This window comes from Lepidochelys olivacea (assembly GCF_965140295.1).
Source record: "Lepidochelys olivacea isolate rLepOli2 genome assembly, chromosome: 3".
NCBI classification, from domain to species: domain Eukaryota; kingdom Metazoa; phylum Chordata; order Testudines; family Cheloniidae; genus Lepidochelys; species Lepidochelys olivacea.
This window is the reverse complement of record NC_140413.1, coordinates 187,458,577-187,602,755: the sequence shown is the minus strand read 5'-3', so window position 1 is coordinate 187,602,755 and position 144,179 is coordinate 187,458,577. Positions and strand designations below refer to the sequence as shown.

At 42.5% G+C, this 144,179-nt stretch overlaps 1 protein-coding gene across 3 annotated transcripts; it reads left to right on the top strand.

Annotated features, from left to right (window-relative positions):
• Positions 1–48,911: 48,911 nt before the first annotated feature.
• On the top strand, positions 48,912–140,293 carry EFEMP1 (EGF containing fibulin extracellular matrix protein 1). 3 transcript variants are annotated; one of them, XM_084622717.1, is made up of 11 exons: positions 48,925–49,317; positions 51,024–51,111; positions 54,418–54,466; positions 54,657–54,920; positions 115,686–115,808; positions 119,977–120,096; positions 124,790–124,909; positions 128,028–128,147; positions 137,559–137,682; positions 137,808–138,003; positions 139,708–140,287. In XM_084622717.1, the coding sequence occupies exons 1-11, from the start codon at positions 49,046–49,048 to the stop codon at positions 139,864–139,866; spliced, it is 1,635 nt and encodes a 544-aa protein (XP_084478843.1). In that variant the 5' UTR covers positions 48,925–49,045; the 3' UTR covers positions 139,867–140,287. The 3 variants fall into 3 exon arrangements, with proteins under 3 accessions (XP_084478844.1, XP_084478843.1, XP_084478845.1); XM_084622719.1 differs by having other exon boundaries at positions 49,099–49,237; positions 139,708–140,021; XM_084622718.1 differs by lacking the exon at positions 124,790–124,909 and having other exon boundaries at positions 48,912–49,317; positions 139,708–140,293.
• Positions 140,294–144,179: the final 3,886 nt, after the last annotated feature.

The window sequence follows — 144,179 nt, the reverse complement described above, 5'->3', positions numbered from 1 at the left end:
CTGGTGGCTTTGGGTGGCTGTAAATCTGGGCCTTCCTTTGAATCAAAGCAGAACAGTATTTAAAGTGAAAGAACCAGTCTTTGAACATGGAGCTTCCCTGAAAATGCAGGGCAGAAAGGGCACGAAGCTCTTGCCTCTGGTTTCTGCCCCCCTTAGGCAGCTAAGGGTTTGCTTGGCTTTAACATCTCCTGTGCCTCCTCCCTGCTGAAAGCTTAGGCCAAATCCAGAGGTCCCCATTGAAGTCAATGGGGACTGTACTCTGCTAAGTGTGGAATGAGGTCCTTTATTTTTCCACTTCTTTTTTTTTTCCTCTTTTGGTTTTCACTCTCTTGAGTCCACACCACAAAATTGACCAGGACAAGTTCTGGTCCATAGTGATCATTTATTTTTTGTAAGTGCCAACAGGAAGCCCTACACTATGCAAGACAATGAAGACTGCCCTTACAGCGGGGCTCAACGTGAGCAAGGAATCAACCCATCCCTTCCCCTGCACTCTCTGGGCCAACCCCCACACCCAACATTTGCCTGAGAAGACACAAATACAGAAGACATCCTGCACAAATACAGGATGTAGATCTGTTTGCCAGTAAGGAAGCCCTAGGTCATTTTATAGCAAAGGGTTTGAGCTGAGAAGGAAAAATTACTGATTCATCCCTGATTAAATATCAGGGACTTAAATCCCCTACTTTGCTCCTACAGTCCTAGGTAGGCAAGAAACTGCAGTCTGTAATTTCCCAGGGCTTTACACACACACACAAAATATTTACTAACAAGGCATGTACTCCTGTATCAAAAGTTAGTGAAGTATCCTTTGTAGCCCAGATCCACTGGGTGTGAAAGAGTCCTTAAGAGGAAGGCTGTTGACATCACTGTGCATGGTCATACATAGTAAGTAAAAACATCAGATGTGGCCCCTTAAGGTCCCCTCTGGACAGTTGTGGCTGGGAAGAACAATTAACTCATCCATAGAGTTTTTTTTCTTGCAATGACCCTTATTTTGACTCCCAAATACACTGCCAGGCCACCCACTCACCTTGTGTAGATCTATGTGAGAAAAGACCCCCTACAGATAGGTCTCTTCTCTGTGCCAAAATGGGGCTCACAACTCTAGGGCACTGTTCTGTACGTCACCTTTTCCTGGATCCTGTGTGAGGGAGGAAGGGAGACAGTCAGGGCAGCCAGGGGTTGAGAAGGAGAAGATGTGTATTGTCTCCCCTTCAGCCCCCTGGAAGTGACACAAAAAGGCTAGTTCACATCCAGGTTGTAATAACTTTTCTGCCAAGCCCCCCACCCCCTCCAGGAGTGCTCAGAGTCACTGTAGTGTCACATAAACCTGCTCCCAGCAGAGTTAGATAACATGGTGCTTATAACCGTGGCTAGCTTCAGGACCCTGTCCATACTAGCTTTCCCACCACTGCTGCTACCAATGAAGGTGAACCAGTGGTGGTGTTGTGTAGGATATTTTGATGCATTGTTGACACCTCCATAGAGCAGGCAAGAATGGATTCCCAGCCACACATCTCAAGCGGCATGTCATTTTCTGAGAGCAGGGAACAGCGAGTAGAAGCTCCAAAGCAAGAATAAAGAGTAAATATTTTAAAGCAAGTGACAGCAAAACATACATACACACAAGAAAAGAAACAGTAGTAGGGAAAGAGTCAGAAAAGAAGAAAATGGGACTGAATGAACAGAACAGGAGCAGGAAAATGAGACTGTCAGAGATGGTGCCAGGGACCAGTAGGGAAACAGACTATTCCAAAAGGGGATCCACCGAGCAAAGATGGCAATCCCTCATTTATTAACCCAAAGATGTCCCCTAGAGAATGTCACAAATCTGCTTTATTTCTGCCTCTGAGTATCTTAGCTAGTTGAAAGATATATTAAATCACAGGCAGCCTCCCCACTGACTGCATATCTGAGAATGTTTGCATGCAATGTTTATTCCATAGAGTGTATGAAATAAGTTACACCCAAGAAATTTGCTCCTGAGATGCCCATTTCAGACAGTTGGATATGAGTAACTAGCACGTAGGTCTACGACCTCCCCAGTTTTAGTCAATCCACCACCCACTTGGGCCATCTCCAAGCCCACAGACAGAGATGACCCACATAGCTGTCCTAACACCCTTTTGGATGACAGTACAATCCTGAGGGAGCAACAATTTGCTACATAGCCACAGTTAACCCCCACACAGGAAGATTAATGCACTTTTTGATGATTCACATGCACAGATCTAAAAGCAGACTCAAGCCCTTTGTTCATTATTTTGAAATGAAACATCAGCTAGGATTTTTATGTATGCCTGTCAAGGCAAAATCCTGGATGGAATTCTCGTGCTTATCTACAATTAATTTTAGCTATACCCTTTAAAGAGAATCAATTTATATTAAAAGAAATAAACAGAATACTATAATCCCAAACCTAGAACTTTCAGTCAGATTCCATGTCCTGAGCCCTCTGTTACATCTAGGTATTGTAGAAGTGGGGGTCTTCTAAATGACAAATGGTTTTAATGCATAATCGCCAGTCACTCTAGCCAATTAAGGATGGATTTTTATAGCCTTAACTGCAGATCTGTTTGCTTTTGTGTGTTCTAGTTGAACCTTCAAGAACACATAGCTTGGAAGTTTAATTATCCCCCTAATCATTGCAACCATTATAGCTGAGAAATATACAAGATTCCTAATAAGCTTGTAAAGTAGGAGTTAACTTTAATCAAAAAAGTGAAAACATGGGGAAAGTTTTATTCATCAATAGCTTTGACAATATTAACTTAAGCGTCAAGCACATCAAGTCCAATTTTCAATACACAAGAGATCAGCCCTCTCACTGCTTCCAGCAAATTCCATGCAATCTCTAATTGTGAAAGAGAGAGAGAAAGTTGCCAACCAGAAAAGAAGATTCACAACTGCCAACTGACTTTACTATTAATTTAATGGGAAAAACATGTGCAAAGTAGCCACCCAGGAGAAGACTGCCCACAGCATTTGGAGGAAAGAGTTACCTCAGAAAAGACAGCCACAGAAGACATAATTGGCACACAACTGAACTAATCTAATGGACACAGAAAGAGAGAGACTATTGACACAAAAAATGCTCTGACAAAAAAGATATATTACAACATTCTCTGTACCAGAGAAAGATTAACACCCCATGTTAATTAACACCCTATATCAGCCAACAGAGGACAGATCTTTTGTTGGAAAGCATTGCCAGGATTTTTCATATCCCTGATCATTTTCTTTGCCCTTCCCCGCAATCCTCCTTACCCCCACAGCAACACTATTGTTTGAAAAAGAACCCAGGGAATGAGAATGAACATACAGAACCAGCTGCTTAGCAGACAGTGACTAAGACCTTGTCTACACTACAAACTTTGATCAATGCAAGTTGTGTTGGCAGAAAGCCATCACAGTTAGTATGTCCCTGGTGCATACTTTCCTCCTTGCATCAGTGCTGCATGTACTCACATGCAGTGCTTATATCAAGGCACGGTGCGGTGCATCATGGATAGGTACCCCAATGTGCAACCTGCCTCCATACAGCACATTGTCTTTTGGGAAGTTTTGGCAATGCATGGTGGGGTGGAAATGAATCATGAGGAGAGGAGTGGGAGCAAGAGGTCAACTTCTCAGTGTGCAACTGTCTCTATCCCATAATGTCATCTATATCCCATAATTTTCACATCTTCTTTTAAAAAATCCCACAAACTTGTGTATCCCTTCTCCCTGTCCACCATCTCTGACAGAAGCATAGAACCTGCACAGCTCTGAACTATTGTCATGAGCATTGCAAACTCAGGATGCACAATCCTCTGGTATTTGCAGAGCCACAAGAAGAACCAAATCAGAGGGGAACATGATGATTTTTTGAAGGACAGATTGCTGCAGGTCATAGCGAGAACCAATTCAAGGTTGTTGTTGGCGTTCATGGAGCAGCTGCAGATGGTGAAGTGCCACTTGTGGGCCCAAGAAAAGAACACTGATTGGTGGAATCACATCATAATGCAGGCTTGGGATGATAAGCAGCAGCTACAGAACTTCCAGATATGCAAGGCCACATTCCTGAATCTATGTGCTGAGTTTGCTCCAGCCCTCCAGCACAGGAACACCAATGTGAGAGCTTCCCCTACAGTGGAGAAGTGAGCAGTGATCACACTGTGGAAACTTGCAATGCCAGATAGCTACTGGCCAGTGGGAAATCATTTTGGAGTTGGAAAAGTCACAGTGGAGGCCACTGCCTTGTAAGTATGCAGGGCCATTAATTGTTTCCTGCTACACAGGACTGTGACTCTCTCTATTTGTGCTGGACATAGTGGATAGGTTTGCAGCAATGGGGTTCCTGCACCGTGGTGGAGCAATAGACAGCATGCATGTCTCTAATTTTGCACCAGACCACCTTGTCACAGAGTACATCAACAAGAAGAGCTACTTTTCTGTAGTTATGCAAACCTTGGTGGATCACCAGGACACTTCACCAACATCAGCATCAACTGGTCAGGGAAGGTGAATGTCTCTCATATCTTTAAGAAAACAGGACTGTTCAGAAATTTACAAGCAGGGACTTTCTTTCCCAACCAGCAAATTGAAATGCCAGTAGTGATCCTGGGGGACCCAGCCCACCCCTTGCTCCCCGGCTCATGAAGCCGTGTACCTCAACAGTACCAAGGAAAGATTCAACTACCAGGTCAGCAGGTGCAGAATGACAGTTGAATGTGCTTTTGGTAGGTTGAGGGGTACTGGCATTGTTTACTCACAAGATTGGACCTCAGTGAGAAAAATATCCCATTGGTTATAGCTGCCTGCTGTGTCCTGTGTAATATCTGTGAAGCAAATGGGGGAAAAGTTGCCACTAGGGTGGAGGTGGAGTGTCTGTCTGCTGAGTTTCAATAGACTGACACAAGCGCTACTAGAAGAGCTCAATGTGAAGATATACAGCTCAGGGAAGCTTTGAAAGAGCACTTTAACAGTGAGCCACAGTAATGCATTATGGTGTACTGAGGTCTACCTGGCCCTGGTGTTTTGAGGCCTGTTTAGAATTGTGTAGTGCTTGGTGTACATCTATGAATATAACATGGTCAATTCACCTATTAATTTTGCAGTGCATGCTGCTCATTTATGATTACGCTGTGTTTGTTGCTGATCCTATGAGCTGTGTCACAGTGTAGAGTAACAAGTAAATAGGTGTTTTCAGAACTGCTAGGCACTCTGCAGCATATGTGGTAAACCAATAAAGAGGAATTATTTTCCAAATAGAATTTTATTCAGTAACAAAGCAAGTGCAAGAAAAATCTGTTCTCTTTATAAGCAAATCCATTAAAAACTTGGTAAGTTCTGTTCCATTAATGTATTAAGTGGAAAGAACATTCATTCCCTTTTACCTACAGGTGGCTTTCACAGGTCAGTGTATATGAAGCGGTGGTTGCCCTTAATGTCCACTGTGGACTGGTAGGGGTAGGCATGCAGCCCCTGATACCATGTGGAATGTTGGGGGTGGAATGTAGGGAGGTGCTGTAATGGAGTTCTCCATGGACTGCAAAAGGAGGTGAGCCCAGGATTGTTGAACCTGTAGGTCCACAAGAGTCTACAGCATCTGTGTTTGCTGCCAGAGAAGACCCATTATGTCCTGGTACATCCCCTCTCCTTTTTCTGCTGGGATTTTCTTGTGCCCACTATTTTCTTCGCTAGCCTGTCTGCAATGTTCACCCTCCAGGGCTTTTGCTCACAGCCTGATGCAGCACTGGCTTGCAGGATCTTATGGAGCATGTCATTCTGAGTCCTCTTATTTCTCCTCCTTATTTGGCTCAGACATTTCACAGGTGTGGAGGTGAACTACTTAAGGCCACAAGAGCAGCAGCTGCAGATAAAACATACAGAGGCATTATTGTCAATATAGTCACAATGGAAAGCAAAAGTCAAGATGCTGAACTCCCTTCCCTGGTGCCCATAAAGTTTTCAACAAGACAGGATTATTGACACTTCTGCTTCAGAGTGCTTGAGCACAGTGCCATGAATAGGAGCAACCATGCAGAGCTGGCCCACCAGGGGTGAGGGAAATAATGAGGGAATTGCTCAATTGCATGAAACTATGATCATATGGAAATGGCAATGAATACTGGCTCAATTTTCCACAGGCAGTGGTGATTTTAGCTGATCTCTCACTGCTGAGGGTAACAGAGACACAGCAGCTGCTGGCATCTTGAAGCTGCCTGGCCCATGTGCTACTAGCCCAGTGGTTCTCAAACTTTTGTATTGGTAACCCTTTTGACACACGAAGTGTGTCACCCCTTACAAATGAAAAAAAAAATTTATATTTAACACTATATTATAAATGCTGGAGGCAAAGCGGGGCTTAGGGGAGGAGGCTTACAGCTCACGACCACCCATGTAATAACCTCACAACCCCCAGTTTGAGAACCTAGACTGTGTACTGCAATGGTGCCTGCCTACGTTATCGCTAACTGGCATGGGAAAGTGTCCTACCACTGAGGAAGAACTAAGGCTGCTATGCCTAGAAACCTTCTCAAGAGTCATAGAATCAATCATAGAATATCAGGGTTGGAAGGGACCTCAGGAGGTCACCTAGTCCATCCCCCTGTTCAAAGCAGGACCAATCCCCAACTAAATCATCCCGGACAGGGCTTTGTCAAGCCTGTCCTTAAAAACTTCTAAGGAAGGAGAGACCACCTCCTCCCTAGGTAACACATTCCAGTGAAATTTCACCCTCCTAGTGAAAAAGTTTTTTCTAATATCCAACCTAAACCTCCCTCACTGCAACTTGAGACCATTACTCCTTGTTCTGTCATCAGCTACCACTGAGAACAGTCTAGATCCATCCTGTTTGGAACCCCCTTTCAGGTAGTTGAAAGCAGCTATCAAATCCCCCCTCATTCTTCTCTTCTGCAGACTAAACAATCCCAGTTCCCTCAGCCTCTCCTCATAAGTCATGAGTTCCAGTCCCCTAATCATTTTTGTTGCCCTTCGCTGGACTCTCTCCAATTTTTCCACATCCTTCTTGTAGTGTGGGGCCCAAAACTGGACACAGTACGCCAGAAGAGGCCTCACCAATGTCGAATAGAGGGGAACGATCACATCCCTCCATCTGCTGGCAATGCCCCCACATATACATCCCAAAATGCCATTGGCTTTCTTGGCAACAAGGGCACACTGTTGACTCATATCCAGCTTCTCGTCCACTGTAACCCCTACGTCCTTTTCTGCAGAACTGCTGCCGAGGCATTTGGTCCCTAATCTGTAGGGGTGCATGGGATTCTCCTGTCCTAAGTGCAGGACTCTGTACTTGTCCTTGTTGAACCTCATCAGATTTCTTTTGGCCCAATCCTCTAATTGGTCTAGTGTATCCTATCCCTAACCTCCAGCGTATCTACCTCTCCTCCCAGTTTAGTGTCATCTGAAAACTTGCTGAGGGTGCAATCTACACCATCCTCCAGATCATTTATGAAGACATTGAACAAAACCGGCCCCAGGACCGACCCTTGGGGCACTCCACTTGATACCGCCTGCCAACTAGACATGGAGCCATTGATCACTAGGGACCTCAAGGGACATCACTGTATACATAAACAAACTATTCCACATGGCCCCCCTTGCCAAACTCTAAAAGGGAATGAAAAGCAGGTGAGAATGCTACCTCGTTGTTGTAACACTATTTCTTTTAATACGAGTTTTCATTAACTTGCTCAATCACTGTATTCTGTTAAATTAGAACACTATCAGTACATCATTGTTATGGGAAATACAATTTACACTTACCTGAGGTTCCTTCCCCTGCCTCGAGCTCGCCCATGCTTGACTGCTGGGATTGACTGGACTGCAGTGGAGTCTCAAACAGGTGCTGGCTCATGGCATAGGTGGACCCTCCCAGTCACATGTCCCCCATCCACATCCTCTCTCTCCTGCACCTCCTCATTATTCATGTGAGGTGGCTTGGGCTGGGGCTTCTTGGAGGTATCCACGGTGGTTGTTGAGGTGGCCATGGGTCTCCATCAAGCATGGCATGCAGCTCTTTGTAAAAGCAGTATGCCTGCGGCTCAGCGCCAGATTGACGATTGGCCTTTTTGGCCTTCTGATATGCCTGACTCAGTTCCTTCACTTTTACATGGCACTGCTGCTAGTCCCTGTAATATCCCTCCTCCTGCATTCCACGTGCAATCTGCTCGGAGATGTCCATGTTTCTACAGCTGGCCCATAGCTGTGCTTGCACAGCCTCTTCTCCCCAGAGGCCCAGGAGATCCAATACCTCCTGTCGACTCCAACCCAGAGTACAGCTAGAGGAGAGTACAGCACACAACAATGGAGAGCTGCTAGATGTACTTGCCAAGCTGGACAATCAGGAATAGTCATTTCAAAAATTCTCAGGGCTTTGAAGAGAAGAGCTGCCCTTTGGTTTCTGTGATCTCTGGGCAGTGGAGTTCACAATTGTGACCAGAGGGGTCAGTGTCAGACATTGTGGGAGAGCTGCTGGAGGACTGTTAGGGTCAGCATAAGCAACACAATGGGTACACTTGCACTGCGTTGACCACAGTATATCAACCATGGCTCTCTGCAAGTGGGGAGGTAGTGTTACTGCATCTGCGTAATGGGGCACTTACATCAGCGGGAGACAAATTTACGTATAGACAAATACACAGCTAGGTCAATGGTAAGTGGTTTATGTTGACCTAACTTGGTAGTGTAGGCCAGACCTAAGTCAGAAGCTGAAGAAACAACATCTTTCTTCTCCTTGTGCTTCTAAGCAAGGGTGACAACATCATTCCCAACCTCTCTTTTTTAACCTCTGCTTTTTATCAGAGATAGACACAATTTTATGTAATATTGTATTTGTATGTGTATACACCCATGAGTATATGTAACACAAACATGCACACACACAAGTACATAAATGTGTTACTGCAACATTTTCTAAAACAAAAAATACACTTTGTAGTGTAACACAAAGCAACATATTTAGGCTCTAGTCCTGCAACTAGATTTCCACAAGTTGCCTCTTTTACCCCCGCAGATTCAGATGCAAGATCAGAGCTTTAAGAAGCAAACAGGAGGAAAAAGTTTATATATAGATATATATATGTATATATTATACATACATGCAGACACATAATGCAACTTAGTTACTGTTAGTTAAAGCTGCTGCTAAAAACAAATCTTTTGCATTTCCTGACTTTTTTTATTCTAATCGTGCAAGTCTTGTCAACTTCAGTGGGGCTGTGCAAGGGGTGTAGTAATCTATCCACACACTATGGGTTGGAGGCTGGAGCCTTGATCTTCATACCAACACAAGGGAGCAATGGGGAAATAATACCCCCCCTCACACCTCAGTGTGAGCTAATCCCCTCAAACCCAGAGCTAGGGAGATGCAAAGAGTGAATTTTATCTCTGAAGGGCATCTCATAGTCACAATACTTTGCAGGGATACTTCTGAGTCATGCAGCTTACGCGCCACCCCTTGCTCAAGGCTCTATCTGGTGGCAACAGGCTAGTCCACTGGTATTACCTATACACCATTCTGTACAGTATCTATACAGCTAGACCACTGTTTCCTGAACTGTGAAGCTAGCCTAAGTTAGTACATGATTACTGACACACACACGCAGAGCTCTCCAAGCTTTTGCTGATTTCTAAGTAGAAATGAGTTCACAAGAAGGGAAGATTTGTTTATTGAAAGCTTTATGTAAGTGGCCTGTAGCTACCTTTTTATTATTATTCTCCTTACAACCCTCAGTAATAAATGGTGCACTTACAAATAAATATAGCTAAAATGGGACATAAAGTTTCTTCAGGGAATAGCGGGGGAGAATAACTCATCCCCAGCATTTTAAAAGGTATATGCATCAGAGGAGGTCCTGAATGATTTTTGGAACTTCAGAAGACTGATGGCAAAAGGTTTGAGAAACCATGGCTGAGGCAAGTCTTTATCAGATATAAAACAGGATCCCTTTTTTAATTAATTCCCTTATTCTTCTTAGAACTATCTCCTACTCCTGAGTGCCTGTTCTTTTCATTCCTGTCATTTTCTGTGCTATTTTGGTAGATATACTGTAGTTATACCTTCTATATATGCTCATTTTGTATTATGTATATTATATATGAACAGGTATACAAAGCTATATTAAAAGAATGCTAAGATTGAGAAGTCAAGCTTTCAAAAGTCAGGAAATGTGTGAATTGAACTTGTATGCACTTCTGATAAAGAATTTTTTTGTGTTTTGTTTCTTCTCTATTGTGCCCTCATGGGACATGGAGGGAAAAGAAGGCAGGGATGGGATTTCAGGAGCAGTTTCTGATCTCAGACCCCACTGTAACATTTAAACTAGGCTGCTCATGGGAGAGCACTTTGCCACTCGGTTGCGTGGGATTCTTCAGTGTCAGGTGTGATAGTGAAACTAAGATTTATGTTCTTTTTTTTAAAATACCGCAAGTTATATGAGGGTGTTTCCTGAATTTCTAAGATCTGTAAGACCAAACACTAGGGTAAGACAGAGAGAAAGTTTCACTATATGTCCAATTTTTACCCACTTCTAACTTTCTAAAACTAAAATAAAATCTTTCCATCTGAAATCTGGCATCTATGTGGTCTCATGGCAGAGGAGAGTTTAGTGGGGAAACTTGACAAGGCTTTTTGACATATATGAGTTTGCGGGGGAGGAGAAGTTTAAGAACAGTTTTTCAGCATTCTTTGGAACATTGTCTCTCAAACTTGTTCTAGAAACCCCAGTGACAGATAGGTCTTAGGATTTTATTTTATTGAAGGATGGGTGGGTAATTTTGGAGTTATTCACTGTGAACATTCAAATCTTCGAGAACTTCATGAGATCCCTGTGGAGTTTATAAACTTTTTAACTGAACTTGTTGTTTATAAACTCTAGAAACTCCACTATGCGTGTAAACTCCATTACCTAGAGATGTCCCCAAACTACAAAATTTGGATCCAGACCCCCAAAATTCAAGGGTGTTGGGATTCAAACCTTAATTCCACCTGTCAGAGGGGGTGGGACAGTAATGAAATTTAAACATAGATCCATTTTTGGATTTTGCACCTTAACCCCTACAAAGCTTCTGTGTGTTTGAAATTGGGGTATTGGTTTAAGCCCATTGCTACACAAATAGATTGGTTCAAAACCTGTAGAAGGTTTGCAGATACAACTAGCCAAGGTATGGGAGCCAAATAGCTTGGATTGAAATACTGTAGTAATTTACTGCAACAAAATATTCAAAATCCACATTCATTCCAGAGTTGATAAAGCATGTAAAATTAATCTGCCCTTTATGTAGTCTGCAAGATTACTACTACAGAGTTTACAAGGTCTATAGGTACAGCCTGTCCTAGAGAAACTTTGCAGGACCAGCCTGTGGGCTTTCTGAATTCTCTGCCTACTGACACAGAGTTTACGAAGTTTAGTCACATAATCCAGAAGCATTCCCTACAGAGTTTAACAAACTGAATGCTGTAATCCTTTCTGACCATGACAGATTTCTCTTGACAGGGCTAAGACCTCAGGCCTTGCAATGCCCTGTCTGTGCCTAAAAGCCTTGAAAGAACCAGAAGGCAACACCTCTAATGTAAGTTATAATACTACATTAGTCTTTTGTTTCACTACTCAGGTTTAGACATTCTTCAGGAAAATAGAGGGAAATAATGATATTTGTGAGCAACTCCATTTAGGGCTCATGGAACTTCTTAGAATCACAGGCCAGCTGATGGATTTGTCATCTAAATCCTTCTGTTCAGGACTCAGAGTTCACAATCCCCTCCAGTGGAGAGTTGGACTTCATAATTTCCAGTTTTCCTTCATTTCAGAATTTAGAGGGTTTTCCAACTCTGCCAACAAATGGGTTGAATTTATAATCTTCATTTATGATTAATTTCCATGAAATATACAAGAACTTTTAACAATGTAGCTGAATGCACATTATTCCTCAGTGTCAGGGCTCATAGAGTGTAGTATCTTCTCCAGTAAACCAACAAACTTTGCATTTGCTGAAAATATTTAATCTCAAGGCTCACACAGGTTACAAGCTCTGCTGGAAAACCAGGACCATTTGTAATTCATGAGTCCTTGTGCTAGAAGATCTTGTAATTGTCACAGACCATAGCTGTTTGTCTCAAAGTCTTTTATCAGCTTCACAGTTGGAGCTTGTAAATTCCATGAAGAAACAGCATGGGCTCATAGAACTCACAAACATCACTAGTTCAACTAGTGTAGCTGGGAGAGCTTTTAATTTTTGTGAATCCAATGTCTAGCATTCTTGGAACTTCCACTCTGCTGATAGAACAGTCACTTCTCATGACTTCCATGAAGCTAGGATCAAGGAACTTAGAAGCTCCCCAGGCAGGAACTTGTAAATTCAGTTAGACAAATACCTAGTGTTCATGGAAATTTGCCAAGTCCTTTGAAAAACTAATCACAGTTCATGACATTTAAAGCTTTTAACTGCTGGAACTATAGTGAGGTCCACTGCATAGGTTACAGTGCTGGGAATTTCATGCAAGTTATATTCTTGGCTGGGTTTGTGAAGGAGAATATAAATTTCCCTAGAGATTTCAAACATTGCAATTTCTACCAGGTGTCTAAAGCATACTATAAACCCTGCTGGTGGATCTCATCCAAGTTAATCTCCACAAGTAGCCTGAAAATTATTGTAACCTACCCCAGGTATCTCACACAAGGTACAAAGGCACCAAAGCAGCCAGAACCTGATTAGGGTAGGGAATGGTTCCAGCCTCAGAGCAGCTCCCAAAGCTTTGATAAAAGGTAAACCTGATCCTTAGTTCAAGACCTTATTGCCCACAACAGACTGATTTGACCCTTCTCCCTGATTACCTCAATGAGAGATGCAGAATCCATCCTCTCCACCATTAACAGTGAAAGGGGCTGATGCCTCGGAGACTCTGGAACAAAGGGGAAAGAGCAAACCAAAAGATATCCCCCTCCCAGAAGATATCTCAAGTCAAAGTGGGAGCTTGGCATCCAACATGGAGGGATAGGTTGGGGCCAGTTTTGGACAGAAGGTCCTGTCTGTTTGCCAGATCATAAAGAAGGCCCTGTATTAGTTCAAGCTCATCCCTTTCTTTGTCTATTGGTCTCTGGAAAACCCAACTTGAACCAGTATAGGAAAAACACTCCTGGGGTGATACCTCTCTAGATTTGCTTAGGCTCATTGTTTCCCCTTAATTACCTCCCACTGTTTTTAATTTTTGTGGGAGCTGTGGTAACCTCCCCCTTGGAACAGAACACAGTCATCCCTAAACCATTTAATACACAGCATGGCCCCAAAGATTTTGCATGAGATTGCAATACCTGTCACAGTTACCATCTGATGGCTGTTCAGTGGCATTTGTGAAATAATCTAGCGATCTCATTCCAGTTGTGCATCCACATAAAAAAAAAAATACACCATTCACTATTAACTGACACCTGGTTAGCAGTTTCAGGATTAGCCATGGATCACACAGCCATAGAAACTGAACACATAATATTGGGCCAGATTGTACACTCCTGCATTAAAAGTCATGGGACAGGGATTTTGGGAAGGAAATCTCCATGAGAAAAGGTTTGCCCTTCTTGAGGAGAAGAGTGTGGAGATCCTTCGGAGGCCAGGGGCATTTGGGCAGAGGCCCATGACTCCACACAGGCCATGTCCCCCAGTGGTCTACCGCTGGCTCCCTGGCAGGGCAGCTCCACTACAGGCATGTTTCCCTTAGTCCTGGGAGTCCCTAAGACAGCCTTGAGCTGTATTGCCATTACTGTCTGGGTATGTATGGTTCACAAGGCATGGACACACACACACACACACACACACACTCACACACACACACACCTTGTCATAGTGCTGGAACTAGGGATTCTGGGGGTGTTGTCACACCCCCTGGCTTGAAGTGGTTTACATCATATACAGGGTTCACAGTTTGTTTCAATGGCCCTACTATACACATTGTTCCAGCACCCCTGCACCTTGTCATCTCAAAAATACACTGAACAATTCAGCCACTCCCAAATTCCCTCCTGTGGTACCCTTAGTGATCCTGAAATATTTTTTTATTCCCAGAACCTGAACCTTAAGACAAATCTTTGGACTCAAGGCTCCTGGCACTGCCAAGTTGGGAAGGATTCAGATTTTTTTTCAGAATCATTCATCCTACCCAGTCTTCTGTTTAATCAAACTCTGCAACAAATATCACATTTAGCACAAGACATGCATGTAATGTAGCAGCTTCAGAAAATATCAAGCCAACCCAGGAAAACTCCAACTTTACCAAGTAGCCTCACCAGAGCTTTCCCTAACACTGTATGAAATGATAGTTTTCATTAAGATCATAGAAACTGAACACACATAAGTGAGCTGTAGCTCACAAAAGCTTATATTTGTTACTCTAAGGTGCCACAAGTACTCCTTTTCTGTTTGCGGATACAGACTAACAAGGCTGCTACTCTGAAACCTGTAACATTATAGTGTTACCCTTTTTGATCTGACTAGTTAGTCAAAGTTCAGAGCCTGAGGGATGTCCCAGTTGCAAGTAGAAATTGACAATGGAGTCTGTTTTTTCTTTGATGCAGTTTTGTTTATTTATGAGGTGTCATAAATATAAAGGGAAGGGTAAACACTTTTATAATCCCTCCTGGCCAGAGGATAAACCCTTTCACTTGTAAAGGGTTAAGAAGCTAGGATAACCTCACTGGCATCTGACCAAAATGACCAATGAGGAGACAAGATACTTTCAAAGCTGGAGGGGGGGGAGAAACAAAGGTTCTCTCTGTCTGTGTGATGCTTTTGCCGGGGACAGAACAGGAATGGAGTCTAAGAACTTAGTAAGTAATTACCTTCTGTTTTGTTTAAATGGCTGAGAAAATAAACTGTGCTGGATGGAATGTATATTCCAGTTTTTGTGTCTTTTTGTAACTTAAGGTTTTGCCTAGAGGGATTCTCTATGTTTTGAATCTGATTACCCTGTAAGGTATTTACCATCCTGATTTTACAGAGGTGATTCTTTTACTTTTTCTTCAATTAAAATTCTTCTTTTAAGAACCGGATTGATTTTTCCTTGTTCTTAAGATCCAAGGGTTTGGGTCTGTGTTCAATGAGGATTTTTATCAAGCCTTCCCCAGGAAAGGGGGTGTAGGGTTTGGGGAGGATTTGAGGGGGAAAAACATTTCCAAGCGGGTTCTTTCCCTGTTATATATTTGTTAGACACTTGGTGGTGGCAGCAATAAAGTCCAAGGGCAAAAGGTAAAATAGTTTGTACCTTGGAAGTTTTAATTTAAGCTGGTAAAAATAAGCTTAGGGGGTTTTCATGCAGGTCCCCACATCTGTATCCTAGAGTTCAGAGTGGGGAAGGAACCTTGACACAAGGAATGTACAAAGTCTTGCTTTTCTGAACCTGGAGGGACCAAAACCAAAAGGAGCAGTGTCTTAGCTAACAGGCCCATGCTTTGGTCAGCTAGCACCACCAGCTCAGACCTCTCCCCAGGCTTCTCTAAGGTCACACCATCCTGACAGGCTGCTGCTTAGCTTTCTTGCTCTGGCGCTGAGTCTCTCTCTCATTCTGTGTGTCCTGCTTTCCCTCTCTCTCTGACACACATGCATGCATCCTAACCCAAACAATACTCAGTCAAACCGTCTGCCCACTCAATTCAAAACTCCTGGGTGTTTTGAAACCCCTTTTTGTCTTAGGTGTGGGATTTGTGATTAACTTTTCCTGACAATTACATTAAATGAAGGGTGTGTTTACACCCAGTCTCAGAGAGTTTGGTGATCCATGCAGAAACCAGTACCTCTCAGCATAACGGGAGGATGAGGCAATGGCTTTGAAAAAGTAATGAATGAAACCTCACAAAGCAAGTTTCCTATAATGTTTTATATAGGGTAGCTAATTTATATCTCCCCAAATCATTGAGACTGATTCTCTTCTTATTTACACCAAGATTACACTGGTAAATTGACTTAAATGGTGTCATTGTTGATTTACATGAAGTGAGAGGAAAATGAGGCCCAATGTATGCATTATGTTATTCTAGGTATCCACTACCCAGAAGATACAGTCTTCCTTTGTCCTTTCCAGTTGAACCCGTCAGTTCTGGCTCATGTCATTCATGAAGGTTTCTTTATCCATCACCTAGGGTATTTTTTAGAGAATCACAAAAATGAGAGATGAAAAGGACCTAATAGTAATCTAGACAAGGAGTGCCCAACCTACGGCCCATGGGCTATAAAGAGCCCACCAGAGCATTTCATAAGGCTCACAGCCTACTTCAACACAATATACTAATGGCTAATTCATTAGCATTTTGTTGTCACGTTTACATCATTTTAGTTTACACAAGGGTATAAATAGACACTATTGTACATAGGTTGTTTCTATCTACATATGAAACAAGCTGAACTTAAAATATAAATCAATGCAGATGACCTTAAATCTTATTAAAATATGTAGAATCTGTTTGGCCCACACAAGATTGTGTTTAGGTTTATGTGGCCCTCCTGTATAATAAGGTTGGGCACCATTGATCTAGACTATTTCTCTGTCAAGAAAGGCTTGCTCCATACAACATAGCAGAGGCCAAACTAAATAAAACAAAGCAGTTAATCTGAACATTTCCAAACTTCAAAGCTGGCCCTATGTCTAAAATGGACTGAACCAAAATCTCAGATCCAAACAGCTGCAAGTTTTGGAGAATTTTGGATCTGGATCCATAGATTCAAGCTTTGACCCAGCTTGGACAACCTTTCGCTAACAGTTCATAGTAAGGAAGGTGCCTTGGTATCCAGGTAAAACTTCGTTCCTTAATTTTATCCTTTTTTTTCATTCTGGAGAGTGACTCATAGAAAATGTTCCTGTTAACCGTGCTTTGTTTCTAGTGAGAGAATGGCTGTAGAACTCCTCTGTTTACCATGTCATGAGAATTGTGTAATAAAACATCCCCCTAGAATAATTTGCCTGTGCTCTGTGTTTAATGTGTCCACTTTTGGATTGTCAATTTGAGATTTCAACTACTATTTAAATCAGCTTAAAGTTACTATACATTTTAATTGGCTTTACAGTAAATTTGCTACTTTCCAAACAGCATTCTGGGATACAAAGGCAGACAATACCTCCTTTTTGCCACTAGGAGGCAGCGGTCACAGCTATATCCTTTTTGATAACTCAAAGCAGAATATTTGATGTAATCCCTAACTAATGGATCTGCAACGTACATTTTAAAGTCAGTATTCCAAAATGCCCTTCATTGTTTAATAGAAAACTGCAGTGGTTGCCATTAAAAGTCTATAGTTACTATGGCATGCTCTCTGGGACACTAGTAACGTCCCTATACAAAAAATTGGAAAGTAAGTATGGTGTGTTTTACTTTTTAATGGCAACCACTGAACAAGGAAAATCACCATTTTTCAAGGATTGTCTTTAGTTTTATTAATCATGTATCTTCCTGTTCTTCCTCATCCTTATGACATTTTTGCTGTTTGTTAAGGAAGATCTCTTAAATCTCTTACAACAACTTACCAAGGCTTTTAAAAATCAGCATGCCTTAAATATGCACTTACATTTAAAACCATAGATCTATTTTAGCCAGCATTCACAAGAAAGGAACTGGCTGGTTAAAACTACTGGTGTTGCTGTTTTTGCTATCAAGTCCCATGACATTTGAGTATATCTTCTCCAGCATCGGACAATGCCCTCAATCAATATTTTAATTTAGGTTTGTTTGTGTATTTTCTTCTCTAAGGCTCTACCATGCTGAGCCAACTGATGATTGCTGTCAATCAGCTTGCAAGAACTCTCCCACACGTTGAGTGCAGTCCCACTGACATCATAGTCAGCTGCATTCTTTATATAAGCATAGGGGTATGGCAGGCTCCCCAGCAGTTTAGGGTGTTACAGCAAAGTCAGAGTTCCACTGGGCTCTGAGAATAGAACTTCGAGGACATAAATCAAAAGTACATCCTTCAAGGGAGCCACTTTAAGTAATCTCTGGAGGGGTTCTGTCTTCACATCAGTAGATATTCTATTTTTTTTCCACTGACCAGATAGATAACATACTGTATTAGTGCATCTGTAGTTCCCTTTGAAAAATTCCTCCTAAGTTTGATTCTTTAGTTCTTTTTTTTTTCTTAAAGAACAGTCTTTTTGTCAGAGACCAGAGTGATCATAGCAGTGATCCAAAGCACACTAACATCATTACAACTAACTCAGTGCTGTGCTAGAGGGGCCACTTGGAACTCCCAGGAGCTAGTCATTCATGTTATGCCACCAAACTGAAGGGAAGTTTGGGATGATTTCCCTGCCTCTTACAGAGACCCCAATTCCTCACCCCTGCTCCTCCATAGTGCACCCTCTGCCCCCTGGTTTCTCAAAGAGGGAAAGGAGAAAATCTTGCAGGAGAACCTTGTTAAAATATTATCAGCACATCAATGATAATAACACTATGCTGTACAAGTTCCTTCATCTGCTAGAACCCGTTACAAGTCACACTGTTCATACTTTATCTGGATATCTTCCAGTGACTAATGGAAAAACACAATGACACAAAAGTTTATTTTAAAAGACATCAATCAGGTCACTTCCAGATTAGCCCAGATTGAATTTTCCTCATATTTTGTGAAGGTCTTCAGTGCATTCTGTGAAGCATTCCACCATTTGCTGCAAAAAAAGCAAAATCTACTGTATAGAGTTTGCATATGCAAAAGCCTGAATGCCTCATAGTAGAAAATACCAACGTACAATAACACATCTTTTTGCTATTCACAAGAGAACCACTGAGTATTGCAAAACTTGATAATTACTGATTCATGTCAGATTTAGGAAAAACATCATCTTAAGTAATCAGGTCAGGGCACTGCTGTTGACCACAGTGTTGGCAAGAGAAGCAGTTTCTTTCCTCATGTCTTTCATTAATGTTTAACATGTCATAGAATTTAGTGTTTAGCACTTTATTGGTCCAGTCCAATAAACAACTGATAGCTTGAAACTTCCAAATTACCTGTGAGTAAACATCTATATTTGGTATTAGTGATAAATTCAATCACAACATTCAAAGACTCTTGAATTAGAATGATTGCAATTATTGAGGATATCTAATAGTTCTGGGATGAGCTGCTTTTAGAAAATTACTATTGGTAAATTTATAAAATTTGTAACCCTTCAAATGCTCTGTAACACAAGATGCACTGTGTCACATATTAACTAGCGATAAATATTTCGTTCAGGTTTTTAAGATGTTCATATGGCAAATAAAACTACATTCCAGTGAAGGAAATGTGTGTTTGATCTTCATTTTTTTCTGGAAAAGTCAGCAGCTTTCTTCTAGTGAAAGTTATTCCAAATAAATCCAGTTTATACTCTTCCATGTCCTCATGATTTTCTTTGACTGCCTTACTGCCTTTGCATAACAATTTCTTAATGTCAATTAAAGAAGATTCTCCTGACTCTGAGATAAATCTTGTGGTATCTACTCAGCTAGAAGAGTCAGACGCTAAGGCCTTGTCTACCTTACACTTCTCATTCCAATAGAGTACCGGAGTTGACGGGAGAGCAATCTGCAGTCGATTTAGAGGGTGTGACCCGCTAAATCGACCCTCAGTGCATCAATTGCAGCAGCATTGATCCCCAGTAAATGTAGACATGCCCTAAGAATGATCTCCTGAAGTTCAAGTTGGGGCAGTTGTTGATTTGCCCCACATAATTAACTGTTGTTTTTACCAGGGAGGTAATAATGCACTAGTCGTAACCGTAATGTCTGCATTATTCTATTCAAATGTGTCTTATGCCACAAATAAAGTGTGTTTAATTAAATTCAACCTTAGGGATAACTTTTAAGAACCACAAAACCACTATGCACTAGAACTAGAGCTGTACAAATAACTTGGGGGGGGGAGGTGTTGGTTTGTTTTTTATTTGCTGGCCAAACCAAAAACTCGGGGGGAGGAATTAATTTTGGGTCAACCCAAGACATCAATTTTTTGAATAACCAAAAGAAGTTTAAAAAAAAAAACAGTTTTGGGACAAACAAAACCTCGTTTCATTTTCAAGGGTGGGGGAATACCTTTTAAAAAAAATAAAGCAAAATTCAAAACAAAAAGTTATGAATCAAAAATCAAAATGTTTCATTTCTAAAATGTTGAAACAAAACATTTTGATATTTTCACATTTTGTTTGTTTGTTTTGATTGGAACAAATTAACAAATGTGACATGAATTCATGAAATGCTTCAATTGACCCAAATCTGCATTTTTTGAAGAAAAAAGATTTGCCCATGGGCACTAACATTTACCCAAGCCAGGAGAAATAATATGTTCTTGTATGTCAAATGATATGATATTTACATACATAGCTTTTAACACAAATGCTATGGCACTGTGTTTATAATTTCTATCACTGTTAGCTCTATACGAATATTTTAAAATTACTCAGCCCTTGTCAGAGGGTTCACTCACCACTAACAGCGCCTCCTCCTGGCCATCCTGTGTATTAGCTCTACCAAGCATTGTGCCCTCCAGTAACTGCAGCCTCCTTTTAGTGACTCAGCCCTCCAGCTTGGTCACCATATGTGTTCCCCTCTTCTGGGGTAGGTGTAACATAGTCTTTCCAGGACTCCCAGGCAGTCTGCTATCCTCCGCCTGGACTGTGACACTTCCGCAGTGGCTGGTAGGGGAACCCGAGTCCACCCACTACTCCAGGTTCCAGCTTAAGATCCCTCTGGTCAGCAGCCAAGGCCTGATTTGGCCTACTTTCCTCTGAGCCTCCTCCTGGCTTCCTCTCCTCTCTGGGATCACCAGCCTCCTCTCAGGGACTGACTGCAGCCTACTTCCCTCCAGCTCCTTCTGTTGCCAGCTTCCTGGCTTATAAAAGCCCTGCCTCTTCCTGCCCAGCTGAGCATCCTCTAATTAAATCCTTGCTCCCTGTCTCCTTCTCCAGGTGCAGCCTGGGTAGTTAATTTGTCATTTTAACCCTTCTAGGCCTTGTGTGGGTGGACACCCCATCACAGGTCCATTTCCCTCCCCTAAACTAAGGATTGCCAGCTGTCTAATCACAGAAACCCAAACACCCTTGCCCGGCCTCTGCCCCAAGCCCGCATCCCACCCCTTCTCTGAGGCCCCTCCCCTGCTCACTCCGTCCCCCTCTCTCCGTCACTCATTCTCGCCTACTCTCACTCATTTTCACTGGTCTGGGATAGGGGATTGATGTGTGGGAGGGGTTGGGGAGTGGGGCTGAGAGGTTCGGAGTGTGGGAGGGGGCTCTGGGCCGGGGCGGGGGTTGGGGTGCAGGAGGGGTGCAGACTCTGGGAAGGAGTTTGGGTGAAGGAGGGGGCTCAGGGCTGAGGTAGGTGTTTGGGGTGCAGGAGGGGGTGAGGAGTGTGGGCGGCACTTACCTCAGGCTGCTCCCAGAATCGACCGGCATGTCCCTCAGGCTTCTAGGCTCAGGTGCAGCCAGACGGCTCTGCATGCTGTCCCTGCCTACAGGCACTGCCCCCACAGCTCCCATTGGCCATGGTTCCAGCACTCAAGGCGGAGCCAGCATACAGAGACCCCACCCCCCCGGCCACCCCTGTGCCTAGGAGCCAGAGGGACATGCCGGTTGCTTCCAGGAGCCGTGCAGAGCCAGGACAGGTAAAGAGCCTGCCTTAGCCCTGCTGTGCCATTGGACTTTTAGCTGCCTATTAAAATCTCCCAGGTTGGTTTCAATAGCCTCCGGGAGATCGAGGCCAATTCCAGGAGGGTTGGCAACCTTACCTAAACTGTAGTCTCAGAGGGATAGATTTATGTATTTTCTTGTTAAAATTTCTAATAGTTAAAGAAAAAGAAAACACGATTTGTGGCTTCAGTAGCCCAAACACAGGATGTGGTCTCACTGAGATGAGCAGGGCTGTGTTTACATGTTAACAGACATGTTCAACCACACAGACCACTTCTCTAGTCTGCCTGCTGACCCAGGTTCTAACATAGGAATCTGAGGTTCAGGAAGTGTAGTCCTTTGGTACCTGTGAGGGAATATATTGCCAGCTGAGTTGCTTTGAAGAGGAGTCCAATACCCATCAAGGTTGTGGCCATCATTCCAGGTAGAGGGATTGGATAAACCTTTGCTGTCAGGAAAACATTTCCCTTACAGGAGTGAGTGGTAAGCACATGCCAGAAGGCTGTTCCTGAGATGGAGAAATAAGACTCTGAAGTCCTGCACTCAACACCATCCCAAAGACAGCTTCTGCCAGGGGAGAGGCCTATGGAGCAACCCTGTTGAAAGGTACATGAGAAGGTTTAGAGGAGCTTATCTGGATACAGGAGGAAGAGAAACCCTGGGGAGAGAGAAAAGGAGATGAGTGGCCAAGAATGGGGAGAAACACAAGGAAAAAAGACAGAAAATAATAAACAGGTAATAGATTATAATAAAATGGAGTAAGAACTGTTTCCAGCACAAAAGAGAGATTGGAATGCCTACTATAGTAATGTGTCCCTGGGCAGTGTTTTGAAAGCTTTCTAGTGGTCTGTCTAATTACAGTACTGTTCACTGCAGGAGACACCTTCTGGATTACACTATCCAGAATCCTTCACAGGAAACTGGGCATGTCTGTGAAAAATAAAGCATATGGGATTGTTAGCAGCGAGCCTGCGTTTTTCCTTTCAATAAATACATAAAAATGGCTACACCGACAGATATTGAAAACAAAAGCAAGAGATGCAAAGAGAAAAAGCAAGAAAGAAGTGCTGGAAATAGGGAAGGGAATGGAAAAATTAAGAATCAGGCAACTCTGGGGAAATAATTGTATTTATTTTTATTTATGTGCCCAAATGTTGCTATATATGATAACAGGGCCTCATGCTGTAACACCTATGTATCCCCATTCTTGCTGAAGAATTGGTCTATGTCTGGTCTAAGGAGGGCCAGAGAGGAATGTCCATTTAGCTTTGGGCCAGCGTTAGGCTCTGAATCCATGACTATGTGGCTGCAGTAGCCCTACTGCTCTGTGCAATCGATATGAAAGGACTGCAACTTCTCTTACTCTTCTATGCCAAAAGGCTCACGTTACAGTCATTATGGGGGCTATGCAGCAGACCCATACCCTGGCCCTAGATTGGGAAGGAGGTATATTCACCTTCCCCACACAGAGTCCAGTCACTTGGGCTTTTTATGGGTGGAGCTGAATTTCACCCTGTGGGAACAAAACTGATGAGTTAAAGAACAAACTCTGTCTAAAGCAAGTGAGGATAATGCTGCATTTGGAAGGTGAATAGCAAGGCAAGATTCAAAAAAATTATTTCCACAATAGGTTGTGGAAGAACTGAGAATGGAATATTTAAATACCTTCTAAAACGTCGCATGATCACTGATACCCCTTGGAAAAACCATTCAGGTATAGTCCTGTGTAGGGTGACCAGATGTCCCGATTTTATAGGGACAGTCCCGATTTTGGGGGCTTTTTGTTACATAGGCACCTATTATCCCCCGACCCCATCCCAATTTTTTACATTTGCTATCTGGTCACCCAAGTCCTGTGATATGATCCTGTGATAGTTATACAGCTCCTTAAGGGACAAATTCTGTACTTTTGACTCATATTTAGTAGTACCTCAACTGGTGACTAGTCACATTGATTTCACTAGAACTATTTGAGGCATAAGTACTACTCAACATATGTAAGAATAGCAGAAGCTGGCTCTAGATGAGGACCCAAATTTGAACATGAGCACATTTGCCCCTAATCAGCAGTCCATCCCTATTCAGCAAAGCCCATAGGGTTTGAGCACATAGAATCATAGAATATCAGGGTTGGAAGGGACCTCAGGAGGTCATCTAGTCCAACCCCCTGCTCAAAGCAGGACCAATCTCCGGCTAAATCATCCCAGCCAGGGCTTTATCAAGCCTGACCTCAAAAACTTCTAAGGAAGGAGATTCCACCACCTCCCTAGGTAACGCATTCCAGTATTTCATCACCCTCCTAGTGAAAAAGTTTTTCTTAATATCCAACCTAAACCTCCCCCACTGCAACTTGAGACCATTACTCCTTGTTCTGTCATCTGCTACCACTGACAACGGGCTAGATCCATCCTCTTTGGAACCCCCTTTCAGGTAGTTGAAAGCAGCTATCAAATCCCCCCTCATTCTTCTCTTCCACAGACTAAATAATCCCAGTTCCCTCAGCCTCTCCTAATAAGTCATGTGCTCCAACCTCCTAATCATTTTTGTTGCCCTCCGCTGGACGTTTTCCAATTTTTCTACATCCTTCTTGTAGTGTGGGGCCCAAAACTGAACACAGTACTCCAGATGAGGCCACACCAATGTCGAATAGAGGGGAATGATCACATCCCTCAATCTGCTGGCAATGCCCCTACATATACATCCCAAAATACCATTGGCCTTCTTGGCAACAAGGGCACACTGTTGACTCATATCCAGCTTCTCATCCACTGTAACCCTTAGGTCCTTTTCTGCAGAACTGCTGCTGAGGCATTCGGTCCCTAGTCTGTAGCGGTGCATGGGATTCTTCCATCCTAAGTGCAGGACTCTGCACTTGTCCTTGTTGAACCTCATCAGATTTCTTTTGGCCCAATCCTCTAATTTGTCTAGGGCCCTCTGTATCCTATCCCTACCCTCCAGTGTATCTACCTCTCCTCCCAGTTTAGTGTCATCTGCAAACTTGCTGAGGGTGCAATTCACATCATCCTGCAGATCATTTATGAAGATATTGAACAAAACCAGCCCCAGGACCAACCCTTGGGGCACTCCACCTGATACCGGCTGCCAACTAGACATGGAGCCATCGATCACTACCCGTTGAGCCCGACAATCTAGCCAACATTCTATCCACCTTATAGTCCATTCATCCAGCCCATACTTCTTTAACTTACTGGCAAGAATACTGTAGGATTCCAAAAGCTTTGCTAAAAGACAGGAACAACACGTCCACTGCTTTCCCCTCATCTACAGAGCCAGTTATCTCGTCATGGAAGGCAATTAGATTAGTCAGGCATGACTTGCCCTTGGTGAATCCATGCTGACTGTTCCTGATCACTTTCCTCTCCTCGAAGTGCTTCAGAACTGATTCCTTGAGAACCTGCTCCATGATTTTTCCAGGTACTGAGGTGAGGCTGACTGGCCTATAGTTCCCAGGATCCTCCTTCTTCCCTTTTTTAAAGATGGGCACTACATTAGCCTTTTTCCAGTCATCCGGGACTTCCCCCAATCGCCATGAGTTTTCAAAGATAATGGCCAATGGCTCTGCAATCACATCCGCCAACTCCTTTAGCACTCTCAGATGCAGCGCATCTGGCCCCATGGACTTGTGCTCGTCCAGCTTTTCTAAATAGTCCCAAACCACTTCTTTCTCCACAGAGGGCTGATCACCTCCTCCCCATGCGGTGCTGCCCAGTGCAGTAGTATGGGAGCTGACCTTGTTTGTGAAGACAGAGGCAAAAAAAGCATTGAGTACATTAGCTTTTTCCACATCCTCTGTCACTAGGTTGCCTCCCTCATTCAGTAAGGGTCCCACACTTTCCTTGATTTTCTTCTTGTTGCTAACATACCTGAAGAAACCCTTCTTGTTACTCTTAACATCTCTTGCTAGCTGCAACTCCAAGTGTGATTTGGCCTTCCTGATTTCACTCCTCCATACTCGAGCAATATTTTTATACTCTTCCCTGGTCATTGTCCAATCTTCCACTTCTTATAAGCTTCTTTTTTGTGTTTAAGATCAGCAAGGATTTCACTGTTAAGCCAAGCTGGTCGCATGCTTAACTTTAAGCCTGTGTGTAAGTCCCATTGACTTCAGCACATGATTAAATGCTTTGCTGAATAGGGATTTAAGCTTAAATGTGCTTAAATGTTTTGATGAACTGGGGCCATAAACCTGAGCGTATGTTTCAGATATATGAATCCAGGTCCCCAGATTGTCTGGAATTAATAAAAACAAAATAATAAATTTGAGCTGACTTTTTTGAACAGCAAAAAAATAGTTTGTAATCTGTTAGGTTAGAGTCAGTGCAAAAGTTTGAGCCACTTCACACTGTAATCAAATGGGCTGTACCCCTAGCTCCACATTAGATTCAGACTCCTGTGCTTGATGACAGCTGTGGTTTTCTGGGAAAAGGAAGAATAATGGCTACATTTACTTCACAGCACCATGCTGTCACCTAAGCCATACAACTGCATTGGTGCAAGTTTCACAAACTGGTGTTTTTCATACCAACCAGCAGAAAAAAAGCTGAGACAGTGAAAGGATTGTCTGAAGCACAGCTCCATACCTTATGAGGTCACTAATCATTTTAATAACCTGAGATGAATCAGTCTCATGCTAGAAAGCTGCATACGTTTTTGTGTCTTTACAGTTTTGGCGATATCATTGTATAATGCAAGTTGGCAAAGAAGGAACTAAATGGATTTATATGCAGCAGAAGGACAAGTGGCATGATTTAAAGGTCATGCCTAGAAAACGCACATCTGGAGTGTTTTGCGTCTTTTTATAACAACTGTTTGCATGTTTTATCCCCCTTAGAAAAACGTTTATTTCAAAACTCATCATTTTATGTAGTTCTGTTTCCTAATATTAAGGTATTGCCATCTCAAAACCACTGCTACAAGTGGCACTAATTGCCATCTTTGTTGGCCGTCTCAGTAGAGAGGCCAGATTGGTCATGGAGATTAAACTATCCTTTCACCTGTAGAAGAGTTCCTGAAGACTAGGGTTTGGATCAGGTAGGGTGACCAGATAGCAAATGTGAAAAATCGGGACAGGGTGCGGGATAATAGGTGCCTATATAAGACAAAGCCCCAAATATCAGCACTATCCCTATACAATCGGGACATCTGGTCACCCTAGTATCAGGACACATTAACAGGGCAGCACTGGGTACTTACCACCAATGTAGCTGCTTGGTAAAAAAATAGAGGACTTTTGTCTTCAGATGTGGCTCTAAATTCTCTCTCTCACACACACGCATGTGCACACAAAACCTAGTATGTCTTATTTCCAGAGCTAATCAGGACAACATGAGAATAATCCTTGTCAAGGTCAGGAATCTTAGCACTTTCCTAAAAATATTATTTATAAATTATTCTACTAAATTATAGTATAACTCAACAGTCAGCTATTCACTTTGGGCAAATCCTCAGCACCAGTAATGCCACTGGGATATATGTGGGGGAAAGCAGGGGAAGAATCCTTCCCCAAAGGCAGCAGAGCTCTGACTCCAGACTAGAGAAAACTCTGGTCTCAGGACTGAAGTAACCTCTGTGGCCTTTGTGCCCTACTCTTTACTGTGCACAGGCTGGTGGATCATTCAGCAGCAGGTCCACCTGCCCTACCCTCAAAATCCACTATGTGTAAGGGGACTGTTGTCCCCTTAGTAAAACTCAGTGGGGGTGTTTTGGTTGGCTAGCTCCCAGGACCAAAAGAAAGGGGAACGATCGATGGGAAATCAGGCCCATGAGACTGACAGCCCCCGGGAACAATGGGGAGAGGCCAATGCTCCAGGTCAGCCTGAATGACAGGGCGGGCAGGCTAATCAGGGAGTCAGGAGGCCAGGGAGGTCCCGTCGTCCATGTGAGTTGGAATTGCCTGGGTCAGACAGAGTGGGGCCGAGCTAAGGAGAAAGCAGGGGCCCAAGCTGATCTGGGGAGTAGAGCCGTGCCAGCCAGAGGGGCCAGAGAAGCAGCCCAGGAAGCAGGTCAGTGCTGGGAGCAGAGTCACAGAGCAGACCTGTCCTGGGAGGAGAGCAGCAGCCACAGAGCCAGAGGGGCCAGAGAAGCAGCCGAGGGAGCTGGAGGCAGCAGAGTAGCAGCAGCCGCCATGCTGAGGCAGAGTGGTGGAGCTGGGGCTGGAGCAGTCCAGAGCGGGGTGGGGTGAGCAGCTGGGGAGAGCAAGGGGCACCCTGGGCAGCGGACCCAGCACAGGAAGATGCCCCCAGCCAAGATGCCTGGCAGGCCAGACTTGGAGGGGGATCGTAACCTCGATGGGGTGGGGGTGATGCTGGGAAGAAGGGTCCTGCCACCTAGAGCCTGAGAGTGTGTGGCCACCACCAGAGCAAGTGTCTGACCCGCAGCATCCCTGCAGCACAGAGAGGGCCTGAGAAAGAGGTCTGGGACTTGTGAGGAACAGACTGAACTCCTCTCACATTCCAGAGATGCTGGTTGTGTTGTCCCCGTGCCACAGAGCGGGGTTATGTGTTTTTCTTTAACCTTTCCTGTTTTTTCATTTTTTTTTAATTGATTGCTGTTTAATAAATTGTATTTACTTTGAACTGTATGTAATGATCAGTGGGTCAGGGATGCATCCAGTGCAGAGAGAGCACCCCGGAGTGGGGACATCCTAGCCCCTGCCCTAAGTGACCACGACAAGGTTGGGGGGTCGAGTCCCAAGGAATCCTGGGCCCAGCCTTGTTTGGGTTATGAGGACTCTGCCACACAGGAGAGTGGAAGGGGAACCCTTGAGGTCAGGCAGGCCTCTGGGTAAAGGAAGTGGGAGCGAGGGCTCAGATCCTTTCACTAGCCCACTTCACCAGGGTAGTGTATAAGCCAGGAAAGTTCCCCACAATAGCGGGACCATTCCCCCACTTACATATGTACATTCACCCAGGAAGCTCTCAGAGTCACGTAACCCATTTTACACATTAGTGCCAATGTTTATGGGATGCCCTGCACCTGGAGAGGACGCGGAGGAGAATTTGACCCTCAGCCCCATAGAAAGAAGAACCAAGGAAAACCATTATACTACCAAGCAATCTAGCAATTAACATTCTTAATTTCCAAGATGACGTTTCAAACTGAGTGCACACAGACTTCAGTCAAGAGCTCAAGTAATGAGCTCTTTCCCCCCAAAATTTCATAATTTCCTGTCAGATCATTAATAACTGAGCCACTACTTGCTGACAAAAAGTTGAGCTTTACATTTGAAGAGAGAACAGCCAATCCTAATCAGTAATGCCTCTCTGGCTCTCGTGTTCTCCTTCAGAGGTTGAATTTATATGATGAGGTGTGTTCTTTCTTACAGATATGTCTTTAAACAATGATTGATTAATGCAACCCGAGATGGCCAGGGCCTCAAAATCTGACATGTCAGATTACTCCTTCTATAAATCAAATTTCCTGCTGAATATAGTTCACAAATTTAAAATGCCATAAAATAAGATATACTTTGGGAAATGGGGGGCAAAAAGGAGTTGGAAAAATAAATATTCTTTACACAAAAAAGGTTAAAAGGGTTTCTTAAGCAATAAAAAGTTGCAGAGCCAAGCGGAACAGTTGTAAATAAAACACATTCCTCCTTTTGGACAACAACATGCAATTCTTCTGAATGCCCTTTCTGACTTTCTGTTAATTCCTTATAAATCCGGAGAAAGGGGCATAGCTTTGGGATTTGGACTGCATGGAGGATTTGATGACCCATTTATAACCTGTTCTATCCAAAAGGGTTTATATTTTCAAAGGCAAATGACTCTCCTTTATTTATATGGATTGTGTTCATGTACACCAGACAAACTGTTCTACCAGCTTTATGGTGACTTAGAGGAGAAGAAGGCACAACTCCAGCATACAAAACACTCCCTGGCTGACATAAGAAATGGTGGATTTATCAGTGAGGGAAGAGCTAACCCTCATGTTAAGTCCTCTTTGAGTATGCTCCGTATGGTCACCTGAAATCATTGGGAGTTACCAGATTGCCTTACAAGCAGGGTGGAATCCCTAATGTGCTGTTCTGCAGCCACGAAAAAGGGACATTTTAATATTTTAATCTCCTGAACTGTATTTACGATCTGCAGCTGTGGGGCCAAAGAGGCCCACAGTCCAGCACACACTGAGTCTATTATTGGCAGAGCAGAGCTCTGGGTCTTTTGGAGTGACATCAGCAATTTAACTCAAATATGCTAGGCAGCTCATGGCTGGGGGTTGTTTGTGTTTCTTTGAAGCAATCGGTTTATTCTGGGCCTTTATCTTTTTTGGTATAGCAATAATTTTTTTAAAGTTTTAATGGACCTTAACATGTGCTAACTATTTTCTGGGGTGACCGAATAAGAACTGATCTCTGTATGGCTTCAGGCTTTCATGAAAAGAGCCATTAAATGTTTAAGAAGAATGCCTACATTGAACATAATGAAAAGTTCTAATTCAGCTGTAAAAAAGGAATATATATTATACATCAAATGTTATTTACTGTTAAAGTACATAGCTTGAAGCAAAGATACTCTACAGGTTTCCTTAGAGTTAAAACTTAGCAAAACATAAAGAATTTTTTGCCTTTTTAAAATTTTGTTCTGTCTTGCACATCACAGTTCTCCAGTGTTATCGTCTACATCAATGTATTTATTAGCATCTGGTAAAACTAAGGAGTACTAGAAAAACAGAACTTTTAGGTTCCTTATGCTAGCAACAGCATCTTATTTGGCAAAGCCTGTTTCAAAAATCAAATTTTTTCAATTTCAAGTATCAATACCCTGGGTTTCTTCAATTTTATCTTCTTATAAAGGAACATCCACTTATCTGATTTTTAAAATCAACCATTGTCTGTTTTATTATTATTTAATAAGGGTGTATTCTTAAAAGCACTCAATGTTGGCCTCTCTTTGCTTACCCTTGGCAACCAGAATTAGGCTAATGCTGAGTGCTTTTGAAGAGCTCATCCTAAATGTTTTTGGAAAGTAGAAGAGCACAATATAGAACATTGCATAAAAACATTAGCAAACAATGCAATAAATAAAACCAACAGACAAATAAATTAAAAAAGAAAGTTGGTTTTAACGATCCAAGTCTGAAAATGCTCAAATGAATCGGCAGTTTAATGATAGATTTCCACCATAAGGAAACAACATAGGAAAAGGCCTGGTATTCACAACTGGGAATATGGGGAAATGAGAGACACATCAAAAAAAGGAAGGAGATTCCAAGCAAGTGTATAAACAGAAATTAAGTAATTTTAAATAAGGCAACACACCAGAATGGGCTTGATCCTGCTTTCACTGAAATCAATGGCAAAACTCCCATTGCAGTCTCTCTAGGTATTTTCATGGTTCCTATCCTCATAGACTGAGATTTTCAAATAAGCCAAACCATCCAAATTCCACTGATTTTGAATGGGACTTGGACATATATCTCTGTGAGACACCTTTGAAAATCCCAGATATCTGAGCACTCCCAAATATTTATTAATTTATTCTCACCACACCCTTATGAAGCAGGGACGTATTAGCCGCCACATTTTACACACTGAGAATGCAGGCAGAGAGAGATTAAATGACTTGCCCAAGGTCACATGGGAAGTCAGTGTTAGAGCTGGGAATTGAATCCAAATCTCCTGAGTCCTTCTGGTATTTCTATTTCCTGGAGAGAACCAGGCATTGCATAAGAACATAAGAAACATAATATTAAAACAAAACAATATAATAAATTCAAGTAGACTTTTTTCAACATCCAAAAATAGTTTGTATTCTGTTAGGTTAGAGTTGTGTGTAAAAGTTTGAGCCACTTCACACTGTAATCAAACAGGTTGTACCCTTAGCTCCGCATTAGATTCAAGTTCCTGTGCTTGCTGACACCTGTGGTTTTCTGCGGGAAAGGACAGGAAGAATAATGGCTACATTTACTTCACAGTACCTTGCTGTCACCTAAGCCATACAACTGCATTGGTGCAGTTTTCACAAACTGGTGTTTTTTTCTACCAGCTACCAAAAAGAAAGCTGAGACAGTGGAAGGAAAAAAGGAATGCAGTAGGCAGTTATAATAGAAAGACCTTCTCAGGAAAAGATAATGAATGAATGGACCAGAAATATCAATATAAATAAAAGTTTTTTAAAATACAGAAAAACTGTGAGAATTACAGAGAGACTGATTAGGGAGAAAGAAATATTAGAACAAAAGCAATTTAATTTAGGGCCTGAGAACCTGCCAGTCCTTACTCCTATGTGTAGTCCCTACTAACATGATTGCTATGTGTACTCATATGAGTTAGGATTGTTTATGTGAGTAAGGGTGTGTAAGGTCAGGTCCCAACGTTTTATCCTTTTCAAATGCTGAGAATGCATCTGTAACCCATATCCTCTCTTTCCTCAGAGGCAAAAGTAAGCCTGGAATCAGCTTCTTGATATCAATCAGGACCAAGCAACGGTATGGAAAATACAAGCTATACAAGACACAGGCATAGGTGTACTGCACTGGCAGCAGGGGACGGAGGTGAGAAAAGGGAGGAAAGGTGGATATGTCCCATCTACTACCAAACCTTCATTTTGTATGCTGTTTACGTGCCCTCCCACCAGCTTTATGACTAATTCCTGCAAGCCCTCCAACACCGTAATTCTTTATGGTCGCACAAATGGACCCAGGCAGAAAGGAAGGCTCATACAGAGGACAGCTAATTTCTGAACTCTCTCTCTCTCACACACACACACACTCCTGTTGATTGGAGGAGTTCTGCATGGGGGCCCAATCCTGCATTACCACAAGGACCATATCCTAAGTAACATTCACATAGAAGAACAAAATGCATGGCTGATGCATCACTTTTGATTTTTAAAAAAGGCCAACATCACTATACTTTATTAACTGGAAAGCATCACTAGTCTTTCACATGCTAAGGTAGCCAGAGGCAAAGCAGGTATCAGCCCAGTAAAATGGGATACCTCAACTCCCATTTAGTTCATATCTTTAGCAAACAGTTAAATTAAAAACCTGCATCTGGCCCGTGCCAGCTGACCGGGCTCACGCTAAGGGGCTGTTTAATTGTAATGTAGATGTTCAGGCTCGGACTGGAGCCCAGGCTTTAGGCCCCTGCAAGAGATGGGAGGGTCCCAGAGCCTGGGCTTCAGCCCGAGCCTGAACTTCCACACCACAGTTAAACAGCCCCTTAGCCCGAGCCCCATGATCCCAAGTCAGCTGGCACCAGCCAGCTGGCACCGGTTTTTAATTGCAGTATAGACATACCCTGTGGGTAAAATCCTGGCCCCACTGAAGTCAATGGGAATTTTCCCTTTGTCTGTTATGTCTAGTTAGATTGCAAGGTTCATGGGGCAAGGACTGTTTCTTACTGTGGGTTTGTGCAGTGCCTAGTACAGTGCCTGATTTTGACCTCTAGTAACTACTGTAACACAAATGAATAAATATCAACAACAGTAAAAATATGCAATGCATTTCAACATGAGGCCAAAAGGAGAAAGAGAGAATATCTCTATGTTCCCCACTATCAACTTCCTGATCCTCACTGACTTATTTATAATCCTGGCATCAATGATCAGAAATTTTCTAGAAAAATTCTTCCATTTTACCATTCCCTGGCTTTCTACTGAAATCAAGAGTGATTTGCCATTAAAATTCTTCTTTTTTAAATTTGATTTACAATAAAGCAAGCAATCTGTAATCCTCACATTGTATGCAATACACTCACAATACCTCTCTTCAAGATAAACTTGTAATCTTTTACCTGAAATAAAAGTTCAACATTTGTCATGTTTAATCAGCAATAAATTCAGTAATGTAATTCCTCAGAATATATCCTTCATCAACATGCTGTAAATTCCAAGTAGAAATGTGGAACATGTTTAATATTTCCATTTACTACTACAAACAAGCAGCATGCCATCTTATCAAATAATTTATGTTCTAAAATTCCTGTGAATCCAACATGAAAATAAAACCTCCATTCCAGCACTTAGTATAGACAACTCTATTGTTACATGATACATGACCAGGAAAAGAAATCCTCCTAAATGGATTGCTAAGCCAGTGTGCTCTGCAGGCATGGATTTGAATCCCATATTCTTCAAAAGCTGTTTTGCAGGGGGAGGGATAGCTCAGTGGTTTGAGCATTGGCCTGCTAAACCCAGGGCTGTGAGTTCAATCCTTAAGGGGGCCATTTAGGGATCTGGGGCAAAAATTGGGGATTGGTCCTGCTTTGAGCAGGGGGTTGGACTAGATGATCTCCTGAGGTCCCTTCCAACCCTGATATTCTATGACACTGAGAGCCCCACTGAGCTAATAGTTCCGATTACTTACATTCATTGTGTGCTTCGTTTTTTGTTCAGATGACCTACATTTGGCTCAGAAAAGGGGAACAGGGAGTGGGAGACAGAGGAGATTAAAACACTATCCTATTTTTTGTATTCTTGGACTAATCTCTCTAGGGTCAGTCTCAGGGCTACTCTACATTATGCCCGGCTGCCTGTTGCCCCAAGGGGTAATTTCAGCAGCCAGGACTAGCTGTAGTACACATTCCTTCTTCAGCCATTCCCACCTCCTACCTGCCAGGCTTGTGAGGGAGGGTGGCATAGAGCTATTAGCAACATGTACATTGAAAAAAAAATAAATTACTCCTCCCCCCTCCCAAAACAAAACAAAAAATGTATCAAAACAAAATATGCACTGCACATACCATTCTCCCCCTGGGGACAGAATAAGAGAAAGAACTAACTATACACAATAAATGTTAGTCATGTTGCTTAATGCACTACTGGAAGGCATTCAAATAGTACAGCTGTGAGGGCAGTGTAAGCACCTATAGAGAACAGAACAGAATTATGCTAGTTCTACACCACCCATGGATCGCACCATGCCAGGGGAACTCTCCAGTGGCTAGATTCGCCTTATTTAATGCCCTTCGAAGCAGGAGAGCAGCATAGAGGGGCCATAACACAATGGAGAATCAGGCTCTTTAGATCTATAAGTGACAGGCCTGAGCTGCAGAATCCAGAATTGAGCCTCAAAGTTTGAGTGTTTGTTCAGATTCATCTCTGATATAATCCAGCATGATTCTGTTAGCTGCTGTATGCCTTTCACTCCCTTTGATTTAGTTCAATCCCACATGTTGTCAGTGAGATATAATCATAGAATAGAATCATAGAATATCAGGGTTGGAAGAGACCTCAGGAGGTCATCTAGTCCAACTCCCTGCTCAAAGCAGGACCAATCCCCAACTAAATCATCCCAGCCAGGGCGTTGTCAAGCCTGATCTTAAAAATATCTAAGGAAAGAGATTCCACTACCTCCCTAGGTAACCCATTCCAGCGTTTCACCACCCTCCTAGTGAAAAAGTTTTTCCTAATAGCCAACCTAAACCTCCCCCACTGCAACTTGAGACCATTACTCCTTGTTCTGTCATCAGCTACCACTGAGAAAAGTCTAGATCCATCCTCTTTGGAACCCCCTTTCAGGTAGTTGAAAGCATCTATCAAATCTCCCCTCATTCTTCTCTTCCACAGACTAAACAATCCCAGTTCCCTCAGCCTCTCCTCATAAATCATGTGTTGCAGTCCCCTAATCATTTTTGTTACCCTCCACTGGACTCTTTCCAATCTTTCCACATCCTTCTTGTAGTGTGGGGCCCCAAACTGGACACAGTACTCCAGGTGAGGCCTCACCAATGTCAAATAGAGAGGAACGATCACGTCCCTCAATCTGCTGGCAATGCCCAACATATACATCCCAAAATGCCATTAGCCTTTCTGGCAACAAGGGCAGACTGTTGACTCATATCCAGCTTCTCGTCCACTGTAACCCCTAGGTCCTTTTCTGCAGAACTGCTGCCGAGCCATTTGGTCCCTAGTCTGTAGCGGTGCATGGGATTCTTCCGTCCTAAGTGAAGGAGTCTGCACTTGTCCTTGTTGAACCTCATCAGATTTCTTTTGGCCCAATCCTCTAATTTGTCTAGGGCCCTCTATATCCTATCCCTACCCTCCAGCATATCTACCTCTCCTCCCAGTTTAGTGTTAAAAAAAAAGATATTGAACAAAACCGGCCCGAGAACCGACCCTTGGGGCACTCCACTTGATACCGGCTGCCAACTAGACATAGAGCCATTGATCACTACCCGTTGAGCCCGACAATCTCGCCAACTTTCTATCCACCTTATAGTCCATTCATCCAGCCCATACTTCTTTAACTTGCTGGCAAGAATACTGTCGGAGACCGTGCCAAAAGCTTTGCTAAAGTCAAGGAATAACATGTCCACTGCTTTCCTCTCATCCACAGAGCCAGTTATCTTGTCATAGAAGGCAATTAGATTAGTCAGGCATGACTTGCCCTTGGTGAATCCATGCTGACTGTTCCTGATCACTTTCCTCTCCTCTAAGTGCTTCAGAATTGATTCCTTGAGGACCTGCTCCATGATTTTTCCAGGGACTGAGGTGAGGCTGACTGGCCTGTAGTTCCCAGGATCCTTCTTCTTCCCTTTTTTAAAGATGGGCACTACATTAGCCTTTTTCCAGTCATCCGGGACTTCCCCCGATCGCCATGAGTTTCAAAGATAATGGCCAATGGCTCTGCAATCACGTCCACTGCTTTGCCCTCATCCACAGAGCCAGTTATCTCATCATAGAAGGCAATTAGATTAGTCAGGCATGACTTGCCCTTGGTGAATCCATGCTGACTGTAATGCTGGTAATAGTTCACCTTACCTGATCACTCTCGTTACAGTGTGTATGGTGACACCCATTGTTTAATGTTCTCCATGTATATAAAATCTCCCCACTGTATTTTCCACTGCATGCATCCGATGAAGTGAGCTGAAGCTCACAAAAGCTTATGCTCACATAAATTTGTTAGTCTCTAAGGTGCCACAAGTACTCCTTTTCTTTTTTTAAAAAGATCTGAGTGTTCAGCATCTTGCAGGATCAAATCCTCAGATTTTAAAACATAATCTTATTAGGTGTGCTGACCATGTAGCCACCCTCATTTAAAGATGACCTAGATAGTTTTCTTAAATATATTTTAAAGGTAAACTGGAAGGCTTTGACCTACCAAGATCAATTCTCAAGGTTCTGTGCAATAGATAATGAGGTCACTGACATCTAAAGCAGGGAACTGCTCTTGATTGTTTCACGCATTAGCCAGTGGTGTAGCAAGACAAGCACAGAGTGCCACCAGTGCTTCTGATTTCACCCACACTGATGTAACAGGGGTGTCACCACTTAAGGTGACAAGTCAAGGGAGACTGAGCAATGGTGCAAGTGACCGCAGAATCAGGCCTGAGAGCTCTGAAATATAAGTGATACATAAAAAGGAGAAATATAAGTGATAATTAAATTTGCACTTTATAGCAAAATATATGAAAATCATGTTTTTAAAAAAATTGCGTTGTGGAAATCAGTTAGTTGAAGTGGAGAGCAATCAAGTACATTAATATCAGAAAAGTTAGATACAAATAAATCTGATGTGGAGTTATGAATTAGGGACCAACCTCTTGGGACTACTCATGGGTAGGAAGCATTATGCCAGTAGTGAATATTGGCAGGATCTGGCCTAAGGGATTCAAAATCATAGAGTGGGGAATAAAAGACTATAGTAAAATAAATGCTTTAACCACACTTTCCACTGACATCTTCAAATATGTAATCTAACTTTTATTCATATTTCTAAAATAACAGGTAATCCACAACTGTGACGTTCCCCTCTGGTTTTATCCAGACCGGTGATCTGCTAGGTCACTCCAATCCTTGACTCTGGAACTCAGCCTTACCCTGCTCTGCTGTGAGAACCCCCACTCATGGGCTGTTCACGCATAGCCTCTAGCATGTAAGCTGCTCCTTGGATTGTGCAACCAAATGACACTAGCCAATATCTCCAGTCCCAGATACAACCTTAGGAACCCCTGTCTTGCAGTGTCCAGTTATGCCCACTGGACGCTGCAAGCTTATACGACTTTGTCATTTTGACAAAGAAATTGATATGAACTAGGCTTGTTATCCCAAGAGGAGTCTCTGGCACACTTCAAATCAAATGCACTGCTTCAGGTAGAATAAACAAACAGATTTATTAACTACAAAGATAAATATTAAGTGATTATAAATGAAAGCATAACAAGTCAGGTTTGATCAAATGAAATAAAAGAAAAACGCATTCTAAGCTGATCTTAACACTTTCAGTGCCCTTACAAACTTAGATTCTTCTCATCACAGGCTGGCTGGTTGCTCTTCAGCCAGGTTCTCCCCTTTGATCAGCACTTCAGTCGTTTGGTGTGGTGTCTGTAGATGTAGGTGGAAGAGAGAGAGAGAGTATGGCAAATGTCTCTCCCTTTTATCGTGTTCTTTCTTCCCTCTTGGCTTTGCCCTCCCCCTTTCAGAGTCAGATGAGCATTTCCTCATCGCAGTTCCAAACTGACCAAAGGAGGGGTGTGACTCCCTCAAGAGTCCAACAGATTAGTCTGTTGCTGTCTAGGCCAGAGTCCTTTGTTCCTGTGAGGCTGGGCTTGGTTTGTCCCATAGGCTGGCCTTACCATGAGGCAAACTGAGGCGGTCGCCTCAGGTGGCAAACTGTGGGGGGGCACCACTAGGACCCAGAGTGTAGAAAATTGTGTCTGCTGCTGGTGCATATGTATTCTTTCTGCTCTAGATGCACAGAAATGGTGGAGTGCTGTGCTGGAGGAAGGAGGGCACAAGAGGTGTAACAGGCAGGCAGGAGAAAAGGTGAGGGAATAACAGAAAGCAGCAGGAGCTGCAGGGAGAGAAAGGAGGAGAAGCCTCTTATGTACCTCTCTAGCGCCCCCAGGAGCCTGGACTGATTAACACCAGCTTCTCAGGGAGCTTCCTGTTTCCTGCTGCTTCCCTGAACCCACTTGAGGAGAACAGGCAGTCAACTGAAGTAGTAGGAGCCAATTAGGCCCTTAAGACGCTGATATCTTCCCTCACGCAGGCCTTGCTACCAGCCTGCTTATTTGTCCCCTTCCACTGAGTGGTGAGAGCCACTATAGCTCGCACAGAACAGCAGTCATGAGTGAAAGAAGAAAATGCCCCTCTGGGGCAGCATTCAGAAAAAGAAAGAAATCAAAGGAAGCTTTTCTATTTAAGCAGGAAGGAGCTCTCCTGAGATACATAGACACAAATGTTCACGGTGAGCCTTCCAGCCCCAGTGAGGATGTGAGTGGTGAGGAGATGCCTGATCTTCCAGTTTTTCAGAGTGTAGGTGACCTGGCAGCTACTGCAGCATCCATATCTCCATCTCAAATGAATGTAACCATGCACATTCCTGAAGAAAAGTGTAGATCAGAGAAGAGTGTGGTGGAGGCACAAGAAACAGCTGCTGCTGAGTGTAGTTCCTTAAGTCTAGATGATCCAGGACTGTGGACCCACTTGAGCAATAGCCTGAGGGACTTCCTTGTACTGCATGGGCCACAGCAAGTGAAAAACTTCATGTTCCCCAAAGACAATGAAAATAGAAGTTTCCATCCAACACATTATTGGTGTGAAATCCCAATGGTGACAAAGTGGAGAGGCCATGGCTTATGTACTCAAAAACCCAGAATGCTGCATACTGTTTTTGTTGCAAACTCTTCCAGTCTAATGTTCCAGCCACATTGGGTTCTACAGGAACAAAGGACTGGAAAAATCTGGCTAGAAATCTGGCATGCCATGAGAAGGCAGCAAATCACCAGAGAGACCATAGGTGGAAAGAGCTTGAGATGAGACTAAGGTTAAAGGCCACCATAGATGATCAGCATCAAGAGAAAATTGCATCTGTGTCTCTTTACTGGCAAAATGTTCTGAAAAGGCTCATTACCATCGTGAGAATGCTTGCTACCCAAAACCTAGCACTGCATGACACTTCAGATCAGCTGTATGTGCCAAACAATGGAAACTTCCTTAGAATTGTGGAGCTGATGGCTGAGTTTGATATTGTACTCCAGGAGCATCTAAGAAGAGTCACCACTCAAGAAATGCACACACACCACTACCTTGAAAAAACAATTCAAAATGAGATCATACAGTTACTGGCAACAAAAGTCAAACAGAAGATTGTGGCAGTTCTGAAGTCAGCAAGATATTACTCTGTTAATCTGAACTGCACACCTTGACATCAGCCATACGGAACAAATTACTTTAATGGTGTGTTTTGTAACAACAGAACCTAACGAAAATGTCCCTGCAATGGTGACTGTCAGAGAGCATTTTCTAAAATTTATTGACATTGATGGTACTGCGGGAGCTGGTATGACAAATGTGCTTCTTAAAAAGATGGAAGATACGGGAATTGTGATAGCTGACATGAGAGGTCAGGGATACAATAATGGTGCCATCATGAGAGGAAAGAACAGAGGAGTGCAGACACGGATCCTAGAGTTAAACCCTCGAGCTTTTTTTGTCCCATGCGGTTCTCATTCATTGAACTTGGTGGTCAGTGATGCAGCATCAGCTTCTAGTGAGGCTGCTGAATTTTTTAATGTAATTCAAAGCATCTATGTATTTTTCTCTGCATCAACTCATTGATGGCAAATTTTGAAGCAACATCTAGGAACATCCTCTCTGACACAGAAACCACTGAGTGCCACACGATGGGAAAGTCGAGTGGAGGCGATAAAGCCTATCAAACACCAAATTGGGAAGACAGATGATGCCATAGTTGCCATTATGGAGGATAATGCTATGACAGGAACTGTTCGTGGGAGAACAGTGGCAGAGGGAAATGGAATCACCAGAAACATAGATTACTTCAAATTTCTGTGTGGCTTAGTGTTATGGCATGACATACTCTTTGAAATAAATGTTGTAAGCAAGAGATATATCTGGAGCAATGGAATAACTGGACAAAGCAAAGTCATACCTACAGACTTACCAGTTAGATGAGGGATTTCAAAATGTTCTGAAGAGTGCACAGAAGTTGGCAGAGAAACTACACACTGAAGCTATTTTCCCACCCATTCAAGAATACAAGAGTCACCGAAGAAGAAGACATTTTGATTACGAGGCATGGTATAATCCCATAAGAGACCCCAAACAACAATTCAAAGTTGAATTCTTTAACCAGGTGCTAGATTGTGCAATATAATCAGTTGAAGAACATTTCATGCAGCTCAAGGAACACAGCAGTATATTTGGGATGTTGTATGATATTCCAAAACTCCTCACTATACCTGAAGAAGACCTACACCAACAATGCAGGGCACTAGAGACAGTGTTGACACATGATGACATGCACAATATTGATGCGAGTGATTTAGGTGATGAGCTGAAAACCCTTTCAAGATACATTTCAGCAAGATCAACTCCAAAGGGTGTTCTGGAATACATGTGCGCAAATAAGATGACCACCCTCTTTCCAAATGCTTTTGTTGTTCTGCACATACTTCTAACACTTCCTGTAACAGTTACCAGTGGAGAACGCAGCTTCTCCAAGCTGAAGTTAATAAAAACACATCTACGCTCCACAATGACACAGGAGAAGCTGATCGGCCTTGCAACCATCTCAATAGAGCATGAGCTGGCCCAGACTGTGGAACTTCAGGAATCAGTTCAAATCTTTGCAGCCAAGAAGGCACGGAAAGCACCGCTTTGATTATTCAAACAGATAAAAATGCCAGTGTTTACTATGCAGACAAGAAAAGTTACATTTGCTGTTAAGGCATTTGAAAGTTAAGTGTTACTTAAAATTTTTGAACAGGGCATTTTAAGTTGTTTGTTCTCCTTTATTGGGGTAGGCATCAGAGCAGTACCATGAGAGAAGTAGAACAGGAAGAAGGCAGAATTGAGACATTTAAAAGTTTTGGCCCAAGCAAGAGGGTATGGGGGCATCATTTGAGCTCCCCGCCTCAGGTACCAAAATGTTGTGGGCCGGCCCTGCCCATACACGCCCTGATGAGGTGTGAACTGCCTCTCAGCTCTTGGAGAGTTTTTGCCTGAGCTTATTTTAAACCATGAGAATACATTTTCATCCTCATAACTATATACATGAAATTATAACCTATAACATTACTATAACAATTACTGTAACAATTACTATAACATCACTATAACAACAATCCTCAGTACATCATGAGCCTTCCGAAGACACCCAACATGACAAACTTTGCATTGGATACCACACAATCATTTTATAAAGATGAACATGGGGGTGTAGGGTGTTCTCCCAAGGTACAGAGCGTCACACCAACACGCTTACTCAGCCCTTTCAAATACTTCTTCAAATTGTCAAGGGTCTGGATCCTGCTGTCCTTTAAAGCCCCACTAAAGTCAGTGGAAACTTCGAGACTACAGGACTATGGTATGGACCTATTATCTCTATTTTTAAAAGATATTATTGTTATTAATATAAAAGGGGAAATAATGTTTCTTGGGATATTGTGGAGGTGTATTTCAGTGAATGTATAGCACCGTCTACAGGCTGGTACAGGGTACATACTCTGCCAGTGTTCCTCAATCCCACACTGAAATGTTTTTGTTGTTCTCTGTTTAGGCTTTTCCAGAGCAGGGACTTTCTGAGATAGTTTTGTGATACAGATAACATTTTCCTTAAGTGCTAGGTTAAGCCAAACTGTTTTTTTTTATTTTTGACTTAATCTAGGTTTGAATCCAGATCTCCTGAGATGAAAGACTTACACATTCAAAATTCATTGACCCCCCTGTTTTTATCACATCTGTATCCTATATATTATTATTTTGCATCCATCAGATTACTGGGAAGACTTTTTTTGAGGCAAGGATGAAATTGTTTTCTCCTAATGTCTATGCTGCTGGATATCAGCACTGGCTAGTACATTTCCAAAGCACTGTGTAGGGTGTTAGCCACATGAATCTAATTGACATGAGTCCAATCCAGCAGTCATGCAGTTAAAACCTATGCAACACTTTGAACTTTTGTTTCTAGGAGCTTTATATATACTTTGAGGAAAAGAAACGGCTTTTATCAAATGATAGCTTGTTAAATTGCCAGTTTCATGACGATATGTGCCAAATGCCCTTAAAAACTTGATTTGAACATACATTTCTTATACCACACTTTGTTGCTACTGCTATGCTGTAATTATCAATAAACTGTATGAACTGCAAATCCTGAATTTTTAGAGGGAGCCTCACTCACCTGTAATCACAGAAACTTGACCACTGCAACCTTGCTCCCCTCAAGTCTGTTCAAAGTGCTGCTGCTAAAATCATCTTCCGGGCTCATCACTTGGACTATACCATTCCCCTATTTGAGTCCTCCCACTGTCTCTCCCTTCAGCTCTGCATCAACCACAAGTTTTCTAGATAGGAGTTTCAAAAGCACCTCAGTGACTTTGGAGAACAAGTTCCATTGACTTTCAGTGGGACTTGTGCTCCTAAATCCTTTGGGCCCTTTTGATAATCCCCCCTTTACTTTACCTTTAAGGCCCTTTACAACTTAGCTCTGCTTTACTCATCTGATCTAGTAATGCATTGCTACATCAACCCCTGCCTTCATTCCAATGTTCCAGGCCTTTACCACCCACCAGTCAGCTTCATCCATAAACACCTCTGTGCTTTTTCCCATGTGCCTCTTATGAATGATAAAATCCATATAAACTTCTCCCTTATCCTCCTTCAAATCCCCCTGTAAGACTCACCTCTGTCGTGATGCCTTCTGATCATGGCTGGCAGGTGCTAAGCTGTGAGCATCCTTCTTCACTTTCCTTCCCTTTCTCACGTCCTAACTCTTACTGACTTCTCCATTTCTCACCCTATTAAAGTATTAAAGTACCCCAATTAAACATATTAAAACACAAAACAAAACCACCAACAAAATGTCACTCTGCCAGTTCTTCACCATATACATTGACTTTGTAACATTATATCCCCAAACCCTACGCTCTTCTGTTCTAAATATGTTCTTTATACTGAGCTCATCACCACATTATCTGAGCACCTTCCAGTTGTGCATTAAGCAATGTGATTATATATCTGTCCTATGTGTGCAGTGGAATGTTTTGTCTGGGAATTTTTATATTTATATATAAAAATACATCTACACACCTTCCTTTGGGTTTGTGTTAGAGAAAGCAAGGTCAAAGAAAGGCACCTTGCACTTAAAGCTGAGAATGGTGAGGTGTGTGATGAACCTTAGTTCCTGTGGGAGTACATTCCATGGTCTTGGACTGGCCCCCGAGAAAGCCCCCTATCCTCCATCTCTTTTATCTTTGTACAGCAAAAGCCCTCACTGCACTTATATCTTTGTACAGCACTCTTCACAACTGGACTCCAGTCACAATTAGGGCCTTTGAGTCTTTATCGTAATACAAACATTTACAACTACTACTAATAATAATCGTGCTCTTCTGGCAGGCTATCCAGCTGGAGGTCTGATATGTTGTTTCACTTTCTTCTTGTTTACTGATTCATGATTGTTTTTTACCCAATTCACCCATGCTTTTTCAAATTCAAAATGGATTGGCTGTAAGGAAAACTACTCAATACTTGAAGAGTCTTAAACTGGATTAAGTTTTCAAAAGTGAACTAATTTATTTTGTTTAAATATACTTTTGCTTGTTTCACCCAAATCATTTTCCAAAAAGAATTGCACAATGCCCTGTGAAAACAAGGGATGGACATTGTAATAATTCTTAAACACATTTTACATTAGAAAAAGTCTTATGAGAAGATTTGAATACATCTGTCTTTTTAGGATTTTTTTTTTAACACTCTAAAAGCTTGGCCCCAATCCTGCAAATACTTAAACTCGTGCTTAACTCTACACATGAGTAGTCCCAGTGGAACACCTCAGGTGCATAAAGTTAAGTATATGTACAAGCACTTATCTACAAACAAAAGTTGTACCATTTTAACTACCCCAGTATATTGAAAGCAGTACAATCCCCTAGAGTTGAAAAAATTATACCAATGTAAAGGTGCTTTAGATTGGTGCACTATTCCTGTATTGGAAGGGGAATAAGCTGTACCAGGGAGTATAAGGCACTTTTATCTCAGTTTAACTGCATCCACACTAGGGACTGTATGAATATACGTATTTGGTTTAAAAAATAATAATAATAGCCCTAAAGAAATAGTTATACCAGTATTAAACTGTGTTTGTGGGATAGAGGCCCTTGTCCCTATTTCAATTCTATAAAATATAATGTGATATAAAGCCCCATCCTGCAAGGCTCTGAACACCTCTTGTAATGTACTGAACACGCTCGAGCCCCATTAAATTCAGGCATAGTGCATATTAGTGTACATGTAGCCCCAGTGAGTTCACTGATGTAGCCCCAATGAGTTCAATGAGTTCACAGTAGTAAGCTCTATCCCTGGTATAAGAGTCTGCAAAGTCAGGCCCTAGATTTCCTAGTTATATTTCATGATATTGAATGCCTGCACTGATGAAGCTGTGAATGCAGGGAAGGGTTTATTTTTTCTTATTTCTAAATGTTCCTGTTACTTGCTTTCATCTATACCAACTCCGTCATACATAAATAGCAATGTCCACTGACACATAGAACGCTGCTTGTCACCACCCTGTGGTTTCACCTTAAGCTTGAGCATGAAACATGCAGCGTTAGGACTCAGATGTGTTGAAAGGCTACACCTTCTGTGATAGCAAAAATTATAGTAATGGTTGCAAGGCATCTCATTCTCTCTCTCTCTCATCTCATCTCTATCAAGCATTCTTACAACTACAATACCCACCTGTGGAAGTGAAGAAACAGATTGATAGAGCCAGAAGAGTTCCCAGAAGTCACCTACTACAGGACAGGCCTAACAAAGAAAATAACAGAACGCCACTAGCCGTCACCTTCAGCCCCCAACTAAAACCCCTCCAATGCATTATTAAGGATCCACAACCTATCCTGAAGGATGACCCAACACTCTCACAAATCTGGGGAAACAGGCCAGTCCTTGCCTACAGACAGCCCCCCAACCTGAAGCAAATACTCACCAGCAACCACATACCACACAACAGAACCACTAACCCAGGAACCTATCCTTGCAACAAAGCCCGTTGGCAACTGTGCCCACATATCTATTCAGGGGACACCATCACAGGGCCTAATAACATCAGCCACACTATCAGAGGCTCGTTCACCTGCACATCCACCAATGTGATATATGCCATCATGTGCCAGCAATGCCCCTCTGCCATGTGCATTGGTCAAACTGGACAGTCTCTACGTAAAAGAATAAATGGATGATTTAACTGGGAATTGGTCCTGCTTTGAGCAGGGGGTTGGACTAGATGACCTTCTGGGGTCCCTACCAACCCTGATATTCTATGATTCTATGATTCTATGACACAAATCAGATGTTAAGAATTACAACATTCATAAACCAGTCGGAGAACACTTCAATCTCTCTGGTCACACGATTACAGACATGAAAGTTGCGATATTACAACAAAAAAAACTTCAGAACCAGACTCCAGCGAGAGACTGTTGAATTGGAATTCATTTGCAAATTGGATACAATTAACTTAGGCTTGAATAGAGATTGGGAGTGGCTAAGTCATTATGCAAGGTAACCTATTTCCCCTTGTTTTTTCCTACCCTCCTCCCCCTCAGACGTTCTTGTTAAACCCTGGATTTGTGCTGGAAATGGCCCAACTTGATTATCATACATATTGTAAGGAGAGTGATCACTTTAGATAAGCTATTACCAGCAGGAGAGTGGGGTGGGGGGGAGAGAAAACCTTTTGTAGTGGTAAACACCCATTTTTTCATGCTTTGTGTGTATAAAAAGATCTTCTGTACTTTCCACAGTATGCATCCGATGAAGTGAGCTGTAGCTCACGAAAGCTGATGCTCAAATAAATTGGTTAGTCACTAAGGTGCCACAAGTACTCCTTTTCTTTTTGCAAATACAGACTAACACGGCTGTTACTCTGAAACCTCTCATTCTAATGTTGTCTCCATTCACAGCTATCCAAAAAATCTCCTTTCCATGTTTGGCCTCAACCCAATGGTGTATTTTAAAAAACAAGGCTGAGGAAAATCTCTTCATCTCTTTTTTCTTATTTGTTCAGAAATGCAAATATAATTTTTCCATTAATTTGGACCCCAATGTTGCAGTGGGTTCAGCCTGGATGGATCCTCATGGTTGGGCAGTTCCCTTGAAGTCAGTTACAAAGATCCACCCATGCTGAACTCATGGCAGGATCAGGTCCAAGCCCAGAAAACCTCACATAGTAGTCCCATTGGCCTCAGTGGGTGGTTAAGGTATTCACACAGGAAACAAAAATTGCCATGATCCATCAAGTCCAATACCATGTCTCTGACAGTGGTCAACATCAGATGCTTCAAAGGAGAGTACAAGCAACTTTAGACAAATGTAGTTTAATCTGCTCCCCACATTATGTGGGCCCGGATTATTGCGGATGATACTAAACTGGGAGAAGTGGTTGATACGCTGGAGGGCAGGGATAGGATACAGAGGGACCTAGACAAATTGGAGGATTGGGCCAAAAGAAATCTGATGAGGTTCAATAAGGATAAGTGCAGGGTCCTGCACTTAGGACGGAAGAACCAAATGCACAGCTACAGACTAGGGACCGAATGGCTAGGCAGCAGTTCTGCGGAAAAGGACCTAGGGGTGACAGTGGATGAGAAGCTGGATATGAGTCAGCAGTGTGCCCTTGTTGCCAAGAAGGCCAATGGCATTTTGGGATGTATAAGTAGGGGCATTGCCAGCAGATCGAGGGACGTGATCGTCCCCCTCTATTCGACATTGGTGAGGCCTCATCTGGAGTACTGTGTCCAGTTTTGGGCCCCACACTACAAGAAGGATATGGATAAATTGGAGAGAGTCCAGCGAAGGGCAACAAAAATTATTAGGGGTCTGGAACACATGACTTATGAGGAGAGGCTGAGGGAACTGGGATTGTTTAGCCTGCAGAAGAGAAGAATGAGGGGGGATTTGATAGCTGCTTTCAACTACCTGAGAGGTAGTTCCAGAGAGGATGGTTCTAGACTATTCTCAGTGGTGGAAGAGGACAGGACAAGGAGTAATGGTCTCAAGTTACAGTGGGGGAGGTTTAGGTTGGATATTAGGAAAAACTTTTTCACTAGGAGGGTGGTGAAACACTGGAATGCGTTGCCTAGGGAGGTGGTGGAATCTCCTTCCTTAGAAGTTTTTAAGGTCAGGCTTGACAAAGCCTTGGCTGGGATGATTTAATTGGGGATGGGTCCTGCTTTTGAGCAGGGGGTTGGACTAGATGACCTCCTGAGGTCCCTTCCAACCCTGATATTCTATGATTCTATGTCTCTTCCTAATCCCTAATAATTAGACTTTATCTTAAACCCTGAATTATAAGGTTTACTACATCTTCCAAAATGCACATTAGCATTCACTATAGCAATGCTGGTTGTTACTGTTAGCCATATCAATATCGAATCCGGTGTTAAATCTTGCTGAGTTTTTTACCTCAACAGCATCCTGCGGCAATGAGTTCCACAGTTCAATTATACATTGTGTGAAAAAAAAAGTATCTTGACTGGTTTGAATTTGCCACCTCTCAGTTCATTAAACACCCTCTTGTTCTTGTGTTCTGAGACAGAAAGAATGGAAACTCCTGATCTACCTTCTCTAGACCATTCATATTGTTATATACTTTTATCATGTTCCCTTTGATTCATCTCCTTTCTAAAGTATATAACCTTAAACTTTTCGGCCTTCATATGAGTTTTCCCAAGCCCTTCATCATTCTCATCACACTATTCTTCATTCCCTCTAATTCTGCATTTTTTTCTGTTAACTAGGATAACCAGTACAGCACACCCTATTCCAGATGAGGCTGCACCATTTATTTATATAATGGCATTATAATGTTTTCCGTATTAATCTCCATCCTAGACACAATGCACCCTGTGTCCTTTTGACCACAGCAGCTAATGCAGATGTGCCTGACTTCCAATGACAAACTCTCTGGGGCAAGGACCTGCCTTTTATAGCCCCCAATTCCGGCAAGCACTTACATTTGTGAGGAACTTTACACACAGTGGTCTGACTCCTGAAAGCACTCCGGCACATGCTCAACTTGAACAGCACGAGCAGTCCCACTGCAACCAAATTGACCCACTGAGTGCTGAAGTCTCTGGCTCTTCACATTTTGCCTGGAAGGGGACAGCCCGCCCCCCGCAGCTACCGAAATAACGACGCGTTCACATTATTCTCGCTTAGCCTCGGAACAGCCCAGTGCAGTCTGGTGCAAGGGGCGGCGGGGCAGCGGCTGGGGTTTCTTAACGAAGGTGACACGCTCCCCTGTGGGTGGCACCGCTGGGCACGGGGAGATCGCTCCCTAACCGCCTGGCTGTCTCTCCTCCCCCGCAGCGTGCGCCCTAGCCGAAGGGGTTAACTCACTGAGCACGGGGCCGGGAGGGGGCGTTCAATAGACACCACCGGAGCGGGCCCTTGTCACTGAATGCCAGGCCGGCGGGGGGAGCAGGAGCGCCAGGCAGCCTTGCGAGCGCTACCCCGGCGGCGCGCGGAGAGGACGGGCTGGGAGCCGAGCGCGGGGCCAACCTGCTGCGGGAACTCGCTCTCCTCCCCGGCGGCGCTTGCCAGGCTAGCCCAGGTACTAGGTGCCCTCAGAGGAGCCCTGCTCTGCGCTCAGGTAAGGCGCCGCCTGAGCAGCCCACGCGGGAGACGAGGAGCTGGGGGCGCACTGCGAACGGCTCGCCGGGGGCTGGTGGGGTGAGTGCGTGCGTGGGGCACAGTCCTGCGGGGGCTGCTGGTGAGTTGCTCTGTGGGCGCCAGAGGCCGGGCAGACCGGAAGAGGGGATGGGATCACTGGGCTCAGGGCAGAACACGACTCTCGCGGGTTCGGGGCGCTGGGTTTCCCCGCTCCCCCTCTTCCGTGCGCAGGGGATGGGGGACTGCTTCAGTCTACCTGCTTTGCTTGGAAGCTGTCCGACGTTGGCAACGTTAATCAGAGCATGGGGGGAAGGTTGAGCAGAGAACTTTTCTGAGTTAATTGAAATACGAAGTAACCCGAACTGAAGTTGACTAGATGGGTTTATTTTTAAAAACCTTCTGAGAATGGAATACATAGGAACTTCCCACGCTTAGTTTATAAACTGGTTCTGCCAGGGGCTTGGGGAAAAGTTGAATCCTGCCAGATTTTGGGCCCAGGCACATGGCACAACAGTGTCACCAACGCTGGATCCGGCACCTGGATCCTGCCGGATCTCCCATTTTTTGACCCAAATCTGAACACCCAGAGAACATGTTTAGTTGCTCCTAGCTACCTTAAAAACCCTGATCCTGTTGCACCCCAGTGCAGCAGCACCACAAAAGCATTTTTGTGGCCACAATATGTTGGTAAACATAAATGAATTCCTTGCAATGAAGGGTCAAATACAGTTGGATGGTAATAGTGTGACTGGGAAGTTCATGGCCAAAACTCAGCCAGATTTAGTCACTGGATACATGTTTTTGCAGCACTGTTGCACTATGGTACACTGGGATCCGGATGATCGTGGTGGACTAACAGAAACTGCATACATTTAGATGGTAAATTGGGGGGAGTAGGCAGCCAGCAGTTAGCCAGATCCAGCAGAGTACACATGCCAAATTAGAGTTGTTGGTAGCTTCCTTGTACCTGCGTGAGTGAAGGTCCAGATTGTTTTGGTGGAATAATGGAAGGTGGTACAGTTTCTGGGTTTGTGGAAAAATTGGGCAAGACCCCGCAGCATCCAGATTTCAGAGCAGAGTTTTTGTGGGATTGTTGCATTAGGATACATCAGGTCTGGATTTTTAAGTTGCAGTCAGAGCAGCTAAACCTGTTATCTGTTTAGATGATGCAGTTTGGGGGACTAGGGCCAAAAATTGTCAGGATGCAGGTTCTAGGTATGTCATTTTGCAGTGCTGTTTCATCAGGGTCTGAGATTTTTTGGTGCGGTAGATAGGGCTACACTTAGTCTCTATTTTGATAATACAATATGGGGGTTGTTTACAAAAACTGGCAGGATCCAGGTAAATCCCATTTTTATCTTTTTTCCCTGGTTCTTTTACCTGTTAGATCTCTCACACAGATATTTCTGGTGGGACATGAAGTCATTTGAAAATTAATTTTAAAACCAAATCAGATAATTGCAAGAATGTTGGTACTTGGGCTATGTTATTTTAGAGAACAGATGCTTGAGTGTGATGCAGTGTTAATTGTTACATTATTTTAATGTCTGTTACTTCAGCTGGGGAAAGATAAAACTGACTAAGACATTGCTAAATCTCAGCCACTTCCTCATAATCTAACAAGGGCTCCATCTTGCCTTCCTTATTCTTCAGTGGAAGTCTTACCCTAGTAAGGAGTGTGGGATATACCCCCATAGCTGGTTATTCTTAGCTTTTTAACAGTAAAAGGTGCTAAACATTGGGTTTCTTTATTTCTTTCTTTCAAGATTCATGATGTTGACAATTATGTTCTTGGCTGCTTTCACTCTTACTACAATAAATTCACAGGAAACTGAAGAAACTATAACATACACGGTAAGATTTAATAGACTTTGAGATATTTATTGCTTAGCAGGGATTCTTTTCTAAATAACCCTTAGAGAAACCATAGTTCTTTGCCAATATAGAATGTTCAGTTCAAAGTTCTTTGACTTTGTATTTTAATTTTAGACTAAGGTGCTTCTCGAGTGAAACCAAGTTTCAGACTTTGAACTTGTTGGTGATACCTTCTGTTTTGAAAGGTTTATTTAGGTACTGAATTAGATGAATTGAACAAAATTATAAGATGAGGCTTTTTCCCTACCTTTCAGAAAGATTTGAACCCTCCGGAAGCATTTTTGTTTTGTTTTATGGATGCAAAAAATAGACTGGAAAATCATAAATGTACAAAGTAAATGTTATCCATAACAGAAAAGGGTATGACATATTGTTATATGCAACTCCAAGTTCTGTGACATAAGATGCCCAAGCATCTTCAAAATTACAGAAATACTGTATATGACTTATTTAAAACAAATGTATTACATTAATTATAAATATATGAAACATATATGTCAGCTACTAGTCAAAATGTGTTGCTCCATTTCTTCTAGGAGATTTCAAGGTGTTTTAACAAAATATAAGTACTTTGTAACTGTAGTCTTAAAATTTAATGCTGTGTGTAAATTATGACATTTTCTAGCTGGTAAATCATCAGTGTCAAGAATAGTTTTGAACAATTATTTGTGTGGCTATGACCAGCTGCTAATAAAATATTGGAAATATGTTCTACTTACACCCTAAAATGGATGTGATAAGAATAGAGGGGCAGGGCTGTCTTCTTTATGTAAGTTACTTTTTCATCTATGTTTGCTCATTTACTTTTGTAATGAATATCACTGGCAGAGTAATGTTTACATTGGCTTGGATCATGAAAAAAAAAAAACATTTTCATATTTGACCCCTATTACAAACACAGGCCCTGATCCTGAAACTTGTTTTATGTAGGTGGACTGCTGTTCCTGCACAGAGCCCCACTGAAATCAGTGGGATTCCACACAAGCAAAGAAGGTTGTCCTTGTGGGACAAATTGTAGGATTTTGGCCAAAGAGCCTGATATCATGCAATTGTTGCTCACATAAGTAGTCTTACTGAAGTCAGGGGACTGCTCACTTGAGTAAGTGCTGCAGAATCAGTCTATATGTTATAATTACTTATGTTACAGCAAAAAGCAATTTATAAAATGTGTTAACATAGGGCCTTAAAAGTGAGATTATGCCTAGTACACAGGCTTATTTTCCATTTTTTATTGTGTATTCCCTAAAAAAAAAAATCTAGCATTCTTCCAATAAACTTGCCTAGTTTCGTTTAGACCTACCATAACATTTTCAAAAGCCTCTAAGTGATGTAGGCTGCTAAGTGCTATTTTCCAAAGTGGCTTTAGAACTTAGAAGCCCAAACCTCATAGAATATCAGTGGAACTTAGGCTTTAAGTGCCTAACTCACTTTTAAAAACAGGATTTAGTTGCTTTTGAAAATTGTACCCCTATTACACTATTATTTATGATACATGTACTATATGCATTTAGGGCCAAATCTTGGTTCCACTGAAGTCAATGGCAAAATTCCCATTGACTTTGATGGGAGCGGATTTGGCTCATTAGTATTAAGTACACATTACTTCTGTTGTGCATTAGCAGGAATTGGGTGATTCAGTAAATACATGAATTTGCTTGTTTTCCTTTGGGCTTGGGTTTTCATAGCTACAGTAACTTTTGTGGTGTCAACTCAGCATGCAGTCATTCCTTTAGAGAGCTAGAATTATATTACAATTAGCTGTCCTCTTACCCCCTCCTAACACTAGAGGCTTTTCCCTCCAGCTCACTGCTACATTTGGCAGATCATTGATGTCACCTGTGAATAAACAAAATGTTGTTGTTTCTACTGCTGATTCAATCTCTATTAGTAACAAGTTTCTCAGAACAACTTCAGCATAATACATTGAGCAATATGGATATCAACACTCTGGGTCAAATTTATCCCTGATGTAGCTCCACTAAAGCCAAGGCGATACAGCAAGAACTAATTTGGCTCACTGTGACTAGCTGATTTATTGAGTCAACTCCTTTTCTGCAACACTATGAGAAATAATATATCAAGCAGGACAGACAACACGTACTATATCTTAGTTTATCTATTGATGTTTTACGTCTGTATTCTTGTGCACTTCAACAGCACTATGGTGCTCAGTCAGTTTCCACTAATTGTCATTTGAGATGATAATTAAGCCTCTCAAAAATTAGATCTTGTGTTCTAGAAAATGAATACTTTGGGGCAGAAGGAAGGTGAAGATGCCTTCTAAAAAGTCTGGAACCTTATCCCTCAAACTCTTTCTCACATTTGTAGTCCATACTGATGTGAATAGATACATGGATTTCATGTTTTGTCTCATTTGAACCCTGCAAAGTCTTACTCACATGAGTAGTCCCAGTGTTGCAACTCACAATTTTATCATGAGTCTCACAATACCTGCTGTTTTTCCTAAAGGCCAAGCTCCTGGATTCATATGATTATGTGAGAATCTCAACTTTCTTCTTTAAAAAAAGAAAGTAAGTTTCTAGCCCTCCTGGCTGTAGAGAAAAGCTTAAGAATGTAAACCTTAATGGCTTAAAATCAAGAAGGCAAATAAAAAAGAGTCCACAATTTATTATTTTTTAAAATCTCATGATTTGGGGCATGACTCATTATTTTTAAGATGGCAATACTCTAGTGACATTGACATCCACAGGACTACTCATGTGAATAAGGCTTGGCAGCATCAAGGTCTTGAACTGGAGTGTCATCTACACCAGTGCTTTTCAAGCTATCCGATATAGGGAACCAGCAATTTTTGTTTCCAATGTGCGCACAGACTGGCAGCCGATGGCTTGCAGACCAGCACCAGTCCACGGACCACCACTTTGAGTAGCACTGATCTACACTTTATGAGTCAAAGAACTTAAGGTCTGGTCCTGTGAGATCTTGAGAGCCTTCTGCAATTATTGACTTCCCTGGGAACAGAGGATGCTCATCTCTCTGGAGGCACTGAGCACCTTAAAAGATCAGGCCCTAAATTTGTCAATTTAGAATAGACATTAGACCAACATTTAGGAAAGGATTATTCATTTCCTGTTATAAACTACTTCTTAGTTTTTTTACACAGTAGTACTGCACTGAGATCTATTTTCCTGATATTATGAAAAATATATAACCACGCTGGTTATTGTTTGTTCAGAACACAATTTTCCATAGCAACAACAAATGCATGAAGTATTTAAAAATATTAGTTCATCAGTCATTTTTCTGCATCTCTTTTCTACATAGCAATGTACAGATGGCTATGAATGGGATCCTGTCAGGCAGCGGTGCAAAGGTATAGTAAATCTTTATAAGTGAAAGACTTACTAATGGTATTTTTAGTCCTTTCTCTTGAGTTATCTTCTACATCCGTGTTTTGATGTTTTGGACAATACACGTGTACTTGCATGCCTTGTTACATTACTTGTGTTAATGTCTGTTAAGGTCCCATTTTAAAATATGACTTGTGTTGTTGCTAACCACAGATATTGATGAATGTGAAATTGTCCCAGATGCATGCAAAGGTGGGATGAAATGTGTTAACCACTATGGAGGATACCTCTGTCTACCTAGAACAGCTCAAATTATTGTAAATAATGGACGAGAAGACACAGCTGCTGAATCCACTGGTGGACGAAACAATGTCATTCGACGGACCCCTGCTGATCCTCATCGACCACCTCCAAATCCAACTCACCAAATACAGTGTGCAACTGGGTATGAGCAAAGCGAGCAAAATGTATGCCAAGGTAAGCAACTGCCTTCTGTTAAGCTTTACAATCATGTTCAAAGTGAATGACAGAAAATCATACGTATGCAGAATGACAGCAGGGGAGTTTTGTCCTTGCCAGCAATTCCATTGCTGCATCCTAGTATAGTACACATATATAAATGACAAATTTTAAAGAACATCCTAAGGAAATATATTTCACTGTCATAGCTCAAGGTAACAATATTTGTGATTTTCTGCAGCTTTACCAACTCTGGTCCTGCTTCTGCTCCCACTGATGTGAATGAGCAGAATCAGTCCTACTGTTTATACATCTTCATGTAAAACTTAGATAAGCAAATTCAGTTGTATTAAGCATTTGGGGTTACATTAAATGTGTCTGAGATACACTGCATTGAAGAAGGTAGGAAACATAGTACCTGAAAAAGTAAGGGGTATTCCAGTTTCAGAGATAACCTTAAACTATATATTTTCTCTAATTAAAATTTGAATGCATGAAAGATTAATTGCACTATGAACTTTACCTTAGACTCAAACTATAATATAGAATGTTTAGATCACATATTTAGATCACATTTGCATACAGTCTCTATCTGAAAGACTAGGAAACAAACAGCTGAACAACTTGTGCTCTTCCGATTTTAGAGGAGTAGATCAGCTGAGAGTCTGCTAGCTTACTTCCAATATGAAGGTTATCTAGCCTGTGAAACTATGGCAATGAACAAAATCCATATGAGTGCACATACACCATGCACAGTGCCACAATTCTCAGAGTATTAGCAATGTTAATGTTAATTCAAGAGTCAGACTTGCAACACTATTCTAAACTGAGATGGCTTCTCATTTGTTATTTGTTTAAATAGTTTACTTGAACATCTGTTATTTTTAGAAAGTATACGTTTATGAAAGAAAAGATGTTGGGCTAAATTCTGCCCTTGATTCATAAGCATGGTTTTCAAGCAAGTCAATAGGAAACTTGTGGAGAACTCAAATTGCCCACTGAAACTTGGCCTGTTCATTTTTTCCATCCTCTGGCTTCAAAATCAATGTAATCATATAAAATAGTAGTAAAGTGGCTATAATCAGGGCAAGCTGTGTTACACAGCTGTAGTTCCTTTCTTCTTAGTATTCATTTATACAGTACCAACATCATTTACTTACTAATAAGCAGAAGCGTAATTATTGTAATGGAAACTGTTTTTAGTTAGTACCATAAATCAGTATTTCAACAATGATGCTTCATCTGCCTGACCAGTGTATTTTATGTCTTTAATTTCAGAATTATGGTACATGGCACTGAACTTAATGTGACATTTGTTAACATTCATTTTGTTGAATTTCAATAAGTTATTTCAATTTAATGGATTATTTAATATATTTTATATATTATAGTGTTCATAAGTAACTCTAAAATGTTTTAAATAGAAGTGTGTTTCCTGCTACATTCTTTTTAGGTTTACAATTATTTAAGGTGCCAGTAGGGAAGTGCTTAATTTTATGTAGTATTAATGCCTTACTGTGTTCTGAGTATTTTGAATTTTGAACTGAATTTATAAAATTCATGGTATAATGAAGGATTAATTTCCTAGGGTTGAACAAAACATTCTAATTTCTTATACCAGCATTTTTTGAGAGGAAGGGTGCTTGTGGTATTAAAGCTTCTTTGGCTTCCAGAAAGCTTTTCAATTAAAGATAAAATCAGTTTTGTAAAGGCTTTGGTTAACTATAACAATAATTAACTAACAGTGGCTAAAATCTTAACTTTGGCTAATCATGTTGGAGAAGCAGAATGTATGAACCAAGGATGAAATCTTAGCTCCTTTAAAGTCAGTGGATGAATGAATGAATGAATGAATGAACGAATGAATGAATGAATCCCAGTTGCAAAATGGTTAATAGTCACTATGTTTGAAAGAAAGGTTAAGAGGTTTTGGAGGATTTAAAGTACACACACAACTTGGATACTTTCATGCATTGCAATGCTGAAAAGATCTTATAAATGATATTGTTGATCACCAGTGGCCGCACTGAAGATTTACTTGTTGTTAAAAGTTCTTATTTCATATGACAATCGCAGGAAGGGGAATCTGACTTCTGTACATACAGGGCTTGTCTACATGGCATAGAAAAGTGCTCTACGGGGCAGGACATTAACTTGAATGCAGTACCTTTTAGATCACACCAGCAGAGTCTACATGGGGAAGTTAGAGAACAACCCATTAGAGCTTTCTACAAAAAGGACCCTTGTAGCGTGCTTTGCCACACGGTGTAGATAAGCCCACAGTCACACTTAAGGATGTTTTATTGTTTAATTAATAAAAAAAAATAGTCCAACTCCTTCTAATTGTTTGCAGATGTATGACATTTTCCTTCCAGTCCAACAACACTAAATAATATTTTACAACCAATGTGAAAGTTTGGGGACCTCTGTTTAAAACAATAGCATGCTCTGAGGAGCTGTATTACTGACATCATGTTGGAGTAAGAAGGGCCTTCTGTTTTAATACAAATGTCCACTCCCTTTTCAAACATTCCATAGCTATGGTATGATCATCCAAATAACTTCACTTTGGTCTATAAATTTGGAATAAATGAGTATCTAAAGATTAATCACATTTGCATTCAATTTACTTCAATTTTCAACAAATCTTAGTCAACGGATAAAGTTTAAAGATACACAGTGGGCCCAGATTCTGTTTCTACTGACATGAAAGGCAAAAGTTTCATTGACTTCAAGCTCTTCCTACAATAATGCTGCGACTAATGTGACTTGCAAAAAAGAGAAATTTAGCTATTCATCTGTAATATTTCAGTCATTTTTGTTATTTAAAAGAAAAGACATGAAAATTATTAAGATATTTCACTTTGATTAGTATCTACTGTCCATATATGGTATAGTAAGTACTTCTCAGGTGGTTTTTGCAACATACAATCTACCATATTTATCCAAAAACCAAATCTCTATTCATAATGCATCCTACATCAGATACATAATACAAAATTGAAAAATAGTATGATATGAAAGATTATATACTTATATGATAGGAAAGATTAGTCTTTTGCCTTAAGTCATATATTGCAAAGCAAAGATCTTTATATAAAATGCTTACAGTAAAATTAGGTGTCTGATTTAAATTCAAAAACTCAGAAAATTCAGTTTAAAAATAATCAGTTAGGTTTAAAATATGCCCTTAATTTGCTCCATTTTGTCTGATTCATACAGACAACTTCCACTGACAAAACTGAGTTCACATTACTTCTAAAACAGCTCTCCGTGTTGCATTCAAATTGTTACTGAATTCCTGAGCTAAGTAGACAAACCTTTATTTAGCATGCTGACTGGTTTCTAAACTGCTCAGCTCTTCTAACACTGGTAAATGTGAGGGTTAGTGGGAGAACATCACCCAAAGAGGGAAGAAGCAGCAAGATTACTGAACAGAAATAGCAGAGGAAATAAATTTTTAAATAAACTTTGAGTTAACTAACGGCCACCGACATTTATTTATGATATGGGGGGAGAAACACATTAAAGTTTTCCCATTGATGTCAATGGGAGTTTTGCCATTAACTTTAGTGAGGCCAGGATTTCACCTCTACTGTATACAAGGAGTATACATATTTTACTTTTACTATATTGTTCAGATCACTGAGGACCTGATCTCATTGAATTCAATGGCAAAACTCCCAATGACTTTGATGGTGCAGGATCTGGCCTATACATAACTACTAGCTTTGGCTGGAATGGCGCGATGATCAAAATGTACCTTAACGCACAAATACACTGCTATGTTTGAGAAGGAAAAAATACATTTTGTACCATCCTATCATGAAAGCTCCACAAGCAGCTCAGTAAACAAACTATTATTTTGCTCTCCAACCTGCCTGTAACCTTTGGTATTATGTACAAAATGTGTTTTTGTAGTAGTGTGGAACAAGCCCCGATTATATGAAAGAGTACCGTGTGTGTCCGAAATACTTATATTTCATCACTAAAAGTATCCTCTATAGCATGCAAGTATTTTATGTGTTCCGTCATTATTTGCAGCCTAGTATACAATTGGTCTTGTAAAAGGTGCATTTAAGTTTGTGCATTTTGATTTTTTCTAAACTGATACAGTTAGCTTCTATTTTCTGTATAGCCTCTTTTTGTGTTTTTTCTGGTAACAGCCTACATAATTATCTACCACATTCAATCCAGGATTTTACCTAGAGAAGTAGAATTAGTGCTAATTAATGTCACAATCCCTGGGCCAATTTGTTTGTTGTTTTTTTCCACACAGATATTAGTTTACATTATGGACATTAATTACACATTATGGTCTTGACTCAGCAAAGCACTTAACCAGTTGCTTAGCTTTGGCTTCAGTGGAACTTAAGCATGTGTTTACTGAATTAGGGTCTATGTTAAGACACCTTTGTGATGCTTTGGTGTTCAAGCCAGACCAGTAAGGGGTTGTGTCACTGCCTGTGCTACTGTGGCTTACAACCCTAACACCAACAGCCAGCATATAAACATGCAGGTCACACCCTGGCTTCCACCGCCCAGTTACTCTTTGCAGGGTGACCCCAACGCCCACATAGTCCCAATTTTCCCCATACCGTCTGCCCTGTAGTGTCCAGCCCTCTTGCTGAACACTTATGGATGTTATTAGGTTCGCTGCTTCTTTAAAGAGACAGTGCCCAGCAGCTTATTTCCTTAACTGGAGTTAACAAACACTCCATTTTAATCAAAGTATTGGATTGTTTTCTAGTAAAAGTAAAACAAGTTTATTAAACAAAAAGTCATTGGTTTAAGTGATACCAAGTATAAGGAATAAAGGTAGAAAGGGTTACAAGCAAACAAAAATAAAAATATGCTTCTAAGTCTCTAAAACCTAATTTGACAAACTAGAGTCTCTTTTTTCAAAGTGTTTCTCACCAAGTGTCTTCTCCAGAATCTCTGGCCAGGACCCTTCCCAGAGCTCAAAGTGGTCAGTCTCTTGTCTTCTCAGGTGAAGGGGTTCTGTCCCCCTCTCTCTATAGTAGTAAATCTTCAAAATGTATTCTTCTGAAGGGTATCCCCAGATAAAGTTCTGTTTCCCTCCTGATTGTAGACACCATGTTGTCTGGTGTAGACTCTATGCTGGTTCCTCCCCTTCTGGTGCTTTTTCCAATGCAAATGATTTCTTCCTGCAACCTTCAATACAAATGAGTATCATATAGACTTTGGTCATACCTGGTTTGAGGTGTTGGCCTCTTTCTTCTGTCTGGGGAAAAACAGTTTATCAACGTCCCTGACACTCCTGGTTTAAACACACACATTTTAGTCACATGTTTCCAACACCACTATAAAGTTCTTTGTGGGTTTGCCATACATACGTGACACAAGAATATTAATGATCAATGAGTTACTAGTTTTCTAATGGTATATTACATGCCACTTTTGAGGTAAATATCATGACAACAGTGTGCCAGCTGGCAATGCGGTGGATCTAGGAGTCATAAACTTCTTGTTCCCCTTAGCCCATCCTCTGGGGTCGGGTCATCCTGCAAGCATCTTGCCATCTTTGTCCGTCCAAGACAGCCCTAAGGTCCATCCATTGCTTCCTAGGCTTTCTTCAGGGTCTCTTTCCTGCCAACATCTCCTTCCATGCTGTCTTCACCAGGCCCTCTTTATTCATCCTCAGTATGTGTCTGAACCAGCGAAATCACACTTCCTGGATTTTGTCAGTCACGGAATGACTTTGACTATCCTAATGCTTTCATTTCAAAATTTGTCTTTGTGTAACTTGCATTGTGTGAAGATATCTTGAACACCTGTAGGCCATCTCTCTACCAGCCATGCTTTTACACCATACAGCATGGTGGGGTGCACCATAGTATTATACGGTTGGGCTTTCAGTCGCAGTGTCATACACAACACCTGAGGTGTTATTCAGCACTATTCCAGCACTCCCCAGTCTGGACTGTCTCACATTCAAGCTCACTATCTTCCATAAACCAGCCACCAGAGTACTTGAACAGATCAGTTTGGTGTAGACATGCTCCATTAATCTCTACATCCAGTTTCCCTGCAGCACTTCTGCTGACCCACATTACCTCACTCTTAGTCTTGTTCATCCCATGCCTGTTTAGCTGGCCATACCACTGGTATAATTTTTCCTATATTAAGAAGCCATTTATGAAATATTTTATTATTTATTAAAGGGGCACTATCAAGCAGTTAACATTTGACCATTGTTACATGAATAAAGCATTCATACTGACCTCTTAATTGGAAAAGTTGACAACCTTAACTGTAATGCTGTTGTTGTTCTAGTAAGAGTTATTACACTTTTCTGCTGACATCAGAAAAAGACTATACTTGCTCACTTACATGGTGAAAAGGTAATAAAAATTGTTGTAATACCCTTTTATTGACATCAGTGAACAGGAATGGCCTTTTAATGACAGTAGTGATCTAGCATTTCTAAAGCATGTTCAAAGCATCTTTGGAGAATCCTCCTCTCTTTGCTGTGAAATTAATATACCATCATGGTATAATCTTCTATGCTCCAGCAAGGAACTACAATAACTTCTTCATAGAGCCAAAACAAATATTTTTATTTGGTTAACTTCAAATGGTTCCTTTTTGCCGCCATTTCTATTAAAGCTCTACATGAGGAACTCCCAATTGACTAAAGTGAGTTACAGCTGAAGGAGGGCTTGCAGATTTAGACCACTGATTATTTTGAAATACTAAACAAATTATACTTTTTCATATTTATAGATACAGGGTAACATTTTCAAAAGTGCTTAAGATACTTAAGATACTAAATCCCATTTTCAGAAGTGACTTGAGTGCATGGAAGCCTAAGTCTCACTGGAAGCCAAAGTCATGTCAGTATGGGCCAATCTTCCAGCTGTAATTGGCCTGTCACAACAGCCTCTTGTAAGGATTACTTCTGCTAAGGGCAGGAATAATCTTGCAAGAAATGAGGTAACTTGAGAAATGGGGCCAAGAGGCCCATATTTTAAAAAGAACTGACTATGGTCAAGCTCAGTTCTAAAGTCCTTCCAACCAACAAAGACCTTTTTTGGTAAAGAAAAAAACTTTTTAGAAAAAAGGCCTGGTTATTGATTTTAGAGACACAGTACAAAGTAAAGTCCCTTCATAAATGCCTTCAGTTCCTCAAACTGCTTATTCAGTCAAATTCATGATTAAAAATAAGCAAAACAAAAGTACAAGAATTCGTAGCAATCCATTAGGGAGAGGAAAAGTAGTTTTCCCCTAGCAGCAGATTTCCTAAGAGGCTGTGTGCCTTCATTATATGTGACAGTGGAAAATCGGATGTATGGAAAACCTGCAAATCAGGAACTGTGCAGACCTGAGAGAATCCACAGAAGGGTGCAACATTTTTGCCCCACTTGGACAAATCTTCCCCCTTCCCACCAAGTACACATACATGACATAGGTGGCCTGAATTTGGGGCAGCAATATACAGCCCACACATAGGATGAATAGTCATGAAGTTATTGTTGTCAAGAAGAGCTTAAGTGGCTGTCGTATAGTCACTCTGAGATCATCTATTATATATTTTCTTTCCCTATTAACCAGAAAATCATTGCTTTGGAAAGAAAACAAAGAAAAATATTTGCCATAATTTGTTAATAAATGTCAACCTGAGCAAACACCTTACATGCTTAAGAGTCATGCTGTACCTTTTAGTTTATATTTTAACCTAACTAAAAATACAGTAGGGATTTTCAAATTACGGAGTTAAAAAATAATTAAGTATACCTGTATAAATAGCTTTTATACTCATTCACAGTTTTGTGTTTTGTTGCCATGTTGTTGATCTCAACTCATGTTAAAGGTGGTTCTGTTGTAAGTATAGTGGGGAAGTGTTTAATTTTTGTTATGTATGATTATATGGTAAAATGTGTACATTTGAAGCTGAAAAAAGATACTAAAAAAATTGTGTTACAGATTTATTTTGTAAAGTTATAGTGCCAACAAAAGAAAAGATTCTTGAGACATACAAGAGAATTGGGCCTTCCCTGGCATAATGCATTCCAAGGAGCTTTTAATTAAGCATTTTTTAGTACTAAAAGTTCACTAGAGCTGTTTTTATCGCTGTTTTGAATAAGTAACCTTACCCCATAGGAAATGTCATCATATTCAGCAAGCTACCAGTACTTGGAAATATGGTCTGATAACTAAGTTTTGTGGCTGGAAATTAGCTGTTTGGCATTCTCTTCTTTTACATTTATTTTTCCTCATTTTCAAATCTCTATAGGGTTTTTGGAAGGGACATCCTGTACTTGTTTGCCCAAGTATGACAGTGTGGCCATAGACTGCCCTCAGTATACACCGAAAATTCTCATTAATAATGGGAATTAAATGTGGGAGTAAGAAAAGTATGTACCCCTTAGACAAGAAATGTTAAAACAGTTGCTTTGCATTTCAGGGCTTCCCAAAGTTATCTGTATTACAGCAGAAGGCTCCCTGAATGAGTGAAATTCATCCTGTACAGTAAAAAGAAAAGGAGTACTTGTGGCACCTTAGAGACTAACCAATTTATTTGAGCATGAGCTTTCGTGAGCTACGGCTCACTTCATCGGATGCATCGGATGCATCTGTAGCTCACAAAAGCTCATGCTCAAATAAATTGGTTAGTCTCTAAGGTGCCACAAGTACTCCTTTTCTTTTTGCAAATACAGACTAACACGGCTGTTACTCTGAAACCAGCCTGTACAGAGATACCATCTGAGCCTTTTGCATTACTTAAGACACATATAATGCAGGTCTCAAGTGCAAAGGACCTTGCAGAGGCCTTCTTTAGTAGGTGAATTTCATGTCTAATTCATGACGTGGTAATATATGATTTTAGCATGTCTGACACTACACTTGATGCTGTTATCCAGTGACTGAACAGATGCTGTTTGCAGTATCCTGAATACAGAGTGAGCTTATTCAAGGTTTTTTGTGTGGGTGATGTGCATGCCTGGGTCAGAGGAGAATTCCTGTTAAAACTAGTTAACTGTTAATGTGTTCAGTCAAGTTTCAATGGATAGTAGCAGCAGTGAGGAGTATGTTGAAGTGAAAGTTGTAAGCTTGGATGATCTCAGGAATGTGCACTGTAGTCTGTAACCAAAGTCTTTAATCTGCGTTTTCAAAAGTAGTCAACAAGTGACCACCCATACATTTATTGAAGGCCACCTCCTCAAAAACAGGAACTGAACTGTCTATTATATTTGAATAAACAAATTAGTCCTTCATACACAGTGATACAATTCATTTTTTAAATTAATTAACATATTTCTTTTGCCTATCAGCAGCTATAAATCAGATTCATACAAAAAAGCTCAATAAGATTGATGGAAACACTATTGCAGAACAACTGGTGTTAATATAAAGAGCATTTTAGCCCCATTTGCAGGTTCCAGTCCAATAGTTCAAAACTAGAAGACTTACAGAAGTCTAAAAAAATTGGAGGGGAGAAATGGAAGGCACAATGCCAAAAATCCAAGCAGCAGAATGAATAGCTAATTGCTGCAGATTCCATACCACTAAACAATTAACATGCAGTAGAGTCATTAGTGAGTCAATCTCATATTGGTCTATACTGACAGCATTAGCATAACCTTAGAATGGAAAAGTTGATAGTCTTTTTTAAACTAACCTTTTTTTTTTTAGATGTTCTCAAATAAGCCAAATATTTAATAAAGGACACATGGAGGGAAAAGAAGACAGGAGTGAGTGGACGCTGTTAAGTGGGGTTTTCAATTGAGATAAAATAGCTCAAGCAAGCTAACTTGACGGGAAAAGGCACCTTTTCCCTAGTCTAAACAAGTCTTTGTGGGCAATTTGAACCTCTGGATGCTAAGAAGAAGCAATCAGAATGGAATATATTGATAGAAAGTAAATTATAGTTCATACACTAGATTTTTTTCTGCAACTCCTTTGATATGGTATCTTCCTGTGTTTAACTGCCTGAAAACAGTAAATAGGATGATAAAGCTGCCATATCTTGGCACATTTTATCCACCACATTTTTAAAAAATTGATAAGCATTTATTTTCACCAAGTGTCTTAAAATACAGTGTGGCAAATTGCCAGCACACTATAATGGGTCTCACGCTTTCTCTTCTTCTGGGGGGGGTTCAGGGCACCATTTCTTGCCCCTGAACTGGAGTATTAACTGCCCCACTAGTGTCCTGGAGGAGGGGAGAGGAGAGGGAGGGACCCAGGCCCGCCCTGTACTCCGGGTCCCAGACCAGAGGCCCTAGGGATAGCAGTAAACCGCTTGAACTAGCGGTTCCTTCCCCTGGACTACTTCCCTCTCCTGCCCTTCAGCTTGCGGGGCTTCCTGCCCTCCCTCTGTACAAACCAGGTGTCCCTTTACCTAGGGTCTTGGTCTTCTTAGCCCACCACAGCACTTATCCAAACTCTCCTCTGCTTCCCTCCAAACTGCTCTCTGCTCCAACACCAAACCACTCTGCTTCAACTCCTCCTCTTATCTGATTGAAGCAGGGGGGTTTTATCAGGTGACTGGCTTCAGGTGCTCTAATTGGCTTCAGGTGCTTTAATTAATCTATAGCAAACTTTCTTCCCTCTCCCTTCTGACACTCTCCTGTTGCCCTCTGGCCATGCTGTATCACATATCTTCCCCCCGTCCCCCCACCCCCGCTCAACACCATGGGGTTGGGCTACTTGGGATGAGAGGCAGTGCTGTCGTGATAGGTCATCAGCATTGCCATGTTGGCTTCCGGACTGTACCCAAAAATGGAAGGGCTGCAGGGATAGGAACCACCTAGTCACGCTTGTGTTCTTCTCCTTGTTTCTGTGCATCCACTGGAGAGGGGCATGGTCTGTCACGAGGGTAAACCACCTCCCCAGTAGGTAGTAGCAGAGAGTCTCCATAGCCCATTTTACTGCCAGACATTCCTTTTCAACAACGGCGTACTTTTGTTCCCTGGGGAGGAGTTTCAGGCTGAGGTACAAGATTGGGTGTTCCTCCTCCCCAAACATCTGTGAAAGGACGGCTCCTAGCCCTACCTCCAAGGCATCTGTTTGTCGGACAAATTCCTTCTCGAAGTCTGGGGCTATGAGTACTGGATGGCAGCAAAGGGCTGTCCTTAAATCTGCAAATGCTTCTTCTGCCGCATCAGTCCACTTTATTATCTCGGGGCCCCGAGCCTTTATCAAATCCATCAATGGCCCTGCTCTTGTGGCTAAATGAGGGATGAATCTCTGATAGTATCCTGTTATCACTTGACATGCTCTGACCTGCTTTTTGCGGACTGGTCGAGGCCAACCTTGTATTGCCTCCACTTTGTTCCATTGGGATTTCACCAAACCCCTCCCAACTACATACCTGAGGTATCTGGCCTCAGCTAGTCCTATCATGCACTTGAGAGGGTTGGCAGTGAGGATGGCCTTCTGCAGGGCATCTAGCACCGCTTCTACTTTTCCTATGTGCATTTCCCAGTCAGGGCTATGGATGACTGTCATCTAGATAGGCGGCAGCTTACTTGGCATGGGGTGCAATTTGTCCATAAGTCACTGGAATATTGCAGGGGCCCCATGGAGTCCAAAAGGGAGGACAATGTATTGGAACAAGCCATCGGATGTAGAGAAGGCAGTCTTTTCCTTGGCATTCTCGGCCAGGGGAATTTGCCAATATCCTTTGGTCAGGTCCAGAGTGGTTAGATATCGGGCCTTGCCTAACTGATCAACTAGCTCGTCAATGCGTGGTATCAGATAGGCATCGAACTGGGATACTTCATTCAACTTCCGGAAGTCATTGCACAACCTCAGAGTGCCGTCAGGCTTGGGGACTCGGATGATAGGCCTGGACCACTGGCTGTGGGATTCTTCAATAACCCCAAGTTCCAGCATCTTCTTCACTTCTGTCCTAATTTCTTCCCTTTTAGCTTCCAGTATTCGGTATGGTCTTATCATCACCCTTACTCCGGGACTGGTGACAATATGATGTTGGATCAGTGTTGTACAGCCCAGCTGTGTACAGAACACGTCCTGGTTCCATTGGATCACATCAATGACTTCTGTTCATTGTTCTGGAGTTAACTCAGGAGATATCTTCACCTGCCCCTGTGGGTCGTCTGTCTGGGGTGGAGCTCTCCGAATGACCAGGCACGTCTCTCGGTCACACCAGGGCTTCAGTAGGTTGATATGGTAGATTTGCTCCGGCCTTCGGTGGTCTGGTTTTCTGACCTTATAGTCCACCTCCCGAATAGCTTCAACTATCTCATATGTTCCATGCCAGCTGGTTAGGAGTTTGCTTTCTGCTATCAGCACTAGCACCATCACCCATTCCCCCGGCTGAAATCTCAATACTTTCGCCCAACGGTTGTAATATGGGCCTCTTGTGCTTTTTTCCAAATGTTCTCATACTATAGGGGTTACTCGAGTTATTCACTCTCTCATCTGTGTCACATGCTCAATGACATTCTTTCTTGGGTTGGGTTGTTCTTCCCAATCTTCCTTGGCAATATCTAACATTCCGCATGGGTGGCATCCGTATAGTAGTTCAAAGGGAGAGAAACCAGTGGACACCTGCGGGACTTCCCATATAGCAAACATTAGATATGGTAAAAGGGTATCCCAGTCTTTTCCATCCTGTGCTACCAACTTCCGGATCATACTTTTAAGGGTACGGTTAAACTGCTCGACCAGTCCATCTGTTTGTGGATGGTAGACTGAGGTCCGTATGGGCCTGGGTCCCTCCCTCTCCACTCCCCTCCTCTAGGACACTAGTGGGGCAGTTAATACCCCAGTTCAGGGGCAAGAAACAGTGCCCTGAACCCCCCACCCCCAAGAAGAGAAAGCACGAGACCCATCATAGTAGTGCCGGCAGTTTGCCACACATGGTGTTAGCGGTGGGATCTATGAGCTGAGACTTAAACCAGGGTTAGGCAAAACCCTCCCATCCCTAAGATGGACGACATGATCAAGGCCCTAATACAAGCTACCGCAGCCCAGCAGGAGGCTACCTGGACCCAAGCAACCGCCCAACAGGAGGTGACTCGGATGCAGCAGGAGACTAATCATCTGTTGATGAGTCAGGCTGCCCAGGACCAAGCCCTGCTGCAAGAGCTGGTGAACCAGATGAAGGCCCTTAGGGAGCTGAACCGCAACTGCGATGGGACCCGGACCGTACAGGCCAGCCACTGCCTACAGAAAATGACATGGGAGGATGATGTGGAGGCATACCTCCCCGCTTTTGAAAGAGCAGCCCTGAGGGAGGCTGGCCCTCAGATCAGTGATCTGGTATCCTCGCCCCGTTCCTGTGTGGGGAGGCCCAGAAGGTCTATTACAATATGGCCGCAGAGACTGCAGCAAATTACCCACAGCTGAAGGCAGAGATCCTGGCCAGATCTGGAGTAACAACAGCATTGCGAGCCCAGAGGTTCCATGAGTGACAGTACACAGAGGACAAGACACCCCAATCGCAATTGTTTGAACTGATCCACCTGACCCGGAAATGGCTGTGCCCTGAGGCCCTCAGCTCTGAGAAGATGATGGAGCTCCTGGTACTGGACCGGTATATGAGGGGGCTACCAACAGGCCTCAGGGCTTGGGTTGGCCAGAATGACCCCTCCACCTAGGATGAGTTGGTCTCCCTCGTGGAAAGACAGCTGGCAGCCCGTGAACTGTTCCAGACCCTAGGGGGTGAGACACGGCAACCCAGGAAGCCAGTCCCAAACCCAAGGCCCCAGACTGTCGAGAACTCCAGGAGAACCATAACTGGGAGGAAAGACACAGAGGAATGGCCCGAGGCCAAGAAGGGACCTGGGGGTTTGGAAAGAGAGGGCTGGGCGGGCTGGCCAAATAGCCCCAGGCAGAGGGCGGCAACCAGAATAAGGGGCGGTGTTACGAGTGTGGGGAATTGGGGCATACATCAGCCCAGTGCCCCAACAGGGAAGAGCCTATACAATGTAATCTGTGGGATCACGGGGAGCAATGTAGCCTAATCAGCCTGGTAGGGGTCATAATGACCTTGCATGGGTATACAAGATCAGTAAAAATGAATGGTATTCAGACCATAGCATTAGTAGATTCTGGGAGTGCTGTCATGCTGGTCTTGGGGAAGATGGTGGGGCAAGACCAACTAACCCAGGCCAAAAACACAGGGGTAACGTGAGTACATAGCATCATAAATTTCTACCCCACAATCCCGGTACAGATTGAGATCCAGGGGAATACTCCCAGGGTGACTGCAGGGGTGGTCCCCAGGCTCCCCTACCCTGTCTTAATTGGTAAGGACTTCCCCAGGTTTGAGAGCTTACTCCCCGCAATAGAACCAGGGGAGGGTAGCAACCCCCGGGCTGAGATGGAGGCACCTACAGATAGCTTCACCGCAAAGATTGCCAAATTTGCCCCAGAGTTATTCTCATCCCCCAGAAAACCCAAAAGTCTAGGTGGGAAAGGAGGGCAGATAAAAGATTAGGGACCAGAATTCTAGCAGAGAACCAGAAAACCTCCCTTGTTGGTAGGCGAACCTGTTCAGGAGGCCAGGAGATAATTCAGGTCAGTGAGGACTGGGAGGCAGTTCCTAGCCCAAATAGGGGCAACACAGGGGGCGGAGTAGAAACAGGCCCCCTGGAATTAGGTCAGATCGGTACCGCACATGAGAATTTCGGGCATGTCAAGGTTCCTTCCCCACTCTGAACTCTAGGGTACAGATATGGGGACCTGCATGAAAGACCCTCTAAGCTTATTCTTACCAGCTTAGGTTAAAAACTTCCCCAAGGTACAAACTTTGCCTTGTCCTTGAATCGTATGCTGCAACCACCAAGCGTTTTAAACAAAGAACAGAGAAAGAGACCACTTGGAGATGTCTTCCCCCAAAATATCCCTCCAAGCCCTACACCCCCTTTCCTGGGGAAGGCTTGATAAGAATCCTCACCAATTGGTACAGGTGAACACAGACCCAAACCCTCAGCTCTTAAGAACAATGAAAAATCAATCAGGTTCTTAAAAGAAGAGTTTTAATTAAAGAAAAGGTAAAAGAATCACCTCTGTAAAATCAGGATGATAAATACCTTACAGGGTAATCAGATTCAAAACATAGAGAACCCCTCTAGGCAAAACCTTAAATTACAAAAAGACACAAAAATAGGAATATACATTCTATCCAGCACAGCTTATTTTACCAGCCATTAAACAAAAGGAAATCTAACGCATGTTCTAGCTACATTACTTACTATCTTAACAGGAGTTGTAAGTCTGCATTCCTGATCTGTTCCCGGCAAAAGCATCACACAGACAGACAGAGCCCTTTGTTCCCCCACCCATCCAGATTTGAAAGTATCTTGTCCCCTTGTTGTTCATTTTGGGTCAGGTGTCAGCAAGGTTACCTTAGCCTTTACAGGTGAAAGGGTTTTGCCTCTGGCCAGGAGGGATTTTATAGCACTGTATACAGAAAGGTGGTTACCCTTCCCTTTGTATTTATGACAGGGCAGGACCAAGCCAATGACCCGCTATTTGTGAATGTGAGGGAGGAGGTAGTGGAAGTAAATAGCGTACCTTTGGAAGGAAAGACCAAAGGCCATATTATGTGCTCAAACGTGATCTGTTGTACAGGATAGCGCAAATACGAGGGGAAGAAGTAAAGTAACTCTTAGTCCCATGGAAACACACAAGGGAAGTACTAGAGTTAGCTCACAGTCATCTATTTAGGGGACATCTAGGAGTAGACAAGACACTGGATAGAGTCCTAAGAAGGTTTTATTAGCCAGGAATATGTGCAGAGGTCCAGCGCTATTGTGCCTCCTGCCCTAAATACCACTTGCATAGCCCCCGACCTCATTTGCGGGCCCATAAGTACCTTTGCCTATTATTGAAGTCCCTTTCGAGAGGATAGCCATGGACATAGTGGGCCCACTGGAAAGATCGGCACAGGGCCACCAAAACATACTAGTCATCCTTGACTACGCCGTGCGGTATCCAGAAGCCATTCCTTTAAGAAACCCCACATCCAAGGCAATAGCAAAAGAACTACTCCAGGTTTTTGCCAGAGTGGGCATCCCTAAGGAGATCCTGACAGACCAAGGAACCCTTTTCATGTCAAAATTAATGAAAGACTTATGTACCTGTCATAAATATAAAGGGAAGGGTAAACACCTTTAAAATCCCTCCTGGCCAGAGGAAAAACCCTTTCACCTGTAAGGGGTTAAGAAGCTAGGATAACCTCGCTGGCACCTGACCAAAATGATCAATGAGGAGACAAGATACTTTCAAAAGCTGGGGGGAGGGAGAAACAAAGCCTCTCTCTCTCTGTCTGCATGATGCCTTTGCCGGGGACAGAACAGGAATGGAGTCTTAGAACTTAGTAAGTAATCTAGCTAGATATGCGTTAGATTCTGATTTCTTTAAATGGCTGAGAAAATAAGCTGTGCTGAACGGAATGGATATTCCTGTTTTTGTGTCTTTTTGTAACTTGAGGTTTTGCCTAGAGGGATTCTCTATGTTTGAATCTAATTACCCTGTAAGGTATTTACCATCCTGATTTTACAGAGGTGATTCTTTTACTTTTTCTTCTATTAAAATTCTTCTTTTAAGAAACTGAATGTTTTTTTATTGTTCTTAAGATCCAAGGGTTTGGGTCTGGAGTCACCTATGTAAATTGGTGAGGATTTTTATCAAACCTTCCCCAGGAAAGGGGGTGTAAGATTTGGGAGGATTTTGGGGGGAAAGACGTTTTCAAACAGACTCGTTCCCAGTGACCGGTGTTAGACGTTTGGTGGTGGCAGCGAAAGTCCAAGGGCAAAAGGTAAAATAGTTTGTACCTTGGGGAAGTTTTAACCTAAGCTGGTAAAAGTAAGCTTAGGAGGTTTTCGTGCAGGTCCCCACATCTGTACCCTAGAGTTCAGAGTGGGGAAGGAACCTTGACAGTACCCTACTCTGCATCCAAGCCAAACTGCTCTCTGCTCCAACACCAATCCACTCTGTTTCAACTCCTTCTCTTGTCTGATTGAAGCAGGGGGGTTTTATCAGGTGACTGGCTTCAGGTGCTCTAATTGGCTTCAGGTGCTTTAATTAATCTATAGCAAACTTTCTTCCCTCTACAGGGAAGAAGGCTCCCTTCTGACACTCTCTTGTTGCCCTCTGGCCATGCTGTATCACAAAAGCAATCTATTGCAACTTACTTAATACACCACTGCTTTGAAACATTTGATTATTTAGGACCTGCATTGCTAGGTTTTTAATTGTACTTCCATTATATTTTACCCATATTTCTGGCTTCTTCCCAATACTGAAAAACTGGTCTGAGCAACTTTATCAAGTGCAAGTTCTCAGTGAAGATTTGTCGAAGGTATAGGTGAGCCACCTTTGTTGCTCACACTTCTTAACTTAATCCAGAGACTCTCCGGTTTTTCTGCAGTTTCATACTGGAGCTCTGAGCAGTCATACTGCTCTTACATACAATACAACTCCCCCACTTTTTCTGCCCTGCCTGTCCTTCCTGAACAGTTTATATCCATCCATGACAGTACTCCAGTCATGTGAGTTATCCCACCAAGTCTCCGTTATTCCAATCAAATCATAATTCCTTGACTGTGCCAGGACTTCCAGTTCTCCCTGCTTGTTTCCCAGGCTTCTTGCATTTGCGTATAGGCACTTAAGATAACTCGCTGATCATCCTGCTTTCTCAGTATGAGGCAGGAGCCCTCCCCTCTTGCGCTCTCCTGCTCGTGCTTCCTCCCGGTATCCGACTTCCGCACTTACCTCAGGGCTTTGGTCTCCTTCCCCCGGTGAACCTAGTTTAAAGCCCTCCTCACTAGGTTAGCCAGCCTGCTTGCAAAGATGCTCTTCCCTCTCTTCATTAGGTGGAGCCCGTCTCTGCCTAGCACTCCTCCTTCTTGGAACACCATCCCATGGTCAAAGAATCCAAAGCCTTCTCTCCGATACCACCTGCATAGCCATTCATTGACTTCCACAATTCGACAGTCTCTACCCGGGCCTTTTCCTTCCACAGGGAGGATGGATGAGAACACCACTTGCACCTCAAACTCCTTTATCCTTCTTCCCAGAGCCACATAGTCTGCAGTGATCCTCTCCACCTCTCTGTGGACTGGATCTCAGATGAGTAAACCTAGTGAAGAACTGGTTTGTGTATTCATATGGGAGTCCTATCCCCTTTCTGCCACATGAACAAAGACCAGGATTCGATTTTCAGCTTCACTGTCAGCAAACCAGTATATTTTTGTCATAAAACTAATGTGCCATGAAGAAATCAGGGAAAAGAGAGTAAAATACAGACATTTTTCTGTAACATTGTTATGCTTATGTACAAGTAATCACATATAAATCAGTACATTAGCTACCTAATAGAATGTAATGTGTTTCTGTATCAATAAACAGAAATCAGATAGGAATATCAGAATGCTTTCAGCAAAAGAGCCAGAGTCCTAATGTAAGGAAATATGCACAATACTGAAATATGTTAGTTTAGTCATTTATATATTTAATGCCTGGAGTTCAGCTCTCAGACTAAAACTATAATTTTTTGTTCTGCAGTAGCACCTACAGACACTAATGAGGGTTCCATTGTTCTAGGCAACGTACACATACAGAATGAACAGATGGCCCCTGCCTTACAATCTAAGACCCTGATGCTGCAAGCACTTACACATGTGAAAATGAATAATCAAGTGCTTTACACATGTTTAACATTACACATGGGGACTAAAGTGATTTCTTCCTCAATTGCTTTTCTTTGGATTTGATTCTTTAAAGTTTTAATGAATATCTCTTGTATCCAGTGTAGCCAAAACATGGTCTCAGCAACTGATGGTTCTCAGAAGCTGTGTGGGCCTCTTGGGTTCCATATGCATTCCTCATCTGTGACCACATGGTGCCAGATGGGCCATTGCATATTGACCCCACCCTGAGGAAGAGGCAAACTCATGACAGTTTTGAACAGTAGGCTGAGAGAAAAAAAAATTAAAGAGACCAATGGGACAATCTGGGGTTTTCCCAGATGGAGTACTCCATTCTGGGGGTTCAGCCAGGCAGAAAAATATATCTTCATTGCCTGAAAATAAGACAAATGGCAATGGAGAGGAGGTTTTATCCATAACGTTCCAAGCTGAATAGCCATGGGCGCGGGATCTATCACAGGCTGACCTATTCAGAATACTGCAGAAACTTACATGACACACCAAACAAAAACACACTCCTGCTCCATGCAGAACCTCCTTTACAACTTTAGATTCAAGATGGTAATTAATATCCCCAGGAGATACAAGGATGTGGATGGAGAGACTGATGGCCTTTAGAATCTTAAGTGAAAATAGGCAGTTTTGCCCATGACTCTGTCACTGTGTTTTCAGAGCATGTTAAGAGTAAACTCGGCTTGTTAACACATTTTTAAATGTTCCAGTTCCATCTGCAGTATTTCCTGCATAGGCTTTATAGTTTATATTAAAAATAATTTACCAAAGAAGTCTAAGAAAATAGTAATGTATGATTTTGATTCTAAGATATACAGATAATCTATGATTGAAAATTACTACATGGCTTGTATAAGTGAGCCTATCAGCATTTATATTAATTTGAAAAAGAAAATCTCTCTGTTCACTTCTTGAGATTAAGTCTGCTTTTTGTCCCATCAACTAGGGTTGGCTGCTCTTGTTCTTCATCTCCAAGCATTCTTGGAAAAATGTGTTTTCCAAGCTGACATCACCCTTCTTTATTTCCCCCTGCAGCATCTTGAACCAGGGGGATGCTAGCTCATGTACTCTTTGGCCATCATATAGAATATCAGGGTTAGAAGGGACCTCAGGAGATCATCTAGTCCAACCCGCTGCTCAAAGCAGGACCAAACCCCAATTTTTGCCCCCTCAAGGATTGAACTCACAACCCTAGGTTTAGCGGGCCAATGCTCAAACCACTGAGCTATCCCTCCCCACCACATGTTATCTCACATGACCCACCCATCTCAGTTGGAACGCCTTCAGCTTTTCTGTGATGCGGGCCACTTGCATCAAAGCTTATATGGCTTCTTTGTGCAGTTCTTGTCTGACCCAGCATCCACCTGAGCATTCTCCTTTCGGTAGTGTGAAGTAGCTGCTCTTCTCTCTTCCTCATTGGCCAGCATGCGAATCCATACATTATGGCTGGCCTAATCATGATCTTCTACACACTGCTCTTTAGTTTACTTGGCATATTCTTATCACAGAGAATTCTAGTCACCTCCCTCCATGTACACCAAAGCACTTTTCATGAAGCCTATAATATCCACATCATGGCGGTACACTGAAGTATTTAGATTGTTATACAGACTTTAATTCTATACCATCTAGCTTTACTGGCTTCTTCTAATCCCTCTTAAAATATCAGAGACCATGGGTCTTGAACACAGGTCCGCAGGGTTTTTAAGTGGTAGTAAGTTCCGAACGATCACTCAGTGATCTGCTAACAGTTGCCAGAACTAAAAGCTCAACTCTGACAGAGGACTTTAGTCCTGGGATCTGACTGGCAGAATTCTGGGGGTCTTGACTGGTTCCCTGCTTTTATTAAACCAAGTACAGAAACAGGAAGTAGTCCACGCAACTGGGTTTCTCCTGCTTAGGACTATCTCCCCAGCACTGCCTGCTCCTACTGCCTGACTCTGATCTCCTGTTAACCTGATCCTGCCTGCCTCCTGACATCTGACTTTCAGTCTGTCCTCTAGCATATCTCAGAGTCTAATCTCCTTATATCTGATGCAGCCTGGCTCCCAAAAGACCTCTTGGTCAGACTGTCCACATCCTGGTCATGACACAACAAAGCATTGCTCCTGTTCCGTCTTTTCACAGATGATTTTGTAAGCCATTTTCTCATAGCTTACAATGTAAGCCATAGTTCCATGTCCCTTTCCAGTTTGGATTTACCTTCACATCACCACATAGTGTCATCAGCGAAAAGCATGCTCCGTGGAGTCTTTCCTCTAATCTCCTGCCTCAAGGTGTCCATTACAATCAAATAGGAATGGGCTTAAGGCTGATCCTTGATGAATACTTACTGTCACAATGAATGACTCACTGTAACTGCAGGTACAGTACTGTTTTGCTACCCTTGTAAAGGTCCATGGTAGTCTGAATAGACATCTCTGGCAGATGGTATGACCACAGACACCACAATAACAGTTCTCTAGGAACTCTGTCATAAGCCTTCTTTAAATCAAGAAACACTAAGTGCAGTTCCTTACATTTCTCCCTGTACTTCTCCTGAAATATTCAGGCTGCAAACAGTGCATCCATTGTTGACCTTCTTGGCATAAATCCGAATTGGTTGTCACTTACTTGATGCTCCAGTTCCTCCTAGTCTTTTCTTGATAATTCTTCCCAGCCATTTCATCATGTGACTCATTAACTTGATGGGTTGTTAATTACTACATTCTTGCACATCTCCTTTATGCTTGAAGATAGGGACCAATGTACTCAGGCATTTTTCCAGGGCAGAGAACTCAGTTTTAAAAGTTTGTCATCATCACCGCTCCCTCATGGCCTAATGCTTTAAATGCCTCCGTGAGCACACCCACTGCCTTCCCCGTGTTTCATCATCTTTAGCACCATCTTTAGCTCCACGATGGTGATGGGCCTTGAGACTGTTGCTTGCTCATACTCCCTCCATGGTTTCTGTGCATTCTCTTCACAGGGCAGTATTTCCTAAAACCACTGCCACCTGCTAGTGATTTCATTGTCTTCAACCAGCACTCTTCTGTTTTCATCTTTGACACACTTCACAGCTCCCAAGTCCTCCGTGCTTCTGTGCCTAATCTTTTCCCTTTCCTTCATTAGCAGTCCTGCATATAAGACCCTTAGCTTAACACTATTTTTACTACTTAGCATAATGGCAAGCAAATTGTTTCTTTTAAGATTTTTATTGGCCTCTATTTCACAGCTGTCCTAATCTTCTTTAGTTTAGTGCTTAGTTTGCATAAGGATTAGATTTATGACTCAGTCTTCATACATTATTGCAGAAATCTCACTAGTATCAAATATTGCTTACAGAACACTGTATTTCTGTAAGAAATCTGGAACTTGTACTTTAGCCAAGTACATAAAAGATACTATATATATTCTGTTACTATTAACAGATGAGGACATGTATACCATTCATTATTCAGTTACAATAATAGACAAAAGAAGCTGCTGAATAGGAAAAGACCATTTGGACCAATAAGTCTAAATTTCTCTGTCTCCCCAACACTATTATATCACTACATTTTACTCCTCTGTCTCTCTCAATAATTTAAATCAGTGGGAGTTAGGTATCTAGGCACTTTTGAAAATCCCTCAGGCACCTATCTGCATCTTTAGGCACCTAAAAATACCTTTAAAAACAGGTCCCATTGTGAACTTTACCTGGATTGTGTTCAGTCAGGTTCGCAAAATAACCATCTCCCTGCTACCCCACACCCATTTTTAGAAGTGAAATCTAGTCACGACATGAAACATTCGGATAAGTTCCTTACACTACCATTTGCTAGCCAGGATCAGAACTAGAAATGACAGAACACTGCAAGGACAGTTCCTCTGGCATTACTCCTGGCAGGGAATGCAAGTGAGTATCAGAAAGCTTACAAGAGAGTTGTTTTCTTTATCTTTTCAGACTAATTTTTCAGACTCAAGAGACCTGATTCTCCACTGCCTGGCACCTTGTGCAGAAACTTACACATGTTCAGAATAGGAGTGAAGTCTTAAGATTTTAACTACAGGAGTCAGTGACTACACAAGGTGAAAATGAGTGGAGATTCAGGCCCAGGAGGTTCAGATAAGCATCCAAAACAGCCTCAAACCCTACACTTTTTGCCGTATGCCCATTACCAGATTGTTGCTTATTTTTACCCCAAAGAGCCTTCAACTTTTCTCTTATAGTATTTGTTTACTTACTACCCATCTGTTACACTTTAGCCTCTTTTTTCATTTCCCTCCCCTCCCCCATTTAAAAAAATGAAACCATTCTATATGTGGTCTTCTTAGAATTCACTTAAATATGGACTTGGACCTGAAAGACACTGAGCATTTTCCACTCCCACTGAAATCCATGGGACTAGAAGACACTCGGGACGTCTCAGGATGGGGCCTTAGCTTCCGCTGTTCTGAAGTATATTTGAAACCTAGAAATTAATCACAGTTTACTCATATGATTAACTCAAAACAATTAATCATGATTAAAAAAATTAATCATGATTAATCTCAGTTTTAATTGCACTATTAAACAATAGAATACCAACTGAAATGTATTAAATATTTTGACTGTTTTTCTACATTTTTAAATATATTGATTTTAATTACAACACAGAATACAAAGCGTACAGTGTTTATATTATTTTTATTACAAATATTTGCACTGTAAAAATGCTAAACAAAAGAAACAGTATTTTTCAATTCTCCTCATACAAGTACTGTAGTGCAATCTCTTTATCATGAAAGTGCAACTTACAAAAGTAGATTTTTTTTTGTTATAACTCAAAAACAAAACAATGTAAAACTTTAGAGCCTACAAGTCCATTTAGTCCTACTTCTTGTTCAGCCAATCGCTAAGACAAACAAGCTTGTTTACATTTACGGGAGATAATGCTGCCTGCTTCTTATTTACAATGTCACCTGAAAGTGAGGACAGGCATTCACATGGCACTTTTGCAGCCAGCATAGCAAGATATTTACGTGCCAGATGCACTAAAGATTCATATTCTCCTTCATGCTTCAGTCACCATTCCAGAGGGCATGCCTCCATGCTGATTGCGCTTGTTAAAAAAACAATACATTGATTAAATTTTTGACTGAACTCCTTGCGGGAGAACAGTATGTCTTCTGCTCTGTTTTACCCACATTCTGCCATATATTTCATGTTATGGCAGTCTCAGATGATGACCCAGCACATGTTATTCATTTTAAGAACACTTTCACTGCAGATTTGACAAAATGCAAAGAAGATACCAATGTGAGATTTCTAAAAATAGCTACACCACTCAACCCAAGGTTTAAGAATCTGAAGTGCCTTCCAAAATCTGAGAGGGATGAGGTGTGGAGCATGCTTTCACAAGTCTTAAAAGAGCAACACTCCAGTGCAGAAACTACAGAACCCAAACCACCAAAAAACCTTCTGCGAGTGGCATCTGACTCAGATTATGAAAATGAACATGCGTCAGTCCACTCTGCTTTGGTTTTTATTGAGCAGAACCCGTCATCAACATGGACTCATGTCCTCTGTAATGGTGATTGAAGCATGAAGGGACATATGAATCTTTATTGCATCTGGCACGTAAATACTACAACAATGGCATGTGAATGCCTGTTCTCACTTTCAGATGACATTGTAAACAAGAATCAGGCAGCATTATCTCCTGCAAATGTAAACAAACTTGTTTGTCTGAGCGATTGGCTGAACAAGAAGTAGGACTGAGTGGACTTGCAGACTCTAAAGTTTTACATTGTGTTATTTTATAATGCAGTTATTTTTGTACATAATAGTTCAACTTTCGTGATAAAGAAAGTACTACAGTACTTGTATTAGGTGAATTGAAAAATACTATTTCTTTTGTTTTTTACAATGCAAATATGTTATCAAAAATAAATATAAAGTGCACTTTGTGCACTTTGTATTCCGTGTTGTAATTGAAAGCAATATATTTGAGAAGTAGAAAACATCCAAAAATAATAAATGTTTAACAGCACGATTAATTGCGATTAATCACAATTAATTTTTAATTGCTCGACAGCCCTACCAGAAATCCATTCAGAAGTTCTTATTAAAGACTAGCTCATCTGTTGCTTCCTCTGGTACTTTCTCATGAGTGTTTCAAAGCAAATAAAGATATTTATTGTAGATTCTAGATCAGAGGTGGGCAAAATATGGCCTGTGGGCCACATCCGGCCTGTGGGACCGTCCTGCCCGACCCCTGAGCTCCCAGGCTGGGCAGGACGGTCCCAGCCCCTCACCCGCTGTCCCCCCTCGCCCGCAGCCACGCCGCCACACAGGCAGCACAGCTTGCGCCCCCCCCCCCACGTCCCAGGCTTTCCAATAAGCCTGTCCTGCCGCTCTGAGCAGCATGGTAAGGGGGTGGGGGAGAGAGGGGTTGGATAAGGGGCAGGAGGTCCCGGAGGCAGTCAGGGGACAGGGGGTGGTTGGATGGGGTGGAGGTTCGGGGAGGGGGGCAGTCAGGAGACAGGGAGCAGTGGGGGTTGGATGAGGGTGGGGTCCTGGGGGGGGCAGTTAGGGACGGGGGTCCCGGGATGGGGCAGTCAGGGGACAACGAGTGGGGGGTGGTGATGGGTCAGGAGTCCCGGGGGGCGTGTCGGGGGCGGGGGTGTGGATAGGGGTTGGGGCAGTCAGGAAAAGGAGCGGGGGGCAGGGTTGGATGGGTCGGAGGTTCTGAGGGGGGCAGTCAGGAGGCGGGAAGTGGGAGGGGGCGGCTAGGGGTCGGGGGCTGTTTGCGGAGGCACAGCCTTCCCTACCCAGCCCTCCATACCGTTTTGCAGCCCCAACGTGGCCCTCAGGCCAAAAAGTTTGCCCACCCCGTTCTAGATGCTCTCATCAATTGGGCTCTTTGATAAGATTATGTCTAGATAGGCTCTATCCATGTAGGATGTTCAACAAATTGATGGAACTCAATCTTGCAATTGTTCTCTCATCTGTGTTTTGCAGTTATTGACTGAGCTAACATCTGAGTAATTAAAACAGTCCTATAAGCAATGTTCCAGCCTTCTTACAACTGTAGAAAAAATTCCCAATCCACTTTCTTTAACTGCCATTGATATCTGATGTGACCTGGAAGAAGAGTATAGAGCTCAAAAGCGTCTCTTTCACAAGCAGAAGTTGGTCCAATAAAAGATATTACCGCAGCCATCTTGTCTCAGTGATATCTACAATTCAAGAAGACCCAACTCTCACCTGACTAGTTTATTGTTTTTGCTGTCTCATTTTTACAGGCTCAACATTGTACCTAACCTGTATTTACTTTCCTTATCTCTTTTGGTAAACTTTTTAAAATTCCATAGGAAAGGTTTTCCATTTCCATATTCCTGCAGTGTTTGAAATTCAAGGACTGCAGCATTTGGTTCAATCATGAGAATCTGAAAGTGAAATTGATAACAAACATGAAAATGACTAGTCTGTTTTTGTTGTCCTTCCAGATAGAGATTTAGAAAGCAAAGAGCACAGTGAGGAGCAGTGTTCTCTCTAATTTTTCCCACACATGTGCGGAATTTTGTTATGTGCACCGATATGGAGGCAATGTGTAACATCACCTCCATATTGGTGCACATAACAAAATTCATATGGTGGGGGTGGGGCTGAGGGGTTCGGCGTGTGAGAGGAGGCTAAGGGCTGGGGTAGAGGGTTGGGGTGTGGGGGTGAAGGCTCCAGCTGGGGGAGTGGGCTTTGGGATGGGGCTGGGGATGAGGGGCTCAGGGCTGGGTCAGAGGGTCGGGGATGGGGGTGAGGGCTCTGGCTAGGGGTGTGGGCTCTGGGGAGGGGCTGCATATGAGGAGTTTGGGGTGCAGTCTACAAAGGGGGGAGAGGACTCCCCTCAGCCCTCTCTCACTGTAGCAGTACCGGGGCTGGGGGGGAGGGAAAGAGGCACCTCTCCTCAGGCCGTGGCAGGTCTGGGGCTGGGCTGGGTGGGGTTTCTCTCCCGCATCCACGGCAGAGCCAGGACTGCGCTGGAGGAGGGGCACCTCTTTCCGCCATGGCAGATCCAGGTAGGGTTGCCAACTTTCTAATCACACAAACCGAACACCTAGCCCCACCCCTTCACTGAGGCCATGTCCCCTGCCCTACCCCTTCCCCAAGGCCCTGCCCCCACTCACCACATTCCCCCTCCCTTGGTGGCTCATTCTTTCCCATCCCTCACTCACTTTCACTGGGCTGGGGCAGGGAGTTGGGGTCTGGGAGGCGGTGAGGGCTCTAACTGGGGGTGTGGGCTCCAGGGTGGGGCCAGAAATTAGGGGTTCGGGGTGTGAGGGGGGGCTCCAGACTGAGGCAGAGGGTTGGGGTGTGGGAGGGGGTGAAGGCTCTGGCTGAGGGTGCAGGCTCTGGGGTGGGGTTTGGAGTGCAGGAGGCGGCTCAGGGCTGGGGCAGGGTGTTGGGGCTCAGGATTGGGGTGTGGGCTTACCTCTGGCGGCTCCCAGTCAGCGGTGCAGAGGTGGGGGGCTAAGGCAGGTTTCCTGCTTTTCCTGACTCTGTGCTGTGCCCTGGAAGTGACTAGCAGCAGGTCCGGCTCCTAGGCAGAGGTGCAGCAGGTGGCTCTGTGCACTGCTCTCACCCTCAGGCACCACCCCCGCAGCTCCCATTGGCTGCGGTTCCCAGCCAATGGGAGTGTGGAGCCGGTGCTCGGGGTGGTGGCAGTGTGCAGAGCCCAGTGGCCCCGATCCTAGGAGCGGGTCCTGCTGGACACTTCCGGGGTGCAGCACGGTGCCAGGACAGGTAGGGACTAGCCTGCCTTAGCCCCACAGCACCACCTACTGGACTTTTAACGGTTCGGTCGGCAGTGCTGACTGAAGCCTCCAGAGTCCCTTTTTGACTGAAACACCCGGTCACCCTAGGTCCGGGGCTAGGGGAGAGGCATCTCTCCTCACCACAGCCCTGAGCGCCTGTGTGGTGCTTAATAGGCTGCTGTGTGGCTGTGCAGCTTAGAGAGAATTTAGGTGATGAGTAAATCTGATTATTCGTGAGTTAGTAATAATAATAGGCATTATTAGTTTAAAATATATGATTTTTAACTTGTCTTTTTATGCAGTTCTGCTATTATTCTGTTATTTGTAAATAAAGTTGATATACTTCTAGCAGTTGTACAGAAGATACTTGGATTTCCTTTCCTCTGTTAGTCATTTATAAAGCATCAATAACTACAGTTTAGACATCTTTCCCTGCTCTTCATTTTAATTATTTCCTGTTCTTTTTTGGATATGTTAGTTGGACATAAGCAATCGCTCCTCTTAATTGTTCTCTTCTCCCATCACTTACTGGAAAAATCCTTTTGACATTTTTTGCCATCGAGCTTTGGAATCAGCATGATGTAGGCTCTTCAGCTGGACTGAACAGCTGCAGCTGAGTGGCCAGTCACTCACCTCGGGTCTAATCCAATTGGAAAGCATTTGAAAAAAACTTCAGTGACTCTGACAGTCTTTTCCAATCATTTTGTAAACCTAAAATTGGGTGAAAAATCCCTCTTCCTTATTGAACACATTTTTACATGAGAAAAAAATTTAAACTGGCCAGCACTGGCCTGTATCCAGCAGAACACAGCCTCCTTGTGCCTACCCTTTTCAGAGGGGCTAGTTCATCTCAGTGGCTTGCAGGTGGTGATCAGGTTAGGTATTAAACATTCATTTCTGACTGTCTCCAAGAATTAGTGGCTGTGGCTTCTATGGCAATTGGATGAAGAAGCAATTATGCTGGGGGATGTATTGAGCATGCTTAGCTGATCCCTCAAAAGTGCTAAGTTGTAGGCAGGTTCATCCCTGGCTAAGTATATGCAGTTAGCCAGAGAAGAATTTTTAGGGGGTTGTGTTATGGCCTAGAAATGTTGTTTCTGGAAGATGAGGGCGTACCAGACCAAACATCATGCCCAACCCCAGAAAAAAGTTCAATGGGGGAAAGGGGCATCACCACTAACTATACTCCTTGTTGATGTGGGCAGATCATCCCTGTCCACCACCATCCCCTGGAATCAGGAGTGGGAAAAGCATCCCTTGCCACACAATTAAAAAAACTTGCCCAGTAGATCAGCCAGGATCTGCCCTCTTTCCTGTTCGTACAAGGGAGTTTATTAATAATTCCTGTGGGGGTCTCAGGAGCTACCAGTACTAGTGACCCCTTCTAGTACTTAGAGGGTTAATTCCTAACTATTCCCTGCAGTACTACACATTTAATTTTAGTATACTTTCTTGAATACCTACATTTTCTGTCACAACAACAAATATTTTCAAAAACAACAATTTTCTCTCAGTCACTTATAAACTACTCTTTCTGGGATTTCATTAACTTGTGCAGAGTGGAATAGACTGTCAGAGAAACTTCCCATCCTTTCTTGGCCATCTTGCAGGGTTCACTTTCCCACAGAACTGCATTTTGCCAAAATATGTTCTCTTTCAGTTCTCACTTACCTGAGTCCCATGGGTATCAAGATCATTTTGAGACTAGCACAATGATGTATCTATTTTAGTTTATGTTTGTTGACAGCTAATTTATTTTACCATGCACCCACATGAACAACCCCAGGATAATAGATCCTGGACTTTTTTATAGAATTTCTTTGGCTACAAGCTCTCTGTGGATTTCACTTGCCAGAAGTGATATCAAGCAGAAGTCTCTGCCTCAGTCTCTAATGTAAACTGAAATATACCTTAGAATTAGAAAATACAGCTAATGACAGTAATGCTGCTGGGCATAAGGCCACTTCTGGGCTATGAGAAAAATTCAGTTAGATATGATTAATAAATATAATTAATAGGATGCCATAAGCACTTTACAAACAGAGGAAGACAAATTCCCTGCCCTGCAGTATTTTGAAGGGCAGAACCAGGGAGAATAATATACAGAGAAAAATAAGAGGAAAAGGAAAGTGGGAGGTCAGAGGTGAAGGAAACAAACTAGGGGAAAATTTGATTTGTCATAGTTGGAAATACAGTTTTAAAGCTCTTTAGACAATTTACCTATGGTGGACTTAAATTAAATGTTAACTAGATTTAGATTTAGTGCAATGTCACCTATGTGTCTCGTGACCTGTTGAATAACTTCACAAGTAATTTGGCAAAACTCAGAGTAAAACATTCAGGATTTTTAAAAGAAGCCGGTTTATCCTGTTAAAACTCAGTCCAACTTAAGTCAACAGAAGACTCTCATTGACTTCAGCTAAAGCTGAACCAAGCTCAGATCAACCAAGTCTCCTTTGTAAAATCTCTCATTAGTGACAGGTTTCTCATTCAAGAGATATGATGATCTGCTTAGATGATATGACAGTGATTTACACAGATACTTCTTGGGGTTTTCGCTTATAGAAGCTTCAGATCCTAAATCCTACCATGTTTACATTTGTGTTTTATTATGTTTGGAGGAATTATATGAGAAATATAAAATTACAAAGCTCTAGTATAGCTTAACCAATCCATTATTGCTTTGCTCCAATTGACAAGTGTATAAAACTTCAGAAGCACCTTATTTAGTATGTTTAAACATTTTGCAAACATATGTGCTATTTACCATGCTCCCCACTGTTCTCTACTGTGGAAGGGGGGGCAAAGAAGTCCCCCAAATATGAGCTGAAAATCACAATACCAGGGAATCATCAGCACATTGCACCTTCTTCCTAGCCCTTCTTAGGGAGCCTGCCAAAATAACTCCATGTTAAAACTCTGCAAGTGTTGATCCTTGAACTTGTGGTTGGTACAGAGATGGAGCTATACTGCAGGTGCTTTCCATGGCAGGCTACCTTGGGGATCCAGCAGATTTCTCAAAGGGCACATGGTGTGCTCAGCTCTCTTTCCTGATCCTCAAAGGTTGTGGGGTTTTCTGAAGAGCAGGGCTTCAATGCTGTGTTTTGTGGTCTCACCACTAAGGCCTGGTCTACACTTAAAATTTACATCAATTTGGCTGTGTTGCTCAAGGGTATGAAAAAAATCACATCTCAGAGTGCCGTAGCTAAGCCAACTGAACCCCTGGTGTGGACGCAGCTACGTCAACACAATAATTCTTCCATCAAGCTAATTACTAGTGCTTGGGGAGGTGGATTACATAAATTGACAGAAAAACCCCTTCCGTCGCTGTCTGACGCATCTACACTGTGGTGCTACAGTGGCATAGCTGCTGCGTTGCACTTGAGCTGTGGTAAAACCCATAGAGTAGACATGGCCTAAGCTTAAAAGCCCTCCTCCCCCTTGAAAATCCCACTCCCTCCCAGTTTTCTGAGCACTTTTTCTCTTCCTGAAGAAAAACCAAAGGAAGGAGAACATTTAGCACTTACTTAGATTCTAAATGTATTTACATGCTTCTTTAAATGCTATGTAAATACAGGGAAGTAAAACAAGGATCTTATGAAACAAAATCCTTCGAGCTTAAAAGCAAATGTAGAACACAGAAATAGGCTTAATAGCAAAGAGAGAATTGCCGTTGCTACCGGCAAGTCAGTGAGAGATTACGTGACCTGACTTGAAGTCACAACCTAAATGTGTAGCACCATCTACTGCATCTCATCCCTTCAGTCCAGTAATGTTGCATTTTTATCTTTAATAAACTGCAATTTTTACTGGTATTTACCCTTTCTATTTTATTCTGCTTATTTTCTAAAAAAATATCAAAGCCACTCTTTTTACTTTAAACTTGGAACAGGTTAATAAAGATTCCCTCAAATCAACAGTATCATTAATTGAGAGGCTAAATCAAACAACTAGGAGCGAGGAGAACGTGGATTTATCCACAGCTCTGCCACATATTGTAACCTTGAGCAAATCATTTAGCCTCTAATTTTCATGTGTCTACTAATTTTGAGTGCCTCCATTTTTATTTCCAATTTGAGACAAACAGGGCCTGATGTTTATAGGTGCTAGGCACCGACAATTCAGCTGAAGCCAAGGGGATCTGTGGGGGCTTTACACCATGCTGGAAGATCAACGCATCTTGACTATTTCAGCCCACGGGCAGGGGAGTGAATTTCAAAGCAGGGGGGCCCTTACAGAGAACACCTGGTCAGCAGTTCTCTTTCACATATACCAAGGGCACTCTAGCCCTCGTGACACTGGTAGAGAGGCAGTAGGGTGACCAGACAGCAAATGTGAAAAATCAGGATGGGGGGGGGGCAATAGGAGCCTATATAAGAAAAAGACCCCAAAATCGGTACTGTCCCTATAAAATTGGGACATCTGGTCACCCTAAGAGGAAGTGTCATAGGTAGGATAGTCCTAGGCCACTTAGGGCTTTTACAGGTCAAAGTCAACATCTTAAACTCCACCAGAAGCCAAAAGACAGCCAGTGAAGATCATGAAGCATTGGTGTCATATGCTCACAGCATGACATTTAACAAAGCTACTGCATTCTGCCCTGTCTTCAGTCTCCAAGTGGTATAAGAGGTAGCCCTTGTAGGGCATATTGTAATAATCTAATATCAAGGTGGCAAAGGTCTGGATCCTGGAAGCAGCATGTTCAATATTTGAGAGAAAAGGATGCAACCTCCTGGCCAGACAATGGCAGAAGAAAAACTGTCATGATCACTACAGCAATTCGATCTTCTAAAACCATCAGGGAGTTAAACTAGAGCCCAAGCCTGTGAAAAGAGCCGGTCGAATTTTTTTAATTCGAAATATTTTTAGATGGAATATGGCTTTTTCATTAAAATAGAAATTTCTGTGGGAAATATGAATTTTCAGAGATTTTTTTCTGGTTTTCATCAAAAAAACAAAGTCCCAAATTTTTTTAGTTACCAAACAGTAAAGTGTGGCTAAAATCCAGAAAATTTCAGTTTCTAGCCAAACTTTTTGGTTGTCAGAAACAAGAAAAAAAAATCAATCCGTTTTTGGATTTTCATCTAAATTTTTCATAGGAATAGAAAACATTTCCTAACTGGCTCTAGTTATAAACTTTAGTAACAAATGTAGAGTGAACACCATGTCAAAGGTGTTCCTATCTAATTTCAGCCACGCCTTCCCCTTGCTCCCCCACCCTAACCCACCATACTCACTTTCATCTTATCTAGCTTGTTCTCATCCATGTTCCAGTCTTGCACAGCCACTGGGAGACACCCTCACCTGCACTCTCCAAGACAGACAAGATGGAGATATAAAGCTGTATGTTATCAACACTTCAGCCCAAACCCCCTAACTAACACTCCTGACAGCCTCATATACACAGTGAATAGGAGTATGATGTTCACATTTTGACAAGTACCTATAAACCTTTCAGACAAAATGTGAACATCCAAAGCATCAGCCAGGCCATTATTATGGCGTATCTTATATGGGAAGCCATACTAGATTATCATAACAGTCCCTGCTGGCCTTAAAATCTATGGAAGTATTTAATAAAGCAAACTTTTGATAAACTTTTTATCTATTAGAGCCTCTTAGAGCTTAGTTATAATCCATTTTTCTTGCTAAAGAACAAGGACATTAAATGAAAAAAACTTTGTTAATGAACATTCAATCTGCACAATTCACATTTAAAAAAATCAGGAAATGCAGATATATGGTTCCTGTGGCAACACTACTTTGTCAATATAGGAGTATATAATATTCCTCTTGTTCTTGTTAAATGATACCTTATAATGTTGCATGCCTGTGGCATGGCTGAAACAACATTGCTATAGAAACTTTAACTTACGCATTTCCTAACATATTACTTGAACTCTGCAACCGGACCATTGTCTTTTGTCCCCCATCCCCAGAAAGTCTGGGCTCTGGACCAAATCTACTGACATTTTTCCTTATAAAAAGAATAATTTCCATAATTTGGTGTTATAAATTAGTCATTTAAAACTGGCAGAGAGCAGAAGAATTAGACTGTATTCATCCCATCTTAACTGTTAGATAAGTTCATAAATGGGACAGTGTTTTCCAAATAATCCAGTTTAGAAGTAAATATTTCTTACAAAACAGCATACCTCTGTACACACAGAAGCACATTAAAGTATTACACAAGCATGTAGAAAAAATTCGTGGCTAGCTGAAAGGCATTTTTTGATGCTGGAACAGCATCAGGAATCTGCTTATTTACATAGGGAGTTGTAGAGATTTAGAATGTTGGTACTGCCAACAGATAGGATGATTATTGCTCAAAAAAATATCATCTTTTAGATAAGGCTTCTACTTCTGATAGTTGCTACTGAACTCAACTTGAACTTAAATGTTCCCAGGGAGTTATAGGTACAGATTCTAAAAGAGCTCATTCACCAAAGGGAATTAATTTGGGGGAAGAAAATATACGCAGATACTCTGGTGTATGTTTCTGATCATTTTAAATGGTTTCTCACATGAGTTATCTTTTAAAAAAATTATTAAGCGATTATGCACTGTGGGGATCTTCCTGCCAAATCTTAAGAACATGAGTAACTTTATTCACATGAGTTGTCCTCATAGCAGTACATATCTATAACATCTCAATTTAGTAAAAGGAAAGAAATTCACTGACTGTTAAGTTATGTCTTGCCTGAGACATCACTGCTAGAAAAATTAGGTCACTGTAATTCAGAGTAGGCTCAGATTTTAAATTATTTTCTCTCAACACATCTACTCCCTGTTGTGTTAACTATTATTCTTTTGTAACTACTTTTAATAATCAACATATGAGTAAGGGGTTCTGCCAATAAAAGTATGATTAGACCCCAGCCAAACAACATCTCTTATTATGAACCATGGCCAGGGACAAATACAAATGCAGATACCTCCCCTCCACCACATGGTACATAATGGGAAATGTAGTCCAAGCCCAGCCCATAGAGGAGAATGGAAACATGAGGAACCAGCATTTCCTAATCAAAATATGTCAGTTTTCAACCAAATTATTTTAGGTTTTGATTTTTTTGCCAAAAATTTGAAGTTCTCTGTAGGAAAACAGCCTGTTTTCTGACCATTGCTACTGAATGTGCAGTTAATTAGCTTCTAGCATATACATTAAGATATGATTTATGACTTTTAGTACTACATGGGACCACTTCTTACATTCATTGCAAAAAGATATGTAAACTAATAAAGGGATTGCTGTGTAGGAACACAGAAAACTAATTTTTAAACCATTGTTTTTGTCTTTTGGGGATGTTGATTGTTGAACAGAATAATTGATAGTTATCTATAGTGTAATTAGATGCAGGGGCTAGGAAAGAAAGGACGGACTTGTAGGAGATCTGAGTTCTATTCCCAGCTTTGCCATAGACGTGCTGTGTGACCTATAGCAAGTCAGTTGATCTCTCTGCCACAGTTCACCATCTATGAAATGAGGATAATAATACTCTCTGTCTATCTTGTCTATTTATATTGTAATTTCTTTAGGGCAGGGACTATTTTTTCCTATACATTTGTACAGTAGCACAGTGGGGTCCCAATCTAGACTGGGTCCTCTAGGTGCAACTGTAATACAAATAATAATACATTCACAAGAATTTTAAATGTTTGATGTTTTATATGCATATAATAGTTTCTTAACAGAATGTTGTAATATAATATCCATTTCTGTTATTCTCCATGTTATTCTCTACTCTCTTTTCAGTACCACTCTTTCATCCAGTTTGGGAAATGTTCCCAAATCCCATCCTTTTCTTTCCATTCCTACCAGTAAAACTTTTTTATCTAATTATTTTATCTTACATTAACTAATTGAACCCTTTTCTTCAGGCTCCCTCTTTCTTCATGCACCCGCTCCAGTCTATCCAAAATAGTCACTCTGTGTCCAAGCCCTGCTTCTCTCCAAGAATGGCTCTCGCTCCTTCTTCATGAGATTCTGTATCCTTGTCCTCATTTTCCTCTCACTACAAATGCATTCATGCCTATATTGGCTCTTAAATTACTCCTCTTCCTCCATAAAACACACTTTTCCTTGAAGCCTCTCAATCATTTTCCACTCAACAAAGTGTTATTTGTATTTAAAAATCTCTTTGCACTGCCCTGTTATTCCCACAGCTTCTTACTACCCAGTGCTAAATGCATTGTTTTCTTTGTCAACTTTAAGTTCTGATTGAAGAAAGTATCCCTATTGAGCCAGAGAGCCTAATCATATGCTTAAAGTTAAGCTAATCCATCAGCACCCTTCCTGAGCAAAGATACCTTCCTGAATGGAAGTGTGTGCTTAAGTCCTTTGGACTTAAAGTTTAAATAGGGATGGACTTAAACACATGCTTAAATATTTTTCTGAATTAGGGACATAAATTGTGAAGATTAGATTGTAAACTCCTTGGGGCAGGGACCATATTTTTGTTCTGTGTTTGTATAGTGCAGTGGTGCCCAAACTTTTCCTGTCACACACAACCTTACCAGCAATGGAATTTGTCCCCACCCCCGCTCCATTACTGCACAGTTGGCTCAGCTAGGGTTGCCAACTTTCTAATTGCAGAAAACCAAACACCCTTGCCCCACTCCTTCCCCGAGGTCCTGCCCCTGTCCCACCCCTTCTCCAAGGCCCCACCTCCCACTCACTCCACCCCCCCCCATCACTCTCGCTCCCCACCCTCATTCACTTGCTCATTTTCAATGGACTGGGGCAGGAGGTTGGGGTGCGAAAGGGGGTGAGGGCTCTGGCTGGAGGTGTGTTCTCTAGGGTGGAAGGGATGAGGTGTTTGGGGTGCAGCAGGGGGCTCTGGGCTAGGGGTTGGGGCCAAGGGGTTTGGAGTGTGGAAGGGGGTACAGCCTCTGGGCTGGGGGTGTGCGCTCTGGGGTGGGACCAGAAATTAGGGGTTCAGGGTGCAGGAGGGGCATCAGGGCTCAGGCAGAGGGTTGGGGTGCAGGGGGGATGTGGGCTTGGGATGGGGACAGGAATGAGGGGTTTGGAGTGCAGGAGTGGGCTCAGGGCTGGGGATGCAGGCTCCAGGAGGGAGTTTTGCTGCAGGAGAGGGTTCTGAGCTGGAGAAGGAGGTTGGGGCGTGGGAGGGGATGCAGGCTCCAGACATCAGTGACCTCAAGCGGCTCCCAAGAAGTGTCCGGCATGTCCCTCCAGCTCCTAGGCAGCGGTGTGGCCAGGGGGTTCAATGGGAGCTGCAGAGCTGGCACTCAGGGCAGTGCCCGAGGGTGGGGGCAGCGCATGGAGTCCTCCTGGCTGCCCCTCTGCCTTGGAGCTGGCGGGACATGCTGGACACTTCCTGGGATCCATGAGGATCTGGGCACAGAACCAGCCTGCCCCAACCAGACTTTTAGTGGCCCAATCAGCTGTGCAGACCGGAACCACCAGGGTCTCTTTTCAACCGGGTATTCTGGTCAAAAACCGAATGCCTGGCAACCCTAAGCTCAGCAGAGGAGTTTGAACTGCAGACAGAGTTGCAGGCAGACCTGGGGATGGGGGAGGAGCTGGGGCTAGAGGCGAAACTGGCCTTGGGGTGGAGAGGGAATGAAAGCAGAGCAGGAGGCGGGATGGGGCTGCAGCTGGGAACAGGGCTGTGGCTGGGTCCTGAGCTGGGCTGGGAGCGGAGTGGAGCTGCAACTGGGGATGAATCTGGCTTGGGTGGCACTCTCTCCCCGCCCTTCTTGGGGGCTGGCCCTGGCCCTGCCGTGCACGCCCTCCCTCCGAATGTTGTACCCCACAGTTTGGGGACCTCTGGTATAGTGCCTAGTCCTGGTCCATGACTAGGGATCCCAGGCACTGTGATAAAACAAATAATAATACAGGTGAAATTTTTCAAAACTTGAGTGCCTCAAGTCCAGCATCTAAGAAGAGTTATTTAATTTTGAGAAATACCAAGCACCTGCAGGTCTCTTTGAAGTCAATATGGAATGAGTGGAAGTCAGTGGGAGCTCATTATCTCTAAATAAAATCAAATTACTATTATGTAGGTGCCTATTTTTAAGCATCTGGGTTTGAAATTGTTGTCCTTGCAGGAGGAGGTGTCTGTTTTTTGTTCTGTAGAGCACTGAGCACACTGTATTGTGTTTGACAGAGAGCAATAATAGAAAGCACTGCCTGGGGGTGGAGAGGGAGAGGATGGTTTTCCCTGAGCTCCCTATTTCAGAGGGCCCCCAAAACAAGTGGCATAGAGGCCCTGTGTGCTAGGTTGCAATGCCACTCACTGAAATTTGGCCTGTCAGGCCCTCTGTCATGACTAAACTGGGGTGGCACTGTGACCTTCTTTACCAGGTTGTCCTGCAGGGAACCAGGCCCTGCCCTGCAGGACAGGAGTTGAGCCACCACTGTGCGTGAGTGTGATGTGGGTTCACTCTCCAAACTTCCCCCTTTTCACCGGGGCTCCCCCAGTGGTAGTTTTTTGAAAGGGGGGTTCTCAGTTTCAGATTTTGCTCTGGGCCCCCATAAACCTCTGTGGGGCCCTGGTAATAGCAAAGTTATAGTATAACAAATGGAAAATTATCAATTACTGGTGCCACACAAACATTTGTACTAACAAGATGTTAATGCTTCAAATGAGATACTTTCTTTTAAAGTATAATAATGAATAGAACCCTGGGAAATTGTAATGCTTTTTATGTCAGATGCTGCTAAATTGGTAGTGTTTAATTTATTTACATGAAAATAAAAAAGATGTTTGCAGAATTGATAACCTACAATCACGAGGGATCTAGAGTCTGTCTTTCTAGCATGCTCTTGTCACGTTTTTCACCCATGCAGTTGGGATGCCGTGCAGCTGGGGAAGGCATGAGGGCCAAAATACCAAACAGTAAACAGAGATTATGTATGTAGTTTCTTCAGCAGCCTAGATGCTGAATTTTATTTTAAAAGACTTTAAAAGTAGGCCTCAAGTTCACCCAAAGCTATATCGTTTCGCTCCTTAAAGCGGTCCAGGGATTGTTTCAGACATTTTGAACTGTTGTAGCAAACAGTTCATTTGGCATTTTCTTGTCATCATAGCCTAACAGCTGGCCATCCATTGACCTGTTTTAGCTACAAGACAAGTAGATCACTCCTAGGTGGGTGACTGGGACAGTTGATAGCCAGAAGGTTGAAACAAAAGAAGCCTCCCTTCGACTTTCCTCTTAGTCTGCTGCAGAATGGATTTTTCACCCACTCAGGTCTTTAAGGTGGAGGATTTGTTGAAGGATCTAAATTGGTCAGAGGTAGGACTTTTGTTATGATGATAATGAGCCATTATTATTATTATAGAAAAACTTCATTATCTATTTTATCAATTTCAATTATGATGCAACATCTAGAGCTAAAGAAATTGAAACCAACAATTCCTGTGGTATATTCTAAAATTTTATTACAGCTACCTCAAGGGATAGATTCCCATAGCATATCTTTGATTAGTGGGGAGAAGAAAGAGGGCCTACATTATTATCTGCTGTTGAAGTACAGTGCACTCAGTACATTTATCCAAACGGCCCAGGGGTTCTCAGGACAAATTATTCAGTGGCCTCAGAGTGTGGCCACCAACTCTTGTTGGTGGCTGCTCTCGCACTTTTTCCTAAAATATTTAATTAGCTTTAGGAAAAACAAATAAATATGCAAATCTACACATCCAAATCATTGTAATTTATTTATTGCTAGCTAGTAAGTCTGTTGTGAAAAGTGGTATTAACAAACATACAAGTATCACTTTTCACAGCAGACCTACTCAGCCCCAGAAAGCCGGGGGACAAATTAAGTTGTAGATGGGGGGTCGGGTGGAGGCAGCGGGGACCAGGGCAGATGGGGGTGGGTGGGTGACTGGGGAAGGCAGCAGGAGGCTGGAACCTGAAGCCCAGTGGACGAGGTCCAGGGATGGAGCCCGAAGCCCCACGGCCGGAGCCTGCTGCCTGCTGCCACACAGCCGGAGCCCAGAGCTGGAGACAAAAGCCCCACGGCCAGAGCCTGCCATCCGACCACCCAAGGGCTGAGGCCCAAAGCCTGAACCCCACCACCCCTGGCAAAGTGGGGAACTCACCAGCTGTTTGCTCCTCCAGTGTTGTGCCCTTGATATCTCCAGAGTGGGGCAGTGTCAAACCCCTGTTTACAGCCCCAGCAGCCAACACCAAGGTGGTGCATTCAGGAGCACCAGGGAGGGGCCACTGCTTCTCCCCCCCATCACAGCCCAGGAGGCTGTGACTGCAAGAAAAGCCCCTGGTAGCCACATGCAGCCAAGATGGCTGCATTTGAGAAATGTTGGCTTAGGGGACAGCCATTTATCTGAATACCTGGTTATCTCAAAATTTCAGAAGTGCTATTTTGAGCTACAGTTTCACTGATGCAAGCTGCTGTTGCAGCTGAAATGGAATTAGGTCTCAGTAACTACAGATAACCACTCAGAACCACTATATGAATACAAACTCATTGATTTGCTCTAACAGGCACTAAGCTGCTAATTGAGAAGTTATTAGTGGGTGGTTAACTAACACAGTACTACATGGGAGACACACTGTGGATTCAGATAACTAGGAATTTTGGATAATTGGAATTATACTGTATATTACATTGCCATAGTATACAGCTGGAGAAGATTTATTGCTGAAAAGTGATGCTTCCCAGTGTATTTTTTTAAATGTCATTATTTACAGCAGTGGTTCTCAACCAAGGATACATGTACCCCTGGGAATATGCAGAGGTTTTCCCGGGGGTACATCAACTCATCTAGATATTTGCCTAGTTTTACAACAGGCTACATAAAAAGCACTAGTGAAGTCAGTACAAACTAAATTTCATACAAACAACTTGTTTATACTGCTTTATATACTATACACTGAAATGTAAGTACAATATTTATATTCCAAATGATTTGATTTATAATTATACAGTAAAAATGAGAAAGTAAGCAATTTTTCAGTAATAGTGTGTTGTGACACTTTTGTAATTTTATGCCTGATTGTGTAAGAATGTAGTTTTTAAATAAGGTGAAACTTGGAGGTATGCAAGACAAATGAGATTCCTAAAAAGGGTACAGTAGTCCAGAAAGGTTGAGAGCCTTTGGTTCACATCATGTGCAGTTTTTCATACAGACCAAATTGTTCTATACACTGATAAACTACCATTTATTTCAGTTTAAAATACCATTCTGAGCTGGTTGCCAAAAAGGCAACTTCTGGAGTAACTGTTTCCTGTGGGATTCTTTATGCTTGTTTCCCCAAATAATACATAGATTTTCATTTTAAAAGAATACTATGCAGACTTTCTTTTGTGGGGAGATTGTGCAGTGGCAGTGTTGTGAAAAGCCCAGCAAAAATGTAATGTGATTCTCCAACATCCTAGTTAAAAAACACAAAAAACATGCACACTTTTACTTCCCAATATTGCAGGTTGTAACAGTAGTATTTTGTCCAGTCAAGCCTAGTAAAAGAAGATGCTTACGAGGTTTCCAAGGAGAGAAATAAACAAAAACTAAATGAACAGGGAACTTGGAATGTAAAACGATGTCATTAAGAAAAAATACATACTTCAGATAATTCTGGAAACTATTAGAAGATATTCATAATAAATAACTAGTTGGTTTTCTTTCATGCAAGGGTGACAGCTTTACATCAAACACTGGATAGCTTTTCCATTAACTTAACTAAACAAAACATCATGCCTCAAGGAAATGGTCATCTTTTTTCATAACTGTGTGTTTTAGTTAGAGAATGAGAACTAGAAGCTTAATTTTCAGATGTGAAATTGGGTTTGTATGCTATTACTTCATATTAAAAAATACTTTGAAACACTGGTGAAAACAATGGTAAGCTGAATTTATGAAAATGTTTCATATTAGTTTTGAAAATGACATGCCAGATGTAGGGGAAAACTCTTTCATCTGCAATAATAGAATTTTTTTATCCACCCTTGTTGTTTTTGAATATAGTCCAATTGTATTGGTCATCATGGGTGGGTAATCCTTACTTGTCCTTTTTAGTTCGTGCCTGCCTAAACTGTTAGTTCTCTACTATAAGATCATAAGGCGGTAACAGCAGGAAATACTCCACTAAATGTAAAAATAAGCTATTACAGTGTAAATCAGTCAGATTACTATTTTGACAGCTAGTATTAACATACCAGTCAGTGAGGCTTTCTGCAGCTTACTGATATATTGCATTCAACTGTTAGATTACAACATAAAAGTAAATATATCTCAATTTACAATCCCACTAGAACCAGGAAAGCCAAAAATACAGCCCTTAAAGTAAATGTAGATCAATTTTACAATGTGGAATGTTTGTCTTGTTGAATAATGATGAAGATAATAGTTAATTTTACATTCTTGCATTAGGGGAAACTCTCCTCTTCCCTCTGAGAGGCTTTTTCTTTTTTAATGTAACAACCATGTGCTTATTTTAAGAACAGGACCTTAAATTTTTGCATTATCTTAATGAAAAGAACCTCAAATTGAAAACACTCATATGAAAAGCCTTTATGGAACAACTGCAGAAGAGAAGAATGAGGGGGGATTTGATAGCTGCTTTCAACTACCTGAGAGGTAGTTCCAGAGAGGATGGTTCTAGACTATTCTCAGTGGTGGAAGAGGACAGGACAAGGAGTAATGGTCTCAAGTTGCAGTGGGGGAGGTTCAGGTTGGATATTAGGAAAAACTTTTTCACTAGGAGGGTGGTGAAACACTGGAATGTGTTGCCTAGGGAGGTGGTGGAATCTCCTTCCTTAGAGGTTTTTAAGGTCAGGCTTGACAAAGCCCTGGATGGGATGATTTAATTGGGTATGGGTCCTGCTTTTGAGCAGGGGGTTGGACTAGATGACCTCCTGAGGTCCCTTCCAACCCTGATATTCTATGATTCTATGAACTTTTATGCCCCTATATTGGATTAATATATTGGTTGCCTACATACATATGGTCAACTGCTTAAATGTTCTATTATTTCAGGGATATTTTGCAGGTAGGATTCTTTGTAAGTGGTTAAGAATTCTGACCAGCTCTAAAGTACTCAATCACATGCTTGATATTCAGCACATGCTTAAATACTTTGCTGAATCACAGACTTGTGTTGCTAGAGATCTGCTGAAGTATAAAACACCCCGCTAAGTGTAAAATGCTATTACACAGCAATAAAAGCTTCTAACTAACCTAATATGGTATTACTAATATGGACAGCTGTTGACAATTCACGGTAAGACAGTTAGATCCCATCCCTGTCATACTTTGAAGAGCTACCATGGGACACAGCTATAACAGGTTGGTGTCTACTATGGTTACAATATCATTCCACTCTTACTGTATTTCCAAGGTTTTAGCACAATCTGTGCTTCAGCACACTTACATTTTAATAATATGGTTAAATCACTGTTTGGTCTGGTCTGCACTGTAAGACCAAATTATGTTTTAACCTGTGTTCGGCACTGCTTTGTTGTAACTGGGGTCCACAATACGTTAGCTGATAGTGGGTCAACCTAGGGTTAAATAATCACAGTTTGTCCATGTTTGGAACTAATTGGTGTTTTAAAATGATTATTTAACACATTAACTAACACCTATTTTCCCAATCTAGACATGTGGAGAGTATAGTAGATCCCAGGACGAATTAATTCCAGGATTTGTCTCAACTTCAATTTAAAGGTGTGTTGTTAGAAGGTGTTCAGCTAACAAGTTCTAACTACTACAAGTGTAGTGCAGCCAGTGCTAAGCTTGTAGAATTGAAGCCCAGGAACAAGTAGCTTTGAATTCAACATGATCAGCTTTGCATTTGTTAAAAGTATATAATACCCTTGTCTACTGGAGAGTTTTAGAACATATTAGCTAAAACCTTCTAAACAACACAACTTTAAATCCCACTCAAGACAAATCCCCAAGTAAAGTAAGAAAAGGAATATTGTTTCAAACTTACATTTTAGAAAAGATGTTAGGTAGGTTAGAAAATATAAACCTCAATGGAGTTGTAGAGGCAGAATATGCACTGAAGCACCAATTCAAGAAAATGTTCCTATTTAGGACATCCTTGAACATCTGTCCATGAATTTAAGCAAATGATTAAGTATTTTCCTTAATCAGGGCCTAGGGGAGGAGTGAAGCATGTAGCACACGTTCAGTTGTATAGGGCTTGCATTAGTCTTGTACCAGATCATATAAAAATAGTATCTGAATCAAAAGCACTTTACCTTATCTACTCTTCTAACGAAGAAAGATGGTACCATGGATGCAGGCAGAGGGAAGCAGAAAGGAAGTCATGCATTGGTTGACAGCTTCATTCACTGCTTTCCTTTCAGCTGCCTACCACTCCCAAACAAACATGTGGTAGATGTTTCAGTGCTGAAAACTATGGCTCACTTCTTTTTTTAGTTAATCTGCAAGTTAAATCAATTCAATTTGGACATACGAAAGACAATGCATTATTGTGACAAAGTACTCTAGATCAACCTTAACTGTTACAGCTCACTCCTCTGTTTAACAAATGGACACTTTTGCTATGTCTTCCTCTTCATAAATTCATTGTAGTGGGTAGTTTTCTGTACTATATGCTCACTTTATTGGAGACTGTAGATAGGAATCTCATCTGATGGTTATGGTTCACCTCTACTGTGCTTGTCATCCTGAAAGGGTTACTTGTACTCTGCTAGGAATGTCTGTAGCACTGAGAAACAATTACGAGGGCCCTCCTTAGCTGTGCCCAGAAAATTTGAGAGTTCATATATTTATGCATGCAAAAAAATTGCATCTCTGCATGAAAATCAGATGAAAACCTGTGTTTCCATTTGCTCACAATTACTTGAGGTGTGTGCACAAATACAGGTTTTGGCTCACACAAATACAGGTGTCTTGCCCATGTAAACAGATGTTTGTGCAAACTGCTCTTAAATATCTGAAAACTACCATTGCTAGGGCTGTCAGTCTGACATACACATAACATAAAAAGCAAAAAAAAAAAATAGCAAGGGAATTTGTTAACTTATGCTGAATGAACTAAAGCAGCACTGAAATATTAATAGGCTCCATCATTCCAGAACTGATAGGCAACTAGAACTATTAACCCTTTGGGTATCTATTTATCTGATGTTATATAACAGCTTTCCCATTGGTGCTTGCCTTGGAGAATTCAGTCTCCCATCACCAATGAGTTAAAAGTTGTCTGGGCACCATGCCCAGATGAATAACATCCCAAATGTTGAAGGAAATAGCAAGGGAAATAGAAAAGCTTTTGACAGAATTTTTTGATAGCTTGCTAAGGCTGGGGAGGGAACCAGAGAGTTTGGAAAGTTACTAATGTTGTTCTTGTGTGTAAGAAAGGATCAAGGGAAGATCCAGGAAGCTACATAGCAGTGAGCTTGGCTTCAGTTGTAAGAATGATTGAGACATTTAAGTAAGGGATAAAATACTTAATTTGGTAAAATACAGTCAGCATAAATTAATGGAAGGATTATGGCTATTGTATTTCCTTACGTTCTTTTAATACTCTTCCCTAAACTGTTAAGCAATGCAAATATAATTTGCCAGTATTTCAAAGTGATACTATACATTCCAAAGCCAGTAAACATTCAGAAAGGCTAGAAGAGAACACTGTGATAATCTAATCTGACCTCCTCAATAACACAGGCCATAGACTTTCCCTGAATTAATTCCCATTTGAACTAGAGCATTTCTTTTAGAAAAATATCCAGTCTTGGTTTAAAAAATACCAGTAAATCCACCACAATCTTTGGTAAAGTGCACCATATTTTGAATCTGAATTTGTCAAGCATCAACTTCCAACCACTGGGTATTATTTTACCTTTGTCTTCTAGATTGACAAGCCCTCTATGATCATATTTCTGTTTCCCATATAAGTTCTTATAAACTGTTTCCCATATAGGTTCTTATAAACTGTGCTCAAGTCACCCCTTAACCTTCTTTGTTAAGCTGAATCGATTGAGTTCCTTGAGTTTATCACTAAATAGGCTTGGTAAGATTCAAGTTTTTTATTCAGTAAATGTCATTAAATGTCAATTTCACCATGCACATATAAACCAACAAAAATATTTTCATTGATAATAATTGAAGGTTACAGATAGGCAAAGGAAGAAAAATTCAGAATTTATTAGAGTTCAGAATACTTCTGGGTATTTATTTTGTATATTTTGACATGTGATACTGACTGCCCTTCACTCCCCGCCAAAAAAATTTTTTCACAGTTGTGCAAAATTATAAGTCAATAAAAATAAAAAAAACTGCCTAAAAATAAACATTGATATTATCCATCAAAATTGTTTTAAAAATATCTAATTCTGCCAAGCCTAACTAAAAGGCATGTTTTCCAATGCTTTAATCATTCTCTTGGCCCTTCTCAGAATCCTCTCCAATTTACCACCATCCTTCTTGAATTGTGGACACCAGAACTGGACACAGTATTCCACTTGCAGTCATACTAATTCCAAATACAGAGGTGATATAACCTCTCTACTCCTACTCGATATTCCCCTGTTCATTCATCCAAGGATTGCATTAGCCCTTTTGGCCTCACCATCACACTGGAAGCTCACATTCAGCTAATTACCCACCATCACTCTTTTTCAGAGTCACTGCTTCCCAGGATAGAGTCCCCCATCCTGCAAATAAGGCCTACATTCTGTGTTCCTAGATGTATAACTTTACATTTGGCAATATTAAAATGCATATTGTTTGCTTACGCCCAGCTTTGCTCACACTCTGCTCTGGATCAGGGACATGTCTCCTTCATTATTTACCACCACCTCCCATCTGTGTCATGTGCAAACTATATTAGTAATGGACTGTCCTAAATGTAGCATATATCTGGGTTAATAGTGGATATTGTTCTCTAGCCCTGGCCTCAATACTTGGTAGTGGTTAAAAGAGAAAAAGGAGCTTTGATTGGTTAGATAAAGGTGCAAAGTAGCTATGAACTGAATTCATTTTTCCGCAGAAGTGTAAAGTACTGGTGAAATACACACTGAAATACTGTGTGCAGTTCTGATTCCAAGTTATAGGAAGAAAGCTGCAGAGATTAAAACGTTGCATAAATGAGCAAGCAGCATGAGTCAGGGGCTTGGGAGGAATGAGTCACAGCATGGAAAGAATAGAGCCAGGCTTGTAATTCAGAAAGAGAAAGACTAAGAGAGGATTTTGTGGATTACAGATACGACATTTACAGGATAGATATAGTAGGGATTTTGAAAAACTAACTATCTCTACAGCAAGGAGCTATGGATTAGATTTAGGAGGAACTATAGCTAAGATTATAGTTAAAAGCAGGTCAGGCAAAATTTCTGTACACAACTAGCAGCTGAAATATGGAGCAGGCTGCCAAAGTCAGCAATGGAAGGACATAATTGTGTAAATCACTTCAAGAGGGAGCGTGGGTACATTTTTGGAAAGTGAGGGAATCAGTGGGTCTAGCTATTAGCGAAGCTTGTGGAATTAAAACTATGAAACACAAGTTGATTTATATTTCGCAAGAATGCAAGGGGCAAGCTCTGCTGCCCTTAATGGTTCTCACATTATTTTTGCAGCATCCTACAAACTTCAAACAGTAGCAATGCAAATCAATGAGCACTTTCTTAATATATAGATATTTACATATATGAAAGCCTTCCACAATAGATTTTTAAATGTCTTGGAGATTATTGCAAAAGGCAGTATTTGTATTATGATGAATGATTGGGGTCTGGTGGCAATACCATAGTATACCATCATAAACATTTCTGAAAGAGATATTGAAATGCATTTTTACTCAGAGCCCATTACCCTAAATTTTAATGTAGTTAATTTCAGTTACTTTTTTCCCCACCATCATTTTGACCCATAACATCTAACTAAGAACTTTATATACCATTAATCTTTTGTAGCATCTGGGTACATTTTACCTTAATAGAGAAAGCCATGCCACCTGATCCCACTGTGGGAATGGGAATGGGATTTGACTGAGTGCAAGTCTGTGGAAAAAATGGTATGTGCACACGCACAAGTGGGCTGAATTAAAGTTGAACACATTGCATTTCCTAACTTCTGAGTGTTTGACTTTGCAACCTTAAAATTCTTTTAATGTAGTTTTTTGTAATAATTACAAACAGTACATGGTAAACAAACTACTCAATTCCAATGCAAGTTATAGTAAAATAAAAACTACCAAACACTTATAACTATGTAAAGCAAATACAAAAAAATCTAGCAACACAACTTAGCTCTCATGCAACCCTCTTAAAGTAGTATGACTGTTTAAGGCATTGCAAATAAAGAAAGTGGCTTAACTTGAAATGAATTTTAAAATAAATAAGTGTATATCTATTGCTAGAGAAAATACAGCTATTCAAAAGAAATTGTGTAGGGTTAGTGTACGTGTTGAGGGTGGGGGGAACTGGGTTTAAAACAAGATAAAAAATGGAGGCCCAGAATGTTGAGTTGTGACATGATAAAAAGCTTACTGGCTCTATTTGGGATAGACTAGATAACCCTGAAGAACTGAGAGTCTCCTTGGAACACATTCTTATATAGGAGGGGAAAATACACGAAGAGTCCCTATCACAAAAAAAGATGAAAATTTAAATAAAGGCATATATTAGACACTGCCATGCGCTTCATGATGGCTGACATTAACCACTGTGCTTTCAGTAACAGCTCCTAGATATTTATGCTTGAGGACTGGAGACAGAGTAATCTCAGTGGAGGGTCCCTTACTATGAAGCTTACTTCCTCTGGCAATCTGTCAGCATTTATTATCCTTCCGAGAATGATGCAGAGCTCAGCTATTCAGCCAAGCATTTGCTGGATGTGTTTTGGCTATGATATTGTCTTATATGTTCTCACTTTTCTGCTATCATTTCTGGTGAGCGAATGGCTAGTTGCCACAAAGTTCGTATCACTGCCCAAACTTCTGTTTGTTTTTGTGAGTGATTTGCAATGATGAGACTGCAATAGGTTCCTTAAGTTATAAAATACTAAATACTATGTGTACGCTGCATGCTTCCACTATCAAACATGATACAAGACATTTAACAATTTGGCACAGGCATGCAGTTGTTGATTTATATACACTGTCATCAGCTACAATGATAGGTGAGATTAGAAAATATAAAGGAATAAAGAAAGGATATTGGCAAAGTACAAGACAGTGTTAACTATGGGTTACTGATCTAATCTGAAGTGGCTATCAGAGTATAGATATAGATATATATGCTTAGCATATGGAAAGGGAATAGAAAAATACAGTCCCCAGTCACTAAGAAAGTGGTAGGGGTCGGGGCACCAGAACACAGGGGGCCAAGGGACCATGGCCCTCCCAGTTTTTAAAGTAAACGGGTCTGGTCAGTCCACTCTTCGCCACGGGCCCAGCCCCTTGCCCCTTCTCTTCCCCCTGAGGCCTTGCCCCCTGACCAGGCCGGAAGCTGGAGCCCGGCCCAGGTAAGAGCGGCCCTGGGTCCAGGAGCCCGGGCAGCTGTGGGGAGCCATGGACCCTCCACCTTCCGAGAGTGGGGGGGCCCAAGAGCAGCTCCCCATGTCCCCACCTCTCAAACTCCCCACCCAGGGCAGGTGGAGGGTCCACAGCACCCCAAAGCTGCTCAGGCGGCTCTTATCATGGCCTGGCTGTGGCTCTTCAGCCCCTGAGTGCCCATCCCCCGCCCAGAAGCAGGAGCCAGGTCAGTATAAGAGTCACATGGAAAGCTGTGGGAAGCCGCAGACAGTCCACTTGCCCTGAGCCGGGGACCTCGGGGTGGGGACATGGGCCAAGGGCTGCTCTCTGGACCTTCTTGCCCGCCCCTGCTCCCTGACCCAGTTCCAGGGGACTTCTGGGGAAGAAGAGGAGGGGCAGGGCCACAGAACAGGTGGGGCCTTGTGGCCTCCCCACTTCTAGGAAGAATCTGTCACCCCGATGGGGATAGATTTAGGCATTTCCCAAGATAAATTTATATAAGATAGCAGCTATTTCTGAAACACTCAAGAAAACAAACATTAGTATGATGATGACACTGAGGGGGTTGTTTTTTGGGGGGGGAGGGGGTTGCAGAGGGAGTAGAGAGATGCCCAAGAATGAGGTCATAAAAGTACATTCTTTTCTATTCTAATCAGGTTCTTATACCATAATCATCATCATAGTATATGAGCACCTTCCAGTAGTGCACTAAATAATGTAACTAACATCCATCATGTGTTTGTTCTCTCATCACCTTCCCAAAGAGAGAAGTGTGTGTGCAGTTGGGTGTTTTGTTTTGGAAAATACAGTTTATTTATACACACAAATGTACACTCGCATTGCTATATGTCTATGTTAGAGAAGGCAAGGTCAAAGAACCATGCCTTGCACTTAGAGCAGAAGGTTTCTGATGATCCTTATTTCCTGCAGGAGTTCATTCCACAGCCATGGGCCAACCCCCGAGAAAATCCTGTCTTCTGCAAACTGCATTCCCTCAGTGGTAACAAATAAGCTCCAGTCATAGGTGTCTGCTTTAGATAGAGGCCAAAAGGCATGGATTCCCCATAGCCTCATTGCTATTCATATTCTGCTGGGGAGGGTTTGTCCTGAAAGATCAAGGGGAACAAAGAGATGTGATCCGGGGAATAGCATGTGTAAACTACTATTTTTTAGCATGCTAACTCAATTAAAGCATATATACATCTACCCGAGCTAGAAGTTGCTCCTCTAACCCTAAGCTTCAATGCAGACATACACAATGAGTGAGCTGGTACTAAATGAGATACGTGGTTCATTTAATGTGAAGAAGCAGAAGTGAAATAAAAATTAGTGGAAACATGCCTGATTTGTCAGATTTAATGACACACTCAGATCAGACACTCTTGTTTCTGTGTTTGATTCTGAGCTGGATATTCTATACCATTTATCCTAATAAAAGTTTTCCATTTAAAGAAAAATAGTGATCAGAGAAGATTGATGGTAAAAAACAGTGTGAGTGAAATAGTCTGGGAACAGAAAACTCTTAGCTTATATTAGATATATATAGAATTGAGGTGCATGATCTATTGCCATCACCAACCAAAGGACAGATGGCAGTAGGAGGATCCTTGTACCATATACAAAGGAACAACCCGCATCATCAGATTGACACAAGGCCCTATATTTGAGGGCTATTATCACTTAAATGAATTATTGATAGCTCTGTCAAGTTGTCTTTAGTTAAGAGCTTAGGAAATGCACATATCAAGTTTAATCATACAGGGTAAAAAGCCAATGGAGAAGTCCACACAATGGTGTTTGCAATAGCAATGGACTAAAAAATTACCTTGTAACAAAGTCTTTGGTGATTCCTCCCTCAGAAAGTGGGGGAACCTGACCACATCCATTTATCTACATGGGATGGTCACAATATAGGCCCACTTCCCTATTTACAAGGGGAGCTCTTCCCTTTATAGTTAGTTGGTTAGTTAGTTCCCATTACACCTCTGGTGTTTAGGGCAGCGATGAAGCTCCTCCACACCTGTCTGTTTCTGGCAAGTCTTTCAATGGTTCCCAACTGTGCCCCAGGTTTTTCAGCTCAGCTTCCACAGCTCTTCACCATGTTGTTTTCAGGCAGCCTCATTTTCACTTGCCTTCAGGTGTCCATCTTATTGCTATTCTGGTGATGGAATCAGTTTTCATCTGAATCACATGCCTAATCCATCTCCAATGCCTCCTGGCAATGATGGTGCTAATATCTTTTTGGCTGCACTGTGTGAATAGGTCTTGGTTTGAAATTACTCTAGGCCAAAAGATATGGAGGATTTTTCTGAGGCAGGCTGTGTGGAATGAAGACTGTTTGGACATGTCATACTTTGTCATTCCCCAGCATTCTACACTATAAAATAGTGTTGAAAGTACTCAGCTCTGATAAATCTTGAGCTTGGTTTTGGTGTTGTATTCTGATGATTTCCAGACTGTATTTAAGCTCCTGAAGGTGTTCCTGACTTTATTGATTCTGTTCTGGATGTCCTGGCTTGTTCCACTGTCCTTGCTGATGGTGCTGCCCAAGTATGTGAATGTTTCTGCACTGGTGAGAACATGATCCTCTATCCGCACTGGTGATGGTGAGGCAATATTAAAGGTTATGATATTTGTCTTATTGCGGTTGATTTTCAGTCCAATTTGCTGGCTGAATGTGTTGAGTCAGGTTGTTTATTCTTGTATATGATGTTGGGTATGTGATAGGAGAGTGAGATCATCTGCAAAGTCCAGGTCTTCAAGGGATGAGAAGGGTGTCCATCTAATGCCTCTTCGCATGTCTTCAGTTATACGTAGCATTACCCAGTCAATGGGAATGCTGAAGAGGATCGCAAACATGACACACCCCTGACATACTCCTGTTTCTGGTGTCTGTGCCTTGTCGTGGCAGGACAGCACGCATGCTCCAAAGATCCCCAGAGTCTGTGTCAGTGGGGGTTTTCTGCTCCTGGCACATTCAGTTATGCCGGCTTGGTCTGTGAGGGAGGGGCCAGACAATACAGACACTCTGGTCCTACAGATTGGGGGTTAGGCACAGGGCTAACAACCCTGTCCCATAAAAAACAAAATATGTTACAGAGACAGCAGCGGAGAAATTGACCATTACTGTGTGTGATGGCTTCAGGAGTCTGCCCTGTATGGTCCTCCTTAAATCTCCAGCTGAGGGATCAAAATGAAAGTCACAAACCCCATGCATTCAGGGATACTCGCTCCCTGTAATACCTGAAAAAAGGGTTGGGGAGGAACTGGCTAGTCTATAGTGCTGCCAATGATCCAGCCCCCATGTAATGGGTTTGGGGAAATCGCTCTGACTGGGTCTGTCTCTGTTACCTTAAGAGTCCGCTGTATTCTAGGCAGGAAACCTTCACCCGGACCCTGAGGAAGAGTTCCCTGTACAGCTTCAGGAATCACTCCTGCAGTCTGCTGTTTAGGGCTCTCCTCCCACTCCTGCCCCTGCCCCTGCCTGCTTTTTCCTCCCTTTTAAAGGCCTCCTCCCTATCATGCATAATTGAAAAGGCTGGAAGAGTGGGGCTAGCCCTGCTGCCAGGACCTTTCTGGCCCCTTACTTGTCCATGTGGGCCTATACACCCCAGCACAGATCTACTTGTTAGAGCTGAAGCTAAGTTTTCCAGCAAAGGTAGCCACTACTTACAAGACTAGTCTACTTCACAATCCGATAAAGCAAGCATTCATGACAAACTTAACTCTCCATTAGTGAGAGAGTGTTAAAGTGGCCCAGTCATTTAAAAACTGAACTCTGAGAAAGCAACAATAGCACAGGATGTGATGGAGTAGGTGTAAAACCCTTTAACAAAAGTGAGTTGTACCAAGTTTCTCATGACAGACTGATGAGTTCATAAAGAAGAAATAAAATTAACATTTATTTACACTATCTTATTGCAGAATGCTTTACTGTTACTGAGAAGCCTCTGTCCCTCTGGCAAGGCTTTTTGTCCAGACCATTGCTTGCTCTGGAGCAGTGACACTTCTACCCATTTACTTATAATCAGAGGTTAAATGTACCTCGTTCCAGGAATATTGTCAAAAAGGTGAAAGTATAAACAGCTTTCCTCCATTTTTATGCAAAGACTAGGAGTCTCATACAAAGCACATTGAAGTCAATGCAAAGAGTCATATTGACTTCACTGCACTTTGGATCAAGCCCTTAATGGCCTGTCTGCTCTGTGACAGCCTGGGCAGCCTGGTCTAGTGCGTGAAAAACCTGCTCTGCATCTGAGCACGAGCTTCTCAACTGTCAGTCCAGGACAGTGGAGCCAGCTACTTCTGTATTAGTATGCTGACTTCAGAACTGGTAACATGCAGAAATGAAAAGGACAGCACAAGAGTTAGACCTTTATTTGAGCTGTCAGATTGAGAGGAAGTATTCAGCAAATATTTGGACATTTGAGAAAAGGGCAAATACTGAGAATTAATTCAAACTGTTGATAGTTTATTTTTTATTGAATTTTGTGGTCAAAATTATTTTCATTTGATATGTGAAAGAATCCATCACTTTTTCCAAGGCATCACCCAGAATCTTCCACAGGTGATGTTCTAAGATCCCCAGTGCCTGTACAAATAGAGAGTTATCAGAGGAGTAGCTGTGTTAGTCTGGATCTGTAAAAGTGGCAAAGAGTCCTGTGGCACTTTATAGACTAACAGACGTTTTGGAGCATAAGCTTTCATGGGTGATAGTCTATAAGGTGCCACAGGACTCTTTGCCACTTTTACAAAGAGAGAGTTCAGCTGAGATTTGTAAACTAGAGATCATGAGTTATAAGGAAGTTGTTTATTCAGCCTACAGCCACCAGTTTGTGTAGAATGCCACCATTACGAAGTCATAGAATATCAGGGTTGGAAGGGACCTCAGGAGGTCATCTAGTCCAACCCCCTGCTCAAAGCAGGACCAATCCCCCATTTTTGCCCCAGATCCCAAAATGGCCCCCTCAAGGATTGAGCTCACAATCCTGGATTTAGCAGGCCAATGCTCAAACCACTGAGCTATCTCTCTCCCTCCAGTTCTTTCACTGTTCTATGTCAGGTTACAATAAGAAACTCTAAGAAACAAGTTGGCTGATCAACGATAAAGCAAATTGTAATTAGTTTTATACAATCCTTATCAACACACACAGTGTAATTACAACTAAGTATACCAAAATATTATGAAGAAAACAAATCAGAATATCAGAAAAACACAAGAGTTACTCTTTTGTATACTTTTATATATCTGCATTCAGCCTGATTTAGAAACTGCATTGAATCATACATATAATTACATACACAAAAGACTACATTAAAAGAACATTGTTAAGATTGCAAAGTCAAGCATTTAAAAGTTAGAAAATGCCAGAATTCAGTTGCCTGTGCAAACTTTATTCAGCCCCGTTGTGTGTGAGAGAGTACTATTATTTCTGCTTTAAAGATTGGGAACTGAGGCACACAAAATAAGGTCAAAACCATCCACTAATTCTGGGTGCCCAATTTGAAATTCCTACAACCTGATTTTTCAGCGTACTGAACATTATATAGCATTTATATGTTCAAACCACAGCTTCCATTGGCTTCAGTTGCAGCTGTGAGTGCTCAGAACTTCTCAAGTCATGGTCTGAAGTCAGGCAATCAGAAAATGAGGAAAATAATTAGTGGCCACCCACTTGTGAAAAGTTTGGTTTAAGTGATTTCAGTAGCATCATGTAGGTTCTCTCTGCCAGAAGCAGGGGTAGAATCAATGTCTCTGGGGTAGGGATTCTCAAACTTCATTGCACTGCAACCCCTTTTTGACAACAAAAATTACTACATGACCCCAGGAGAGAGGACTGAGGCCGCCCAAGCCCCGCCTTGGGCGGGGGAAAGAGGGTGGTCAAAGCTGAAGCCTGAGCTCCACCACAGTGGGCGGGGGCTCCAAAGCCAAAGTCCAAGGACTTCAGCCTTGGGCAGAGGGCCTGTAGCCTGCGTCCCATCACCCAGGGCTGAAGCGAAAACCCAAGCCCCGCCACCAGGGCTGAAGCAGTGGGGGCTCGGACTTTGTCTTCGGCCCCAGGTCCCAGCAAGTCTAATGCCAGCCCTGGCGACCCCATTAAAATGGGGTTGTGTCCCACTTTGGGGTCCTGACCCACAGTTTGAGAACTGCTGCTCTAGGGCAGCATTCAGCTGCCTTAACCATGAGACCCTCCTTTCTCTTCATGCAATACCCTGCCTCATTTGCTACACATTTTCCATCCCTGTTCCTCCTGATCTATGCGTACCCCATCCCTGGCCCCACCAAGTCAAAGGACCTCATCGTCAGCTGCCTCCTAGAACTAGCCAAGATGGCCATCCATCACTCCAAGAGGAGGAAGCTGGGCACAACCGTGACTGTGGGGCCTATTTCCTGTACCTTGTCTGCTCACATCTCCAGGCAGAGTTCCTCTGGGCAGCATCCACAGATTCCTTGGACACTTTAGAGAAGCAGTGGGCACTGTCCAGGGTTCCCTGCTTGGGGTTCTCCTCTGGATCCGTCATTTTTAAACTCTCACCTCACACCCACTCCTGTTTTTTTCATTCGTTGTCTCAATAACTCATTTGGAGCCTGGGCTTTGTGGTCCCTTCTCCTTATCTGAAGGACAAGCCTTTACTTATGGGCAGGCCTAGACCCACCTGCCCCAGTGGTACAAATAGTACACACTTTCCAGCTTCTGCAAGAAATGAGGCAGGGATTCTACATACAACAGCCTTCTTTGGACACTAACCTGATCATCCCCAGAGCAGATCCATCCTCTGTACGGAATGTGGCCAGGGTTCTGTGAAAAAATAGAATAGAATCATAGGACTGGAAGGGACCTCGAGACGTCATCTAGTCCAGTCCCCTGCACTCATGGCAGGACTAAGTATTATCTAGACCATCCCTGACAGGTGTTTGTCTAACCTGCTCTTTAAAATCTCCAATGATGGAGATTCCACAATCTCCCTAGGCAATTTATTCCAGCACTTAACCATCCTGACAGTTAGGAAGTTTTTCCTAAAGTCCGACCTAAACCATCCTTGCTTCAATTTAAGCCCATTGCTTCTTCTCCTATCCTCAGAGGTTAATGGGAATAATTTTTCCCCTCCTCCTTGTAAAAACCTTTTATGTACTTGAAAACTGTTATCATGTCCCCTCTCAGTCTTCTCTTCTTCAGACTAAACAAACCCAATTTTTTCAATCTTCCCTCATAGGTCATGTTTTGTAGACCTTTAATCATTTTTGTTACTGTTCTCTGGACTTTTTCGAATTTGTCCACATCTTTCCTGAAATGTGGCACCCAAAACTGGACACAATACTCCAGTTGAGGCCATATCAGTAGGGCTACACCAAATTTACGGCCATGAAAAATGTGTCACAGACCGTGAAATCTGGTCTTTTGTGTGCTTTTACACTATACTATACAGATTTAATGGGGGAGACCAGCGCTTCTTAAATTGGGGTTCCTGACCCAAAAGGCAATTGCAGGTGGGTCACAAGGTTATTTTAGGGGGGTTGAAGTATTGCCACCCTTAGTTCTCTGCTGCCTTCAGAGCTGGGCAGCTGGAGAGTGGGGGCCGTTGGCTGGGCACCCAGCTCTGAAGGCAGCACCATACCATGCCACCCTTTACTTCTGCACTGATGCCTTCAGAGCTGGGCTGCCAGACAGTGGCAGCTGCTAACTGAGGGCCCAGCTCTATAGGCAGCAACACAGAAGTCAGGGTGACAATACCATACCATTGCCACCCTGACTTCTGCACTGCTGCTGGTGGTGGCTCTGCCTTCAGAGCTGAACTCACAGCCAGAAGCCACCGCTCTCCAGCTGCCCAGCTCTGAAGGCAGCGCCGCTGTCAGCAGCAATGCAGAAGTAAGGGTAGCAGTACCACAACGCCCCCTACAATAACCTTGTGACCCACCTGCATCTCTCTTTTGGGTTTTGTTCATAACGGTTTTGTTCAATATATTCATTAATGATCTGGAGGATGGCGTGGACTGCACCCTCAGCAAGTTTGCAGATGACACTAAACTGGGAGGAGAGGTAGATATGCTGGAGGGTAGGGATAGGATACAGAGGGACCTAGACAAATTAGAGGATTGGGCCAAAAGAAATCTGATGAGGTTCAACAAGGACAAGTGCACAGTCTGCGCTTAGGAAGAAAGAATCCCATGCACTGCTACAGACTAGGGACCGAGTGGTTAGACAGCAGTTCTGCAGAAAAGGACCTAGCGGTTACAGTGGACAAGAAGCTGGATATGAGTCAACAGAGTGCCCTTGTTGCCAAGAAGGCTAATGGTATTTTGGGATGTATATGTAGGGGCATTGCCAGCAGATCGAGGGACGTGATCATTCCCCTCTATTCACAGTATCTGGAGTACTGTGTCAAGTTTGGCGCCCCACAGTACAAGAATGATGTGGAAAAATTGGAAAGAGTCCAGCGAAGGGCAACAAAAATGATTAGGGGGATGGAGCACATGACTTATGAGGAGAGGCTGAGGGGACTGGAATTATTTAGTCTGCAGAAGAGAAGAATGAGGGGGGATTTGATAGCTGCTTTCAACTACCTGAAAGGGGGTTCCAAAGAGGATGGATCTAGCCTGTTGTCAGTGGTAGCAGATGACAGAAGAAGGAGTAATGGTCTCAAGTTGCAGTTGGGGAGGTTTAGGTTGGCTATTAGGAAAAACTTTTTCACTAGGAGGGTGGTGAAGCAGTGGAACGGGTTACCTAGGGAGGTGGTGGAATCTCTTTCCTTAGAAGTTTTTAAGGTCTGGCTTGACAAAGCCCTGACTGGGATGATTTAGTTGGGGATTGGTCCTGCTTTGAGCAGGGGGTTGGACTAGATGACCTCCTGAGATACCTTCCAACCCTGATATTCTATGATTGTATGATATTCTATTCTATGAACCTTGCGACCCTCCCACAACTCCTTTTTGTGTCAGGACCCCTACAATTACAACACTGTATAATTTCAGATTTAAATAGCTGATATCATAAAGTTTATTATTTTTAAAATCATATGACCGTGAAATTGACCAAAATGGACCTTGAATTTGGTAGGGCCCTAATTATCAGAGCAGAGTAGAGTGGAAAAATTACTTCTCCTGTCTGATCGCAATACTCCTGCTAATACATCCCAGAATGATATTTGCTTTTTTTTTTTTCAACAGTGTTACACTGTTGACTCATATTTAGCTTGTGATCCAATTTGATCCCTTTCTGCAGCACTCTTGCCAAGGCAGTCATTTCCCATTTTGTATGTGTGCAACTGATTGTTCCATCCTAAGTGGAGTCCTTTGCATTTGTCCTTATTGAATTTCATCCTATTTACTGCAGACCATTTCTCCAGATTGTCCAGATCATTTTGAATTTTAATCCTAACTTCCAAAGCACTTTGAATCCTCCCAACTTGGTATCAACCCCAAACTTCATAAGTATGCTCTTGATGCCATGATCTAAACCACTATAATAATGTGTGTGTAGAAGGAGGGCAGATTCAGGTGTATGAACAACCTTAATTCTGTCATTTCCTAGCTTTAAGTGCTTTAACTTTGCAAACTTAGTAATGTTCTCTTGATGTCATTTTGTGTGTGTAATTTCCTAACTTAAAAAAAAATTCTTTGTGTGGCCTTATAGTGACATTCACACGGTTCATCACCAGGGTTGGAATCTTTAGATATGCTACACAGACCTCTGCCACTTGAGCTAACAAGTAACTGATAGTAGTAGTTTGTTTAGTCCTGTACATAGACCAGCACTACAGAAGGATGAGACATTTTGCCAATGGATTTGTGATGGGGGACACTCACCGCTCGTGAGTGCCTCCTCTCAGTTGGGTGTGAACCTGCACTCTCTCTCTTTCTGCTCCCGGCACCCCCTGTCAGCTGTTAACCTCGTCAGGTGGGTCTTCAGTGGCCCCAGCCCTCCAGCCAGTTCACACACTGTCGATATGTGAACAAACAAGCATGTCCCTTCCGGGGTAACAAAAGTACAACAGGGCCTATCACTATGCCCTTGTTGGTACCTGCAGCACTGTCTCTGGGCTCAGTTCTCAGCACCTTCTGAGCTAGCTTTAAGTCTGTCCCTGCCCTGGTATGGAACAATGTCCCCAGGGCTTTCTCCCTGAAGACTATTCACCTTTAGGGTCCTGTGATGTACCCAGCTTTCCAGCCAGGTCACTCCTTCACTTCAGTTGCCTTCCCAGGGTAACAAAGTTCAACAAATGGTTAGCCCACTGCCAGGTCTTCAGCCCCATCCTAGAGCCCTTTAAACTCCAGTCCTGCGCTTGGGCTTCTAAATGAAACTTGTCTCTTTCTCAGGACAAAAAAAGGTCACCAGAATTTTTTGTAACATGCACAGAACAACATATTTTTCACTAGTCTCATTCTTGGAAACAGTTGAAGCATTATAGCTGAAATTTTCCAAAATATGCAACCTACAAAAGATATCCAGCAGTGACAGTTTCATCCCAAATAGTTAATATTTGGCAAAGTTGTAAGCAATTGAAAACAGGTCTTATAATGGGGAGCATCCAGCAACATTAATAAGTGGTGCTACCAGCCCCACATAGAATAAATTCCTATGGAGAAAAAAATTAATACTGGAAATATTTTAAGACACAATCAGTCAGATTTAAGAACTGTTAGAAATCTTTGTTTTGTGACCCAAAGGAATAAGACAGTTGTGATGTTCTGTACCTCGGGGAAACACCCAGCACCCCCATGTTCATCCTAGTAAAATGATTGTGTGGTACCCAATGCAAAGTTTGTCATGTCATGTGTCTTTGGAAGGCTCATGATGCACTGAGCATTGTTGTTCAAGTAATGTTATAGGTTATAATTTCATCTACGTAGTTATGAGGCTGAAAATGTATCCTCATGGCATAAAATAAGCCCAGTGAAAAACTCTCCAAAAGCAGAGAGGCAGTTCAAACCTCATCAAGGCAGGTATGGGACAAATCCAGCCCAGCCTCACAGGAAAAAAGGATGCTGGCCTAGGCAGCAACAAAAGGATTTGTTGGACTCTTGAGTGAGTCACCCCCCCCCCGCCCGCTTCCTTTGGTCAGTTTAGGACCGCAATGAGGTAATGCTCATCTGACTCTGAAGGCAGGAGGGCAAAGTCAAGAGGGAAGAAAGAATATTATAAAAGGGAGAGACTTTGCCATGCTCTTCCTCTCTTTTCCACCTACATCTACAGACACCACACCAAATGACTGAAGCGCTGATCAAAGGGGAGAGCCTGGCTGAAGAGCAACCAGCCAGCCTGTGGTGAGAAGCATCTAAGTTTGTAAGGGCACTGAAAATGTTAAGATCAGCTTAGAATGCATTTTGCTTTTATTTCATTTGACCAAACCTGATTTGTTATGCTTTGATTCATAGTCACTTAACATTTATCTTTGTAGTAATGAATCTGTTTGTTTATTCTACCTGAAGCAGTGCATTTGGTTTGAAGCATGTCAGAGACTTCCCTTAGGATAACAAGCCTGGTACATATTAATTTTTTTGTTAAATTTACAAACTCATATAAGCTTGCAGCATCCAGTGGGCAAAACTGGACACTGCAAGATGGAGGTTCCTAGGGTTTTGTCTGAGGTCGGAGGTATTGGCTAGTGTCATTCAGTTGCACAATCCAAGGAGCAGCTTACCAGAGGCTGTGCGTGAACAGCCCATGAATGGGGGTTCTCACAGCAGAGCAGGGTAAGGCTGGCTCCCAGAGTCAAGGATTGGAGTGATCTAGCAGATCACCAGTCCAGATAACACCAGAGGGGAATGTCACAACAGTGTTGTGTGTTCTGTAAATAGAATAAACCCTGGCATAAAAATCTTTTGAATGGATTTGAAACTTGCTATCTTCATTTAAAGCATGGTTTGGAGATGGGTAAAAATTTTTAAATTTGAACCAAAGTTTCTGACTAATGTTGTGTTTGCTTTTTTATGAAGATATAGATGAATGTGCAACAGGAACCCATAACTGCAGGGCAGATCAAGTATGCGTCAATTTAAGAGGGTCTTTCAGCTGCCAGTGTCCCTCAGGTTACCAGAAACGAGGGGAACAGTGTGTTGGTAAGTTCTGAACTAGCATAAGCGATGTTCATTGGCTATCAAGGTCCATTTTCAAACTTTATGTGGAATTATAAAGTAACTCCACATAGTTTAGAAACAGGCCTGCCAATGGGGTGGGCAAAAGGGGCAATTGCCCAGGGGCCAGGGTAATTTAAAAGGGCCGGAGGGCCCATTATCCACCGCTGTAGCTCAAGGCTCAGAGGTGACACCGGGGGTGGAGGGCAGGAAGGGTTGGCCACCCACTCTCCCCAGACACCTGCTCAGGGCACTTGACCCAGCAGCCAGCCTTGGCTGGGGAGAGAAAGGGGTGGGGCCAGAGCCGGAAGGGAAAAGGAGGGGACAGAGCCTCTCCTCTTCTGGCCACGCTGCCCGGTGCAGCGCAGCAGCTGCCCTGGGGTTCAGCTTCTCCAGTGACAGTGGCCGAGTGAGCCAGAACTCTCCCTGGCATGCTCAGAGTCAGCTCCCATCCCCCAAAGCTAGGCCTGGGCAAGGCAGGGAGCAGCAACAGCGGCAGCCCTCTCCCTGCCCAGGCTCAGCTTCTGGGGACAGGAGCTGACTCTGAGCATGCCAGGGAGGGCAGGGGACTCCGGCTCACTTGGCCACTATCACCAGAAGCAGAGCCTGAGGGGAGTGGCCTGCTGCTGCCGCAGCCAGGCACTCTCCCAGGCAGCTGCTGTGCTGCACCGTGCAGCATTCGGGAATGGCTCCAGAGCCTGGTGGCCAGAAGAGCAGCTGAACAGCAGGGCTGGCACAGCAGGAGGACAGAGCCCCCCCCCACTCAGGTAACGTGGGCTGGGGAAAGCGTGGGGGGCGCAGGCTGGGGGCAGGGTGGGGAGGAATAACGTGGGAGGGGTCTTGTGGGGGTGTCACATGTCCTCCCCTTAGCTGGTGCCCCTCTTTGAGTCCCTCCCACCAGTCATCGCTGTCAGGGCTCCTAGGCACACGCAGGATGGTCCCAGCAGCGGCGCAGGCAGCCAGGTGGGCGCGTAGAAGCCATGGCCATGCCAGAAGAGCGTGCCCAGCAGCACAGCTGGCAGCAGCTTGCTGGGCACCAGCCAGCGCAGGCAGCATCACCACCTAAATGTCAGGCGGACGCATCCGCGCAGGCTGGGGGCCCATTGACTGTTCTGCCCTGGGGCCCAGAATTGCTGTCAGAGGGCCTGTTTAGAAAGATGATGGATGAAAAGTAAATAGTTTCTAAAGGATGTAGCTGCAAACTATTTTAAGCATTTTCAATACTTTTAATTGAATTTAGCTGTTACCATATTTATTACTTGTATGGGGGTAGTGCCCGATTGCCCTCAGCACAATTGTGAGCCAAGTGCAACTCCCATTAATATCAGTGGCAGTCTTTCCATTGACTTTAGTAAGAGTTAGATCCAGCGTTATAGGCCTAGGCACTGTGTAGACACACAAGACAACACAGTCCCTGCCTTGAAGAGCTTATACTCAGTGGAAATTTTGGGTCCAGATATCTTCTCTTTGTGACATATCAGCCACTGTTCTGAATCCCTAAGAGCCAAGAGCAGGGGCTGTAAACTCTGAACTACTCACATAATAATAAGCCCTAATTCATGAAGGAACTGGATTCAAATCTTGACTTCACTGGAAGTGTTGCCTTCACAAGGGTCACAAGATTAGGCCATACATTTGTCACATGTAAGAAAAGTGTGAAATAGTAGAATAAAAGGCATATCATTAGCTGATGTCTAATAGTACCTCTGCAATATACACTGGATCAGACAAGGTGATGGCATAGGTGCTGGAACTAGGGTGCTGGGGATGCTGTCACACTCCCTGGCTTGAAGTCAATGGAAAGATTCTCAATGACTTATATTTGCCAGTTTTCTGTGCAGGACCAGGATGAGTAGTTTGGCATATAGATAGGGGAATCATTTTGACAAGTTGTTGATTCTTATAAAAAAAGTTATGCTTTCACTAGAAGGTATATTCCCATTGTACAGTAACTCCTTTTCATTTCAACAGAATTAGGGTTCAGCTTGTACATAAAGGTCTAATGTAACATTGAAAGTAAAGAACCATCATGATAAATTACTAAAAGTCAAAGTTTTATATGTATGTTTAAATTAAAATATACATATGCTCTCTAGAAGGGAAAGTTTCCCTTCTCCTACTTCCCCCTGTGTGACTTAGGTCAGAGTATAAAACAGCACAAAAACAATGCTACAGTTAAGTACTGTCAGCACTTCATAATAAAACCACTCCTAAGTGAGCCAGAAAAAATCATTTGGGGCAAAACCTTGATAAAGTCTCTTATCCTGGGAGGAAATTATCCTTTAAAGTTTGAACAAAATTATTCCAGACTTTTTCTGGCTTGAAGGCAGAAAAAGACCCTTTTCTAACTTTAATTTTATTTTTAATTTACTCAAAAAATGTGTCTTGATGAGGTTTTTTTTTATTATTTGATTTAAGGGTTTGATTTTTTTATAAAGTTTGTTCAGATGCAACAAAGATATTTTCTGAAACATGGAGACTGCAGATACAAGGAAACTTTTTTTGGCAACATTCTTTCAAACAGAAAATTTGGTTCTCTGATCAAATCCTGCCTACCTAAGGTTTCCCATAGTCTTTCATAGAATCATGCGCACAAATGGTATAGCCAAGTCCTTCACACTAAACTCACACTGACTTAGGGTCTGAGCTTGCAAATATATACACACAGAGAAGTAACTTTAAGCACAAGCATAGTCTTATGGAACTCAAAAGATTCAATGGAACTACTGTTTCTCTGAAATAAAAGAGCTGTAGTGAGCACCCCCTGTAGTTAAGATTGCCAAACCCTGTTCAATCGAAGCCCTGTTTCCCATCACTCATAACTGTCTAAAATTCTCAGCTTTTGGACGTGAGACTACTAAGTTTTTGAAAAAAGGGGTAAAGTCATTTTTGAATATTAAAGTGAAAAAATGAACACTTTCCCCATTGTAAAAAAATACATCTACAACAGAAACAGCTGGGGGTAGGAAACTCTAAATTTGGCATGAAAATGAGAACTGCCTTTCACTGTGTTCCAGTGAAAACTGGGATTTATTTGACTGAGTGCTGAGCCTTTTAGAGATCACATTCTCTACATGCATAGAACTTTGCATGGATTTCTTTTGCTAAGCTAAAGAAGATTCTCCCGTGCATGCATGGCCAACTTAGCTATTAGTCATAGAAACTGTTCTGCAGATGCACATGAGCTGAGGCAGAGGCCCATCAGTGCCTGTGGCTTGACCCATGCATAGCTTGCAACGTGCCAAGAGGTCAAGGTAGGGCTGTTGAACACTTTATACAGTTTGTAGGTGGAATACCCGCTCGGCTGCACTTTAGGAATGCTGAAACTGGGAAAGGCAGCATGCTCCACCCCAGAATTATGGCCAGTCTGCAGGGAAAGTTAATACTGCCTGAGACAACATTGGCTTCAATCATGCAATCTTATTTCCTCCACAGAGTCAGAGAGCACAGCCAGGGGCCGGCAGCCAGTGGCTATAGGGAACTGCTGTACTGTCTTGCCTAGGAAGAGATGGTGAGGAGTGAGGGGAGTCTTCTGAGTAGCTGGCCAAGTCCTGTTGGGGGATGGAGCCCACATTCCCCTGAAATCCCAGCTCTCCACTTCTTTCCCTGCTCACTTCAGACCCCTGTCACTCCCATGGACTGGGGACAGAGCGAGTGCTTGGATTCTGAATTGCTAATGGAGCTACAAAGGTTTAGCATTAAGTTGCTGCTATGTGTACTTTTGTTTAGGAAAGGATCATGAGAGCCACTCTGCTCGTCCACTTTATGTCTGGTCAAGATCCGGTCAGGAAGCATGTTCTAAGTTTACAGAACAAATAAAGAGATCAATACTACAGTAAGGGTATAATTTAAACACTGAATAAAGGATAATGTTTATGTGTATTGACATCATTGGCTGAGCAAACACACTCAGTGTAAAGCTGATTTTAACGAAACTTAAGGCGTGAAGACAAGAGAAAGAACACAATGCTGCTCCCATTGAAGTAAAGGAGGGACTTAAGTTGGAGCAGAATTGAGTTGCAAATTAGCTTCTCTCTTTTCATTTAATCAGATCACTTTACACTATTTATTTGGGCACAAGATGGCAACAGTGAACTTTTGTTATTACATTTGAGCTAACATTTTTACTGTTTTGCTCTTGTTATGGTAACAGACATAGATGAATGCAATCTCCCTCCATACTGCCACCATAGATGTGTGAACACTCCAGGTTCCTATTACTGCCAGTGCAACTCTGGGTTCCAGTTAGCAGCCAACAATCACACTTGTGTAGGTAAGCACTTCTCTGTATATCCATATGAACCAGCCCATGTGGTTACAAAAGACAACTACTGACTCATTGCTAGCTTTCATCAGTTAAAGTCACCGGACAGAATACTTTAAAGTATGTCATGCTTTCCTAGGCTTACAGACTCTTGGAACCAATCAAAGTAATAATCTTGAGGAACACAGAATCCTTGGACACAAAAATGGAGACTCACTTTGAAAATGGATTATTTTGTTGGCAGACTGGTTTCTGTGGGCCATGAGTTTGGCAATCTGATCATCAGGGTACTGAACTCATTATTAAATCTTGGACCTGACTCTCCTCTCAGTTACGCTGGTTTTACACTAGTGGTCCATTGACTTTAATGCAGTTACTTCTGATTTACAGCAGCTTGAGATCAGAATCAGGCAGAACTGGAAACTGGGGAAAGAAATGCCAAGTTCTTACAGCTAAGGTTAATTCGCTGCAGCACATGATAAAAGAAAACACGACTTGGCATTTCAAATATGAATCCTTGGGAAATAGTATTAAAAATTAAAATGAGTGATTTGGGGCATGCTGAGGACTAGTGTGATTGTAAATAAAATGCTAAAGGGATCCTTGCAACAATTGGGAAAAGGCAAAAAGTGTCCATATTTTAAAAAGGGACCAGTCAGCCTCACTTCAGTCCCCGGCAAAATCATGGAGCAGGTCCTCAAGGAATCCATTTTGAAGCACTTGGAGGAGAGGAAGGTGATCAGGAACAGTGAACATGGATTCACGAAGGGCAAGTCATGCCTGACCAACCAGATTGCCTTCTATGATGAGATAACTGGCTCTGTGGATATGGGGAAAGCAGTGGATGTGATATATCTTGACTTTAGCAAAGCTTTTGATACGGTCTCCCACAGTATTCTTGCTAGCAAGTTAAAAAAGTATGGATTGGATGAATGGACTATAGGGTGGATAGAAAGCTGGCTAGATTGTCGGGCTCAATGGGTGAAAGTGATCAATGACTTCATGTCTAGTTGGCAGCTAGAATCAAGCAGAGTGCCCCAGGAGTCGGTCCTGGGGTCGGTTTTATTCAAGATCTTTATTAATGATCTGGATGATGGGATTAATTGCACCCTCAGCAAGTTTGCAGATGACACTAAATTGTTGGGAGAGGTAGATATGATGGAGGGTAGGGATAGGGTCTAGAGTGACCTAGACAAATTGGAGGATTGGGCCAAAAGAAATCTGATGAGGTTCAACAAGGACAAGTGCAGAGTTCTGCACTCGGAAGGAAGAATCCCATGCACCGCTACAGGCTGGGGATCAACTGGCTAAACAGCAGTTCTTCAGAAAAGGACCTGGGGATTTCAGTGGATGAGAAGCTGGATATGAGTCAGCAGTGTGCCCTTGTTACCAAGAAGGCCAACGGTATATTGGGCTGTATTAGTAGGAGCATTGCCAGCAAATCAAGGGAAGTGATTATTCCCCTCTATTCGACACTGGTGAGGCTACACCTGGAGTATTGTGTCCAGTTTTGGTCCCCCCACTACAAAAGGGATGTGGATAAATTGGAGAGAGTACAGCGGAAGACAATGAAAATGATTAGAGGGCTTTGGGCACATGACTTACGAGGAGAAGCTGAGGGAACGGGGGTTATTTAGTCTGCAGAAGAGAAGAGTGAGGGGGGATTTGATAGCAGCCTTCAATTACCTACAGGGGGGTTCCAAAAGATGGAGCTCGGCTGTTCTCAGTGGCGGCAGATGACAGAACAAGAAGCAATCGTTTCAAGTTTCAGTGGGGGAGGTCTAGATTGGATATTGGGAAACACTATTTCCCTAGGAGGGTGGTGAAGCACTGGAATGGGTTACGTAGGGAGATGGTGGAATCTCCATTCTTAGAGTATTTTAAGGCCCAGCTTGATAAAGCCTTGGCTGGGATGATTTTGTTGGTGTTGGTCCTGCTTTGAGCAGGGGATTGGACTAGATGACCTCCTGAGGTCTCTTCCAACCCTAATATTTTATGATTCTATGAGCCATTAGACCATTACTGAGTTTGATGGAATCTACAGGATTTTTTATTGGAAGACCTAGAGTTAAGAAGAAGAAAGGAGGACATTGGGCTGCAAGCAGATTTGCCTAATGAGGTGCAAGATACTAAAAGAAATAGTCATGTTGAATGTAACTTTTTGGTAGAGGGCTGTTATTTCGAAAGTGAAGCAGATAAAAAAGGTGATTTTCCAGGAGCCAAGAGTAGATTTATTTCCATATGTGGCAAAAACTACTCAGTCACACCAGTGAAGATACATGCAGTCCATGAAAGAATTTATGAAGAAGGGAACTAATGTTTCCATTTCATCCACTGCTATTGTGTGGGTTCAAATTAATAAGTAAGTGGGCAGGGGGAGATCTGTTTTCACTGAATATGACTAAGCTAAATGGTTATATGATACATAAAGCTAAATCCTCCCCCACTTTGAGGTTGAAATGACCATCAGGGGAAAACAGATCTTCAGGCCCCAAGAGAGGATGTTGCAGAAGTCCTGGCCCCACTGAAATCTATGGAGTTTTTGCCATTGACATGAGTGGAGCTGAGATTTTACTCAGGGTATGATGGATTTGGGAAGGGAATTGGCCATTGAAACGTATGGATGTTGTGACTGGCAGGGAACAAGCCCACCAATCACTGGGCTTCTCCCGGGGTTTCACAGCTGCCACCACTGCTCCAAAGCATTGCCATGCGATATGCCATATACATACATAGACCTTCTCCATGGTGTTGAAATGCCACAGAATCATAGAATCATAGAATATCAGGGTTGGAAGGGACCCCAGAAGGTCATCTAGTCCAACCCCCTGCTCGAAGCAGGACCAATTCCCAGTTAAATCATCCCAGCCAGGGCTTTGTCAAGCCTGACCTTAAAAACCTCTAAGGAAGGAGATTCTACCACCTCCCTAGGTAACGCATTCCAGTGTTTCACCACCCTCTTAGTGAAAAAGTTTTTCCTAATATCCAATCTAAACCTCCCCCACTGCAACTTGAGACCATTACTCCTCGTTCTGGCAAGCTACTTCTACTTTTACAGTGGTTTAGTTATAATTTCAGATTGTCTTGAGGTGGTATACATCACACAGAGCTGCTATTCCCCCTGGCTGCTTCCTATCCCCTTGCTCCACTCCACTATTGCTGAGTGGAACACGTCCACAGTGCAACGGGAAAGGCAGCTTCCTGGGGTGGCTGTGAAAAGGAAGACACCCTCCACACACTTTCCCATCCCCAGATCTCTTCACAGGTACTGAACCATTCAATTCTCTCCAAGCTGTGTGAGCAGAGGAGAGCCCATAGCTTACAAGGAATATTTCTTCAGGTATTTGTGTTACTATAGCACCAAGAAACGTGAAAGATCCTTTACAGCACATCCTTCTCCTGTTACCAGCCTCAAAGCTCAACATGTCTCATCTCAAAAGGAAACTTTACAAATGGCTGATTGCAATTTTTGCTATATTATGTGGCGAACTGTTGTTTGCAATGAGTATCTCTGTTAACTGTAATATTTGTATGACACCTCAGAAATCCAGAGTAGATACATTCGTGTAACAACTTTTGTACCTCTTGAGAGTGGATAAACTTTAGAGAAGCATATACATAAATTTGTTTTTTCTGTCTTTTTGTTTAGTGTTTCTGATAACATTGTTCTCACAAATGTCACTGCACTTTTATCAAAAACTATTTAACAGAAAAAATGCTTCACAGACATTCCTCCCTATCCACTTTTTAAACATATATGGGCTAAATGTTTTACTCCCCAGTTGAATTTTTGATGAATGGTTGATTTTAATAGACATTTTGATAGAGAAGTGAATTTTGTCAGTTGTATTAGTTATATCTGCACCTGAATATTTCTGACATTGTTTATATATTAAAACTGTAAAAGTTCAATAATGGTTGCATCTGACAAAACACATTAGGATGTGAATGAAAAGTATTTTCTCTTGTATTCCTCTTCTGTGTACACTAAAAATCTATATTCAAGTTGGTACACATAAATAAATTAGTCAACAGTGTATGGAAAATAAGTGTTAAAGACTCCAGAGAGGGGTATTGCAGGTTCCTGTACATAAAACTTTCCATTGAAAATGCCCCCTTTTTCAGATTGCAGTATCCTCACACATGTTCTTAAGATGGGCACATCATGGAAAGAATCTAGCATCAAAAAAATGCCTGCCCCAATATGGTCTATGCCTTAGAGCTCTGCAAAACTCTCTACTGGTCTAAACGGCTCATGTTATAATTGTAATGGAATTTAAAAGAACAGATTTTAAGAGTAATAAATATCTCAGATAAAATCTTAACCACTGCATGCTGAGAGTCTTATCAGTATGTGTTCCTTATATCAATTATTCATAGACTTGGCATTTCATACCTTGACTTGGCATTTCATGGAAAAAAAGATGCTGGAATGTGGAGTTTAATAGCTGTACTAAACATTTTTGGAAGAGTTCATTACATGTTAGAATAACTCTCATTCCTGGAAAAATATTCCAGTTTTTCTACAAGGAATGAAGAGCACAGATCTGACAGTGTTCCAGCAACTGCAAAATCTTTATTGATATATTCTTCTAACTTTTGCAAAGTGGTGGACCCAATCTAAGGACTAATAATTTGATCATCTTAATTATCAGATACAAAGAACAAGATGTGCATGAAGATATGTAACCTTTCCTTTCAGATATAAACGAATGTGATGCCAACAACCCATGTGCACAACAATGCTACAATATACTTGGTTCTTTTATCTGTCAGTGTAATCCAGGATTTGAGTTAAGCAGTGATAGAATCAACTGTGAAGGTAAACTACGCTTTATACGTTTTAGAGTAACAGCTGTGTTAGTCTGTATTCGCAAAAAGAAAAGGAGTACTTGTGGCACCTTAGAGACTAACCAATTTATTTGAGCATAAGCTTTCGTGAGCTACAGCTCACTTCATCAGATGCATACTGTTTTATACATAATGTCATAATAGAAAGATGATAGTACATGATAACTGCCATTTTTCTGAGTCTGCATTTTTTCTGAGAAGTTATTCTGTGAATTAAGAGGTATGGGGGTGGTTCTAGTCAGACTGAGGTCTGGCATCCCTATTGGTGGCCATAAAATTTGCAGCCATAAAATTTGACATATTTTTGCACCTGCCAGAATGAATTGCAGGCACAAGTGTGAGTAGTTGTACCTATATTCAGGTAGGTAGAGATGCTGCTACTCAGATGTGTACTCACAATTCAGTTGCAAACACAAAATTGCATACACCCATTTTTCAGGCAACACCTGGGTTGGGGGACACACTTCTGAAAACTTACTCCTGAAACTAACTTGAATGGTGTTTGTTCTAATACAGATTATCATGACAAACTAGAAATGGAGGCAAACCTAAACAAGGATAACTTTGTGTGGTGTAAAATTGTTCTAAACAAATCCTCTTACATTTGTCATTCTAAAGAAGAGACAGTTGTGCCTTTGAGTTGCTTTTATGCAAGGGGATGTCCAAACAGCATCTCCTGACGATTATACAATCAGCACTTAATTTTCTGGTTCAATATTTCTGGTTTAATTTTAATGGTTCTGTGGATGAAGGGAAAGCAGTGGATGTATTGTTTCTTGACTTTAGCAAAGCTTTTGACACGGTCTCCCACAGTATTCTTGTCAGCAAGTTAAGGAAGTATGGGCTGGATGAATGCACTACAAGGTGGGTAGAAAGCTGGCTAGATTGTCGGGCTCAACGGGTAGTGATCAATGGCTCCATATCTAGTTGGCAGCCGGTATCAAGTGGAGTACCCCAAGGGTCGGTCCTTGGGCCAGTTTTGTTCAATATCTTCATAAATGATCTGGAGGATGGTGTGGATTGCACTCTCAGCAAATTTGCGGATGATACTAAACTGGGAGGAGTGGTAGATACGCTGGAGGGGAGGGATAGGATACAGAAGGACCTAGACAAATTGGAGGATTGGGCCAAAAGAAATCTGATGAGGTTCAATAAGGATAAGTGCAGGGTCCTGCACTTAGGACGGAAGAACCCAATGCACAGCTACAGACTAGGGACCGAATGGCTAGGCAGCAGTTCTGCGGAAAAGGACCTAGGGGTGACAGTGGACGAGAAGCTGGATATGAGTCAGCAGTGTGCCCTTGTTGCCGAGAAGGCCAATGGCATTTTGGGATGTATAAGTAGGGGCATAGCGAGCAGATCGAGGGACGTGATCATTCCCCTCTATTCGACGTTGGTGAGGCCTCATCTGGAGTACTGTGTCCAGTTTTGGGCCCCACACTTCAAGAAGGATGTGGATAAATTGGAGGGAGTCCAGTGAAGGGCAACAAAAATGATTAGGGGACTGGAACACATGAGTTATGAGGAGAGGCTGAGGGAGCTGGGATTGTTTAGCCTGCAGAAGAGAAGAATGAGGGGGGATTTGATAGCTGCTTTCAACTACCTGAAAGGGGGTTCCAAAGAGGATGGCTCTAGACTGTTCTCAATGGTAGCAGATGACAGAACGAGGAGTAATGGTCTCAAGTTGCAGTTGGGGAGGTTTAGATTGGATATTAGGAAAAACTTTTTCACTAAGAGGGTGGTGAAACACTGGAATGCGTTACCTAGGGAGGTGGTAGAATCTCCTTCCTTAGAGGTTTTTAAGGTCAGGCTTGACAAAGCCCTGGCTGGGATGATTTAACTGGGAATTGGTCCTGCTTTGAGCAGGGGGTTGGACTAGATGACCTTCTGGGGTCCCTTCCAACCCTGATATTCTATGATTCTATGATTGATTCTAAGAATGAGGGGGGATTTGATAGCTGCTTTCAACTACCTGAGAGGTGGTTCCAGAGAGGATGGTTCTAGACTATTCTCAGTGGTGGAAGAGGACAGGACAAGGAGTAATGGTCTCAAGTTGCAGTGGGGGAGGTTTAGGTTGGATATTAGGAAAAACTTCTTCACTAGGAGGGTGGTGAAGCACTGGAATGCGTTGCCTAGGGAGGTGGTGGAATCTCCTTCCTTAGAAGTTTTTAAGGTCAGACTTGACAAAGCCCTGGCTGGGATGATTTAATTGGGGATTGGTCCTGCTTTTGAGCAGGGGGTTGGACTAGATGACCTCCTGAGGTCCCTTCCAACCCTGATATTCTATGATTCTATGATTCTCTGTCCGAGCCGCACTGGATCATAGGGAGCAGGAGCAAGCCTTAGACATGATGTCTCCAAAGAGCTCCCAGTCCAAGAGTAAAAGACTGAGCTCAGGTCTCCAATATGATAAAACACATTATGCTAATGTCAAGACACCCCCTAATTCTATTGATTCATCTATTTTTTCAGAAATATCACATAAGTTGTTAAATAAAATTAAATTCCATCCTAAATTGCTTTTACTGACAGCTAGTCAGTTAGGGAAAGCTACGGAAGCCAAAAGAGAATAGGATGTAGCCAATACTATTTGAAGGGAGAAAATGATCCTTATCCTCTTCTCAAGAGCAGTTCACATTGATTACACTGGGAGTTGCATACATACGTCAGGGCAAAATATTTTCCCTGAACTAATAACCAAAGTGGTCAATGCTTTGATCAAGGGTTGGGGGGAGAGGGAACCACCCACATTTTGGAACACTAAAAAATGACTTTCTAAAATTATTTTCCCAAACCTGTTCTGAACACTTTGTCATTTAATCTCTGTTTCCTAGAGTATATTTCTTAAACATCTGATCTTTAGAGAGAGTTACATATACCCAGTAGAATTAGCTTTTTTGGTGACAACTTTAAGTTGCTTAAACGTAGCGCATTCATTTCAGATTATGGAGAACTTCCTTCTTTCAGACTGGATATATTTTACTTCTGTTAAAGCTAATGTGTAGTAATAGTAAATTAATATATTAATACTTTCTGTGATAAGACAGGTTTTTAAGACAATAAGTTCAAGCTATTTTGCTGTTCTCCAGATATTGATGAATGTAGAACTTCAAGTTACATATGCCAGTATCAGTGTGTCAATGAGCCTGGGAAATTTTCATGCATCTGCCCTGAGGGGTACCAGGTGGTAGGAGCTAGAACATGTCAAGGTAAGTGAACGGATTTTAACATTTTAAAGTACTGCAATAGTGCATGTGTGTATCTTTTGTAACAGGATTACCCGTATACTAGAGTAAGAAAGGGTACAACATTGCTTGACAATTGCCACATAACTTACATGAGTTACATTTTTTAAAAAATTCTGATCTCTCTTGGAATTTTTATGATTTCAGAACAAAATTTTCAAACATGGGTGTGTAGTAAATTTAGACGCCTACATCCATAGTTAGGCACTTAAACAAGCAGCCTGATACAGAGAGAGATGAGTACCTCTGCAAATCAAGCCAGTTGTTCAGGTATTGTGACGGGGCAAGGCCAGATGGCTATAGAAAAGTAGTGGGAGATAGATATATTAGCTCCAGGCTAAACAAATCCCTAGTACCAGGATAAGTGAAATGGCAGCTGCTCCAGGTCAATTAAGACACCTGGGGCCAATTAAGAACTTTCCAGAAGGCAGGGAGAAGGCTAGGTTGACTGGGACACCTGAAGCCAATCAGGGGCTGGCTGAAACTAGTTAAAAGCCTCCCAGCCAGTCAGGTGGGTGTGCATGTCAGGAGCTGTAGAAGGAAATTGTGCTATTGGAGAGGCTGAGTAGTACACACCATATCAGGCACAAGGAAGAAGGCCTTGAGGTAAGGGTGAAGTGGAGCTTGAGAAAGTGAGGGCTGCTGTGGGGGAAGTAGCCCAGGGAATTGTACATGTCATGTTTCTAAAAGGTCAGCTACCATAGCTGATGCTATTAGGGTCCCTGGGCTGGAGCTTGGAGTAGAAGGTGGGCCCGGGCTCCCCCCTGCTTTGCCCCCAATTAATCACTGAGACTGGGAGACAACAGAGACTGTGCAAGGAAGGATAGCTTCTCCTCACCTCCCTCACTGGCTTATGATGAAAATGGCTCAATAGACTGTGACCCTTGTCTCTACAGAGAGAAGGGTTACGTAGAGCCTCTGAGGTTAGCGAAATCTGCCAGGAAATGTGGGACCCATGGAGGCAAGGACAGAGCTTTTCACAACTGGTGTCAGGAGTGGGATTTTGTTCACAATGTGGTGGAAGAAAGAGGTTTTTTTAAAAAAAAAGTGCACTAGGGTTTTGGATTGTTTGTTTGTTTTGGTTTGTTTGTTTGCTTTGTACCACAGTGGAGGAGGTGGTAAGAGCTCTGGTACAAGCCATGGCAGCCCAACAGGAGGCCACCTGGGTTCAGGCAATGGCACAACAGGAGTCTATGCGGTTACAGCAGGAAACAATCAATTATTGATGAGCCAGGTGACCCAAGATCGTGCCGTCTTGAGAGAGGTGGTGGACTAGCTGAAGCTCCTCACCACCCAGGCCTGGGGATCTGATGGGACGCGAACCCTGAGGGGCACTGGTTGTCTGCCAAAGATGATGTCAGGAGATAACGTAGAGGCATATCTCCTCTCATTCGAAAGGACTGCTCAGCGTGAGGCATGGCCCCTGGAGCAGAGGGCCAGCATTCTCACCCCTTTTTTCTGTGGAGAGGCCCAGAAGGCCTACTTTGACTTGCCTGCCACGGATGCCACTGACTATACCCGTCTGAAGGCAGAGATCCTAGCACGATCAGGGGTAACGGCAGCGGTAAGGGCCCAGAGGTTCCATGAGTGGAAATACCAGGAGAACAAACCCCCGAGGTCCCAGCTATTCGACCTCATATACCTCGCGCGGAAGTGGTTACAGCCCAAGGTGTGCAGGCTGGAGGAGATTTTGGAGACCCTGGTCATCGACCATTACATGCGGGGACTGCCGCCAGATCTCTGCAAATGGGTAGGCCAGAACAATCCGTCCACGTACTACGAGATGATCACACTGGTAGAAAGACGGATGACACCCAGGGAACTGACCCGACTACCCAAGAAAGGCCCCTTTCGAAGCAAGCACCCGACCCCAACCCTGGAAGGTTGGGCAGCCAAACCCCCGGGGAGTCCTAGGTGGAAGAAGGGGGCGGGGCCGAAAACCAGCAAGGACCCCAGAAGGAAGGGATTGGCCTGAGCCGGGGGAAACCCGAACCCCCGGGATAGGGGAGTGATTAAAAGCAATTATAGATGTTATGCATGTGGGGAGTGGGAACAGATAGCAGCACAGTGTCCCAGCACCGAGGAGCCTATGCAATGTAACTTGGGGGATTGGGAGGTCCCATGCTCCCTTATCCACCTCGTGGGGGTCGCATTAGCCCCACATAATTACACCAGGCCAATGAGGATAAATGGAGCAGAGACTACAGCGCTTGTGGACTCTGGGAGTGCTATCACCCTCATATCAGGTAAGCTGGTAAAAAGTAGTCAGCTGCTACAAGCCAAACGCGTAGCAGTGATGTGTGTGCATGGGGTCATGAGCCATTACCCCACCATCCCAGTGGAGATAGAGGTTCAGGGAAACCCCATTGACGTGACCGTGGGCATAGTTCCTAAACTCCCATATCCTGTAGTCATTGGGAGGAACTATCCAGGGTTTGATGATTTACTCCCCCTGGAGAGGCTGGAGGGAGGTGGGGACCCTGAGGACAGCGACTCGTCACCGGGGGAATGTCAGCCCCCGATGTTCGCTGAGATTTCTCAGGATCTGTTCTCAGCCCCCTGAAAGACCCAGAAGACAAATAAAGAGAGGAAGGCCGTGAAGGCCTTGGGAACCTGGATCCTGACCCAGGGCCAGGAGACCTCCCTAGTAAGCAGATGGACATGAGCAGCCAACAGAGAAACTTCCACCACAGAAGGTGAGCCAGAGGCTGCCCCCAGCCATGATGGCGGCAAGCCATTGGAAGAAGCAGAAGCCTGCCCCTGGGAGCTTGGGCAGGTTAGTCCCGGGAGAGAGACTTTTGGACGGGACCAGGCGGAGGACCCCAGATATGATAACGCCAGGTAAGAGGTGGCTGAGATCGATGGGATACCTGTGGATGGGAAGGTCCAGGGTCCCGGACCTTACTCTATAGCGAAGAAAGATCTCCTGTACCGTGTGGTGCAAATGCAGGAGCAAGAGATACAACAACTTCTGGTGCCACAAAAACATCAAAAAGCCATATTGAGTCTCGCCCACAGTCACCTGTTTGGAGGACACCTAGGGGTAGAGAAAACCCAGGCACAGATCCTGTGGAGGTTCTTCTGGCCAGGAGTACATGAAGATGTCCGGCGATACTGCACCTCTTGTCCGGAGTGTCAGTTACATAGCCCTCCCCCGCACTTGTGGGCTCCTTTGATAGCTCTTCCAATAATAGAGGTTCCTTTCAAACGGATAGCCATGGATCTGGTAGGGCCCCTAGAGAAGACAGCTCGGGGCCAACAACATGTGCTTGTTGTACTGGACTATGCAACCCAGTACCCGGAAGCTGTTCCCCTACGCAACACAGCTTCCAAGACCATAGCTAAGGAGCTAGTACAGATCTTTGCCCAGGTTGGGCTACCCAAGGAGATATTGACTGATCAAGGGACACCTTTCATGTCCAAGTTGATGAAAGATCTCTGTTCATTGCTCCATGTACAAGCCCTACGGACCTCTGTATACCACCCGCAATACCTTGTGGAAAGGTTCAATAGGACCCTCAAGGCCATGATCAGGAAAGTGGCGAGCCGGGATGGGAAAGATTGGGATACCCTATTGCCTTACCTCATGTTCGCCATCCGGGAGGTTCCACAAGCCTCCACAGGTTTCTCTCCATTCGAATTACTATATGGGTGCTACCCTTGGGGCATATTGGATATGGCCAGAGAGGCCTAGGAAGAGGAGCCAAATCCTGGAAGGAATATAGTTGAGCATGTACTGCAGATGAGAGATCGGAAAGCCCGAGTTACGCCCGTTGTACAGGAACACTTGGAGAGAGCACAGGAGACCCAACAAACCCATTATAACCACCAAGCGAAGCTTCGACGGTTCCAACCAGGGGATCGGGTGATGGTACTGGTGCCCACAGCAGAAAGTAAACTGTTGGCCCAGTGGTAGGGACCCTATGAAGTAATTGAAGCCATGGGAGAGGTGAACTATAAGGTGCGGCAGCCAGGCCGCCAGAAATCGGAGCAAATTTACCACATCAATCTTCTAAAACCTTGGCACAATTGAGAGGCATGCTTAGTCATGCAGGAGACCCTTCCCCAGGAGGATAACTTACACGAGCAAGTAAGGATATCATCCGACTTGACGCCGATCCAAAAGATCGAGGCAGCCGACGTGATTAATCGCAACCGAGATGCGTTCTCTACAAAACCAGGGCGGACGACTGAGACCTATCACCATATCCGCACGATCCCCGGAGCCAAGGTAACATTGAGACCCTACCGAATCCCAGCAGCCAAAAGAGAAGAAATAAAGGCCGAAGCAAAGAAAATGTTAGAATTAGGGGTTATTGAAGAATCTTACAGTCAGTGGTCCAGTCCAATTGTTCTAGTGCTTAAACCTGATGGTGCCATGAGATTCTGTAATGACTTTCGCCAACTGAATGAAATATCCCAGTTTGATGCATACCCCATACCATGCATCGACGAACTGGTTGACCGACTGGGTAGTGCCCGATTCTTGACTACACTGGATCTGACAAAAGGGTACTGGCAGACTCCTCTGACCAAAGAAGCGAAAGAAAAGACAGCAGTCTCCACCCTGGATGGGCTATTCCAGTACACCGTCCTCCCTTTTGGGCTACATGGGGCCCCAGCCACATTCCAGCACCTCATGGATAAGCTGCTGTGCCCCCATACTAGTTATGCAGCTGCATACCTGGATGATGTCATCATAGAGATGCCAGACTGGGGAACCCACTTGGAGAAAGTTGAGGCAGTACTGCGCACCTTAAGGTGGGCTGGCCTCACTGCTAATCCTGCTAAATGTGCCATAGGGCTAGCAGAGGCTAGGTACCTGGGATATATTGTGGGAAGGGGCATATTGAAGCCCCAAACGAATAAGCTAGAGGCAATTCAAAACTGGCCCCGGCCAACCCGAAAGAAGCAGGTCCGTGCGTTCCTAGGCATGGTAGGTTACTACCGATGTTTTATTCCCCACTTCGCCACGGGCAAGTCCCCTAATGGACCTGGTGAAAGCCCGAGGTCCAGACATGGTAAAGTGGACCGATGCAGCAGAGGGGGCATTCACAGACCTTCGGACGGCCCTCTGTAATGACCCCGTACTAATAGCCCCGGACTTTAACAGGGAATTTATTTTACAAACAGACGCTTCCAAGGTGGGGTTGGGGGAAGTTCTGTCACAAATGGTGGGAGAAGAGTAACACCCGATCCTCTGCCTAAGCAGAAAGCTTCTCCCAAGAGAACAGGAATATGTAGTAGTCGAGAGAGAATGCCTTGCTGTCAAATGGGCTATGGAGACACTGCGTTATGACCTCTTAGGCTGGCAATTTACTCTTGTGACGGACCATGCACCCCTCCAGTGGATGGAGTGGAATAAGGAAAAGAATGCAAGGGTCACCAGGTGGTTCTTATCCCTCCAATCGTTCCAGTTCCGCATACGGCACAGGGCTGGATGCCACCATGGCAAAGCTGATGGTCTGTCACGAGCATACTGCCTGGCGTCCCAAGTTGCCCAACTCTATGGTGTTGAGCAGAGGGGGGCAATATGTGACGGGGCAAGGCCAGATGGTTATAGAAAAGTAGTGGGAGACAGATATATTAGCTCCCAGCTAAACAAATCCCTGGTACCAGGATAAGTGAAATGGCAGCTGCTCCAGGTCAATTAAGACACCTGGGGCCAATTAAGAACTTTCCAGAAGGCAGGGAGAACGCTAGGTTGACTGGGACACCTGAAGCCAATCAGGGGCTGGCTGAAACTAGTTAAAAGCCTCCCAGATAGCCCAGGGGGGGTGGATGTCATGAGGTGTGGAAGGAAGTTGTGCTGTTGGAGAGGCTGAGTACTACACACCATATCAGACAAAAGGAAGGAGGCCCTGAGGTAAGGGTGAAGTGGAGCTTGAGGAAGTGAGCGCTGCTGTGGGGTAAGTAGCCCAGGGAATTGTACATGTCATGTTTCTAAAAGGTCAGCTACCATAGCTGATACTATTAGAGTCCCTGGGCTGGAGCCCGGAGTAGAGGGTGGGCCCGGGCTCCCCCCCGCTTTGCCCCCAATTAATCACTGAGACTGGGAGACAACAGAGACTGTGCAAGGAAGGATAGCTTCTCCTCACCTCCCTCACTGGCTTATGATGAAAATGGCTCAATAGACTGTGACCCTTGTCTCTACAGAGAGAAGGGTTACGTACAGGGTCACAGTGAGCCTCTGAGGCTAGCGAAATCCACCAGGAAACGTGGGACCCACGGAGGCAAGGACAGAGCTTTGTCACAGTATCTAAATATGGATTTACATCAACTGTTTCATTTTACATAGACTCCTACGTCTCATCACACCACAAGTGAAAGACAACTGTTCTTTCCAATAACAGAAAAAAGGTGTGACAATTTTTCAAAAGCATATTGACTGTATGGTATAGTTATAAAACAAATGTACTCATATCAACATTCAAATCAGTTTTCTTTCCCTTCCTCTACTACAGGCCAGATGGGGCTTATGTTAAATACAAATACAATGCTCTCACCTTGGCAAGTAGTCTGTAGTGTGAAATCAAACAAACAGCACAGTATACTAACTACAAGAGCTGTACTTTATATAAGCCATAAAATTGTTGAAGCAGTCTTGATTTTTAGAATTTAATAATTTTGCAAATTATTCTCAATAAAGAACAAGGAAATAACACATATGGATTCTGTCACTATTTTGGAGGTTCCGCAGTAACTCCATAACTGAAGTTGTAACTAAGCTTCTGTTCTAAATCTGAATATGACAATTCTTATCTACAAGCTGCCCTCCACCATAAATTTCTCATGCATACTGTCTTCTTAGACTAAGTTGGTTTTGTTTGGTTTTTAACTAGAGCTTAAGTTGACAAAATAACTTTTCAGTTTTGTAAGAGTGGGTTTTTTTTAGAAACTCATCTCCTTTAAGAGATTTGGTCTAGAAACTTCAAACATTTCATTCAGTTCTTCTCAAGGATAATGAGTGGTTTTGAGTATTTTGAGGATGGATTGGTGATTAATTTTAGAGGGTAATTTGTTATTATTATTTGGTGTTTTGAAAACTTTGGTATGTCTTGGCAGAAATTATAGATTCAGCTAACCCTTCAGACTTGTGTGATCTCATTTTTGCCACTTTTTAAAAAAAGTCTTGAACATTAATACTGACTACATGAGCAGAAAGTGCACTAGTCATTATTTCCTTAACATCTCCACCTCCTCATAGCCCAGCGTTCCCCTTACCTGCACTTTTTCTGCTCCAGACACTCTCAGCTCCACTCACAGCTGTTCTCCCCTAACTGCAGGCACTCATAGCTTCAATCAGGAGGGTCAGAGAGTGGTGAAACCTTCACAAACCCACTCACTCCCCTCAAATCCTTGCTCTTTGACATACCAGCTCCTTCAGCTCCACTCTTAGAAGATTCTCCCAACTCCTCTCTGGTGAGATAGAGCAGGTACTGCTGTATTTTGCCTTCTGGGACAGGACCTTCACCTTCTGCAAGAGGTGAAAGTATAAGAGGCAGGTGGACACACCCAACCCCATCAGAAAGGTAGAATCTCCATTCCTGTCTCTGATTATTTGAAGCCTTGTGGCATATTTACTTCCCTACCAGTCATGCAAGACAAAGATGACTTGATGTTTAGAACAGGCTGCAATCTACAGATAAATGGGGTTGGCATGGCATACACTGAATGCAAAACATCACAGGAGCCCAGCACAGGGCAGCTGGGCTCCAACAACATTTAGAGAATAAGCTCTGGGCTTGTAGGTATGGGTACAGTGGGGCAGAAAGGCTGGGAGAGAAGAAATGGCAGGCACAGCAAACTGGCAGAACCACTAGAAGGCATATGGGTAGGGGCAGGAGACTAGAAAGTCAAGAAGATAGGTGAGGGTCACTGAGCCAGTTGTGGCCCTGGATGGGTAAAGGGAATGTCAAAACCCCAGTTCACCCCCTGTAAGTCACCCTGTCAGTGCTGGAGCACAGGAACCGTCTCTTCCCCAGAATCAATCTACTACCTTCCTTACTGTCAATCTACAGAATGTAAGTGCTCTACCAGCTTCAGGTTCAAGAAACCTATGAAAGGAAGGTGGCAGGGGGGAAACCCTGGGTCAGATTTGCACCCATCTGTATTTTAAACGCTTTCTAAAAAACCAAAGGGTATTCTCAGACAAAAAACTTTAAGAGTTAAAGATGAAACATATCAGTTAAATAAAACCTAATTGACAGAATGTTCTATGTATATAAAAATTAAAATAAGCCTTTGAAAGCCAGGCAATTCATAAATGAGGCCCCACAAACTAAGCCTGATCTTCCTTTATTGATGCCCACCCTTTACCTGTTCACCAGAAATCTTCTAACAAATATCTCAGCAAACTCTTAATACATCAGTACATTTGTACTATATAGTATAATTTAATATATTTCTTTAGTCTATTGCAGTGATTCTCAAACTTTTTTTTCCACGGACCACTTGAAAATTGCTGAGGGTCTCGACGGACCACTTGATGATCTTTCCAAATGTTGCTTGTACTATTAGCTAACTATTGTAAAGGGCTTTGGATAAAAACACTATATTAAAAAAAACTTAACTTTTTTTGTTCTACAAATAAAAGCACACAACTCATATTTTAATATCAGTAGTCTTACCTTTCTAATGCAATGGATGTGCCCTCTCTCCCCTGCTGTGGCAGCCCCCAAGCTGGGGCTGGGAAGGAATGGGGTCTCTCCCTCTCTCCCCCACCGTGGCAGCCCCTGAGCTGGGGCTGGGAAGGAGGGCCCTCTCTCCCCAGCAGCCTCAGTCCTGGAGCAGGGGAAAGTCATCACTTTCTCTGGCCACCACAGCCCTACACATCCCAAATTACCCCAGTCCCTCCTCTCATCCCACTGCCTGCTCCCACCTACCTCTTATTCCCCTCCCCCGCACCATCTCACCTTACAAGTGCATCTTCTCCAGGGTCCAGGCACCTAATTAGTGGATCCAGACCTGCTTGTCTCCATTAACTAGGTGGGTGGTCCTTCATTCTCTCATGTGCAGCTGCCCAGGCACACACCTTAGAGGGAACTATCCCTGGACCACCTGAATGGAGCTCGCGGACCACAGGTGGTCCACAGACCACAGTTTAAGAACCTCTGGTCTACTGGATGTGTTCAGTCAATTTAAACCAAGAGTCAACTCAATAAATACATTCAGTTTCTGCATAGAAGAATCCTACTTCAGAAGGCGTTAGAGAGGTGGGGAGCAGAGGTGTTGGGTGTCCTCAGTGCAGAAGCAGGAGGCATTTTGTTTGTTTTTAAACTAAAACACTCCCTATAGGTTTTTTCATACCAACTTTGCATTCCATCTACATTTACTTAGACTGGAAATTGATATGGTTCCTTCCTTCCTATCTAGATATAAATGAATGTGAGACTACTAATGAATGCAGAGAGGATGAAATGTGCTGGAATTATCATGGTGGATTTCGTTGTTACCCAAGAAATCCTTGTCAAGAACCTTATGTCCTGACATCTGAGAAGTAAGAAAAACCACACATAGTTTGTAGGATTATCCTTAATACGCAGCATTGCTAATTACAACTGAAAGAGTATCTTGCTAATTTGCACATGACTGAAGTTTGATCCATTTTTGTTTGTTTTTCAGTCGCTGTGTTTGCCCAGTTTCCAATGCCATTTGTCGAGAGCTGCCATACTCTATTGTGTACAAATACATGAGCATCCGTTCAGACAGAACTGTGCCCTCTGATATCTTCCAAATTCAGGCAACCACTATTTATCCCAATACTATAAACACTTTCCGGATTAAGTCTGGAAATGAAAATGGAGAGTTCTACCTGCGAGTAAGTATTGTAGGGAGGCAGACCAGTGCAAGGGTGCAAAGAGAATTGGGAGATGTGTTGGTACAGCCAAGTGCTACAGTGCTTTGGCTGTTTTTCATAGCCATAAAAACAATTCTGCTCTGTAAAAAATGGTATTTTGGCATCCTATATTTATTGTCTCTCTATAATTTCCCTATTAAATGTGCTCACTTTACAAGTAAAAAGATGTTCTCTTCTATTAGCCCTGCAAACTCAATCTCTGATCTGAGAATCAAGTTGGGTTCTTTTCATTCAGTGCATCATCACTGATAATAAGATTCAGCAAGATGGATTAAGACCTCAGTTATTCCCATGTAAACCCATTGTCTTCAAATTATGTTTCCTTTCATAAGAGGAAGTATTCACTATAATCACCTGGAAAATAAATACAGAGGCAAGTCCTTGATGAAAAAGGAGAGCTATAAAGACTGCTGTGGTCTTCTGAGCTGTAGATGCCCAAATGACCATATGACAACCAAACGGCTAGGAGAAGAATTCTTTGGTACCAGAAAATGAACTATTAGACTGCTGGTTTGGGGAAACTGAGATGTGATTTAGTGACAGTCTATCCTTGGGGCTGAAAGATGCCCTCAGTGTAATGGGTCAAAGCTGATGTTCAATTATGACTCTTAAAAGGCAGAGCAATGCTGAGATTGGCAAGGAGGAGGTTCTGCTCTGTGCACAGCATGGTGTCTGTAGGCATTAAGTCCCTGAAAGGGGGAATGAGGGAAGGGCTTCCTCCTTTTGCTTCAGCTGCTTAAATATACCCACCATAGATATCCTAGAATGCAGAGAGGGGTTGCTATCCCTGCCAGAGGTCCAGATGGCACCCCTCTACATCTTGCATTCCCAAGGTCAGCACCCAGGTTATGGCTGTCCTGCATTTGGAGGGGAGAATTATGAAAGGATTCCTTATGCCTCACTCTGTTCTCCAGTGTATCTGTACTATAGTGGTCACCATTGGCTCTTAGCTTTTAATATATTTTATTTGTATGACATTTCTTTTCTCTATTGTAAAAAGTAAAAATGGCCATAGTCTGGGGTCTAATGCTCTAACCTCAGACCAGAGCTGGATTAAGACATTTGCACTATAAATCCATGCCTGTGGCCCCAGCTCCTTCAGTCATATGATGAGATCAGAATCTCAGCTTTCATTAAAATATACATAACGTATTATGATGGAGTGGTAGCAACGCCACAGCTAAGGTTGCAGCAAAGGTTTCATTTTGATGGGGTTTGAAGACCTTTATTTTTCAGGAGGATTATAAAAGTTTCAGGAAACAAACCACAGAAACTAGAATTCACTTGTCATTTGACCATTTTGTGATGGTTCTCTGTAGACTGGGCTGATGCAAATGGAATAATAAGATGTCAAAAACAACTACTTTTATAAATGTTTGAAAGAAATCTCACCTTTCTTTGGTTCCTTTTGGAAAATTATTTATAAGCTCCCGAGATCCAATTTTTGCCTCACATATTACCTTACATCTGCTATGTACAATCATCAAACAATCCAGTTTAATATTGTCATGGTTATTTTAGAATGTTAAAATAATGCTTGAGTTATGCATCTGATGATGTCAGAGATGAACCATTTTACAGTGAAGCAGTGTCTGGAGGTAACTAAAGAATGATTTCAGATTTGCCTGAATGAAACAGTTTTATCTTTGCTATTTTTTTTTTCAGCAAACAAGCGCAATAAGTGCAATGCTTGTACTGGTGAAATCACTATCAGGACCAAGAGAACATATTGTCGATCTGGAGATGCTGACGGTCAACAGTTTGAACTATCGTACAAGTTCAGTGCTAAGATTAACAATAATAGTGGGACCTTACGCATTTTAGTTATTAACCCTTCACAGGCACCTAAAGCAGCCAAAGAATATTATCTTAAAGAAAGCACTTACTATTTTATTTATAGATTTTGCTTTTTTAAAAATTTATTTAGTAAATCAATATCTATAATTCACACAATATACCTGTAATTCAAAATTAATACATGTGTTCCATATTATAATGTGGATATTGTCACTTTCTGTATAAAGACTAAAGTCTTGCCTTAATTACTGTACTTGGATTAGACATCTACATATTACACGTTTGTACAAGAAATATATGCTTACAGTATTTTGTAAAACTTTACTTTTCCTAGCCAAGTAGGTCATACAATTAAAAGGTGATCTCCTGTGTTGTTTATAATAGATTTTAAGTTCTAGCACAGTTACACTGAATCTCAAAATAATAATATAGCATTAATGAAATACAAAATAAAAGCTTTCTGATAGGTTAAAATGTATTTCTTCTTTTTAATTGCCTTGTAAGAAAGGATAAAGGTCAATAAAAATTATTTCTTTAGACACTTATGCACTATCAAGTTGGTTTTTTAATCTGGTTTGGCGTAAATATTTTGCATTAGATGTTTCTTAAGGACCTGATAAATGTAAAGACTTTTAAAACATACCATACAGTAACATGTGATCTTTCCAAGAAAAATGGGATATGATAGAAAAACTTCAACAGTAAGTGAAACTCTCAAAGGAAAATCATCAAACTGAGAAATATTTCTGTATGAATATCAGTGCTTGTTTATCTGAATGGTACTATTAGTTTTTGTGTAGAGGGATATTGCATTTCTAGACAGAATTTAAATGCTACTCTTCCAGAAATACAAAACTGTATACCTAGAATTCAGCACATTTGCTTGATTATTATGTTTTATGCCATATTTTCAAGCAATTGGTCCTAATTCTGTTTTTCTATAACTTGGATTTTTGTTTCTCATGTACAGTGTTCATAGTAATTCAAGAATTAATACATTTTCCTTGTAATATGTAAGACCTTCTCTTATTTCTGGTTTAAAATGTAATAGTTTATACTTTGGTGTACAAAGTTTTTTAATAAATAAATCTCTCTCCTATAGTGAGTTATTTAGTCTTTTAAGATATTTTATACTGAATAACTGTAAATTGGCCAGATCCTCAGCTGGTGTGAATCAGCATAGATCCATTGACTTCCATAGTGGTATTTCAATTTACATGCGATTGGCCCAGAAAGTCTTGACCCATGTATTATTTCAGTTCATAGAAAACTGAAAGGGGACTATTTATTGTCATGAACAAGAGTAAAAAGCAAGCTTCTTAACTGTGGTGCAATGTTTTGTATAGATTAAAATATTATGCAAAAGTTGCAACACACTAACACCCAGGGCTAGTTAAATCAAAAAGTCAGAATTACCACAGTATTTCATCTGTATGATTAATGATTATGATTAATGATTAATAGTAACAGGATGGTATGTGTGCAGCACAGGCTAAAGAATAAGGGGGACATATTCAGGAAGAGGGCAGAATATCAGCTGGGATAACATATTTGTCTGGGGGGGCCTCAAAGCTTTGGGATGGGATACCTAATACATACTGAGTTAGATTCTCCCATCCAGCGGAGCTGCACATGGTGCAAGACCAGAGTTTAAGGTGACTGAAGCGCCCTTTACACTCCACCAATCCTGGGGCTGAAAGAGAGCAAGTCTGTTCGCCATCATAAATTAAACAGTCTCAAGGTTGCTCTAATTTATGCCCAGCTGCCCACAGTTCCAATGGGCCATTCTGGCAGCCAGAATATACATACAGGTTGCCCTCTTCACCCATTTCCTCACTGATACTCACTGTCAGAAAGCATAGGCTCATTATGGCAAAATTATACCAGTCAGACAGTCCCTTAGGCTGAAGGAGTACTCTAATGCACAGGTAAGCACAGAGCCAAGAAGCCACATTGGACCCCAGGACTGAGACCATTATATCTAGCTCATGTAAATTCCACAAAGCTGTGTTTAGTCTGTTAATTAATGTATGGATCCAGAATCCTTTGTGGATGTCACCAATCCACCTGTTGTCTGCATGATGGATTTTCATTTGGGTCTCTGGATTAACAGAAAGAGTCAAAAGTCCATGTAGGTAGATAGATCCCTAATGATTATGCGTCTAATAAGGTTCATATTTATTGACGGTACTGTATGAAATATACTGCACTCATTTTCACATGCTATTTTCACATATAAACATGAAAATAAATGGTGCAGAAGACTATAACCTCCCACTTTTGACCTAACCATACCCCATCTGGTAGATCTCCAAGTCTCAGCATACTCATATATTTGGCTTAATACACTGTAAGGCAAGATGGAACAACTTTTTGGCACAAAGCATACTCTTAGCCATCACACACGCTGACTATGATTCACATGTATTATATGAGTCCTCCATATGGTTGGCCTTTTGGTATATAAAACCAGATAAGAATTTTACTGAGGCTAAAATACAGCTCACTAGTGTGGAGTAGGCTGCTTGCAGCATACCTGTATAGCTTGAGTAATCAGATATGCACAAGCAATTCTCTTTAGGTCTAGGTTCTCTCTTACAAAGCTATAGTAATACCTAAAATGCATTTCAGTGAAAAATCCAATGCAAATTTCTTTTTTTCCTTCGTGAGCACAGTGCTAAAATGCTTCGTGTCTTCTCAGAAATATTGATATTTTCTGTCAAACAGAACTTTAAGTAAACAAGACATAAGGAAATAGAAACCAAGTTCATTCACTTATCCTAGACCACCTGAAAGTAATGCAATGGGACTATTTTGTTTGGAAGACTCAAAATAAGAGTTTATTGTTGAATCCTGTTTCCATGACTGCAAGCAGTTGCTTATGTTTTGAATGGCTATACATGTTGCTAACTTTATAATTCTCCTATTAAAATATAGAGCAGCTGCTGCCCTGGTCATATGCTAGGCACATGGAGCCCACCAGGGACAAAGCCCACTGTTAACATGTAGAATTATTTTTAACACGCTCACATTTCTAACACAAATCCTCATCTCAGCAAAATGGCAAGTGTCCATACTTTCCAGCTGGGGGAACACCTGCATAATAGAAACTTCAACTGTGTTACATCTGGTATTTAAACCAATTTTATTTCATCAGGCTAGCAGAATAACTTATCAGCACTAGTGAACAGAAACAGGGCAAAAAGTTAACTGCCTTTTATATTTAGGTAAAGACAGATGTCTAGTTAAGCTGTTTATACTGCATGCATTTCTGTATACGTTAGGAAAAGACAGACCTGTTTAATAAAATGGAGTTGTCATATAGTTGCAAGAGGAAATTTAAGAGCAGAATACAACAGTTCCGTTGTTTTCATCTTTGCATGGAAGAAAAATGAGAACCTGTTTTATACTGGACATGTATATGTAATGAATAACTTTTAAAAGCAAATTAGCAGTCACAAAAGTGCTCCTTTCCTTAAAACTTCCTATTAATTATCTGAAAATGCATCTCTGTTTGGCAAGAAGAGCCTTTTCCCTATGGTTTTAAACATATAATGGTCTCTGAAAATCAAGCAATAGGCTTACTCTGGCTCATACCAATACGTCCAAAAATGTAAAAATCGTATTTTAATTTATCCCTACTGTCTAGATGCTGTAGGTGAGATGACCCTCCTGTAGGTACCCACAGACTGGTGAGCTCTGTAGATCAAAATAGTGGATTTAGACTTCCAGTTTTGTTTATAAATGTGTTTATCTTGTGTCGACTGCTTCCTCTTCACATCCTTTTGGTAAGCCATTGGGGTAACTAACATTCTGAGCCTGCACTTGATTGCTGTGAGTATCCATAACTCCTCCTGTCTTCAGTGCTCAACACCTCTCATTGCTTCCAGAATCAAGCCCTTTGATAGTAGATTCAGTTCATGGAAGTGTTACTGTAGTATATCATTTTTCATTGTTTAACCGCTGGGTTAGCAGGAAAGTACAATGTTCTCCATGAAGTTGTGTGTCACTGACTGAAGGCAAAAGCCCTAGACCCTAATCCTAAACCTGCTCTAGAATGTTTCACTAAAGATGAATGTTTATAAACTGATTATTACATACCTTTAATAATAAACAACAGGTTAGAAATTTAGGGCTCCTCTATACATAGGGTTTATACTGCTTTAACTAAGAACCTGAAATAAAGTGGTACAACCTCCTATCATGGATACAGTTATACTAGTATAAAGGTGCTTACCGTTGGTATAGTATGTTTCTGTGATGATTCATACCTATTAATAACACCAATAATTAAAACCTGTTTAATTAGTACTGTAAGGCTCTCAGATCACTGGACATGG

What these genes read in the sequence shown, in the direction of transcription:
- EFEMP1 (XM_084622717.1), top strand. Translation starts at nt 49,046, where the DNA reads ATGCCAGGCCGGCGGGGGGAGCAGGAGCGCCAGGCAGCCTTGCGAGCG. An exon ending in CGAGCAAAATGTATGCCAAG is followed by an intron (nt 54,921 to 115,685) that starts GTAAGCAACTGC and finishes TTTTTTATGAAG; the next exon opens with ATATAGATGAATGTGCAACA. An exon ending in TGATAGAATCAACTGTGAAG is followed by an intron (nt 124,910 to 128,027) that starts GTAAACTACGCT and finishes GCTGTTCTCCAG; the next exon opens with ATATTGATGAATGTAGAACT.